Source organism: Aptenodytes patagonicus, chromosome 3, assembly GCF_965638725.1.
Source record: "Aptenodytes patagonicus chromosome 3, bAptPat1.pri.cur, whole genome shotgun sequence".
NCBI lineage: Eukaryota > Metazoa > Chordata > Aves > Sphenisciformes > Spheniscidae > Aptenodytes > Aptenodytes patagonicus.
The window spans coordinates 23,532,568-23,676,746 of NC_134951.1; the positions used below are offsets into that span (position 1 = coordinate 23,532,568).

General features: G+C 39.3%; 3 protein-coding genes across 7 annotated transcripts; 2 read left to right on the forward strand and 1 right to left on the reverse strand.

The window, feature by feature from the left end:
• The first annotated feature begins 25,003 nt into the window (after positions 1–25,003).
• On the forward strand, positions 25,004–39,456 carry ALKAL2 (ALK and LTK ligand 2). The gene is made up of 6 exons (XM_076332863.1): positions 25,004–25,075; positions 26,148–26,479; positions 28,975–29,028; positions 29,143–29,223; positions 31,610–31,676; positions 39,388–39,456. The coding sequence occupies exons 2-5, from the start codon at positions 26,221–26,223 to the stop codon at positions 31,672–31,674; spliced, it is 459 nt and encodes a 152-aa protein (XP_076188978.1). The 5' UTR covers positions 25,004–25,075; positions 26,148–26,220; the 3' UTR covers positions 31,675–31,676; positions 39,388–39,456.
• Positions 39,457–43,542: 4,086 nt separating this feature from the next.
• Positions 43,543–61,185, reverse strand: ACP1 (acid phosphatase 1). 4 transcript variants are annotated; one of them, XM_076332861.1, is made up of 7 exons: positions 61,051–61,181; positions 54,645–54,769; positions 52,273–52,346; positions 52,047–52,160; positions 47,346–47,407; positions 44,894–44,999; positions 43,543–43,914 (listed from the first exon to the last, which is right to left on the reverse strand). In XM_076332861.1, the coding sequence occupies exons 2-7, from the start codon at positions 54,670–54,672 to the stop codon at positions 43,837–43,839; spliced, it is 462 nt and encodes a 153-aa protein (XP_076188976.1). In that variant the 5' UTR covers positions 54,673–54,769; positions 61,051–61,181; the 3' UTR covers positions 43,543–43,836. The 4 variants fall into 4 exon arrangements, with proteins under 4 accessions (XP_076188976.1, XP_076188975.1, XP_076188974.1 ...); XM_076332860.1 differs by lacking the exons at positions 52,047–52,160; positions 54,645–54,769 and adding an exon at positions 51,878–51,991 and having other exon boundaries at positions 61,051–61,182; XM_076332859.1 differs by lacking the exon at positions 54,645–54,769 and having other exon boundaries at positions 61,051–61,173.
• A 195-nt stretch (positions 61,186–61,380) lies between these two features.
• On the forward strand, positions 61,381–112,688 carry SH3YL1 (SH3 and SYLF domain containing 1). 2 transcript variants are annotated; one of them, XM_076332857.1, is made up of 10 exons: positions 61,381–61,474; positions 75,458–75,568; positions 76,586–76,699; positions 77,202–77,266; positions 80,460–80,572; positions 83,205–83,333; positions 85,278–85,422; positions 86,112–86,184; positions 86,916–86,972; positions 112,089–112,688. In XM_076332857.1, coding segments are annotated over exons 1-10 (1,008 nt in total). In that variant the 5' UTR covers positions 61,381–61,473; the 3' UTR covers positions 112,289–112,688. The 2 variants fall into 2 exon arrangements, with proteins under 2 accessions (XP_076188972.1, XP_076188973.1); XM_076332858.1 differs by lacking the exons at positions 61,381–61,474; positions 75,458–75,568; positions 77,202–77,266 and having other exon boundaries at positions 76,612–76,699.
• The last annotated feature ends 31,491 nt before the right edge of the window (positions 112,689–144,179 follow it).

Here is a 144,179-nt window from a genome sequence, read left to right on the forward strand (position 1 = left end):
CACCCCTGGGGCAGTCGGTTCCAGGTGTACTGGACGCCCCTCCAAGTGAAAGCAAACTGTGGCCTGCACTCCGCTGCCAAAGGGATTGAGAAAAACGCATTAGCAATATCAACTGTGGCATATCACTTGGCTGCCTTTGACTCCAATTCGTATTGAAGTTCTAGCATGTCTGGCACAGCAGCACTCAGCGGTGGCGTGACTTCATTTAGGCCACGATAGTCTACTGTTAGTCTCCACTCTCCATTAGACTTCCGCACTGGCCATATGGGACTGTTAAAGGGTGAGCGGGTCTTGCTGATCACTCCTTGGCTCTCCAGTCGACGAATCAGCTCATGAATGGGAATCAGGGAGTCTCGGTTGGTGCGATATTGCCGCCGGTGCACTGTGGTGGTAGCGATTGGCACTTGTTGGTCTTCGACCTTCAGCAACCCCACAACAGAGGGGTCCTCCGAGAGACCAGGCAAGGTGGACAGCTGTTTAATTTCCTCCATCTCCAAGGCAGCTATACCAAAATCCCACCGGTACCCTTTTGGGTCCTTGAAATACCCTCTCCTGAGGTAGTCTATGCCAAGGATGCACGGAGCATCTGGGCCAGTCACAATGGGGTGCTTCTGCCACCCATTCCCAGTTAAACTCACTTCGGCCTCCAGTACAGTCAGCTGTTGGGATCCCCCCATCACCCCAGAAATACAGATGGGTTCTGTCCCTATATATCTTGATGGCATTAGGGTACACTGTGCACCGGTGTCTACCAGAGCCTTATACTTCTGTGGGTCTGACGTGCCAGGCCACCGAATCCACACAGTCCAGTAAACCCGGTTGTCCCTTTCCTCCCCCTGGCTGGAGGCAGGGCCCCTCTAATCCTCATCACAGTACTCATTTCTCACTTCTTGTACGTACGAGTCAGAAGTTTCTTCATTAAGATCAGGAGTAAGATCAGCCCTTCTACTCTCTCTGGGGAACTGCCCACTGGAAACTGGAGCAGCAATTTTCCTGGAAGAACCTCTTTCTGTGATTGTTTTCCCTTGCAATTCGCGTACCCGTGCCCCTAGGGCTGCGGTAGGTTTCCCATCCCACTTCCTCACGTCCTCTCCGTGGTCACGCAGATAAAACCATAGGGTGCCCCGTGGTGTGTACCCTTTATATTCTCTCTCTTGAGCAAAAGAACGCTTACTTCTAATAGCCGAGATACTGGTCCGTACAGGTGAGGAGTAGGACCTATCCTCTCTGAGTTGCTGGATCTCCCGGGACAGTTTTTCAGACAGTTTCTCCACAGCCGAGACGAGGGAGGAAGAAAGACTTTCCTCGTATTGCCGGAGTTGACTAGCCAATTCATCCACTGTTTGTTCCTCTCCATCTTTCCAGATTATCACTGCCAATGAGTTGGCGTATGACGATGGTGAGCTCCTTATAAACTTCCGCCACATGGGTTGTGTGCACTTGACTTCGTCTGGATCTTTGGATAGTTGTTCATTGTTCAGGTCATCATAAATCACCTCCAGCACAGCTAATTCTCTCAGAAACTGGATACCCTTCTCCATGGTGACCCACTTGCTTGGGCGACATATGACATCTTCCTTAAAGGGATACCTTTCCTTCACGCTTGACAAGAGTCGCCTCCAAAGGCTGAGGATACGTGTCCCTTTTCCAATTGCTTTATCAATGCCCCCTTCCCTAGAAAGGGATCCCAGCTGCTTGGCTTCCCTACCCTCTAATTCCAGGCTACTGGCCCCATTATCCCAGCATCGGAGCAGCCAGGTGACAATATGCTCGCCTGGACGGCGGCTGAAATCTTTTCGTATATCTCGCAGCTCACTCAGGGATAGAGATCGGGTGGTCACTGCCTCGTTTATGAGTTCTTCCTCTTCCTCCTCCCCGGTCAGCGGCCGGCTTTCCTCCTCCCGTTCTCGTGATGGCCCTTCTCCAGGGTAGTCGTACAGTTCTTCCTCCAGTTCCCTTTTAGAAGAAGCTTCTTCCTCCCTTACTAAACGAGCCGACTTCTGCTTCCAAAATTTCTTCTTGTGTACAGGGGCAACTGATACCAGCACAGGCTGGTTCTTTGGTTCAGCCACAGGGCCTGTTGCCGGGGTTGGAGTGGCCGCAGTGCAAGTGCATGTCACCGGAGTCCGAGTAGCCGCAGGGCCTGTTGCCGGGGTTGGAGTGGCCGCAGTGCATGTCGCCGGGGTTGGAATGACTGCTGTGCAAGTGCATGTCACTGGAGTCCGAGTAGCCGCAGGGCCTGTTGCCGGGGTTGGAGTGGCCGTAGTGCATGTCGCCGGGGTTGGAATGACCGCTGTGCAAGTGCATGTCACTGGAGTCCGAGTAGCCGCAGGGCCTGTTGCCGGGGTTGGAGTGGCCGTAGTGCGTGTTGCCCGGGTTTGAGTGGCCGCAGGGCCTGTTGCCGGCGTCTGAGTAGCTGCAGTGCATGTTGCTGGGGTCGGAGTGGCTGCAGGGCCTGTTGCCGGGGTCTGAGTGGCCGCAGTGTGTGTCGTTTTACTGTCAGAGCCAGAGACCTTCTCTTCCCTTTGAGGGCACTGAATGGTGTTGAACAGGGCTCGGTAGGCATGGGCCAGGCCCCAGCACGTTGCAATGATCTGCATCTCTCTGGAGTTGCCAGGGTGACAGCATACTTTGTCCAAATATTCTACTAACTCTTCAGGATTCTGCACTTGCTCAGGGGTGAAGTTCCAAAACACTGGGGGTGCCCATTGGCTTAGGTACTTGCCCATCTTGTCCCACACACCCTGCCACTCATAATTATTCAGCCTTGGGGCAGATCTCTGGATGATATTCTTAAATTGCTTACCAACTTTAGACAAAACCGAAACAGTATTCCCAAGAAGTATTAATAGAAGTATCTTAACTGCCCAAGGATGTTCAAAATACTGAAAAATTACTGTAATGAAGGAGGAAACATTATAGAAGAAGGTAGTGACACTGCCATTCTGTATTTCCTCTGTAAAAAAACTCTCAGAAAAGTTACTGCAATTGCTAGTTGTGTCCACGAAATGGTCTCCGTGGTACAGTAACGGCTTCATTGCGAAGTTTACATACCACACTAACGTCAAGGTCAATGTTCTAAAAACAAACCTCACAAGCGAGACATTACTATTCACTGCATACCACAGCAAACTGCAAAACCCAACACCAATCTTTAACATGTACAGCAGGAAAAGAGCGTGATGCAGATTATACAAATCAATATCGAGAACAGAGAAACCAACATTGTGACCCACAACTACTAACAGATATAAGTTCTTTAATACACTCCGGTTAACCTGTTATTATCTCAAACCCTTCGTGCCCCACGTTGGGCGCCAAAAAGGACTGTCGTGGTTTAATTTCAGTCAGCAACTAAGCACCACGCAGCCGCTCGCTCACTCCCCCCCACCCGGTGGGATGGGGGAGAGAATTGGAAGAGCACAAGTTAGAAAAACTCGTGGGTTGAGATAAAAACAGTTTAATAATTGAAATAAAATGATAATAATAATATGATAATAATAATAATACACAAAGCAAGTGATGCACAGTGCAATTGCTCACCACCCGCCAACCGATGCCCAGCCAGTCCCCGAGCAGTGGCCCCCCCCGGCCAGCTTTCCCCAGTTTATGTACTGAGCATGACGTCACATGGTATGGAATGTCCCTTTGGCCAGTTTGGCTGTGCCCCCTCCCAGCTTCTTGTGCACCTCCAGCCTTCTCAGTCGGTAGAGCATGGGAAGCTCAAAAGTCCTTGGCTGGTGTAAGCATTACCTAGCAACAACTAAAACATGGGTGCGTTATCAACTTTGTTCTCATCCTAAATCCAAAACACTGTACCAGCTACTAGAAAAGAAATTAACTCTATCCCTGCCGAAACCAGGACAAGGGCTTTGCACATTTAGACTATAATAGTGTTAATAACTTCATCTCATTTGAATACAACTGAAAAAGCACAGGTATTTATTGAAATAAGTGTGGGGCAAATATTAAAAAGATGCATTTCTATGCTTTTATTTTTAAATAAGAACTCTCAAGTCTAAGGGGCTTTTGAAGGTTGGAAGGAATTTTTTAATAGGCTTTGATAGGAGAAGGGTATTTTTATTAAGCTTAAGAGGGCTATATGTTTTACTAAATGCTCTCAAGACCAGAGACTGTTTGTAGGTAAGTGACAGTTAAAGAGACCCCAACTATAATTGAACTTCGTCATGCTCAGAGGCAAAAAGACATAAAGACGCACCCGCTGTGTCTTAGGGGGTCTAAGGTAAATGTAAAAACTGCACTCAGATCTCCCTGAGATGAATCTTCCTGTTGCATAAAAACCTGGTTCTACTTAGAGATTCTGGGAGATCTAATACAAATGAATAATCTACTTACAGGTACCGAAAAAGAACTACAGGAAAATAACCTTATTTTGGTTTCAAAGTCATACAATCAAAAATTCGGAAATATCTACATTAAGGTTTCCTGTGTTATCTCAGTTTAACTTCTTTAAGTTTATTAAATTATCATTCATGGTTTTCCTAAATTTATTCAGTTGTGAGCAAAACATGCAATGATACATCCAGTTATTATTAAGTACAGAATCAATGGATATTTGTAGTAACTTTGTTTTACTTGTTTATTGACACTGAAATTGTGGGTAGGATATCAGTCTTGGGATGACTTTCTTTTCAGCACCTGTTAGTATGCTTCATCTATTTCTAGGACTGAGTTTATATATTAAATAGATCATTCTTAGAACTATGTTCTATTGTTTGGGATTATTTTTAGGGAAAGGAGGTAGAGAAACACTATAACTGAAGTAATTGTAAACCAAAAAAGGAGAAAAAAAATTAAATGCTAATAAAGCATTGTAATTTTTCATAAGGTCTACGAGTAACCTTCTAGTTAGTTCAACCCACCAGTAAGTCATCATTTTAAATGTAACATATATTGGTAACATATATTAACATCTCAGAACCTAAAGCTCTAGCTCTCAATTATTCAAAAATCAATGTTTTTTCTTAACAGTCAGATAATAAATCCAAAATTGATTTAATTACACAATGTAGGGAATGAAGGAAGTACTTTAAAACTTGGTATTTTATCATAGCACATCATATATATTTGTATATACTTTACCATAGTGAAGTGAAAGTTAGCACTTTATGTCGACATTTTATCCAGTAACAATTTTGACGGAGTTCCTGTAGGAAAAGAAAAACAAAACACACCTTGATTTTGTCCATGAATTCTGAGATTTGTGTAACTTTTTTTTTATGAGCAAGCAAAAGAGTGTAAGTATTTTTAGTAAGTATAAGTTCTGGATTGCAAAGCCTCCTGGGCATGTTATGTCATTTAAGAACAAACTCATGAATAGAAAACACAAGGAAGCATCTGTGAAAAGATAAAAACTTAACTCTGGTTAAGTTAAGAAACGTAAAACATAACACAATTTTAGTTAAGTTTGGCAAATGAGTACTCAATTTTTATTCTGAAGGTGGGCAGCAGCCTTGTTTATATGGTGAATTGGGCATGCAGTCTATTGTTTAATGCATGTGAGAAGTTTTGACAAAGTTTCTTTCAGACCATGGAATATTTTAAAACTTAATCATATTACGAAAAAGAGATTCATGTATGTTGTAATGAAGATATATATACATATATAATAAAGATGTATATATAAGATAACTCCTGCTTCATACAGCTTTTTCTTAAATAGACACTGAGTGGGAGGGAACCTCATAATGCACTTCAGAAGTAAACTTACCGCCGGTCACATATCAGCAAGTCCTGTGGCTGAGAACAGAAATGAGGCGTAGCCCCGTGCTGCACTCCCTATAGTAGTACTGGCAAATTCCTGACACTGTTTGCCAGGTTTGGCACCAGCAGAGATTTATGCTAGCACCAATAATGATAACCTAAAACATGTTTAAAGCAAATTTCTCATTAGACATGAAAAAGCTTTACTATCACATATTTCAAAGTCCTGGAGGGAAGAATCTGAAAAGTTAATTTATTTGCATTTGCAAGGACTGTAGAGTTGGTACAACAGCAGAAGCCAACAATAGTTCTAGCTAGTTCCTTATCTTTTTGATATATTTGCCTAAATTTAGGGTTACAATTATAGGTGGACTGAAGATCTAGTTTTAGTTTTGGATTCTGAACACACTTAGGTGCATGAGAACATGAGAAAACGGCATTAAATGAGTTAGGGAAGGGAATTCAGCCTATTGGTAAGGCTAAGGCTGGATTAGAAATAGATTTAGTGTCTGAGACAAGAAGGCTGAAGGTCTAGGTTAATTTCTGGATCCTTCAGTGCCTAGAGAGCTAATAGAGGGGCATATAAGTGGCAGGGACAATGGCTTCTGCTTAGTTTGAAGGCAGATGTGAACTGCTCGTTTAACAAAAGGTGTAAGATCAGGACCTGGAGGGATGAAGGAGCACAGTGTTATTGATAGCACTTGAAAAGCACGAAGGGCTGTGAAAGACCTGGCGCTGGAGGAGCAAATTGGTTCTGGTTAGTTTTCTCAATGTTACAGGGTTCTGGGTATAGTTATCAATAGGGATAAAGTTCAGTCCTGAGAATATAAACAGAATTCTCCAGCGTCTGAAGGGTTTACCAGCAATGCTACCTACAAGAAGTATGGATTAGAGTATACCTGAAGAAAGCTTTGATTTAACTTTGAGAATATGAAGAAGTGATGAACAAGATTTCTTTTCAGGTTCCTGTAGCCCTGCACTCTAGAATGCACAGTACCAGAGGCTTGAAGTGGGTCACATACACCACATGGTATAGCCCACAACTGTAGAGTACAAATAAAAATTCCATTTTAGGTGGCGGTTTAACTTTGCAAAGCAGAAACTGAATTTTGCAGTTTGTTATGTGTGATTTACAGGTCTGAGATGGTGCAATTAGCAGGGTCAAATAGGTCAGAATGAGATGGACCTGGCCAGCAAGTCTATTGTTAAAGTTTGGCTTATATTTCGTTTCAATTTGAAGATTAAGATTAAGAAATACTGAAGATGTGGGCTACATGTAACCCATAAGACTCACAGAGTCAGGGACAGAAAGTGTTAAACAGCTAAGACTATTTTTGGAAGCTGCAAAAAAGGCAGAAAAAAAGATCTGCAAATTGTAGAAACAAATGTCTTATAGCTGGTCTCCTGTCTTTAAAAAACCCTAACTGTAATAAATAACCTCCTTTTACCACCAATCGATGCCCACATCAATATTAGACATTAGGCTTTCCAAGACCATCCCTCATCTTGGCTCAGAAGATCCTGAACGATATTGTAACCAGCTTAGCTCTAGAGGCCTCGCTTTATAGCACCTAATCTTTAAAACAAGCATAAATACAGCTTTAAATAAGATATACAACCTAAATCTGCCTGAAATCTATGGAAAACCCACTCGCCTCTATTGCTAAACTCTTATCTCAGCTCTGTGAGACTTGCAGTTCCAGTTCCAGTATAAACATAGATTTTGGGTATCTTCTGTACCAGTCCCTAACTGAGACATCAGCCCTTCCTCTAGTCTTAACCACAGTTTTCCTTTAAACACCAGTCTTTGTTTTAGTCTACACAGGCTGCAACAATTAACTTTTTTCAGTCGCTGATGAACTGTTATATTCCCTTACAATCATTACAGCACCCGTCCTAGATTTATGTGAAGCCTATTTGAACCAGAAATAAAACCATTTACCCAGGCCAACTGTGGGATCATCCTAATTCTGCAGGCATTAGAAAACACAAAATTCTTAAAACTTTTCAGCACCTCTTATACAGAACCCACATTTAACCCTTCCCTACCCTCAATTCTAGCCTTTCCCTCAGCTATGCTTTAAGGACCCATAAACTCCATAACAAAACTTCTTGGCCCAGTATGCTCTGCTGAGTCTAGCAATAAACTCAATTTCTTCATCTGATTCTCTCACCTTACACTTACTTCTATTCCTAAACCTCATTAAAACAGTAAATCCTCCAACGCAACCATCATACCTAAAGACTCAAAAGAAGTAATTTTTTCTAACAACATTCATCCTCATTCTGCCTCTGCAAAATACATCCTAAAAGACTTCAGTCCCTGCTGTTCTTAATACTACTCCATACTATAAAATTAGCCTCTAATTAGAGTAATTAGACTCTACCTTTTCCATGGAACTAGGATCCCTTCCCTTGCAGAACTAACCCTAACTTCTCATTCAGACCAAAATCAGCTATAATTCTGGTCCTACAGACCTCACAGGAAAGATAAAGCCATTATCCCAACTCTGTAGTCCCTGTCATAAAAATCCTGCATCTTATTTTTAAACTTGTTAACAGTAGCCTGATCCATAGGAAGGAGTCTCTAATGAGTATTGTCTAGGAGATAGCTCTGTGGCTATTCCAGCCTGCTAGTGTGCAGTTAAGACAAAGGAAAAGGTTGGGGTTATGGCAAAATGAAAAGCCTACTGCATTATATTGTCAAGGCATGCTACTTGGCAAACTGGGACTTGGGCTGGACCTGGCAAGTTCTAGTATCTTATAGTTAATTCCTAGCTTATTGTAAGCTGATAATAAGCCTGAAAATAAGATTTGCATTTGGTGTTGGTAGTACTATCGGGGAGAGGAGATTATAGAAATTTGGGGATATAGCCATATTATGCATGGTGCTTTTACCCCCCTCCTCTCACCCCTCGTGCACCACCACCACCACCAATTTTGAGATTAAGTTTAAGAATAGTAGTGATTGATTTCTTAAGGTTATTGCTGGATCTTGCTAAACATGCAGAAATTGGATGAAGGCTGGGTCTGGAATGCCTGTATCCTTTTTCTCCTTAACCTGAACCTGATATCAAAGCATACACCTACCTTTAGCCAGAAACAAAAATAAAGTGTTTGCCCTGGTGGTTTCGACACTCATCTTTGCTCTGCATGGCTTGTAAGTTGCCTGCAAGATCAAGTTCTTCAGTGTCTATTCTGCCAGCATTAACTGCATCACTGTTCCTAATCCTTGCTCTCAATTTGTATCTATTAATCATAACTGCCACAGAATGAACCATGACTCCCCCACTCCTGTTGGCACCAGCTTTTATTCCAATACCATGATCCTTTATTCCACTACTGTATTATCAGCTATTTGGTCTCACTTTATAACACGTTATAATGTTATGAAACTGGTGGGCACTAATACCTTACCTAGGGATTTAGGGAGGGATGACATCTCCTGGCCACAGTTAAGTGTCTAGGCTTTTGAAAAAGGTGTGAGCTTCTTATATAAGACACACTAAAAACTTAACTTTTCCTGAGTTCTCAAAGGCCAGCAAAAGCAAAACTTGAAGTGACAGAGGTGGATGGGTTCAATGTAGTTATTTCCAGTCTGTAATTCCCATCTATTGAATTCTCAGGATCATTGATTTATTGAAAATTGTAAGTTTATGGTTTTAGTAAAGGTTCCACTTAGGAGCATAACAGACATAAATTCAAAATGAGACGGGTGCTGGATGTGATACAGGTAAATGTTTTACAGCTGTTTCTTTAGCTACTACAGGTACCCTTTAGTATGGTAAAGATGGGTTTGGGATGAATGTAAGGGTTCAATAAGGACCAGGGGCAAGGGCCTGAACTGAAATTCAGCTCCTGAGCCAGCTGAGGCCTCCCACACAGCTTCTCACAGCTCTTTCACAACTCGCTTCACCGCAGTCTGATCCCAGGTTACAGGGCTGCATTGTATCAGAGCTGGCCTTGACCACAGGTGGTCAAACACCTCGGAGACGGGAAAAGACTGCAGGGGCTGTTGGTGCACTCAGGGCCCTGACAGCAAGGGTGGGTGGGGAACATCTATCCAACGTTTTAGTAATAAACTGCTACCATGAGAGCTGAATGAATGTATGTTAACAGGAAAGAGTCACCTACGAAAGCAGATCAGCCTCTCATCTTATTTCTCAGTTACACTAGCAGTATTATTTCGTGTTAACATTGTTGCAGCCCGTGCAAGAGATGAACCCTAGGTTAGCCCGCTGATACTTCAGTTGAGATAAAGACATCAAAACATTCCAACATCCACAAAAGATAATTGTGGCATCAGACGTATCACAGTCAATACAGAGTCAGATCTCTGTCACACTTATGTCACAACTAATATGGTTGAGCTATCCTATTAGCTTTCTAACTCTCCGGTGTTGTTAACAACCATCTTCTACTATTCTTTTACTGTATGCTACAGGCTTTCTATATTCAGAAGTTGTGCAACCACTTGTATAGAAGTGTCCAAATAAATGCGTGTCCTTAATATCAAAACAAACATCTCTGAAAACTTTCCAGGCAGCTGCTTATCTTCCCCTATTATCCTGAGGACAGAATCTCCACATCTGTTACTGCACCTCAGTCCTGAAAATCAGGAGCCAGTTGAAAGCATAAAGGACTTGCTAAACATAATAGATCCGGGCCCTGTAGATTATAGCCATCCTTCACAACGTGCCACAGAATCCCATGAAGATCAACAACTTGCTCTCTCTTAATGAAGTAAAATACAGCATTGGTTCATGGATACTCTAATAGCTCCTGAGAATGCTTTTCATATCATGTTCATATCAAGTAACTAGTAAGATCTAGCCTTCAGTTTTAGTGAATGCTAGACCACATTTTGACTTGTGATCTTCCATTCCTGCAAGAATTCCTGCAGCAGGTCTGGGACATCCTAAGCTGCCTTCCACAAATTGGATGGTTTGACAACCCAAAGGTGTCTGGATCTCAGTAAGCCACCTGAAAGCTCTAGCAACACTTCTAGGTTACCCTCAGGCTGATTATATTGGGAGTCAATCATTCCCTGTGAGTTTCAACATCATTGTACTTGCCCTATGTGTTGGTTTTCTTTTTATCATGGTTTACTGATCAGAGCAACAGCTTTTAATCCTTTTCCTTAGTTCTGGAGCCTCTTGTTTTCAATGTTGCTCCTGTAGCTGCAGCTCTTATTGTGCCGTAAGTTCTTGCAACTGCTCAAGGTTCTTCTTGAAGCTTCTATCGGGACGGCTGCTGCCGCCTTTGTAACTGTGGCTATAGGTACATTTGCTGCAACTGTTGCTGATGACGTGCTGCCAGCTCCTTGTTTCTTTCTAAGGAGCTCTGAATCTGTTTCCTATTGGCAACAGCCTTGCTGCACACATTCTCCATCTCAGGTGGACTGGCTTTGCCTATGGCCATCGCAGGAGGTCTGCTGGTATCACTCCACGGGAAAACTCTTGATCGCTGTTTCTACATGAAGCGAAGGTAGCAATTCTACCCAGGGCACAACAACAAAGCCCCTCTTCCTCGCGTAAACAAGAAGTTTTTTCAGTTATTATAGAAGAATCAGGACACAAACAATGGCAGCCCCACTCTTTTAAAATCCACAAATACTTGAAAAATTGGTATGCAAGCTCTCCTACTCCTTCTAGCCTGGACCTTAATTCACTGAGGTAGGAATTAACCTCCTGGGCTTATTGCAAGCATATCGTTTTATTACGGAACACAAGCAGTCGATTTGCTAGATTCAAAAAAAGACACATGAACTCTATTTGAGGGAGCTAACAAAATTAGTTCTTGTGAGTCATCACTGCATTGCTGGTAAAGTGAAAGTATTCAGAACAGGAAGAATAGATTAATTAGCTTTAAACTTGAACCCTGCAAAGCTAAAGTAAAAACCAGGAACCAGCAGGCATATAATGGCTTTTATTTTATTTTCTAGCAAGTATTGATAGGTATAGTATAGTATAGTATAGTATAGTATAGTATAGTATAGTATAGTATTTATAGGTTTATAAGGGTAACAGAGCTGAAGAGCAAAGCATAGTCATCTACAGGATTATAATGAGGGTCAGAGATCATAACTGTCATGGGTCTTTGGCCTACAGTACAGTTAATTCTGCTTCCAATTAAGGTTTCTCAACAGAAACTGCTGAAAATCTTTTCTTTTTTTTTTTTTTTTTAATATAGATTTTACAAGATCTTCATGAATAGCTGCAGGTTTGGAGCCATCAAACTGATGTTTGTTTCTGAAGCAAGTACAATCATCATATCATATAAGAAATATAGTTGGTTTTCAGCAATTCAAAATAGGTTATAGTGCATGGGATGGGATCCTGGGCTACTATTAAGCAAATAGTTTGGTCTGGAGATAGGCTAGGGACTGCGAAAAACTGGGACAAGTGCTGTATAAATCAAATCTTTGATTGAGTAGGGTGAAGGCTGGAGTTAACAGGCATGGCTTATGCTTAACATTTTATGAATTGACTTCTAAATACAAAGTAACTTGTTGCTGTCACGAGTGACAGTTAGCATAAATAACCTGTGACTGCATTTCTCCCCTCCCCCCATAAATGAGTAAAGTAGCTGCCATTATGTAGTTTAACACTCCTGATGCACAACAACGGAATAAGATATGGAAAGTCTGAGGAAGTGTCCTTGGAAAGATAAATAAAAGAATATTACAGTCAGTGCAGAAACAGCAACCACTGAGAGTGGAGACAGTATCAGCCTCAGTCAAAGAAATGGAAAAAATTTTAAAAAGGTGACAAGAACAAAAAATATGTGAATGCTTTGAACTGGTGAACACTTTGAACTTAAAGGAACTGAATATGCACAGACCTCTGAAGTATCTCTTCTTCAGGTACCAGAGGGTTTCCCAAAACATCTGTCCCATAGATCACGAACAGATCTTGTTAACGGAGGCTACATAGTACTGCCTAGACTTTTGCAGCAAGTATATCCATTAAGACTCATGTGTTGGAAGACAAGCTGTCTAACTGCCATTGCTGACTGCTCAGCTGTCCTCTATGCAGGTCTATCGCTTTGGCAGATCTACTGCTTTGTAGGCTTGTAACTAAGATTTAGGTGAGAGGTGGGATTAGGATGACAGGTTAGGGCAGCGCTAGTGAGAAGCTAAGGCCCAAGAGCCAGGAAGTGGGCTGGTGCTGGTAGGACCAAAATGTTTATGACTGCAGGTTCCCATGCTGTAGCTATAGCGAGGGTTGTGTTATGGCTTCCTTGCACAGGGATTTCAGGTTATGTCAGGACCCCTCAAAACCTGCAGGGTTAAAATGAGGACTGTGTCCTGCATGGGCAACTGATTTATCAAAAGCTACAGGGAAGAGCTGGTTCACTGACTTTTATTAAATCTAACACTGGGCATGATATTATGATTGACGTCATCTTATAAATGATGACAGAAAGCAGATTTATTATTAGATGCTACGAAATTTGCAGAGCAAGGATGTTGGACACCAGCAAGGGTGAATTGACTAAATTCTGCAGTTGATATAAACCAAACTGGTTAAAAACTATTGTTAGGTTTGAAATACAATTATAGTTATAAAAATAAGGACTGAAGATGCTAATTAATTGCTATGTTTTATGGTGTCCTCAGAGCTAGGAGAAAAGTTAGAGCCAGTGACACAATTTGGAGTTGATTTTGAGGTAATTGAAGGTAAACAGGCTCTGGATAGGCTTAAAATGTAGCACCAAACTACTGTCACAACTGCTAATTTTGATTATGACACATCTGGACTGCAATGTGTTTTAAATTTCTTAATGCCCTACGCTGAATTATTTGCTCTCACCCATAACATTCCTTAAGAGTGACAGGCCGTACCTGTTGAAACCAAGATTCCATGTAGACCAGCATCCAGACTCTGACAAGAGGATGCATAGGAAATAGCACAGAAGTGCATGCATTTAATGATACGTTTACCAGAAAAGATTACTCTTGGAATCCCCAGGAGTTCATTCACAAACTTCAGAGGACAGAGTTGTCAGGTTTTTAAATTTAGTTTTATTTTAGTTTTTTCTTCCATAAATTTTTCCAGTCACCTCCGAATACATTTAAACTCTCACCATTTGGAGCATCCTGTGTCAGGGTGTTTTGCAGATAAACCACACGTTGTGTTAAGAACCACTTCCTATCATCTGTTTCGAATCTAAGGTCCCCAAACCTTGTATTGGAAGGCACAATCATTCCCTATTTACTACTCTACCCACAGCACTCTTGATTTCATAGACCTCTACCACGCATCCCTTCACTCATATAATTTCCACGTTCAAAGTCCTAATCCACCTAGCTGTTGCCTGTATAGAAGCTATTTCACGTACCTGATCACCTTTGTTAAACTTTTCAGAACCTCCTCCAGTACTAGTACATATTTCTGCAGTGGGGAGGGAGGAAGGAACACAGCTGCAGACAGATCGCCCCGCTCCATGGAGAGGGTTAGAGTGGTTTCCACTGTGTTCTCTGTTCTTTTTTAAATAGTTCTTAATACTGACTTGATTTTGAGCACCAGGATGACATTTTTAACAGATCTATTCTAATTCCAAGACATCATTCCAGAAGAAGAGTAATCAGCTCAGAGATCAATCTACTTTTGTGTAAAATTTAATTATTTTCCCCATATATTTTGCTTAACATTGGACACATCAATACTGAGTTTCATCTGCCATTACAGTGACCATTCAGTCTTATAAGGCTCTTTTCTGATTTTTCATCGTCAGGCTTTCATGAATAACTTAATATCAGTAAACACTATCACATTTTCCAAGGAATGCCTCATTTATGAATATGCTGGAAATTATCAATCTTAGCACAGATCCCTGAAGGGCTCTACTGATAACCTTCTTGCACTGTGAAAATTTACTCCTTACTCTAATCTCCATTTTCTATATTCTAGGCAATTATTTACCTATGTAAGGACTTTGGTTCTTATTCAGTGGATGCTTTACTTATATAGGAGCCTTTTGAGAGAGTTAGTTGGCAGTATCAGCCAGATTTCCCTAATGCATGCTGATTCCCTCAAAAAGGCACAATAGATTTGTAAGGCATGACACTTTCCTTTACAAAACTCGTGTTAATAATATTGAAGCACAATGATAGGTAGCTAAAACCACCTGAACTATAGGAAAACTAACAACAATAGAAAAAAAAATCCATTTGCGGCACGGCTAAGAGTGAGGAATTCTAATGCACTGAAAAAGAAATGAATCATAGCAATGAAACAGGCCTTTTAACTAGACATGAATTGTTAAATTATTAATAGTGCAGAAAAGGAACATTTATTCAATTAATACTTTTGTTCTGTCTTTAGAAGGAAGCCAGATAAGATACATGGATCGCATAGGAATAAAGGAAAGATTCTTAATTCACTAGTAACTCAGAAAGATATTAGACAACATCAAAAACAGATAAGCATCTTACAGGCGCATAAGATGTTTCCAGTAACACTTAATTGTTTGCTGAGGAAATATCTGGCCTCCTGATTTTAATTTTATTTATTTATTACAGTGACAGTGAAACTGTAGAAGACTGAAAACACTGATTTTTTTTTTTTTTGGTCACCATTCAGGATGAGGAAATGGAGTGATATGGATGATAATTGATTAGTCTGATTCCAGTCAGAGGTAAATTAATAGAAAATGATTTAAAAATCAATAAATAAAGAATTAAAAGATGGGATTCTAGTTAATCTCAGTCAACATAGATTTTACAAAAAAACTGGTTTTGTCAAACAAGATGGCATGGATTTTTTTTTTTCAGACAATAGATTTTTGTTGACAAAAGTAACTGCACAGATATCATATTGTTAAGGAGTTAAATATGTGCTACTAATATAATAATCCAATGTCATCCTGTAGCAAAATGACAGAATGAATTGGCACTTGAGTTTACTAACAAGAGCTACACAACTGTAAATCCAGATACAGCAGCAGTGAGACCATTACTGGCATGCTATGAACTCTTTTGATGTTTCCTTTTACAAAAGGATGTAGGCAAAAAAAAAGGAAGGACCACAAAAAAAGAACATAAAAATAATTTAAGGGCTGTAGAAAGTGTCAAAAGAAACATTCCAGTATAAACTGGAACAAGAGTCAGTTGTTCTTGCCTTGAATAACATGAAAATCTGTTAAAATGGGCAAGTAAACACAGTAACTTATCTCTGTTATCTTCCATTAACTTATGATTAACCAACTGATGTCAGAATAGTTAATTGGGGCTGGCTTCATTAAGACCTTTTCTAGAGACATAAAGTACATGGGTATTTCCTCAACTGAGAGAACTAGGACCAAGGTTAATGTGGTTCTACTAAGTTAAACATCACCTGAGTTTGATCTTCTGTATGTATTCCTCTGGGTAAGATAAGAAAGAACCATGCAATTTCCCTTTCATGGCAACAAAAATGTACCTGTTTTCCACATTATCTGGAGCAACTAATCAGAGCATTCATTTACCCTGGACACATATATGATCAATATTGGAATAATGTTTCTTTTCTGAAGTATGCTACAGAAAACTGCCAGATCCATTTGACATTCTCCTGGGATACACTGCTGACAGATAACTGTTCTGCTGTCAGGGCCATCTCACCTTGAATATAGATTAAGATGAATAAGATGAAAATACTTACTTTTGCCATGAACATAAAAAACAGAACTTCTTCTGATGTTTGTTCGTGCCTCACTGTTCGGTAGGTAACTGCTTGACTACACAAGGACTTGCTTATTGAACACAGTGAGTTTTACCTTGTCTGCAGAAAAAAAAAAAAGCAGCAATATTTAGCGTTTTGCTACTAAGAAATACCCTAAATGGATCATGCTCCTTTAATTTCTATTCCTTCACCCAGTTTCTCAGACTGAGAAGTTCCTACTACATGAAGAGAGCTAGTAAGACGTTTCCAAACATGGCAGTATTTCATTAGAGGAGCACTCCTTTGTTAAAAACAATTTCTGCAGAAATATTTTACTTTTTATCAACCTCTGACAAATCACAAACGCAGCTCCCTAGTAGGTTGCACCAAACAGATTGCTTCACAGTCAGGCAACTGGGGACTTAGCAGACTGAAGAGCCAATCTCAAGATCAAGTTTCTTGGCACAGTCAGAAGTTGCAGGACATCATGGAGCCAAGAACATAGTACGCCTTGAGAAATCTAGTTAGATCCAAGCTTTAAAGACCCTGGACTTGATTTGTTAGACATCCTGTTCCACATGTTCCCTGTGCTAGGCCTAATTCTGGGGAACTCCTAAAAGTGTTCCCACTTCTGAATTAGCTGGGTGCACCATTTAATTTTGGAAAAATCATAGGATACTCTGATTTCCTGAAATGCTTTTAATATTTATTTTCCACTGCCAGTATTTCTGAGGGGGTTTTTATTTGTTTATAAGATTGTCTCAAATCGAAAGAAAGACGTTTTGAAATGTTGGACTTTTTCAGAGAATGGAAGTTCCAGACTTCATCTAGCTCCTAATCACTATTACTATGGTCAAAACCCTTTTCCTTTGAGTATTGTCCTCTTGCTCCTCTAACAAGTGAGGAATGGACAAAGAAAAGGAGACAAATAGCTCCGTCTGAAACAAAGGGGTTTTTTTACTCTGAATCCTGTGTTTTCAAAGAGAATAACTGCAGAGGTCACAGCTGCATTGGGCAACACTGACCAGGGAACATTCTCACTCTATGACAGCCTTTAACAGAAACATCTGACTGCAATTTCTGACTTAACTGAAAATACCAAAGTGATATTTCCACTAAACTAGCACCGCAAAGTAAGTAAGAAGATGGGTGTAAACAGCCATATCTATGTATAGTACCTGATGGCATTGATAAAGTCCATATGCATTCCTTTAATTACAGAGACAAATTTTTTGGTATATCAGAACAACATTTTACAAAATTTGCATACAAGAGAGATAGCCTCTCAGTTGAATATTTTAACTGGAAATTAACATTTTAACACAGAAACCTTTCCCTTGTGGTATTTGTCACTAAATCATTATAAAAATGCATGAAGACTTCCCCAGATGAGTATGCCAACTGGAAAAGGTGAAAACAATTGCACTGCTTCTGTTATCCAGGCTGAGCTCAATGTAAAATCTAAATGAATAACATAAATAGTGATTCGTCAATTAGATTTTTATCTTTTACGATAACAAATAGGTACTAATTCAGCAACATAGGGTCTTCTCATAGCTATACCTGTTGGGTTTTTTTCATCTAGCTGTGTTTCCTAAATAGAAACAAGTTAGAGTGAAAATTGTAGAAAAGACTTTTACAATGTGATATTTTGAATATGACGCTTCAACACCAACAATAAAACAAGTCAAATCCAAGTCAGTTTTCAGTTTCAGAACCATTTGGTATTAAAGTTCTGTGAGAAAAACTTGGACAAACCTGACATTTTAGCTTAGAATAAGACAAAAAAGTGGAAAATAATAGTAATAATCATCATCATCAACCCCTCAAATGAATAGAACGTTTTCACCTGTCTCAATACGGTATTATTCTGTTATGTGTGAAAATTTCTCCATTAAAAAATAGACTAGTAATTTTTGGGGGAAAATCAGGTCAGGAAAGATGCTGAAGAGAGCAATCACAGTAGCAAAATATTCAGTAAGTATGTTATAGCTTGTTAAAAATAATGTAATGTGAGGCAAAGTCATTTTCTGTCTTAGGAGAAAGACCAGCTTGTAAAGGTCATATAAAATTATTTTTAACCTTTTCCTTTCCTTTGGGCTAAAACTAAAGATATTGACAACTTTAGTCCATTGCCATACGAGGTCTAAAAGATCTTGCATTTATACAGACAATGCACATGAAGAGAAAAAACGAAAAAAAAAATCTTTTTTATTCTGTTCTGTAATTAAGTTGATTTCACTGTGATTCTGCCCAATTTACATTGATTCTTTGCTGCCTCCAGTGGAGGCTGTGTACAGCTGCCTGACCATAAGGACATGGTACTATTTTTTTAAGCTGATTTCAAGTTTTGAAGCTGCTTTTCGAAGCTGCTGCAGTTCCCAGATTCCAATGCTTATTTTATTGCAGTTTAGGCCATGATGTGAAAAAGCTCCTGTCAGTTCAACCAGCTGGTAAGAGTCCCCAAAGGGATGGCCGGCTTGCAGCTGCCTCTCTCCCTTGCAACATGGGTGGGACCCACAGGTTGTGCCTATACCAGAAGACAAAACTGAACACTGCCAAGGAGGGTTCCTGGCACTGGAACCCGGCCATCGATACTGTTAAATCGTTAGAGCGGTCCCTGGCACATGGTTAGTCTGTGGCAACTCTCCTGATCGATTCCTGGGTACTGTTGGGAAGCTAGGCAGTCCAGGAAGTGTTCCTAATGAGTAGTTTGCGTAAGGCTGTCCTCTCACGGGCAGTAAGAAGGATGGACAGAATGGATGCGGCCTATCCTGTGCCAGCTGGCTTAAGTGCCAGAGACTTTATCAATGCTCTTGAGCACATTATATTTACTCCTGCAGATGTAGCCTGTGTATGCCAGGTCCTGGACTTCCCACAGTCTGGCTGACTCAGGATGTTTTCTCTCCTCTAAAGGACAGCAGACTTCCATACAAGAAGAGACAACATTCACAACCCTGGGCTAGTGGATGATTTCTTTGCATTACTTCAAGTGCAGAATCAAGAAAGGCTAGGAGTAGAAATTCTAAATCTACAGACTGCTCTTTATAGTCTTCTGCTGCTGTTGAATAAACTTTCTGCCTTTACCCTGGAAGGCAGCTTATTTCATTATGAAGCTGGTCATGAGGAGGCTGCCCAGGTACAGTTGGGACTGCAATGCTGCCTTCTGGAAGGAGAGAACCACTGGTCAACAGTGAACACACACATAGCAGGCTCACTGCTGCACAGTAGCTATAGAACTGCTTACGGCCTGAAAGACAGTTTCTTCGAATGGGATTAACCCCCCACCCTCCCTTAGCTGCTTAAAAGTTAGGGGTCTGGTCTATGTTAGTGTCCTCCCGTAGGCAATAGCCTACAGTCAAGAGAGGTTTGACTTGCTTCGCTGGGGCATTTATCTTTACTGTGCAAGATAAAGTATCTCTGAAAACCTAAATATGGAATAATTCAGAGGAGTGGTCTCTGGAGATTTCAGGGGATACATTGAAGACCATGAAAAGCAACTAAAGAAAGTGAGACTATTCTTGTAAGACTTAAATTTCCTCCTGCTGGTTCAGTAGCATTTCTGCAGTAGCTTTGCACTGGTGCAGCACTGTTGCACTGGTGCAGCACTGCAAAGCTGATTGAAGATAACTTTGAGACTGGCTCAATAACTGATGTGTCGGCCAACTCAGAGATGTCTGTAGCCTTGAATTTACATGCAGAGAAAAGTTCTAGCCAGAAATCTGGTTTGGGTTTTTTGTTGTGGTTTTTTTTTAATTTTCTACCAAACATCAAGCTGGCCCTGGCTGTAATACTGAGAAAACATTTGGGAACTGTATCAAAGTTCTTCAGTTTTGGTTGCAACGATGATTGATGGGATTTTAATCTTGTTGGCATTTGCATCAGGTAGGAAGTGGGGAAAGTCCTTAAAATGCTCAATTGGCTTTAATACCCCTAACATCTGTTGAAGTTTTTGTTCCAGTTATATATGTTCTCTGGCTGATTTCAGTGCTACAGGAATTCTTAATGCCTCATCTTCACTCTCCCCAGCAGCTGTCATTGGGCATTGCCTCTGAGAGTTGGAGGCTCACAGAGATGACTGAGCCAGGTGCATAAATATTATTTTATTCTTATGTACAATACATTATATTGAAAACATATTCTGCATTTTCATAACTTGGAGCAGAGACTTTGGAAAGTATCATCTGTTGGATGCAATGTATATATTTTTCTATATAGATTTAAAAAGTAACTATCACACATGTACATTCCACGTGTGTGGTCAGTATTCTGGAAGTCCAGTTGCCATGTCAACCAACTGATACCCACTCAATTAACCCAACATAATCACCAGCCCCATCTCATTCCACCATATTTACCTCTAGTGGGTTTGACGTATAACCTGAAGATTAAATACCACTTTTCTTTTGTGAGGAGTGAAAATTCTGTTTTTTAAACCAATACTGCAACTTGACTTTTTAAGATTTTTGTAAGTTGATGTGATGTTTAAGGAAAAAATGCATTTCAAAATATGTTTTCAGGTTCTGAGGTCAATAAAGAGCAATGCAAGAAGCATTTTTATAGTCTAGTCATATGAACGTCCATTGGAATTTTCTCCTAAGCGTACACTCAGTTCATGTATTGGTTATGAGCCTGGTTTAGACAATCAGCTCTGCTCTGCAATCACTTCAGAAAATGTTGCACTTGCTTGTATTAAATATAGATAGGAACCCTTATGTCTGTTATAATCAGCTGAAACAAGAGCATGCTTGAAACCGTAGGGCTCTTAGCATGAAAATTTCACCAGCCTTAGAAGACAGAACCAAAGAGAACACATTTTCTTGTCTTCACGTACACCATGTAAATAAAAGAAGTCAAGATATCTTTCCTTTACTGTCTTAGCATGCCATAATAGAGTGGAATTGGTGAAAACAGTGACTAATGTGTGCTATTTAACAAAGCTAGAAATTCTGCCTGGTATTTGTTCCGAATCCCAAATGTAGTGCCTCTGTTTCATAACCACCAAGGGAACATGGAACAGTACACCGGTTAAAACTACCCACCAAATACTGCATTTGATCTTCTCATCTGTGTATGCTTACTTCACAAGGTCCTTATTCTGAGGATCCCGATGTTTACTTTAAAGATAGGGCATATTTAATAACATTGTAGATTGTTCAAATTCATAGATTTTGATTGCAGAAGAGTTCACTAACTTGACGTCCTGTAAAAAAAAGACAAAAAATCGCACCAGGTGTTTTAAAATGAAAGCCACCCCTCCAGGGCAAGCCAAAATACTCGTTGTATAGCATTACCTCTAATGATCTGCTCTCCCAGGCTCATGTTGCTTTTTGAGACTGGGTTTAATATCTCCCTCTCCTCCTTCTTTCAAGGAAAGCAAGCAGGTTTTTGTCCTGGCTGGGAAGGTGTATTCATCTTTCATCTCTGCCTGTACAAGATGTAAGGGATTAAACCTTACATCTTGTAAATCCTGGAAGAACGCTTTCTTCACCATCCTGGCTGCTTAGTGTTGACAAGAGTCAGGCGCTTCCTTTATCCAGGGAAGAAGTCCAAGAACCTGTGAATGGTCATGGCAAACAGTGCACCTACTCACTTTAGAAGACTCAGGAGTCAGACTGAGGGTGGGTGGAAGTCTCGGGGATCGCAGTTTTGGCAAAACATATGCAGAGTAGGAGCTTGGTAGCATTTAGGTGGTTAGCATCTAGATGGTTAGCTTAGATGGGGCCCTAAGGAAACATACTTAAGAAAATGTAACCTGTTGGAACATTAAATTATCATCCTAAATCTGTCGGCGTGAATTTCAATTAACTCCATTGAAGTCATGGGAGCTATTACATATCTTCGTATAATTCAGTGTAAACAAATCAGAATAGACCCTTGTCTCAGTTTCTGCATGCATAAAGACTGTTTATTTATCTACCTCATATCTCAGTTAATGTCTCCATTGTACTTTTAGTCTACGTCTATGTTAGTAAATTTAAAGGGAATATTCCTGAGCATTGGAATGAAGCTATGATGTTAATTTCTCCTTGGTGTGTCTTTGGCCTGTGCCAGCTATCCCATTCCCAGACTCATGGTGGAGTTACCTCATAAGAGGGATTAACGCAGTTTCAGATAATGTCCACTGTTTCTTCAAAAGGAAGAAAGCTACATAAACCGTATTATTCAACAATTTGCAGGTCGTTCCATGCCAGCTGGTCTCCGTGTCAGACATGACAGACATGTCTGGGTACATCTAACTTGCTAAGAAAGGTACAGCCTGACGTTCCTGAGTTGAACTGGTGTGTACTCAAAACACAGGCTGTTCCTTCCTTACGGGATGGTGACCAAAAATGACATGGAAATTGTAGCTGTAAGCTAGGGGAGAATCCATCCAGGTGTTTAGCGGACTTCCCGAACTCCTCTTTCAGTTCTGCAGCTGTATCTACCTTTTTCCAAAGAGATTACTTTGGGAGAAGGACTACTTAAAATGTAATCATAGAAACAGAACACCAGGCTGTATACTACCTGGCTCGTTTTCCATCTTCCCTATCTCCATTAGGTGACCCTAATGTGTCAATATTTGGTATGACTAACTTGTAAATATAGCCATACCAAGCCATGTCATGCAAAGGGCCGTTCTTTCTCACTGTTGAACTTGTTCAATTATTTTTTTTCCCTGAGTCTTAAGGTGACTGGAAACAAAACATGAAGCCAAAGAGGAGGCAGGATTCTGGACTCCTCACAAAGCGTTCTTGCTCAGTCTTGCCTCTGGGTGTCTGTCTTCATCATGTTGTGTATTTTTCCCGCCTTTTTTTTTTTTTAGTAACTTCATTGTGACAGCATGGGCTAAGACTTTTGTAGCAATAGACATACATGCCATTTATATGTTGTTTTTAAAGGAGAGATAAATAATAAAGTGGCAGTTAGGGAATACAATCGCAGAAAACACGTACAGGGAGTGCTGTGAGACGGCAATCATCATTTTTTCTTTAGTCTGTCTGACAGCTCGCGTAAGTCCACCCGTACAGCTCCTCCTGCCCGCCCTCTGCCCGGCGGGAGGCGGCGGCTCCTCCGAGGGGCAGCGGGGACGACCGTTAACGGCCGCCCGCCGGCCCCTCGCGCGCGGGTAGCGGGCCCCGCCCCTCAGCGCCGCCTGGCGGCGGGAGGCGGCAGCGCCGAGCTTAGGCTCTGCAGCGGCCGCTGGGGGTCGCTGTTGCCGCTGCCTGAGGCGGGGCGGGCGGCGCGCGCGCTACCTGTCCGCGGTGGCCATCGGGGCAGCGCGGGGCGGGCGGCCCTGCCCGCCGTTACCGGCCGCGCCTCGCGGGTCCGCCGCCGCTGCCTGCTCGGGAGGCGGGCCCCGAGCGCCTCCCGCTCCCACCTCGCCGCCTCTCGGGGTTTGGGAAGTAGGCCCGCCACGCGATCCAGCTCCGTATTTGCCCGTTTCAGCTGCCAAGGGAGAGGTTTATCCACACAATCAAAGTAAACAGAAAAGTTCAGCGGGATCGTGTTTCACCCCCCTCCGCTCCACACGTTCCGAGGGGCTCCGCGGGGAGAGCAGCGGAGGGTTTGGGCTGAGTTCGTTTGTTTTGGGGAGGTGGCTCTCGCAAGAGGGGTCTCGCTTTTACAGGGAAGCCCAAGGCTGCCAGGAGGCTGTCGCCCCCCTCGCCCTCCACCGCCGGCTCCCCCACGCCGCCACCACCTTCCCTTCGCTCGGGCTGCCACCCTCTTCTGAGGGAGCCGGCAGGGCTCTCCTGCCGGTGGCACTGCCCTCGGCCTCCTCCTCCTCCTCACCCCACCCGGCCCCGCTGGGAGCGATTCCAGGCACCGCCGCGCCGAGAGCCCAGGAAGCCGCCTCGCCACCCGGGACTGCCCTTGCCAAGAATCGGCGAGAAAGGCGACACGCCCGCCTCTTCCACCCAGACCCCGCTCCAGCCACCTCTCCGCGAGCTTCCCGGTCGGCGGGAGCAGAAAATAGCCTTCCTCTTCCCCGGCAGCTCACCCCCGCCCCAAGACCTCCCCTTCCCCGCCGCAGCCAGGCCCGGAGTTCCCGGTAAACAGGCGGCTTCCCCGCCCGCCCCCGCTACGCGGCCCCCCGCGGGGGACGGCGGGGAGCGCGGCGGCTGCGGCCGCGGGGCCGGGGACCCGCCTGACGGGGAGCCGCGCCAAGGCCATGAATATTTCAGAGGCTCCTCAGCGCGTTTCTAATTAAAGGCTCGGGCGAGGCGCGCCCCCCCCCCCCCCCCGTCCCCGTCCCCATCTTCCCGCCGCCGCCCCCTCCCACTCCACACACACACACTTGGGACCGTCTCCTTACGTCGGAGAGTGGCGAAGGAGTGACTGAGCCCTGCCCGGGAGAGCCGAGCGAGGGGGAGGGACGGGGGGGACCGGGGCGGGAGGGAAGGGAGGGCGGGAAGGGGGGGGCTTGTGCAAGCAGCGACGCTCCCGAGGTTGCCAAGTGGACTTTTATTGTTTTCCACCCACTTCCAAGTCGATACTATCTGCCGTCTCATGTCCATCCTATAGCCTATATAAGCGGCTGCGCTGGGGCTGGCGGCGATGGAGTAGTTTGTGGATACGGCGGGAGCGCAGGGACGGGAGGGGGGCGGGCGGGCCAGCCGCGGAAAACTTGGACTCCCCGCCGCTCACGGGCTGCTGCCGTCCGGGGAGAGCCGGGGAGCGGCTCCCGGGGGGAAGACACCGCGGCTTCTGGAACGGCGAGACAGGTAAAGCGGCCGGGAAGGGCCAGCAACCTTCCTTCCTCGCCGTCTCCCTCCCCACGCCCCCACCCCTCCCGCCCCGCTGAGCCGGAGCGCTGCGTGCGGCGGGGCCGGCGGCACTGCGGGGCCCCGCCGGTGACAGCCCGCGGGCGGGAGGCGGGCGCCGGGCGCCGGACGCCCGCCGAAGTTGGCAGGGGAGAGCGGCCACACGGAGCGCGGGGCAGCCGTCTGCGTCGGCCGGCCGACCCCGGCACCCAGCGGAGGGGACAATCGGCCGTCCGAAGGCGAGCGGCTCCGGGGATGAGGCGGCGTCCCCCGCCACGGCTGGCTGCCGCTCCCCGCTACTCCCTGCGGAGGTAGCCGTGGCCGCGCGCGCCCCTTCCCCGAGCTGGGAGGGAAAAAGGACAGAGAAAGGGAAGGCTTGCGTTGCCGTTCCCTGTCCCCGGACGGCTGCCCCCCCGCCGCGCACCGCCCGTCCCGGCGCCCCTGCCCGCAGCCCCAGCGCGGAACCCCGCAGCCAGGGTGGGTGAGCCCGCTCGTTGCGCAGCCGCCGCGGCTCCCCGGCAAAAAACTTCGGGGAAAGTTGGCGCCCCTCGCCCGCGCTCCTGCGCACCGCTCCGCGGCCGCGGGCGGGGCGGTACGCGCCGCTGGCCCGTCGCGACGGGGGATCCGGTCCGCCAGGGCGCAGAGCGAGGGGGGTCCCGCCGCAGCACCTCTCGCTTCGCCCCGCTCCGCGGCTGCGCAGCCCGCTCTCCCGCGGGGCCCCCGTAGGCGCAGGCTGCCGGTCGGGTGGGCGCTGCCCGGGGCGCTGGGGCAGCAGTCCCCGCGGGGCGGTGAGGCGGGGCGGTCGCTGCGGCTGAGCGGGGCGCTGCCAGCCGCGGGGTGCAGCGGCGCTCCCCCGGCGGCGAGCCCCCGGCGCTGCCAGCCCCCCGCAGCCCGGCGCGGGGCTGCCGGCGCGGGCTGGGCTCCCGCGTTGTATAACCTGCGAAGCGGTCTCCGCGCTTTCCGCCTGTCATGTTTCCAATTTCATCCCCGTGAGTCTCCCCACCTCCGACCCACCCCCGTTTTTCTCTTCCAGTGAAACAGGAGGCCTCCCGCTGCAGCGGACCCTTCCTTTTCATCTGCTCCTGCACCCTTCAGGTCAGACTGCAATGAGTGGACTGAGGTCTCCTGGGCTGCTGGGGCTGGTGCTCTTAATGCTCTCGGCAGGATATTGCAAAGAGAAAACTGACTCCGCAGATTTGAAGGACAGGCAAAGTCTCTTAAATCTGATCATGGAGATCATTCAGGAACTGAAAAGGTACCACCTGGAGAAGGACGGTGGAGTGCAGTACTTCTCCAAGCACGACTATAACTTAGATCGAAGGGAAGTGGCCGACTATGGAGGATACCAGGACGAGCAGAGAGTTGGTAAGTTATAGTTCATGGCTTAGGAGATCTTTTTTTTTCTATAGAGTGCCTTGGTGAATCAGACATCACATCAGGTTACTAATTTTATATCAAGAATTCACCGCTCAGAATACCTGCAGATTCCTTTTGGTATCAGAAACTGACACAGATGGCAAATTTGGAATAGAAAAACTCCATTCACATCTCAGAGTCTCTTGCTCTCTGGATAATGTACCTGACTGAAAGTCCGACTTCCTGTGTGTTGGCTTTGAACAAAACCTATTAATAAGAGAAAAGACTGAAATGGGCTGAGATCAAAGAAATAAGGGATGAATATGCTCTTTTTCCTGGAAGTTCACCACTTTCTAAAATGCACTTGGTTTAAGTGTTCCTTGGAAGTGACCCTAGCAAGAATTCCCCTGCAGGACTGTAGTACGTCCTTTTAGACCTCACATCTAGAAGTCTTTCTTGCAGCTCAGCTTCATTAAACTTTTCACCCTGCTTGTTAGTCCCCTTTGTACTCCGGAGGTATCACCTTTGAAATACTAGGGAACTGAAACAGAGTACTCCTCTGTCACTGTACAAGCTATGACTACTTTGGGACACCCCTGCAGTCATCCTTCTACTCCTCTGAATGCCTCTTCTCTAACCTCCAGTGAAAGCCCAGGTTCGTTTGTAAGACATTCAGGGTTGTATAGAGCAGTCCGGAAGCAGGCATACCAAGCCACACAGTGATGGATAGTTACCGCTCAGTTTCGTGATGTGCTTCTGTGCATCCAGTTGAAAGTTGATTTGGCTTCTCCTGCTGCCATGTCTAATTTACTGTTCACTGTCACTCTCAAACCCCTACAGCGTTACTGCTGCTCATCTACTCCTCCTACTGAAAGTGACCTTCTGAATATTTTTCAGCAGATGTCTACTCACCTTTTTCCAAACTGGCTTTCATTTTGCTAGTATGCTATTTATTTTGCCTTTATTGATCTCATAAAGCTTCATTGTACCTTTTCTTCATTCTCATTCATATTGAAATATCCTCATGATTTGCATTTGTTGGTGGTTGTCATTAAAATGTTACTTCTCCATCTGGATGATTAATGAATATACAAAGGAAGACAATTTTGTTCCACTTAAGATCAGCATAGTGAGAATATTTTGTTTTATAAATGTTGAAAAGTTAAAGAGGCCAGACTAAGCAGGGAACCCTGATCTGCACAACTCTAAATCTCAACGTGGAACACGGGCATAGTTTTTGGCCACCCTACATCAGCATATCGGTGCAAAACGTCTGGTTTGTGCTGAACAGTTATTTATGTAAATAACAAACCTACTTCAGAGCAGTTGGTAGTGGTGTCATTGACTCCCAAGCAGGATTTTTCATTCTGTTATTATAATGGAGTTATTCCCAGCAACTCTGAGAAGGAACTACTGCTTAGAGTCTTTCATTTCAGTTTTGGCATCACTTTCCCAGTGAGCCTGTCCCACGGGAAATTTCTGAGTGAAGCATGTGTGTTTTTAATGCTCTTCATGACATAATTAGGTCAAATATGATAAGGTCAATTTTACTTATACTGACTAAAGTTAGAAGTAAATGAAGAATGACTTTCGAGAACTGTCTAACCTCACAAGTGAATCAGAGCTGGATGGAAATGCTCTCTGCTTTATATCTGATAAGAGGTACCAGGGGAATGAAAAAGGCTGTGCCGGCATTTATGGTCAAATAAATAAAGCACCATGTAGTGTATCATACACAATCAGCACTAAGCTATCAGCATAGAGTTCGTAACGGAAAGCAATCAAAGACAGCTGTATATCAGGAAGACACAAGCAAGGGTTAGGGCTAAAATGGATTTCAGTAAACCAGTTTCATTTTGCCATCTGCTGAACACAAAACGCAAGGCGGTAAACCACAAATGTAGGGAGCCAGAAGAGAGCAATTTGCTGGGGATCATTTCCTGTGAATTTTATTTACTGCTAGAGGGGGGAAAAAAAAGATTCCTGTAAGCAGATCAATCCAGTTTCATGATTACAGCAGGACAGTGCTTGTACAAACATACCTGTGACAAAAGAGTGGATACATTTGCATAAGAGAAGACGACACTAAACCAAACTTGAATATATCTTTGGGTCTTTATCACTAGCGGAATATGCCATTTCTGAGCAACCATGAACTAAAATTTCTGGAAGAATTTAAATCTAGTTAAACTTGATAATGCAATTCATCGAGAGCTAAAATCTGACTCTTAGTTAACTGTCATCATCGTTAATGACTGCACACCTAACAGACATTACTTGTTTCATCATCAAAGTGTTTCACAGTGCATTTTACAGTGGCTTCTCATGTAAAATAAATGCTTCCAATTTGGCCTACTGTATGCAAAGGACTTTTGACCTCTGTGCCTCTGTCAAGACATAGTGGTGATGTTTGCTGGACAGAGTTTATTGCCTTTCCCCATCCTATGCTTGGCAAGCATAGTTCCAGTGCAGCAGAGTGACTGTTCTTTTTTTCTGTCCAACAGAAATAGTTCCCAGAGATCTGAGGATGAAAGACAAGTTCTTAAAGCATTTAACAGGTATGTTTTAATTTTGCATTGGTATCCATCATTTCACATACATACCATAAGCTGCACTCTTCTTCCTGTGAGCTGTGCTGATTCGTAACTTCTTATTTTTTCTTTATATTTCAGGTCCACTCTACTTTAGCCCCAAATGTAGTAAACACTTTCATCGGCTTTATCACAATACAAGGGACTGCACCATCCCAGCATGTAAGTGCCAAAAGCAGAGACTTTCATAAAACAACAGAAAACTCTAAAATTGAATAGCTCTATGAGGTACCAGTAGTGATACAATGTTAGAATACATCCCTTGCAATGAAGAATTTGGAGTGCTCTAAAACGTACTAAGTACGCTTTACAGCGTTACTAGAACAGCATCAGCATTACAGTGAGGAAAATGGAAACACAACTTTTTCACTGCAAATACACTGTGTAGAATGGCTGTAAACACTGTTTCCTTAGGTACTGATGTATGTGCCTCTTCGGTTCCAAACCAAAGGTGTTTGCATTTCATAGGAACACATGAAAACCTCTCAAACCTCTTAGATTTAATTTCTAGTGCTGCAAATTCAAGATAGGATCAGAAATCCAGGTGGGGCTATTTCCTTTTCATTAATTATTTATGCAGAACATATTTTATAGACATTTTATATTTTGACTGGTCAGCTACCCACCTACCAGTGATGTTGACAGTGAATCTTTGCAACCCTTGTCTTCAGTGAATTACAAAATACAACTTTTGGCTTAGTAAAAAAAAAAAAAAAAAAAAGTGCTGATGGACACACATAAGCAAACTCAGCTTATGCTATCTCAGTGTTGGCAGCACAGAGAATTAAAAAAAAATAAAAATCAAACATTGACATTTATCAGTCAGTAGATGTGACTCCAGATTCATACTGAGGTGGACCTGTTGAGTAAGCAGATGCTATTTTAGTACAGCCTTTTCAGAATGAAAGCACACTTTATTTTACTTGTCTGAGGTCAACCAGTTGGGTCAGTAGCAGAGCTGGGAATAGAAACAAGGGTTACAGATTCCAAGTTTCACGTATTAATAAATATTTCAGCCCAATATATTTTAAAGGCATATTTGGTAAGAATTGCAGACTTTTTCCCTATTTGTAAGGCTTCAGATTAGGAATACCTTGGAAAGATAAGGATTTATAGATAATGGCTAACTATGTCACATTCTGTTTACATGGATGGAGGTGGAAGTTGTTCATAACTAGTCTGTTTTGAACAAGCAAATGGTCATATTACCTTTTTCATAAGGATCACAACACAAACATCATTTGACTCAGCACTAATGAGTACTCCAAGCTGTGAGGCTAAAAAGTAGTTGGTCTTAACGTCTGAATTAGCCTTTTCCTCCTGACAGGTGACATACCCACCAATATAATATCTGGATAATTTATATGAATGGCAATTATAGCATATCTATGCTGTGAGTTAGGGATTGTTAACATTGCATCTCTAGGAAACACTGAATGTAGTTACTCATTAATGAAAAAATGCCTATTGAAAATCAACATCGGTCACCGGACTGGACTGACTAGTGTCTCCTTAAAGGAACTTTCTTCTAGGAAAATGAGGTAAACAACCTCCTTTAATTCTTCATGCACAGTATGATGTTACTTTTTGATAATATCCTGATTTCAGGTAATACTGTTAATTCTATATAGAAATTCAAAGGCCAAACAATGATGAAATTAAAAGCATCTGTGATGCTGCAACACAGTGGTAGCCAGTACAAAAGCATTTTCTTGGCATACCTTCTAGTACTTTGTACAGCATAGTAGCATTGGCACCTAAAAAGTAGTTTACTCTGCTGTCTGTCCATAACCAACTTTCACAAAATTTGTTTTCAGTTTGCCATGTTAAAGAAAAAAAAGTCTTGATTAATTTTTTAGTTTTGCATTGGTTCTGCCCCTTATTATGAATGCATCAAAAAGCAGAAGGTACCTAAAATAAGAACTACTAACCATAGGACTACTGTGGAAAAAACAATTTTACTAGTTCTAAGATGAAACTTGATAAGAGTTATGAATGTATTTGTATGATGCGGTCACCTACTCGGGCTGGACTTAACAGTCCTATGACTAGATGTTATTTGTCTAATTTAACAGTTTTTCCAGGAAGAAAATTTATTGGAGAGTTGCATTACTTAATATTAAGTTGATAGACTTGCTCACTGAGGGCTGGATTTCAAAGATGGATGAGCACTACTAATTCTTCCTCTAGTATGGAAATACTACAGCCACATGTTTAGATCCCACATTTAAGCACAGACACAGATGTATAAATTTTCATACATGCATACACTTGGAGAGCCTCCAAGCACATTCGTGCTATTTGTTTATAGACCGTACGTATGCAGAAGTCAGTTGCATAGTTACATGTCCCATTAGACATGGCTTTCAGTTACACAGTTCTTACATGCTCCATTTCGAAGTCTAGGGAGCCGATTTCTATACTGTTGCAAACTAAAGTGTTCGTTGAACTTCATTATGACAATAATTTGCACACCGTTACCAATTTTGATTTTTAAAGGCAAAATTGGTTAATTTAGTAATCTGTTTATGCTCTTTTTTCATGACAGACTATAAAAGATGTGCCCGGCTTCTTACTCGGTTGGCAGTAAGCCCAATGTGCATGGAAGGATAGAGGTAAGCTTTTTCATAGCAGTAATGACATTCTACTGCACAGCAAAGCAGTGGATTTTGTGTTTCATACATGAAAATTCACGGGAGTGTAATAAGAATTGTCCTTTGGCTAAGGTATTCCCCTTTCAGAGTACTTGAAGTAACTGGCTTAATCTGGCAAATATTGGCAATAAATAAAGGGTACCCCCTACTGGAAGTCATTATATAAAAGTCCATGTGCATCAGCTGTGAATTATTCATAGCAGCATACAGTTAGCAGATAGTGAATTTGTTGTTATAGAACAAAACACAACAGCTGTAGCTTATTTTTCAAGAGTTGACTCAGCATACAATTGCCTGTATTGGCAGCGGCAGCCCTTTTATGCGTGCAGCTGTAGATCTATGGTGTACATTTTAGTATGAGTTAATATATACATAGCTATACACATGAAAGCTTTATAAATGCAGATAGGTTGCAGGTGCTTTTATAGTAATTCAATTAAAATGTATTATCAGTAGCATTGATAAACTAAGCTACTCAGATTTCTTGGGATTTTCACTGTGTTCACCTCTCGTGTCTATGGGTTTATTCCCTCCCTTTTTGCCTAGATGTACCTCTAGTTCCTACAACTACTTTGGGAATTTCACCATGCACCAAAACAAAAACAAAAAACAACCAAACAAAAAAGTACTTCCAAAGATCTGTATTTCTAGAAAACTGACACATAAGAATACAAAAGGCCTAATTTACATTCTGTCCTCAACCTTTACCCGAGACAAAAGTGTGAGCTCTGACAAAGGGATAAATAATCACCTGTATAGATTTGTCAGTAACAAATGCTGTCAAACAAAGTTATTTTAACTCTGTGACAAAACACACGTCTTGTGGAGAGAGTCAGTGAGAAAAAGGAGTAAATGTTAAGCATCTTAGTTCATTTTTTTTAAAGCACTGACACTGTTTTGCACGGCAATCTCACAAGCAAGCTAGGGAAATGTGATCAAGATAAATGTAAAAATGGCTGGAAAAAAAATACAAATAAGTTATTAGTGCTTCACTGTAAAACTGGAAAAATGTATTGAGCAGAGTCACACAGCTTCATTATGGGTATGGTATTGTTCAATATTTTCATTAATAACTTGGGTGATAGAAAACTATATTTATGGATGACAGTAGTGTAGGAGAAGCAACCATGATGGAGTACAATCTTGAAAAAGAAAATAACCTTGGAAAATTAGCTGAATAGTCTAAAAACAGGATAACATTTAAAGGAAAGAGCAGAATTATGAAGTCATGCAGGAGTAATCAACTGCAGAAATACATGGCAAGTTGTGAATAGCTAGACAGATAGTTCTGTAGAATATGTAGGGGTTGTAGTGGATCACAAACTAAGCATGTCAACCATGTCACACTTGATAAAAAGACAGACAACATACTGGAATTTATAAATAGAATCATTGTTTATAAAATACCTGAAATAATCACTGTTGCTGGAATACTGTATTTAATTAAGGACAACACGAAGACATATGGGTGCTTCTTGTAAGAGTCCAAAGAAGAGCAACATGGATGACCAAAGACCTAGAAAACTCAATTTACAAGAACAGCTAAAAGGGATTGGGATTATTTAATCTAAAGAAAAGACGACTGCAGGAAAACATGATGGAGCTATTCAATTTCATGAAAAGTGGCTACAAGCCATTCTCTCTATCCAGTGTGGATAAATAAGACATAATTTGTCCAGCTTTGCAACAAGAGAGGATTCCAGCTAGACATTAGAAAGGACTTTTCTAGTGGCAAGGACAGAGGTAATATATTAAATCATTAGACGTAATTCAGCATCCTGACTTTACGCTAAACTCCTCAACATTTCTTCAAGTATTTTCTGCCTGACTTCCTAAAATAAACCTAAACTAGCTCAGCTTCAATGCAGAATGTTTCTAATGCCCAGTAACTGTTACATTACTTGTTGTCTTAATTTGAAACATGCAGCCATAGAGAGGAGTCTCTTATTCATACATTGTGTGTTCAGGGATGGAATTGTGGAAACAATTGCATATAGTATTAGGACAAATAAAAGTTAGCAAATAGGTAAATCCTTTCATCTAACTAGGAGAAATGCCAGGGATTCAACCTTTCAATTGTAAAATCCAGAAAGCAAGGAACAAATTAGCTATTATATAATGATATTCACCTGCGAAAGATAGGTGACTAAAGTTATTACCAATACTAATAAGCAGATACATCAGAGTAGGGAATTCTTTTCTCCCTTTCCTTAGAAAGTTTTATCTGTATCTTTACATCCTATCATGTAAACACAAACTCATAATATGAAGGAACTAAAGTAACTGAAGTAGTTCACATCTCAAGCTGGGAGTCTATTTAAAAGTCCATCTCATTTTGCCAAACAACTCCTTTGCTCAACTAGCAGGCATGTTTCAACGTGAGTAACAAGCCTCCACTTCTGTTATACTCCACACAGACACAAGTCATGAATAGTATCAGCACTCTTAAGCAACCTCTGTTAGTAGAAAGGAACATACCACGTATGCCTTGAGATCCACAGGTGTCTCCATAAAATTAAGCATCCTTCCTCCTCAAAGCGTTTCCACTGCATCATTTCAATTTGTGTGGGTAAGACATCCCCTCTCACAGAAAAGTATAATGCAGGCTTTATTTGTTTTCATCATTTCATGCAGGCTTTATTTGTTTTCATCATTTCATGGACTGAGCTGTAGAAAAATGGGTTCTTTTTGTATTTTTCCACTTATCAAACCATCCTTTTTCTCCACAAAGTATAGTTATCATTAGTCCAAGGTGTTTTCAAGAAGTTACAAAGTTTTGAACATAGCAAGACAAGAATTCAAAGCCATTTCTTACTTAAGGTGGCTCTCTAGTGTACAAAGAGTTTATTTATAGTCTGGCAATCGGTAAACACTTCTGGTGTCTGCCATAAGGCTACTAGTTAGTATCAGTTCTAAAGCTCAGACTAACTCCTGAATATTAGATAACAAAATTTTCTTACATGATACTACTCCACAAAGGTCTAAATTCACAAGTAGAATTTGACCATTTATATTAATTGTAATGACAAATACATTTAAAAAAATCTTTTTAAACTCCTGTATTATAAACTAGTAAAATAACACATTCTTAATTATCCACACCTACTTTTTTTCCCCCCCAACAAATTAGATTTCCTGTTTTGCTCAGTAGCTGAATTTCGTTTCATTGGAGGCTTAGGAGTGGGCTGGGCTATAGACAAATTATGGCTTTTTGATACTCTGGAATCCAAACTAGTAGTTTTGGTGCATTTTTCAGATCCATGGACATGTGTCCATGTTTAGAGATCAATTTGGGGGGGAAGAAAAAGGAAAAAAAAAGGACAGACTTGTTTTTTATTTGTACTTAAAATGCATTTTGGACTATCATAGCTTTAAAGCACACAAGACGTTGAAACTCAGTGCTAAGATCAAACAAGAAAATAATATGCAAAAACAGGAATTAGGCATCTATTACTATCATAGTACGTACCTAAGGGGGGGGGGGGGGTGTAATACAACGTGTCTTATGGAGCCTTCACTTTTTCTCATTTATCCTACACATAGGTAACTGGGCTCCATCTTTGCTTTTTTAGAGTGTATGTTCACATTTTGCCTGTCACACAGATACAGGCAGTGCAGGGGCCCAGTGACAGCCCTTTTACTTGTTGAGATTGCGTGAGTGAAGCCAGAGCAGCATATTTGTATTACCACATCTCTCAGTAGTCTTTTTTTTTTTTTTTTTTTCCCAATCAGCAACCCAGGCTGTGTTCCCTGTTGCCACCAGCACCATCTCTGACTAGTTTTATTCTGTAACACCTTCTCCTTCTCATGTTCGACACAGCTATGCTAGAGTCCTGTCCTTGATACTCTTTTTTGTTCTGTCCCTCAGCCTCATTTTTCTCCCAGTTTCCTCAGTTCCCGTGCTTGCTTTGCTCCACCCCATGCAGATGCATCTGACAACAATTATGTTGTCCATATCTGCGGCAGGTAAGAGATCTCAGGAACAAGATTCCTGAAGTCCTCACCTGAAGTTCCCAACTCAGATCTTGTGGATTTCCTGTGGCAGATGGTGATGAATCTGAAAAAGAAACGCTGGCCTCTTTGACAGCATTTGTCACAATCACTTTGGCTACAGTCATACAGATTTTACTGCTTTTGTTTGAAAACTGCAGGTGCTACTGTGGTGCCCTCCCTTTTCCATTTCCTGTTCTTGAAGTGTTTGCTAGAGACCAACACCTGATCTCATAATATATGCTTAGAACCTCCTTGTACCGTAAGGAGTGGTTTAAGGAATAAGGACTGCAATATCACGTATGATCACATACTTCCATTTTGAAGATTTCTTCTTATTACTATACTGACAAGTATTTATGTATTTTTAACTTTTTAAAGTTTCCACAGTTATTTCAAATGAACAAAATAAAACTAGTGACACAAACGATTTTGCACTAATAAATACAAGACTAGTGCAAGCAGTAGGAATCTCAGGCTGAGCAGAGAAAACGAGCTTTATATACTGTAAAAAGTGTATGAAAAAAATCTACCAGTTGCTTGTTTCCTAGAGAGGCAGCTATCATTAACAATATTTAAAGGAAAAGCAACAGAAACAGTATTTCTTGCTTAATGTACATGATAGGGCAAGAATAAAAATATATACATATGAAGGTCAAAGGTTCTTTGTAAAATTCCTAATAAGCTAAAGTACACTGATAACTGAAATTTCCTTTGGAACTCAGAAAAACCTGTGTCAACTCCTCAAGACATATCGACCATACTAATAATATATGTTAAAAAAGCTGAAAATACAAAATAAACTTGGAAACTTTAAATACATAAAGAGAAAACTGAAATACTACCATAAATATCCCATTCGCGTACACTGTATTATATATCCACTTTTTCTAATTATTCTTAAACCAGAATAATACTTGGGCTTTAACTTTTGTTTCAAGTGTTTTCTAACAATGGAAACGGCAGCCCTAGATTGCTTGCTTTCTCACATAGTTTCTTATTGAGACTAACATCGAGTGCACTCAAGAAACGTCGGACACTTTCATTTCATAGAAGTGAAGGTGGAATTAAGAGGTGGGTTTTGCATATTATTCAGTGAAGGAAGACCCTTTTTTTTCTAGAAAGTATTGCTTGATCCATCATATACAACGTCCCATGACGTGTTCTATCACCTCTGCTGGGTGACAGGAAGTAGTTCCCGAGGTAACGAACTATTGCTTTGAATTAAATGGCCGGCCAGCGGACATGGTTACTAGTGTGGCATAGTCCAACTTTATTAAGAGGCAATTCTGAGTTTTCCTTACGAGGGGATCTCTGTGGCTAGCACCAGATGTAATATTAAGAGCTTTATCATCTTCAATGCACGGATCTCTGATCTGATGCTCACATTAGAGCAGACTTACACCTGGGCATTCACACTTGGGGAAAGCATTTTTGATGTTGGCACATGGACGTTCTGCTACAAAATCCTACTGGCACAGTATTTTAGTTTATATTGATATTTAAACTACTAAATTCTTCTTTTATATAGATTAGCTTTTTCTTACAGAGTTTCTCTCTACCATCAGGCACAGATAATGACTAGAACCAAATTTGGAGAACTGTAAAATGCCTTTAGAATATCTTTCATTTGTGCTTTTTAAAAATGGAACAAGTGTATGGTTCAGTTGGTTTCAGCTAATATTGCTGGTTGGGATTGTGTTTTGGTTTGTTGTTTCTTTTTTTTTCTTTGCATTAGCTAAGGAAAACCAAGAATCGAATGAAAGAGGAGAAGGGAGTTGTATGGCTACTTGTGTTCTCAACAGAGACTGCAGTCAAATAGTATGCAGGATCTCCACTGAGAGTACTACCTGCCATCCTTCAGCTAAACTCCAATCTAATTTTCCTAGACTGCTGCATATAACATAGACTATGTGAAATAAAAAAAAAAGTAGTACAACAGCAGATTGATCAACACTAAAAATCTGGGGCCTTTTCAAGGGCTTCTGAAAAAGCCAGAGATTTAGAAAACTGCAGTTTAGCTGAGCACTGCGAATCCAAGACCCACAGGTTTTGATCAGGTATCCGTACAAAACCAGGTGTAGATGAGATGACAAACGAGCAGCCTATCCGCTTCCAGTTTTTCGCCCTCAGTGAGCTGCATATTCCCATTAGTATTAGTAATGAAAAAACTATTTATTAAATTCTCAGTTTAACTTGTCAGTTGTACCACACACTGATCAGACCAAAAGCATGTTAATTTGTTTTTAAACATCACAGCTTAAATAGGGTACATTAGGGGCATACATATGGAAAATAAGCAAGAAAAATGCAAGAAAAGGAAAATTTATATCAGTTTCCCCTCTAAGGAAGGACATTTTTAAAAAAAAAAAAAAGTATTTGTCCTATCTGCAAAGCCAGAAAAAAACTAAATTGCATTAAGCTTTTCTGTAACTTCATTACATTTCCTAATAGCTTTAAAAAATTGCAAAACTAAGTATGTTTAAATACTACTAACAAATATTTCTGTATGCACCAATAGCTTGATTTCCAATGGATTATGTCAAGTCTGACTGACTTTGCATTCAAATGATTCTATTACAAATTATACTTCAGCAGTAGAAAATGTAGAGGAACTCAAAATACCAGAGAATTCACTCTGACCATGGGACAGACAGAAACATATGTTCAGACAGACAATATGAAAGTTTTAACTGTGATAAATGACATCAGCAGAACTCTAGTATCGGAGAACCCACTGTTTTCTATCTCCCACGTGGACTTCTGGTGTCCATGAGACACACAAGCTTCAGGTGAATCTGCTCGCATGTAAGAGCAGTGCCTTTCACACGTGCAGTTCCTGTTGACTAGTAAGACACCGTGCATTTTTTACTTCAAAATAAGGGCATTAACAGGTTGTCTTAGAAACACACTTGCAGCGTTCAATGGTCACTGGTCTAGCAAATGTGGTTGCAGAAAACAAACTCAGAAGTTACTGGAGAGAGGATGGATTTCTAGATATGTACATAAGCAATGTGGAAACCTGTAATTTTGTATCAGTGATTTTGATACCTGTGTCACAGAAATGGTTTTGATTTCATTCCAAGAAACTACTCTGGGAAGAGTTAATAGAACGGGCAGCAAACTGAACCACTGCAGCTCCTACTCAGTTTGTGTTGCCTCAGTGTTTGCAGGTCCCAGGGGCTGTATTTATGTGACCAAATCTCTGAAAGTTACTTCTGCTTGCTTCTTGTTTATCTGAGTCCAAGCTTCTTCACTGACGGCCCAATGAAGCTACCTACTATTAACAGATCGCAAATTTCTGTTGATACTATCCTTGAGGTTTATGCACTTTTTGACTTCACAGCTGCGCTCATAGGAACAGGCTAAACGTACCTATGAGCACATTTTGAACAGGTAGAACTGTATTTTCCAAATCTGTCTACCTAAAATGAACCACCACAAAAAGGGAAAATTTCCGAAATTTCAGCCTTGATTAACAAACAAGACAGTAATTTAGCAGTCAGGCTGATACAAACTAAACTGAGCTAAGTCAGAAATGCACTACTGGATTTTTCCAAAGTTATTACTGAATTCTCCAGTTTTATTTACTATTTTCAATATGATAAATACATTCTTAAACACATGTATGCAAGCACAGAAGTGATGAAATGCAATTTTCTCCTTTCTTTTAATCCACCAGATGTTATTACCATGAAAAGAAACACCAAGAACCAAGAGAAGTGCCTTGGAAACCAACAGGGAAATAGAACTTACTACCTTTATAACATATTCCATTGTGAACAAGAGATTTATTTTTGCAGATTGACAGACTACTTCCCATAATTCTTTTAACATGCATTTTGTATGTCATCAACAGTTTGCAGATTGACATTCTTTACAGTAGCATAACTGCCTCTAGTACTTGATGCTCCATACTTAAAAACACACTTTACAACTGATGTGTAATGCTGCCAAAAATTATGTAAACACAAATATTTCACCAAGAAAATTGATGTTCTATTGCTTAATTCTACAATTTTAAGGAATGTTTGTTTGTATATCTAGAACTACTAAAGATCTGCTCCACAGTAGTTGTGGTCACTTGATATCCTTCATGCTTATGCAATTTTTTAAAAGTTTGGTTAAAACAGACTTACATTGGGGTCACATTGTACCCTAGGAGTACAAATTGCATGACAAACAGGAACGTAATTCCAAGTAGACATATTTTTTGGGACAGTGGAGCATGGATTTTGTACACAGACACAAGCTGCCATTAATTTACTTTCTATAATAAACGTATAAAACATTCCAGCGAACGTGCAATATGTAAATACTGTAAATAACAAGCGTAAGTAATAAAGTGTTTGGTATTAAGTTGTCCTCAGTTTGCTTTCTGTTCACTGAATCCAGAATTTGATAAACAAGCTATCTTCTGGTAGCTACTATCATTTATCCACACTTAAACCTCTTTCCAGTAAGAATCTGGTAGAGTAAGAAAGAAAGGTGCACGCACCTCAGAGAAGTCCAGTAATTTGGACACTCCCTATGGATTTGTGAGGACGGACAGATCTGTGTGTTCCAGTCCCGCAAAACGCCCAGACCACAAGGCTGCTCCAAGTCTCTATAGCATTATGAATTTGAATATTTTTTTTTTATGACAAATGGTTGTTTGGGTTTTTTGTCCAAAAAAATCTGCAGTCTATTCATGATACTGCAAGGCGATATAATCAGTAAATGTCCAATAAGTCATTTTAGTACCATAAAACTGTTGAGTCAGTGAACATTTACTCAGGAAGCCTTGATACACATTTCCCTTTCTTCTTTAAATCAGGTATTAAATCCAGTTGTCATAATAAAATGGCTCAAACAGGAAGAAAATTTTTATGTGTGATCTGTAGATGCACCTCGGGTACTTTTATCTTAATATTGGCATTTAGCTTCCAGTTTATCCTCAATTCAAACTACAAAATGTAAAAACAAAACCAAACACACCCCTCCCCACCCTCAGAAATAGCTGGGAGCTGGGATTCTGGAGTTTCACACTTAAGAGCCTTCAGCATCTAGGTCTTTAGAAGAAAAAAGAAAAAAATGGCAGAAGTACAAAATCCCATCCTAGAACATGGCTGTATTTAGTAAGGGAGAAGTACATATTTTGTATTTGCTGTCAGTGATCACTAAATGCTAAAGTTTCATTTCTCAATGGAAGTAATACATGTATACCGAAAAATTGGTAGTTAAAGGAATCTGTTGCTACAGGATTCACTTAGCTGCTCATCTGCAGTAAACACGTAGATGGAACTCTGTGCTTCTCTGGGGTTCCACTGACTGAAATCTGATCACAGCACGTTACTTAACGTGGGGGTTTAAATTAGTATAAATCTTTCTTTTTGCAGTAGGACACCTGAAATCTGGTTAAATAAAAACTTTCTAGAACATTTCCTTGTAAAAGGAAAATAGTAATTTATTTAAAGACTTAATAAATTAATATAAATAAGTTAATCCCATGGAAGTTTTCTCTAGATTTAGCAGAAGTCAGCATGCTTTGACAGAAGATACAACTATACTATAGCAGATTTTTAATTTAGTCTTAGGTATAAGCTTACTACCTAAACTAAAACAAGCCGTGGTGGGGGAGAGGGGGAAGGAGGTGTCAGTTCTGTATTTTTTCATTCAACGTTAAATTTTTCATGAGTGGTATTTTAAGCCTGTAAGAGCTTAGTCATCTGTACGATACACGATTTGTGTATTAATCCTATGTTCACTGTTCCTCTTGGAACCCAAATCACGGTACTGTGCAACTGTCCTTCCTGAAGGCAATTCCTGTTCTGTATTCTTGTATTCTACAGGTTCTTTTAGAACACCATGGTGCTCTCCTTCCCCTCCTCCAAAAGAAACCCACTAAGGATAAAATCAATCAATCAGCTTTTTCCTCCTAGTAGAGCTGGTGAATTATTTAGCCAATACATTACTTGCTGAAAATATACCTCAAGGCTGAAACTTTTAAAATCCGAATCCGAACTGAATTTAACACAAATAGTTTTGACTGGGTATCACTTTACAGGAAGATTACTAAGCCTAGTGAAGGTAAACAACCATACCCTTTTATGTCCTTTCTGTTACCCCAGCAGCTCAAAGATAGATTTAAGACTTTTAAATCTTAACTTTAATATGTAGGAAATGATAGGTTCAATTCCTACTCAGCCATGAGTGGGAAAGCACTAACCATCATGTTCTCAGTCTTCTGAGTTATTTTACTTTCACCGGAATATTTTAAATGGTCATTCTGGCAGAGAGTAACATTAGATTATGCCTAAATACTTCCACTTCCGAGGTTAGTGCATAAAACCACATTTAAGATGGTTTGTCTCTAACTGCCCATCATTTTCCCTCATTTATTTTGTCAAAGCAATTTTTTCCAGATTAAGTGCTTGATCTGACCTGAAATATTATATATATTATTCTTTGTCCCTGAAGTGAAACAACCATTAACTTGCAAATTCCTAGCTTGTTCTTTAAAAGTCAAAACTATTGGTAATGCAATAATGCACAAAGATCCTGATTTCTGTATTTAAGCATTCCATCTACCACTTGCCTTTTTGTAAGCAGGTTCTTAAGTTTTATGTCTGAAATTTTAGCACAAAACAGAAACCTCATTAACACAAACACAGCTATCCTACAGCAAGAGTCCCAGGAAACTTAATCCCCGTTGTGCAGGCTGCAGCACACGCAGAGTGACACCAGGATTCCTCCCTCCCCAGGAATAACAGGGTCCTCTATCGAAACGCATCCCTCTTCCAGAAGGGAGAGCGGGTGACAAATACAGAGGCTACTCTGCTAGTTTGGAAGGCAGAGAGAGGCAAAAACAAGGCTAAATAAATAAGAAAAAGTTTTACAGATCATGTGGTAATACTAGTTCATACCAATGTTGGTACCGTTCAAAATAGGAAAATTGTCATGGTATCAGTTACATTACTGATCTCAGTACATTTATGTTTTTAAGGCAGAAATGAAAGGTGATGTTCAGACAAACAGGCATGGATTTTTACAAAGCATCCAATTTTTGTCCAAGAGCAGAATTTTCTACTTACTGGACTTCTGTTAATTTTGTATTACATTACAGATGGCCTCTCTTCAGGTTGAACTATACTCTCAGAGAACACTTTTGACAGGCTATCCATTCTCCTGAGTAAATCTGAAAATATTGTCTGACACCCACATAGGAACTGGTATCACAGCAAATTTCTCAGATTATATTGCATGGATTTGAGCATTTTACTACTATGAGATACAAAATGTACATTGCACATTTAGGCTTCTAAGCTGACCTGTTTTGTCCTCAAAGTAAATGCTATGTTACATGTATTTGTAAATGCTATGTTACATCTCCTTGTATCAGTGTGCTAGGAATTGACCACAAGACCAAAGAAAGACTAGCCAGAGAATTCCTATTAACATCAATCGCTATTTCTGAACCGAGTTCATCTTAATTAGTATAAAAATCTACTAGAACAAAAATTATTTCTTCTTTGAATAACTGAGCATTTAAACTGATATAAAAACCCATTTTCACAGGATCCTGATGACACACACAGAGGTTTTGCTTGCTTAAGCTTTGAAATAGCACTAAGAGCAATGTCCGTCTGGGGGCAGGCAGTTCTTTTAGTCTAGCAGGCTCAATACGAAACGGCTTCAGTCCAAAGGCTGTCTAACAATACTAGGATGACATGCCTAAGTTACTGTACATGAACTATTATCTCGCAGACTCCCACTGAAAGTTGATTTAAATTAACTCACTAAGGGCACAATGAGAAGACCTCAGTTTAGTTAGTATAGCACATAAAGAAGCGAGACATTACTTTTGCAGTGCTTGTGAGAAAGCACTGGAAGAGTTCACAGATAAATTTATTCTGAATGATATACTTTATTATTACATTGATGTGTGACAAAATGATTGATCATCTAATCCAATTAAAACTTTTCTATATTTTTTAATTAGATGACAGAAAAGCTAAAATATAAAGTTAAACTGAAAAAAGTTTTGAACCTACTGAGGCATAATTTTACTATTTAAATACATCAATCAAGTAAACCTTACGTATTTCAGGAGAAGCTAATTATTTTCTTTTAGAAATAAAATGATGAAGCATTAATGAGACTTCTCCAAAAACGCTTTACAGCATCTAACACACTGCTCGTAAACAGTTTCAAAGTCCTTTTCATTCCCCTAGAAAAGAACAGAGGAAAAAAACGTAAGAATAGCAATACTGGCTCAAACAAAAAATTTTTGCAAACTAGTTTCCCGCTGTCAGTAATGGCAAATAACCGACATTAGGGAAGAATAAGAACAGTACAAATACTTGGTGATAGTTTTTGCATATTTCTCCCTAATTTGAACTACCTGCAGCTCAGGAATTTCCACAGCCAAACACTGTGACTTTGTACTCAACAGTCCTGGATGAACTTCCCTTCACATATTTCTTCCATTCACTTTTTGAGCCCTTATAAGCCTTTTCTTTTTTTCTTACATTCACAGTAACTCGTCATGTTGAGTTTCACAGTTTAATGAAGCACTGTGTGGGGAAAAAAAACAAACAAAAAGCCACCACCTCTTTTTGTTTTGAACCTGCTTCCCACTAATGCCATTTGATATTCTCTACTTCTTGGGTAATGAATAGCAATTCCTTATTCACCTTTTCCCATGATATCAACATTTTACAGAACTCTACTGTGTCTTCATCCACTTTTCTTTCCTAAACTGAAGAATCTTAATCTAATTGGTTGCTCTTGTCTGGTATTATTCAACTTCTTTGACCATCTCTGTTGTCCTGTTTTCAGCTGGGATAGAGTTAATTTTCTTCCTAGTAGCTGGTATAGTTAAACCATGACATCTGTCCATGTCTTTGTTCCATCTTTCCTGATTACATCCTCTTTGCAAGGAGGCTGACCAACCAGAGCTTAACCCAATATTGAAAATATAGGTGCATTGCATTATTTAAATTTAAATAATTGTTATAAGCATAAAGACGTTTTCCTTTCCTATCCCAATAATTTATATTGTTTTGTTAAGTCATTTAAAAAAATGTTTACACTTGGCTTCGTATAACATCAGACTGTGTCACATGTCAACTGTGGGATCTGGAAAGATTATATACTGTACATACACAATTTTTAATCAAGCCACCCAAAGAATTTCTTACACATACATAGTATGGATCTTCAATGATAAGTTGTTTCTGTGGATCATAAGTTCCAAGTAGTTCAATTTTGGCCTTGCAGTCTTTAACTTGGTTGCTTTTCCTTTTCAGATCTCTGTAAAAGAGAAAATAAAATTTTCCCATTAATTTTTCTTCAGAACTTTCTTGGCATCAGCATGAGATGCTCATGACCGTTTCTAGAGAACACAGGAAAATAATACGCATCTGGACTCAGTCAATTCTGTGGACTCTCTATGCTGCTGCTTGTTTTCATTTGTTTCTTGTTGTGTGGGGTTTTTTTTAATTGAGTATGGAGGACATATACATAAACTTAATTCAGAGCATTAACAAGCAGTCAGGCACTTGACCTAAGGCTTAACAGAACTTTGTAAGAGTGAGTTCATCAACTTCTTCCTCAAATCAATCATTAGTACTTTCAATATCCACCTTTAGCTTGTATTGAACAAAAATAATTAAAATTATCTAGATATTTTTCCAGAAGTATGAGTAAGCTTCTCCCATCTCTTCAAAACCAGTGTTTTAAACTGGTGTGCTGCAAGTTCTCTCAATACTGCCTCTAACTCATGTGAAGTCCTGCTACATTCAGTTAACAGAAAATGGTAAACAGGTGAGCAAGACCTGTCTTCCCTTTGCCATACTGTAACATTTCATCAGTTGTCACATCCTCTTTCTTCTACATTGCCTCTCACTGATAAAACATACTGGTTTTGAGATGGTATTTTCCCCATCTTCTTACAAATGACTGTCCATTATCCCAAATGCAGTTAAAATGTACCTCTCATCACCTTCAGATTAAAAGCAGCTCAGTACTACAATTTTCACAATGATGAACAGCCAGAACATATTAAATTATTTTAGTATTATACATCTCCATACCAAATCATCATTTTACTTACCCAGCATTAAAAAAAAGGCAAAAAAACCTGTAAATACTTACAGTCATAAGCATAATCAGTTTTAAGAAATTATATTCTAATTATTAATTAATTCTGATTAAGAAATTAATTTCAGACCATTTAGAAAGACAAAATAGCAGTGAGACCACAATACTGTTTTTCCTTGAAGAAAAATCAGGACTCCTCTATCAACCCAGAAGTTATTACTTGAATTTACAGATTTTCAATAAATTCTCTAGCCTTTTATTATTAAAAAAATGTCTAATCATTTCCTTCAAGGCTTTTAGCATACCACTTAATGAACAGGAGAGGGCCAGGTGGCTCTGGTACTAAGGAAAAGGGATGTCCCAAATCTTCCTTTTCTGATATGACAGGCACTCCATCAACACGTGGAATCAGCTTGCCCTCCTAGTGCTACGAATAGGCATTCCCAGGGAAAATGGTTGAATTGGGTGCAAGTTTGAGGTGAAACTTAAGTGTAGCAGTAGCAATATCCCTATTATAGTTGTGACGTTTCTTCTGCCCTACAGCTCATATCATATAAATTGTTAATACAGCAGTAAGTTTTCATTTAAGAATTAAAGTGAAAATAGAAGTAAGCCTAGTCACATCTTTGCCTGACCCACTGCAATCAAGCCAAGTGTTATATACCCTTCATTCATGGAGGCTGTGTAAGAGAGGTCATTCAAAACATTCTAGAAAATTCAACAAAATGATACTCCTTTCAGGTAAGTGGTGCTGCTTCTAAAAGTCTTTACGTGCTACTAATAGGGTTTTATTTGGGTTTTGTTTTGTTGTTGGTTGTGGTGTTTTGGAGTTTGGTTTGTTTTTTTTTTTTTTAAACTAACTTTACAAGTAATAGTCCTTACAAGCACTTTGACACTTGTAGTTTATTAGAGCTCAGCCCTTTAACCCCAATCATCAATATGTATGTAATTAAGCAGAAATTTTGCTAATTATATCCAAATTTTCATACTAGGCAGCTACTTCACCAAATCTTTCTTAGGTATAAATTGTCTCAAAGATGCACTTAATTAGAACATGGCTAACAGTAACAAACAAGATTTCCCCTGGCTAACAACCTTACTTATTTCAGAGCTCACTCTATTTCTATTTTTAAAAAAAAAAAGAAAAAGCAGAAAAAAAACCCACACCATATTTAATCCCTTCCAAGTTTCCACAGTGTCTTTTAGATCCTATGCAATTAGAAAAACAGATTCCTTTGATCAAAAGACAGTACGTCCTCATTCTTAACTATACAGGCATAAGCTGCACATCTATAGCACAAAGTATACTAAATTTCCATGTCCTTAATCCCCAAGTGGCATGTATCACACAAATAAACCATTGAATTCTAGCTCATTAAACATATTGGAAGTAAAGAATCCATCTATTAGGATATCATTCACACACACACGTACAAAAAAAAACCCCAAAACCTAAAACAAGCTAAGCAGTAAAACGTGACATCTGTCTTCAAAGTGACTTATGAGACATCACTACAAGTAATCCATATGAATTTGTTCCATTTCTTCATACATTACCTTAGATTGCTCTCATCCATACATAGTATATAATCAAAGGTCTGGAAATCATCTTTAGTAACCTAGAATTAAAAATATGTGCTTTAGCCTACAAACTGTGTTTGATTTATAAAAGGGGAAAAAAAGTATTTTCAAATTTTATAGTTCTGATTTATTAAAAGAGACACAGGTGGGAAGAACAAAACTGTGAACCTTCATCAGCTTTTAAAATAATTAAAGGCATTTTAAATATACTCTGCCATGATTATTTATCCATTTCTGCAAGTTTTCCACAAAAATCCCAAGTTAGCTATTTTACCATATTTAAAAAAAAAAAAAAATCTCATGCATCAACTTAGAAACATCATTACAAGTGACCTTTCTAATGCTTTCCAATCACTAAAACTAAAGCAGGTTTCAGTCGTAGAAACCATGCAATAAAAACGTAGACAAATTACTTTCCTGATAGGAAAACAAAAATGTAGGTAACCTGGAATCAGTTTCAATACTTCCAATCTAGAAATTTGTCACTACACAGAAAAAGATACCAAGTGAAATTCAAAGCTGAAGTACGATGGTATGAGTTACAATCTCTTAAAAACAAATGCATTCACAGTATTTTAGGCCAAAATTCAAAGAATTTATGATATGATGTGAAAAAAATCTGGGATCTATTGTACATCTTCCTACCATCATACCGCCTGCTCTTTTTCTTTCCTGTAGCTTACTGACTCCTAAACATGAATATTAACTAAATTCAGAGATCCGAGTTCAGAGTCAGGTAGGCAAACATTGCAGATAAACCACTAACTTAAGAACTAATGTTATCTGTATTGGAATAAGGACGGCTGTAGATTCTTACCGTTATAATTGTATGTTAGTTTACATTTAAGTGCTAGCTTAGGGTAAAATCTTTCCAGACCCCACAATGCACAGTGTGCTAGTATATCTGAACCAAGTGGCCATAATGAGGATGAATAAATGGAATAAAATCTGTAGTGAGTTCACATTAAGACTGCATTTCACGCATAGTCCTATGTGTAGTATCACAACCAAGAAACTTAGAAAGTTTGTTCAGTACAGGTTTTTCTGGCAGGAGTCTCTGGGAAGGATGGGCTGAAGAAGTGAGTAAGCAAGTAAACAGACAAAAAGGCAAAATGCATTATCCTAGAAGTCAGAGTTGTAACTTGTAAAAATTATTTACATATTCAAAAAAAGTTTCAGATGGCAAAAAAACCACTTTTTTTGTGTAAACGGCAAATAGATACTGATTAAGCTCCCATAACAGGGAGTAAGAAAAGACCTATAGAAATTATCACCAGACTAAAGCCATAAATGAAACATTCCACACAAGGAGAATTGGAGGGGTGAAGTGTGGGGGGGGAGCATTCGAAAAGAAAGGGTTAATGGCAAAAACTAATGCAGACTTGTTTATTTTCACTGTAAAAATATTTTTTATATTCAGGCAGTGCCTTTGACCTATGAAAATATTTTTGCAGTGGAAATAGCTCTGTTTTCCTGGCAACTCTAAGCAGTACCTCTACAAGCTGCTTCTGGTTGCTCTACACAGCTAAACACTGGCCCCCGTGAAAATACATGGGCATAGATTTCTCTGTAGTACAGACATATGTAAAAGTAAAATACAAAACAGTGAAAAGGAAAAACACACCTGCCACACTTCCCACACTCTCGGTGTACTTGACAACTTAACAGTTATTATCCTATGAACCAGCACTAAGACAGACGCAAATGCGGCCCTAAAAGCAAGATTACTGGTTGGCTTGGGCTCTTAAGCCCTACAGTAATATCAGATACAAAAAGCTTAACTGAGCAAACTCCAGTGAACTGAAGATTCAGTTTCAGTTTCAAAAATATGAAAACTAGTATTTTGGGGGAAGAAATTGAGGACATGAAAATTTATGTACATTTTGAGAAGAGTAGTGGAGATCTCAAGTAGTCAACATTGGATGGAACTACACAGACAACAATAACTTTACATTAAAAAAGAAATGCAATAACCATTATTAAAGACCATCAATGGAGAAACACATCATCATTCCAATTTATTTGTTAAACATTTCCCTTTGTTTACAGAAGGGAAATCTCCTTTTCTCTGTCTAAAAACCAAAGAGATGCAGTAGTCCTCAAATTTATCCAGTTGTGAAACAGCGTTTAATACAACCTTCCTCTAATCTCAATTTCATATTTAAGGCAAATGCACAGTATGAGTCATACAGAATTCAATTTTTGCCTAAGCATGAATAAAAGTGAAACTGATTAATACCCGTTTTGTGCATGAAGACTAAGACCTTAGAGAATTTCAATGGGTGCATAAACATACAGCAACCTACCACCAACTAAAATGTTAATAAACTTTATTTTATAGATAAATGTATACATTTATTTTTATACTTCACTTTTCGCTTAAAAGTCACTTAAACGATCACTGTACGTGAGGGTAGGATGTAACCAATTTAAGATTCTCTCTTGCATAAATCGTTCTTGTAGCATTTATGTCAGTTTTGAATAAAAAAAGATACAATCCATGATTATCATAATTATGCACAAAATTACATGAAAGAAAGTGCCTTTCACTGGGTGGGTAACAGTTTTCCACAGGAGTGAAGGGGATAATTGCATGAGGTAGTCATCTTATGACAGTATTTCAAAGACAACAGAAGACAAATCCCTCCTATTTCTGCAGCTTCTATATTAAATCTTTCTTAATCTGTTCTGAAACAAGTTATACACAAAATTCTATCCTTGAGTTTGTCTCTAATAGCGAAGCAAATACACTTCCACTTGTACTAACCTGACCACTGTGAAGTGTCCTATTCTACACTGTTGAGTCCCTCTCTTTCCAGAAGCACTATGAGACCGTATCAGGTCCACACAGTTCAGAGAGTCAGCAGAGACCATTTGAGAGAAGTTTGAAAACACCAGTGCAAAATAAACAGTTACCTGTAGTTCAGGGATTTGAGAATTTTCTTTATAAAAGAAACTGCTTGTACTGGGATGTTTCAGAAAAATTTTCATCCTGTTAGTCTTTCATTTTATTGTCTCATTCTTGTTAATTTCCTCTCCCTGTATACGTAACATTTTAGGCTCTTCTGCTTTAAAAAAATCTCTTCATTTGCCAGAATGTATAAGCAAACGTCTTCATTAAAGTGTTTTCATTCCCTCTTTGCCAAAGGAGGATATACAGATTTGTTTCAAGGCAGAGGATCAACTGGTTTTGGATGCTTTGCTTTAGTTTAACTGCTCATAAACCACTCTAGTAATACCCAAGAACGATTGTCAAGTTTCCAAGGCTTATCTTTTAAGAATACAAACATGTTACACTACTGTGACTGAAACACTGACTGATTAGTTTGAGTACCATTTAGCTTGTATAATGATAAATAATGCTGTTTGTAAGCACTGATAAATAGTATATCCAGAATGTGTAACAGGAAAAGATCACAACAGATTTTTTTCTAGCAATTATTCTAAGAGTAAAACGTTGAATATCTGAAATGACGTTGTGCTCAATCCTGTTTGTCTTATTATGTAACAGAGATTAGCATCAGGAAAGGTCAGCAGAGGGCAACTGACTAATTGAGGGAATTTATTTTAAAAAGTTAAAAAACTAAACTTGTAGTCTTTGAAAGTGAAGAAAGTAAGTATGACCTCAGTAAGGTCTAGTAAAATTCTGAAGGGAACAGAAATGGAAGATAACAACAAGACTACTTGATCTTTATGTCAGTACAAGAACTAGCGACGTAAACTCAAGCTAAGTAAAGGTCAAGACCTAAAGGAATATCTTATATCCAGAGAATAGTTAACTGAAGTAAGTTATGTGCATTTATTTGAGTGTCTGAATGATTTAAATAGATGCAGACACATTTATTTCTGATCTCTCTGGAATGCAGCATGGAAATACACATTCTTTTGTTAATGAAAACTGAGATGAGCTTTGGTAAAACTCATATTCTCATATTCAAATCCTCATAGAGGATTTCACTAAGTGACAAACCTGTCTTTGACTTAAGAATGCTTCAAGGGTACATTTTCCTCTGAAGTTACCACCAACCATGCTACTAATCTTGGGTTTTTGCATTCTAAGTTTTTTAAAAGATCTTCATGCAAGAGCAGAAGCTTTTTGTGATGGGCGAGAACAGGTATTCTACTTCTTTTTGGACCTGCTAAATAAAAATACAATTCCTTGCTGAAAGAAGCATCACAGATTACTAGAATAAGTCCATTTTTAAAAAGTATTAAAAAAAAGTTTCAGAAAAATGCCCAAGATACTAAACATTTGAAGGCAGGATTTTTCTGTAATGCAGAAACTGCTCCAATGCTTCCTAGTTATACTTCCAATGAAGCTTAATAACAAGAAACTCGCTAACCTCAATTAGAAGAGTCAGGCCACTTTGGAGTCCTTTGAAAAACTGCACATAGTATTTATTACTTGATGCTCAACCATGCATTGGTCAAATGACTTCTGTGATTGTAATGGTTAGGGCTAAACAAAGCATGGGTATGAATAAGAAAGAAAATATACTCTCTTCTACCTGCCGTGCTTTATGTGCTGTCTCAATGCCATGATTTCTTAGACAGCTTAAAGCCCTTGCATCTGGGGAGCGCCCCACGTTCCAGTCTGAAACAGCAGCACTGTCTGTCATCCACTGCAACAACAAAACAAATACATACACATATTTAAAGAAAATTAAAGTACAGTACCTGCCTGGCAATATGATTCATGGTAATGCCATGCTTCTTCATGCAAGTCTGTCCTCGATAGTCAGGAGGGCTTCCTATTTCATAGGTAGATGTCGCTGCACTGTCTATCCTCCACTACAGAAAAACAAATTTTTATTTTTATGTTTCCTTTCTCACTGCTTATTATTTCTACTAACTGGCTACGAGACAGTTATTTCTTAGGCAGGAACAGAAATAAATAGCTTACCTTATTTTCAACTTTTTCATCAGTTACAAGTTTTCTAAAAACTGCTTCAGCTATTGGAGAGCGACAAATGTTTCCTATAGAAACAGGAGATTAAAGTGAAATTTCAGATGATTAAAAAAAAAAAATCAGTAACTGCGTGGATTTGTCAGCACAGATAAGATTAAAGATTTTTATTTACTTACGTAGAATGTGGTTTACTTATGTTGTTATAACTCAAGAGATTCTGCAAGGGTGGAAACCCAGAGTCCTGCACCTGGGCTGGGGCAATCTCCAGTATTAATACAGACTGGGGGATAAGTGGATTAAGAGCAGCCCTGAGGAGAAGGACTTGGGGATACTGGTGGGTGAAAAAATTGGATATGAGCCAGCAATGTGCACTTGCAGCCCAGAAAACCAATCGTATCCTGGGCTGCATCAAAAGAAGCGTGGCCAGCAGGCTGAGGGAGGTGATTCTGCCCCTCTACTCTGCTCTGGTGAGACCCCACCTGGAGTACTGTGTCCAGCTCTGGAGCCCTCAGCACAGGAAAGACAGGGACCTGTTGGAGCAGGTCCAGAAGAGGGCCACGAAAATGATCAGAGGGATGGAACGGAGTGAAAACTTGGGTTGTGCAGCCTGGAAAAGAGAAGGACTGGGGAGATCTTATTGCAGCCTCTCAACATATAAAGGGGGCTATAGTGACAGGATAAGGGGCAATGGTTTTAAACTGAAAGAGGGTAGATTTATATTGGACATAAGGAAGAAAATTTTTTTTACAATGAGGGTGGTGAGGCACTGGAACAGATTGCCCAGAGAAGTTAGGGATGCTCCATCATTGGAAGTGTTCAAGGTCAGGCTGGATGGGGCTTTGAGCAACCTGATCTAGTTGAAGATGTCCCTGCCCACGGAAGAGGGGTTGGACTGGATGATCTTTGAAGGTCCCTCCCCACCCAAACCATTCTATGATTCTATACTATCCATCAGTCTCTTGAAATGCGTATTATTACATGAAAAGATATAACTTATTAAAAAACATAGAACGAGTATTGTGTAAGAACATTCCTCTTTTCTTCTCCTCCACAAAGAATCCATGATCACAGAAGACCAGGCAAAATTATGGAATTTAAATGGCAGATAGCATTTTTATCTTCAAATCTTCCTACACATTGGCAAATTTCAACTAATTCTTTACTGGCGAATCATGAATATTTCCCTGAAATATTTACATTACTACCTACCTGCTAACAAAAAACTTTTGGACAATTCCAAAACACAGCCACCACCACTGTGAAACCAATGTAGTGAAATGGCTGAACAACCTGTAGTACAAATGCTCCTTACCACTGAAGTGAAGTCACTGCAGGTCAAACCGAACCCTCGTCAAAAGCAGCTTCCAGATACCAATTCCAAAACCCCCAAAAAGAAATCAATTACACAAGCTCTAAAAACACCTCAGGAAAATAAATTTTCCATTTTTTGGCCCAAAATATGGAGGATTAGGAACAAAACATAACTGATGGCAAAGCTGAAGTGCTGTCAATCAGCCAACAAACAGTTAAGGTACTTAATTATATAAATATGTAATCAGACTTCACTTCCAATGGCCTCCAATTGCACTAGCCACTTGATCTGAGCTTTTTTTCAATAAGAACCTATTTCAACAATGAAATAGTGCCCTGTTAAAAACTAGAAATAATGGATCTACAGCATTTTTGCTCCACTGCTGAAGCTGTAATTAAGTTAACCATCTAAGGTAGACCTCTCAAACACGCATGCAAAAATACATACTCTTTGAAAAAGAATGAAATGTCTCAACAATAAAAAGTCTATTCAACTATTACTTGAACTCTTTCTACCTTTTCATCCTTCAGAAATTCTGAGCAACTAGATGGATATTCATAATATTTGGTATGTCACCCAGATGCACAATAAATCATACAAACAATTCTTCACTTTCCATCAAAGAGAATGTATGACTTTGCTAATCTCTGACTTTTGAGCAGGTAAGTATAAAATATCACAAATGGCAACACTCATTTCTAGACCTTTAAATAAATCATTCTTCTACTACTGGTTAAATTCTTTCCAAATCTCAAACAGTAAAAAAATGAAATGCCCATGAACAAAGCTAAATTTCCTCCAGCAGCAAAAAGACATTTTCAGATCAGGCACTTAGCCTCATTTTCGTGCCTGTATTTTCAAACAAAATATCAAGGTAGATACTTCACTGCTAAAGAGAAAGAAGCTGCTATGATCTGGGCATTTAATAACTTGCTGTCAATCATGCCAACTATTAAAGAAAAAAGTGGGAAGTGAACCACTGAAGTAATATAAATTTGTTGTCAAAGATTTAGAGAACATCAAATCACTAAATGGGCAAAAGGAACTGGCTAACCATTGAGAAACTGATCTTGCTGAAACATTAAGTGAACTTTGATGGCAGTAGATCTTCTTCCAGGAGAAAGCACACTATTTCCTTTGTTTGAACGAGTTTATTCCAAGCAGAGAACCTAAATCAGTCTTGGAAGAAAAAAAAAGCAGGAAAAAGTTGAGCTTATTTATAAAGTAAGTGAGAAAACAGGTTAGTACTTATTAATTATAAAAATGTTAAAGAATATGGTAATCAATTAAAAATATAAATCTCACTTCTTTAATTGAGTAAGCGAGTTAAGCATTAAACAATATAATTTTAATAGGAAACAGAGGGAACGTGGTAACATACAACATAAGACAGGAAAAAAACCTGCCCAATCCTTTGCTATTGCAGGCATATACAGCATCACTTCTCTTACAAACACATCAAGCTCTCTTTTAAAAAGCATCATCTATCTTAAAAGGCTATTCCAGATGCTCACTTCCTGTGGCAGCCAGAAACATTCCAATTCCCACTTAATATTTATTCTTGGAAGTCTATGCTCCTTGGTTAGTCTTGGTTAACATCACTCTCGATCTTAAAAACTCTTCTTTCCCTCAACAGATACAGAACCCTTGTCAAGCATAGCTGTGCTAAACTAAACAAACCAAGCTCTTAGTCTCCTGATGAAAATAACTGACCCTTAACTAATCACTCCAGTTAAGCCAACTCTGCACTTGTTCTAATTTGAATTTATTTTTCTTGAATGCTGACAAATAAAACCACAGACTACACTGCAGGAAAAGTTTTTACCGATTTGTTTTATAAAAGGAAAAAAAAAAGTCTGAAATATTTACTGAGCTCTTTTGAAAATAACCTGAGAACTTCTACAATCACATTTGATTCCTTCATGAGTATCAAATTTGCGATCATAATCCCCTACTTCTAATTTGTTCATTCCCTCTCCTTCTTTGTTGTTTCAAACAGGTGACCTTTAAGTCTTCTTTCTAAACTATTAAATTCTGTTTCCACTACACCAGCTGTCAAGGCCATCCACTTCTTCCTGTACAATAGTTTTCCGCTCTATGAATGATCCCGCGCAACTGTACATGAACATTAAGTTTCATTACTACACTCAAAATTTCAGTAATAAGCAATGATTAATACTATTGGTCCTACTAATTCATTAATTAGCTCCCAGAATTTCAAAATGCTACTTTTGAAATAAATCCTTCATGGCTTTTTCTATTTGTTTAACCTTCTGCTTTACCTGGATTGACTTGTTCCAAATTTTCACTCTTCTATAATGTGCTCACTACTTAAAATGAATGCCATAAATACCATCTTTGATGATATCATATCGTATATCATCATGAATGGCACCATGATCACTGACTGATTAAATATATTAACTACCACTTCTAGCAATAACTAGAAACTGCAGTTATATTCTGTTTGAAACAAACACATAACCTAGTTTGTGACTTAAAAATTAATGTCTGCCATGATGACACATTCCAGATATTACTGGAGGTATTAACACTATTACGGAACTGCAATCACCATTCAAATCTGGGCAGACTATGGGCAGAATCCTAGAACTGACTTAACAGAAGCTCTTTTCTCCACATACTCTACAATATTGTTTCCAGCCTAACCAACTCTGTTTACCCATGCTATTCCTTGTGACTTATTATTCATCTAAGCATTAATGTAAAGCCCTATCTTATCTCCCTGACATATGCAAACTTCAATCCTTGTTTTCCAGTCATCATCCCTTTCCCACTATAATTTCTATCAATTTCATATCCAGTTTTACATCCCCCATCTGTCTTTCCAGGTTTTTCAGGTTTTGCACCACCTCTTCTGGTGCTCCTTTCTCCTTTGTTGTATTTCTGACTGATCTGATCGCGCTCTTTTTATGGAGAAGATAACAGTATTAAAGTTCTCTGAATCTCTACCTTCTCCCTTCATTTTTTAAATTCCAAGCTCTTTAAGTTGTAGTGACATTTTCAATCATAGAAAACTAGTACCCAAGGTACCCAGACAGAGCCTGACCATTGAAATAAATCCTACAAACACCTCCAAATATGATGATTCAAGGATAGGAGACTTAAATTTCAATCACAGAATCAGTACTGGAACCATTTGTTGATAACTTTTATGGAGTCATGCTTTCTCACTCATTTTCTAGGGACAAGGACTCCACTGACTATTCTCCAAGCCAATGCTTAATTTTTTGAGTTCTTGCTCCAGTCTCTGCATTAATCTTTGACCCATGCCCATACAGAAATGGAAGCGTTGCTTCTATTGACAGGAAAGACAACTTGAATCCATTTCATGCTCAGGTCCATAGCTCATCTCCAGGTACTGTTGATCTAATCATCTGTTCTCTCAATCATTTTTGTATCTTCATTGTTCCTTATTCAGCTCTCTAACTCTTTGAGACCTTCCCCAAATGCAAACAGATGCTTTTCACTTCTTCCTTTGTTTTTCTGTCTGTTGTTTGTAACAGAAGTTTTATTAGCTTTCATTCTCTCACATTTAAAAACCTGCTTTTAACTCTACTTATCTTTCCATGCATGGTCAGTTCATCTGAGTGACTCTAATACTGCTTCCCAGTATCATTTGCATCATCCATCAGATCCGCTTCATAAGCAAGCATTTAAAACTTACTACTCACTCTACTCCGTTCTCTACTCAAATTCCTGTCTGAACTTCATCACAATTCCTAGTTCTTTCCAATTAAATCTATCTTGTCATACTCAGCATTCAGTTAGCTTTGTGAGGAACCATTCAAGGCTCTGATTTTAGTCCAGATTCCCTGGCCTTTCCATTCACCATCAATTTCATTGAATACTTACACTCTTTATCTGAAACACCTAAGTATATAGCTACCTAAATGACATCATCTAACTTCCATACATCCCCCCACTACCAACACACAGTGGGATTTCTCTCAGAAGTCGAATATTAGCGCATGTGTGTGTATATATCTCTAAGCAGAACTCAATTTTGGCTCAAGATATCTAAATGGGGATGTCTACAAGAGCACTAGGTTTCAAAGTCCCTAGACAGTCAAGGTTTCATCAATGTAATCAATGTCAATAGCAATATGACTTGCCAAGATTCATGGTAGTCAAACCATCAGCTAATTAGCTGAATGTTCACATTTTAAAAATCTTTTCCTGCAGCAAGATTAATTATACTGAGTTATCAACTACTGGAACATTATGCTTTTCTCAGCAACCTAAAGGTTCCCTAGTAAAAATTAAGTTTTCAACACATAAGCATCTACTCAGAACAGACTCTTAACATTTTTAAGCATACATCTTAATCTTATTTTCCAATTCCAAGATCACTTGTACAACCATGCTTTCAACTCTCTAGTACTTCTGCATCATTCTGAAACACAGATTAAATAAAGCATCGTATTCTTACGGCTATCTTACCAATGCTGCACAGAAGAAAGGTATTTTCCTTACATTTATCTAACATTCTCTTCTTTATGCAAAAAATGGCATTATTTCTCTTTGTCAGCTTGCTAAGAATCCTCATTACAGCAGCTGTTTTCCATGACTTCTTCAATGTCTTATCAACCTATTGCTTTCCCATCCAGCAGCTATAAATGGCATTTTGTCCCACAAAACCTTGTATTTGGCTACATCTAAACGCGTATAATGGATTGTGACAACTGAACTAGGAAACTCAAATCTCACTGTAACCTAATTTCCTCATACCTAATAAATTAATTGTCATTTTCAGAATGATTTTATGCAATCTAGATTTCTGATGGCAATACTCAGTGGTTCACAACAAGCATCAATTTTCTGAGGACCCAGGCAAAACCACTTTGCTTACTGTTCACCTGACGTACAACTGTTCCTCCACACATGGAGGAGATCAGTAATCCAGTGCCTGGTCTAAGATGCCCATGCAGCTTGTTATGTTATAGTGGACAAGTCGTCAGAGAGAAAGAGGCTGACTTATGTAACACAGCATCATATTACACTCATTTCTGGAGCTCAACCATTAATTAGACAAGCTACGCAAGTATAAAAAGAGCAAACTGCATTTTGGATCACCTCCAGTTTTAATTATTTCTTTGCCTTAAATGAAAAAAAAAAAATCTTTCCCAGTGCTTTTTTATATACTGTAATTACATATGTTGCTAGGTGCTTCATTTATTTCTCAGTGATGAGGAACCCTTATCATTAACGTAGTTACGCACATTAACTAGATTGCATTTTGTTGTGTAATGAATATCTGCTTATCTTATTACAAACAAAAAACACAGTCAATAGATATTTCAGTAATAGGTTTCTTTCAAAATAACATAGAAAGAAAATGTAATTTTTCATGAAGGCTTCTACTTTCAGGGATCAGCTCTCACTGAATGTGGCAAACTATAGAATTAATGTGCTTCATTAACCAGCACAGAATACTATAGATAAATGCAGTTCTAGAAATCTGCTTAGTAGTCTTTTCAACAATAACAATAGGTATTATTTCTAATAAAATTTAGGAGGAAAAAATTCTATTAAGGCGCAAGTATCACTCTTCAAGACTAACAAAAAAAAATAAGCAAACTTAAAACAGGAAGAAGAAACAAGTTGCCATCAAAACTTAACTGAAAAGAGTATATATTTGACTGGAAAAAAGAAGTGCTTGTCACGTCAATTAGATTTTATCTCACAGGCCACATACCGTTATGTTTATTTTTTTTATAACCCAATAACATAGAAGAGGAAATTTAAAAGGTATTTACAACATTTGTTTAAAAAAATCCATCCCATTAACATCGGTCCTGACTTGTTCACCCTTTCCTCAAGCTTAATATTAATAATTTCACTCCATACCTAAATTATTATATTGTCCTCCACTAATAACAGTTCCTCAGAGACTCAACTGGATTAGGAACTTGTTACAGTGCAAATCACTATCGTGGGTTTACAGACCCATAAATACATAAGATCATTTTGTGAAGATTACTACTGCCTTTAGAACACAGTGTTTGGAGAGAAGGATGCATATTAATTATATGTTTTAATACAAAAATGTTTGTCGAGGCCACTGGCTCCCAAACATACAGCAACTGATAATCCCTTACTAAAGAATGTTTTCCCTAAATTATGATTAGGGTCTGATTTTACTCTAAGGTAAACATCAGAACATATTTCACAAAACTAAACTCTTGTTTTGCTATTCAATTAATCTGCATTTCTCCTACTACAACAGAAAAGCAGATAGGACAAAAAACCATATTAACCAATGGTTTTGTAACAAAACTGGCAAAATGCCATGGGTTCACAGGGATCAGCTCTCAGCACATAGGTAAGATTATAAAGGCTAGGAAGCAGATAATGTTAAAAGCCCTCCTAGATCACAGCAAAGTGCCATCTAGCTTGTTATCCCCGAAAGGGAGCAGAAGCAGATGTTTAGAGAAAGCATGTACGAAATGGGGCACGGCCCTGTAATCCATGTAGTCAGGTTAGCAGTTTGTTGGTTGTGAAGATGCAGATCATCTTGCTTATCAGTAATCAATTGTCTTAAGCTTCAGGAAAGCATCCAAACCCTTTCTGATCCCATTTACGCTTCTCATGACATAAGATTCACAACTTAAACACACAGAGTATCTGGGGTTTTTTTTGGGGGGGGGGAGTTTCCGAGTTCTTCATTTAGGTAGCCCTTCAAAAAAGTCTTATTCTTTTCACTCCTTTACATGATGGCCATAATTTCATAGATCAAAATCATCTCCACCCTCCACCAAGTTCTTTTTCTTACTTGAAGTCCTAACATATTTTCCCTCTTCTTACTGAGACTATTCCATTAACTTCTGTCATTCTTGTCACCGTTTTCTCTCCCTTTTTAATGTCAGATGCTCAGAACTGCAAACCGCGTCCACGAGGTACCACTGCAGACATGCAGCCTCAGGACTTGCTGGCGGGTTCTCCACTCCCTCCTTGCTGTTCTAGAAGCCAAGCACTGAGCAGCCCCTTTCAGAAAGCTATTCCCAACCACCATTCAGTGCTGCTCTGGAGTAGCAGTAGTTCATTCAGAGCTCACGTTGGTTTACGCGTATTTAGGAGCCGCTCTTCCCCACACGTAACCTTCGCGTTTATCAATGCTGCATTTCACGTGTTGTTTCCTACTGATTACTCCGACCTATCACAAAGACAAACGGGAAGGAGATGGGATACTGCTTTCTGCCTCCCTTCCCGGCTACTACTCCGGTCCTCCCCGAGAAGGTAGACACCCGCAGAGCCACCCTCGGGCGAGACACCCACGGCTACCGGGGCGGGCCTACCTGCAACCCGCCGGGCGGGACCGCTCCCCTGGCGGCGGCCCTCGCCTCACCGCGCTCCCTACACCCCCGCCCAGTGCCCCCGACCGAAGACTGGCAGGAGGAGGACGGGAGAAGACCCGCCTCTCCCCTCACCCCGCTCACCCAGGCACACGAAGAGCACCGACTTCACCTCCCCCGCCGCCATCTTCGCTCGGAGCGAGCCAGCCAGCCAGCCAGCCACCCGGGAAGGGGACCTTCCTGGCTGTCGCGCCGCCTGCGCCTCGCTTTACGGCACCGGCCGTTAGAGCCGGCTACATTTTTTGCCTGATTTGAGAAAAAAGGTCGAACTGTGAAACTCTGCTAAGAACAAGTGTATGCACTGGGGGGGGAGGAATGGGGATGGGACGGGACGGCGCCGCACGCGTGCGCGGCATGCAGGCAGGCAGGTGGTTGGCGGCCGCCTCGGCCCCGCCCGCCTCACCTGCGGCAGGTGCGCGGCTCGGCGGGGCCGCCCTGGCGCAGCCCAGTGTGGCGGTGGCGGCGAGGAGAAGCGAGGCGAAGCGAAGGTGTCCCGGCCCGGGCAGGAGTGAGTATCCCTATGGGGGGACAGGCGAGCGCCTCATCGGGGGAATCGCGGCGGGGTCTCCCGCCCTCCTCGGCCGCCGCCGTGGCTTCCCCAGCTGAGGCGGCGGCCCGCTCCGTCTTGCCCGCCGCATCCTCCTTCTTCTCCCGGGCAGCCGTCTGTCCGGCGAGCCTCTGGGGCGGGCATGGCGGGGGGAAGGAAGCCGCCCGCCTCCCCTGTCGCTGCAGAAGCCGCCCAGAAAGGCGCAGGGCCCTACGAGGCCAGCCTTGGCGGGCTGCTCGGGTTCCTGCCCCGTGGGTCTCTGCTGCGCTGAGCCGGTCAGGCTCTCACTGCAAACTAAGCAAACGTGCTCGTACACTGCGAGCAACGCTTAGTTTTTGCATTAATTTCCCTTCTCGCCCAATGTTGCGGCATGTAGTGCATCCTCCAAATAGAAATTTAAGAAGTGTCGAATATGGCGTTGGCCTCATCAGGCTGCTGGTGAGGTTGAGCACACATGCTCTTCGTTTTCCAGAAGAGCTTGAGTATTTTTTTTTTTGTATCTGGTTTCATCTGTTGGGATATCCCATGTACCTGGCTGGGTTTTGTAACGCTGGCTGCCGGCCCCGCGATGGCAGGGTGTGGCCGGGACTGGATTCCTCTGCTGCTTTTAAAACTTGTTTGCCTTGTCTTTCAGTCAAAATGCAGCACTTTGGAGGTTAAATAAAATGCCAGATTCTAAATTTTGTGTAAAATCTGTGACTTTCAAATGAAAGTTATGACTAACTAACTGTTATAACCTGAAAAGCTTATATATAGCATATTTTCTGTGGAGAGGAACAAATCGCACATTTCCTTTTATGCAATTTCATATGTGGGGCTGCATACAGCACTTTTTTTGTAATGCAGTTGTACAACTGCATTTTTAAATATTTATTTTACTTTGTAGTGGAAATGATTGGTAATCAGAAACATTCATTCTCTATCCAGCATTCCCTTCCTTATGCACCACAGCACTCTGCTGTTGCGCAGGTCTGCTTGCAGGTGTCAGGAGCACAAGGTGGTGGAGCCAGAAGGGAGCCATGGCAGTGCTCAGTTATCAGACATGGCCTCGGCGAAGGAGAGGAGGGCGAGATGAGTCTGTTGTGTAATCCTCACATGTAGCTCTGCCATGTTACATAACCCGAGCAGTGTCGAGTGCCTTTATTCCTGCTTTGTATCAAGTGGAGCGCCTTGAGGTGTCAGCACAGGAAACAGATTCCCTGCCACCACCACGCTTCTATGCATTTATGGGTCAGGGGGAAATGAGGCTGTATATAGAAATGAGTACTATGAAATACCATTCTGGAGTTCATACAAACCCCAGTGTTTGTACCTGTGTATGTTACATGTAGGTACATGCCTAGCTCTAACTTTAAGACGAAGTATTTCATGTTTCCATGTCTTGGGGAGGGGAGTGGGGAGTATTTCATGTTTCCATGTCTTGGGGAGGGGAGTGGGGAGGATCATTATCTTAAGTGTTGTTCTTCATTCTCAGCCCTCAGTATTGGAAGAGGGTCGCCGTCTGTACCTTAATGTCAACTTCAGACCTTTGAAATGAACTGCAACAGAATTCACTGTTGTTCTTTGTCTTGTATCATGGTTTCTCACCACTAAGAACTACTATTTCTGATGTGATAAGTGCTCTATATTTTGGGGTTTTTTAAACATCCATTAAATTTTAAATTGTTGTAAAAGAGCCTGTAATGCAAGGCTGCTATGAAGAACAGGCTGTATGACTTAGTGGGAGAGAAACACTATTGTGAACAAGACAATCTAAGAACTTAGGTAGAACTCTTCAAACTCTTGATTAATAAATATCAAGCACTTAATGCTTCTTGGTGGTTTTTTGTTTTGTTTTTTAAATGTTCTTTATTCCTTTTAGTTTGAAGAAATCTTTCTTGTGTGATTAATTGTAGAAATTCTTCATTGTGGGAATTAGTAACTTGTTAGATTTGACCAGTGCGCACAGGGAATTGAGACATGTATGAACTGGGGAAATGAGAGGGACAGAATGATAGCGGCAGTTTCACTTATAGAAGTGTTAAATATTTTCTTCAGGAAATAGCTGGAGTCTGTATTTTGTTAAGGTGCCCAAATACTTTTTCATTTAGTTTAATATTGTAGCATACCGGGCCATTGTGTAGTGCACATTGGGGTTGTAGTCCGTTACGTTTTTTGTTCTCGCTGTGCTTCTGTCCCTGGTGAGAAGATAAACAAGATGTTTTTTAGGATTTTGTTCTTAAAAGCACAGCTTTGTTTCAGTTAAAGCTTTCTTGTGTAAAGATTAATGTACTTGTTTACCTGCTTGGATTGCCTTGAAGTGTATTCTTTGTGATTAAAATAGAGTTAGCAAGCCAAAGTTGGGATTCCTGTTGGGATTTTCCCCTTACCCCATGTCTAAATTTCACATATCATATTAACTCTTGTATTAACATGAGGAGAGACAGGCAGAACTGAATTCCTAGCTCTCACTTAGCTTCAGTCATGCTACGTAACTGGCTTGGTGGGCAGCACCCAACCCCTTTGGTACCAACTGTTTACACATCAAACATATTACAATAAGTGTATATGAAAGGCTTGCTAAAAGGGTTTCGGGTAGACAGTTTCCCAGGACTTGGGTGGCAGAGTGGATAGGTGTGGTGGCATGTTTTGAGCAAAAGCCTGCAATTCTTGTAGTACAAATTCTTGGGAGAGTTCACTTGTTAGTCTCAAACAACCACTAAGGTAACTGCCTTTGGTTCTTGTTGTAGAGCATACCACTGTCTCTATATTCTTGAAAATACTGTTTACTGACTATCTTTGTACAAGCTGAGTGATTTCTTCCCCATGCCCCTTGTGTTTATCCTTTCTCCTAGTGCAAAGGCTGCAACTCAGTTGTAGAACTGTGGACCTGGGATTTTAGCATTCTTGTCATTGCTAAAAGTTACAAGGATTTTTGAAGACTTTTAGCTACAGGTGTTCCACTGCCCTGCCTCCCGTTCAGTTGAACAGGTGTCTGATGTACTTTTTGGAGCAAATCCTCTAATTCAGCTGTGCCTCAGGCAGGTAGTGACTGTCTTCACATGCCACATTTCCTTAGAAATAAGGAGACCTCACCTAGTTGAAACATCTTGCATGTACAAAGGGAATGCATTTTTCTTTAAAGTGCCTTGTTCAGCTATGTCAGTATCACTTTACCCTCGTATATTCCAACTCTCACCAGAAAGTTCATCCTTCTAGGAGATGAGAGGAAATTCAGCATGTCTATTTAGAATTTCCTCCAAACTGACTTCAGTACAAAAACTGCTGGGAACCCAGCTCATCAAATGCTTTTGATAATGTGAGTGGCTCTATGTGTTACAGGGTTTTTTCAAATTCCTTGGCTTTTCTCGAGGAAATAGTTAATTCAAAGTGGGATTTGAGGACTGATATCCCATTAAGTTACCAAGTGATGCACTTTGTGTTTGGATTAGTTAAGTCCTTTTCTCTTTGTTGAGAAAAGTAATGAAAAATATGCACACAATGAAACTGTGGGCATGGGGTGTTTTGCGTGTTGTGGTGGTTTTTTTAGCATTAATAAAATGGATATTCCATATGAAAAATATTGAGCTCCCATAGTCTATAAGTGCTTACATAATTGGTAGCAAAATCTGTAAAGACAGCTTGTCAACACTAGCAGCTGACCAAAAACCTTGTATGCTTTTGGACACTATACATGACAATACTGACACTGACATAGCTAACAGGCATAAATACTTTTATCACATTTCATACAATTTAATTTATTCAGCCTGTGCAGAGGCTAAGCTTATTTTTGGATGTGTTATTTTATATAGTTACTGCATTTCAAATAAGTTTTGCTTTGCTTTCAGAAAGGTCATTGGCTAACATCTCAGTTTGTATTTCTGTAAGCTTGAGTTTACAAAATCCCTGTGCTTAGAGGACAACAGCCTAAAAACTTGACCAGGAAGGAGACTTTCTCCTTCAAAAAAGTCATAGCAGAAAGCCCTAAACCAAAGTTAGGTGCTTATAAAGGCTGCAAAGAGGAATTTGCCTTGGAACACAGGGTAATAGTAAAAGTAGTACAAGTGCAGGTTGGGGGTGGGGCAGTTTCCCTTTCCAGGTTCAGAGTTACCACAGTTCCATGCTTCCAATAAGACTGGCTTCCTTCGAGTTATCTTCAGAGGTATTTTGATTTCCATAACTCACAGTAATACATTAAAAAAACCCAAAAAACACCAAAACCCTGAAAAACACAGGCTTACAGAGATGAGAACAAAGGAAGAAATCCAGTCTCTATCTCCATTACTTCATTTCTATCAATGGAAAGGCTTCTGTGTTTGAAGTGGTTCTTTTTTGAATACAGACTTGTGATTCTATAGGTTTTCGTTTGACTTCATACTGTGTATTTGCATACCAAAATCCAAATGTAGATGACTGGGTTTCTCGTCGTTGTTGTCTGACTTCTTAGCTGTCTTGTAATAAGCATACAGATGCAATGCAAGATTCCATACAGGTTTTTCAGAAGTACTGATCTTTAAAATGGCATTTGTCATTTTTTCCTCCCTCAAATTACTGTGATTTAAATACAGAAATATATATATGTAATTTTGGAAATGTAAGCTTCATAAATTCAACAATGATTTCTTATTATAGCCCTCTCCCCAATTCAATTAAAAAAAAAATCTTCAAAATCCTGTAAATATCATAGCTTTATGTAGTGATAGAAATGCCTGTGAGATTCTGCTCTTTGAGAAATATAATTGTTGGGCTATTTTCATTTTAAGAAGGTGCTGTCTTCTGTTATGTGATACTCCTTTTTCATATTTGAGTTCTTGAAGGCTGAATTTAGTTGCAACTTTAGTATGCTCATGAGGTTTTTCCTGTGCACAGGCTGTCATCAACATCTAGCTTTAGCAGGTTATCGCAGGTGAAACAAGGAAAAACAGACTGTTTTTAACATGGGTAAGAGTGGCTTTTTTTAATTTTCAGCTTTATTTTTAAGCACCATTTCACTTCCAGTGCAGTGTTTGAGAAGAAAAATCTGATTGTTCTTATGTTTCCATCTGTCTTAGGTAAACCTTAAAATAATGTCCAACTCCTCGTTTTCTGTATGCTGAAGGCTGCAGGTTCTGCAGACCTTTCTGCTCTGTTCTCCCTCCCCCACCACGGCCAGCACCAGCTTCTTAATGCAATACCATCCAGTAAACTTCTTGTTATCCCGGATGGGAAGGGAGGAAAGAGTAGTTACGTTAATTCACGGTACAAAAACCTTTAGGATTGTGATTAGACATTAGAGTCTTCCAGTCTTAGTGCAGCTCAGCTGCAACTTTGCGAGGCCATGTGGTTCCTGCTGAAGTACTTGTACCCCGCCACAACTCTTACTATCTCTGACATAGCACTAACTACTCACACCAAGCTTGTTGAGGAACAGTACTGCGTTAAAGTTGGTAAAATTTCAGGAATCCAAGTGATGAGGAGCATGGTAGAAATGCATGAGATCAGTGTAAGGCTTCACTGTACAGAGAGAGACTGTTTTCTCCTTTTCAACTTTGCTTTCATTGCCTTACACCGATGTATTTTCTGGTGTCTTCTGTCTCCCTTGCTGTTCTGCTGTGGCAGAATTGTACAACATAAGACATCAATAATTGCTACTTTCTTATTCCCTGCTACTGCTTTCCTAGACTCCTTTTTGCCGTACCATTAGTGCTTTCCAGCAGGATGATGAAAATACATGTTCTGAGGCTTTCCTCTTTCATGCTCCAACAGTAACTGCTTGTTGGTGTTGGCTCCAAAACCAGTAGTATGGAGCTCAGGCTCTGACAGCAGGAGCCTGCTGGGTCTCAACTAAAGGGGGTGGTTATTGCCATTATTTTATTCCACCCTTTTCCTCCAGGTTCCTTTTCAAGTTCTACCACTATTTCCTTGGACTCCACAGGTCTTTTCTTAACTTTTCATTGACCTGGGCTGCTTTGCTGTCTACCTTTGGCTTCAAGTGTTGGAAGTAGTAAATGGAGGAGAATGATGGAAATATGTTTAACATAGTCTGCTGCTTGTCATCCACTGCTCTAAATCACTTCACTTTTTATTGGGCTAGGTAAAATGCTTACAATGCACGTCTTGCACACTGTTTTAGGAATTCCAAGTACCAGATGAATCCCAGGGCTGGAGCTGGCTACCACAGTACCACGATGTTGCACATTTGTGAAACCAAAATTACATTAATCTCTCTAATTGTAATGCTGAATTGAAATCTCTTGTTTAGGCTCTTCTCCAACACTGCACTGTCTTGCTTTTCAGGTTTCTCTTTCCTATTAGATGTTCTTTAACCTTTCTTGACTATGCTAGTTCTCGTGTTTATGAATGTTCTTAATTTATAATTTTGAATGTTCTCTGTTCATGCTATCTTTTTAGCATTGATGTTGCTGCTATAACCATGGGTATTTGCAAATCAGCTATGTTTTAATATATTCTTGTGCTGTTTCTGAACTTTTTAGTGAAGTGAAAGTGAAGACTGAATTACTGTCTGAGGCTCGTAGAAGGTATTTACCATTGTTTTTTTCTTCTTTTTGTAACCAAAAAAACCCAAAACCACCTTCCACCAAAATATTTCAAAGCTCATACATACATGGGCAACATATGTATGAAATCTGCATGTGAGGCTTTGTCTCCACTTTATCATCGTTCTTCTTTGAAACTGTACTTTTGATGTTCAGCTTCTCATAATGCCACCATGCTTTATTTCGTCTGTTCATATTCAGCAGAATTTTGATTATATCAGAATTAGTTATAACTTTTAAGTAAAAAGGCTTTATTTATTCTTTATTATACATTGCTCAGATAATTTCACCAAATGTTCAGCCAACACATTATTACTGTTAGTCAGAATGTAAATTAGAGGCTGACGCACTTGCCTCATCAGCTTACAAATTAAGCAGTTAATCAATTTTGGTGTGATATTCCCCCATGGGGTTTGTGTTGCTGACTCACATATGCTCAATATCTTCTCCTTTCAACAACAAGCAGCAGTGCAAATGAAGCTTGCTCCCAGCTGAGCATTCGCTGGTCACGGCATTCCAAATCCATCAGTCAGTATATCCTCCTGATAGATATTATCGTCTTATTGCTCCTGGTTACCTCTTTCCTGAGCATTGGTTGAATACAAAACAGACAATTACATATGCATACTTAAAGGCTAATAGTGAAGACAGTGCTACAGGATTATTCCTTCTGTTACTGAAGGGGTAAACTGAACATGGAAATTCTGCTTGTTTCTAAATATTTAGTACAATATTTTTATTAAAGAGCAGGTATTTCTATAATGTCTGTTCAATGACGTTTCAATATTAAATCAGATTTTAAGAAAAGAATTCTACAGTTCAAATCCGAAGGTAAGCTTGAGGGGAAAGAGGGCAATTTGGTAGGTGAACAGAAGTTTAAACCATTTTTGATATCACAGAAATCCCACTTACGGTTTTGTCTGTTTGTACAGTGATTAAAATAAGTAGAAACAAGATTTTGTCCCTAACCTTCACTATAATCTTTAGTAGTTTTATTTCTATTGTATTTTGGGGCAAACACCACCATTTTATCGTGCAAACCTCCATGTACTTCTTTTAAAAAAAAAAAGTTTTGAATTGTCTTTGACATATTTGTGCAATTTTCCACTTATTTGTTTTTTTAATGAAAAATGCATAATGTCCTTTGCCTTTGGACAAAGTTTTACGAAACTGATTGATCTAAAATTTGATACTAAGAGTGAGGCCTCACCCACACTACATAGCTAACCATTAAACTTTGCCATTTAATGTTGATTGCTGTCTGTGTCCTTATTTAATCTTGAATTCTGTCAACAAAATCTTGAATGTGGCATAGCCTAAGAGGGAGAGCCAAACTCTCCTCTTTCCTCAGTGATAAAAATATTATATTTCTTTTGCTGTGGCTTTAGCAATCTTAATAAAATGGGAGTCAGTCATCAGCTCCTCAAGACCCTTGTAGGCATCCTGCTAGTTCCTTAGTATCTACATAACATTATGGAAGTAAGTAAAGGAACTCAAAATGAGCCGCTATGGAAAGAGTCATATGGTAGCCACTCTGAGTAACTGTGTTGGTTTTCAGCAATGACAGAGTTTAATCAGTTGGCTTGTTGATCCTGTCCATTGTTATTAAAACCTTTCTGTGCCATGTTTGCTTGCCAGTTAAAGTCACTGTAATTTTTGTACCTGCTGCTGTCTAAATTAAAATCTGGATGTAAGTCATCTTACTTGCAACTAACTCTTCTTTACAAGGCGTAGCTTTGAGCTCTTCAGTTGACAGCGCGTTCAACCTCTCCCTTTTTTCCTTCCCTCTTGTCCTGGTTTCGGCTGGGATAGAGTTAATTTTCGTCCTAGTAGCTGGTACAGTGCTGTGTTTTGGATTTAGCAGGAGAATAATGTGATAACACACTGATGTTTTAGTTGTTGGTAAGCAGCATTTATACTAAGTCAAGGACTTTTCAGCTTTCCATACTCTGCAAGCAAGGAGGTGCACAAGAGCTGGGAGGGGGCACAGCCAGGACAGCTGACCCAAACTGGCCAAAGGGATATTCCATACCATATGACGTCATGCTCAGTATCTAAGCTGGGGGGGAGTTGGCCAGGGGGCAGTGATCGCTGGTCAGGGACTGGCTGGGCGTTGGTCAGTGGGTGGTGAGTGGTTGCCTCACTTGTTTTTCCTGGGTTTTGTTCCTCTCTCTCTGTTGTTGTTTTCCTTTTCATTACAATTTTTATTATTATTATTTTATTTCAATTATTAAACTGTTCTTATCTCAGCCCACGAGTTTTCTTACTTTTGCTCTTTTAATTCACAACACCTCTCCCCCTGCCCTGTATCTCTGCTGTGTTTTAGAAATACCATCCATTTCTTAGCCCACTTCTGAAAACGCACAAATCTGGCTCCATGCAAAGTAGCTGGCAGAATGTTGTTGTCAAATCCTCCTGCTGTTTCTTAGTCCAGAAAAATAATCCTGCATTACTTCAGTCTATGGCAGGAAGGGAAAAAGCAAGGGGCAATGGAAGTGTGAATTCCTGTAGATATCCAGGGGATGCAGAAGCAATATTGATGTAGGCAACAAATAATACAGGGAGAAAGTGAAGTTTCTGCTGTTATTTTGAGGATGGGAAAATAGGTTATTCTCATGCTTACTGTTGCTGTGTACAGCTAGATGAGGAATCTCTCTCCATCTCCTCTATTCCCTGGTAGTAAAGGAACCCCACAACATGTGGCACAAAGGATACCCTTTTAGAGGGATTGGAGTGGAAATACATAATTTTCAGTTTGCTCAAACAATGCTGTTTTTCTGTGCAAAGTTTGCATTTGGGAATATAATGTTTAGAATCATAGTGCAGATAAGTAGCAACACCAGGATAAAAATAAGCCAAGCAGGAAAATCATGGAGTCAGCCTAGGTGTCTTGTGAAACTTTCAAAGTAAACACTGAAAAGTTACTTTTACATCCTCCCTCCTGCCCCAAGGTGTGACCAAAACCTGTTTTTGAAACCAGTTACGTATTGAGAGTTGAAGAGACAGTGAGGTAGTAACAGTATTACTTTTGCTGGCTCATGAAGTTCAGCTTTGAATTGCCTTCAATTAAATAATCACTCCTGCGTGCACATAAACATGCGCACGCTGTTTTCGGGTAACCATCAAATCTTTCTGAACCAATTCTGAATCTGAAAATGCATATGAAAACTGTAAATTGATGATTTTTATTTTTTTTTAACTTGTCTCTTTGTTTGCAGGCTTTTAGATCTCAAAACATCTCATGTTTTCTCAGTCAATTTAGCTAAGGGATTTCTCTCCTTATCTGTTTGAAATAAGAGCTTTTTTTTTTTCCCCCCTTTTTAGTAGTAAGAAGAAATGAATTTGAGATGTTCCTCAAAATCTGAGGTTGGCCAAAGAGAAGCAAAAGGGAGTATGGAATGCATGCAAAGATAAGGAATAGGACAGTGAGAGGAGCATAGAAGTGTATTTTATTTCTCTGTAATCTAGAAGCTGGATAATGCTTACTCTTGCTCCATAATGTGTTTTATCTCTGTAATGTTTTTTATCTCCAGTGTGCACACATCTTATTTTCATTGTCTTGATCACTTTGCTAGGAGTCCTGCATGGTCAGGCATGTAACTGTCCATTTTACCACAGTTAAAATGAAGCATATCTTCCACTTTACTCTTGCTGAACAGTAAGAAGAATTAAGTACCACGAAATGTGTATCTTGGGAAGACTGGGTAGATTACCCTCCCCAAAATTGAGACCTGTAGACTTATAAAATATGTTAAGTGAAAGCCTACATACGTGCAAATGGACATGCACTGTGTTACAATACTAGTTTTTAATTATAAGTTAATAATTAAGCAATTATTAAGTTATAATATGCTAGAAGTGTATTGTTCATGCCTTCTTGAGAAGAATGGTGTTGCAATATGGGTTTTGTGACTGCCTCAATGTATCTCTGTAGAAAAGCAAAAATCTTCCTGTTTTTCTCTTACAACACGCTGGCAGTGTTTCCCCTCTGACCTTGAAAATGCAATGTCAAGTACAAACAACAGAAGTAATGGAGACATTTGCTCCAGCCCAGTTTGTTAATCTACCAAAAGCAATTGTACGTTCATGTTTTGTTTGGGCTACACTGGCACCTCTTCTTGCTGTGTCCGTGTGGCCAGGTTCCAGCCTGGCTGAACCAAGGAAGAAATGCATGAGAGAAGACATCCTGCATGTTAGCTTACCATTTTAGTGTCATAACAGTCAGAGAAAATTGAACATGCCAATAGCTTTTTCTGAAAGTCCTGAGCTCTTAGAGTTTAGAGCTTCCCCTTCCCCTATGCCTTCACACACAGGGACTTGGCCATCATCTGAACTTTCTGAAAACAGAGGGGATGATTAGGAGACAGAATTAGTATGTCTTCTCTCTGTCACCACCATGCAGTTTAGTCTGTTGCTTTCTATGCGTTTATTTCCTTCTGTTCCCAGAGGCTGGTATTTCTGATGGCTTCTGTTACTTCAAACTCTCCAATGTTGTATGTGCTGCGTTTTCACCAGAACCAAGTGTTCATAGAATCATTAAGGTTGGAAAAGACCTCTAAGATCATGGAGTCCAACCGTCAACCCAACACCACCATGCCCACTAAACCATGTCCCTAAGCACCTCATCTACACCTCTTTTAAATACCTCCAGGGATGGGGACTCCACCACTTCCCTGGGCAGCCTCTTCCAATGTTTAACCACTCTTTCAGTAAAGACATTTTTCCTCACGTCCAATCTAAACCTCCACTGGTGCAACTTGAAGCCATTTCCTCTCGTCCTATCGCTTGTTACTTGGGAGAAGAGACCAACACCCACCTCGCTACAACCTCCTTTCAGGTAGTTGTAGAGAGTGATGAGGTCTCCCCTGAGCCTCCTTTTCTCCAGGCTAAACAACCCCAGTTCCCTCAGCCGCTCCTCAGAAGACTTGTTCTCCAGACCCTTCACCAGCCTCGTTGCCCTTCTCTGGACACGCTCCAGCACCTCAATGTCCTTCTTGTAGTGAGGGGCCCGAAACTGAACACAGTATTCGAGGTGCGACCTCACCAGTGCCGAGTACAGGGGCACGATCACTTCCCTACTCCTGCTGGCCACACTATTTCTGATACAGGCCAGGATGCCATTGGCCTTCTTGGCCGCCTGGGCACACTGCCGGCTCATGTTCAGCCGGCTGTCGACCAACACCCCCAGGTCCTTTTCTGACAGGCAGCTTTCCAGCCACTCTTCCCCAAGCCTGTAGCGCTGCATGGGGTTGTTGTGGCCGAAGTGCAGGACCCGGCACTTGGCCTTGTTGAACCTCATCCAGTTGGCCTCGGCCCATCGATCCAGCCTGTCCAGGTCCCTCTGCAGAGCCTTCCTACCCTCGAGCGGATCAACACTCCCACCCAACTTGGTGTTGTCTGCAAACTTACTGAGGGAGCACTTGATCCCCTCATCCAGATCATTGATAAAGATCTTGAACAAGACCAGCCCCAAAACTGAGCCCTGGGGAACACCGCTCGTGACCGGCCGCCAACTGGATGTAACTCCATTCACCACAACTCTCTGGGCCCGGCCGTCCAGCCAGTTTTTGACCCAGCACAGAGTACACCTCTGTGTTGCTACAAGCTTTCACAGGGGAAGCTAGTTCAAAGTCTCAGCTGTCAAAATCTCTTGGGAGTCTTGCTTCTTGCTTGGAGAACATACTATAGGAATATACTTCACTTTGAAAAGTAGAGGTGTAATTCCTATTCTAGTCAATGGAGCCTGGACAGAAACTTGGCTGACTTGCTGCTAGGTGTTTCACTTAGTCTAAGCTTCATTGTCTTAATCTCAAAATGTATTTAGTCCTCACTTTCATGGCTTTGGGTGGGAATGTTGCTCAGAGTGAAGAGGTGAATGAATGTTTAGGGAACACGAGTTAAAAATCTAGGCCGCTTTTGACTGAAAGGTTTTTCTCTATGCACAGTCTTTTCTATGCTTTTGTGAATTTAAGAATAGTGGAATTTTATGGAAATGCTGTTGCTAGTTCTTTTCAGAGACAAGACATGAGGCTAGATGCATCTTTTGTCTGACAATATAGTAATGTATTACTGGGACAGTTTGTTGCTGATAAACTTGGAAATGGTGGGTGTTCATATGTCCAGACAGGAAGACAAGAATAATTTAAGTGATAGCTTTGAGGAGTTTTAGTAGATGTAAGAATCAAGACTAACTCATATCTTTTTATCTGCTCTAAGGCCTCTTTTTGCAAATCTACATGTGAAATGATACTATTCATACATAAAATGGTATTTATACTGTTGCAGAATATTAATATCTTATAATATTTGATTCTGTTCGTTAGTTGATTAATGACAGCAGATCTGGTAGATCTAAACAGAATCAACACTCTTCTGCAGAATTTATGATCTCGTGGATTTGGGGGGTAAATTTCAAGATTTTTTGTGTTTGCTACTGTAGTATATGGCTTGATAAAGCAAACATAATCTATCCCTAATCCCTACTTTTTCCACAGTTGAAATCTACAGAGGTGTTTATGTTGGATCATACTGGAGAGAAAATATTGATAAGCACTTCAACAGGAAATAGGTTTCTAAAGGAAATTTCTTGGTCTGAAACAGAATTTTGTTCACTTTCAGAACATGCTGCAAGTTTAGTTCTATAAGAGAAGTTTCATAAGGAGAAAGGAAATACCATTCATTAATGTACAGAGAAAGCAGAGATGTTAACCTTTTAGTGCTGCATGTCCATTGGTCAACAGTTGCGGGTTTGAAGGACAGCAGAGTTGATGGTGGTACAGAGAAGAGCAATTAGAGTGATCAGAGTGATGGAGCAACTGCCTTGAGGAGAGACTAAGAAGACTGGGACTCCTGAAGAAGTGGAGAAGGCTGGGGGGCTGTGGCTATTTATAAAAGCATGAAGGTAGTGGATAAGTTGGATGCAGTAGTTGTTCACCAGAATTCATGAGATTTGAACTAGCAGGCATTCACTGTAACTAGTAGATTAATTTAAAATAGATGAAGTATTTCTTTAAGTAGCAGGTAGTGAACTGCTGCTGCAGAGTATCAGCAGGTTTGAAAAGGTATTGGACAAATTCATATGCAACAAGCCCATAAATAAATAGTGACAGGAAAAACTGAGGATGTATCTCCAACATCCTTGCTCTTACCAGTGTGTATTCTGAGGAATTACAAGGGGAACAGATTGCGGAACAGAACTGGGCTCGTGTGCTCTTCCTAAGTGGCGTCTTCTGTTTCTACCATCAGAGACAAAATGTGGGTCTGATGCAGAAGGTCATTTATTATATTTGCTGTTTCCTCGTTTGTTTGGTTTACTCTTCATTTGTAAAGAATCACTTTTCCCATACAAATTACACTGATTTATTTTTATATGAGCTATCCTGAACTGACCATAGACATCATTTCTTATTTCTTTCATGTTTTACAGTGAATAACCCTATACCTTCCAACTTGAAGTCAGAAGCTAAAAAGGCAGCTAAAATATTACGAGAATTCACAGAAATAACTTCCAGAAACGGACCTGATAAAATCATACCTCGTGAGTAAATGTTTTGATTCAGCTTAAACCTCCAGTGCTCCCCTGGTTTGAAATCCTGCTCTCTTTACCAATTCCCTCTGTTTTCACTGACCATAACTTAGGGAGGAATGAAGATCTAGGGTGCCATAACTTCTGTGAAAATATTTTGGAGGTAAAGGGGTTCAGTTTGCTGTATTCTAGGCAGACATTACTTACTGGGAGGGATCTTCTGCATGTTTACAACCACAGGGTACCTGCAGAGGAAGGCTTCTCTCTGGGGTGGATGGACTGTCTCATGTTCACCCTGTGAATGTCTGTTCTTAAGGGAAAACCTGGAATAGTAGCTCCAGTTCTTGAATATTTGTGTTTATCAGAATTAGCTAGGTGAAAATAAGTTGAAGGAAAGAGATCAGGGTACATTTCTCCTTTGATACTGATTAAGCACTCTTATTTGCTGCTGTCCTCTTTATTTTTGCAATTGTTATTCTGTGTTTCTCCTAGTGTCTTCCTTCATCTGGTGTTGCTGGTTGTGGCTTTGAATTTATAACTATTATGTTCCAGAAGGCCTGTCGTAAGACTTGCAGGATGATGACACTTTATTTGCCACAAACACTGTCTAATGATATAAGCTGATTACGCTGCTGTGTGTTGCTGTGATTTAAATTCAGACTCCTCTCCTCCAAAAATCTGTAGAGACATGGATGTCAACTATTTACTGCTTCTTTATCTTGCTGAGGGTACTCACGCACAATGTTCGTGGCAATAAGCAAACTAATTCTGTATGAGCTAACCGGGACAGGTGAAGCAGTTGTGGCAGTGTAGAGATCAGCACAGGCTAATGTAACCTATGACTAGCTTTGTGGTTGACTATGGAGTGGAGGTGTAATTATCAGTTCAGCTTTATTGCAGTTTTCTTTAAGCTTTTGCTTCAATTATTTCACTCTTATGTGTTCAAAATTGCTAAATGTAGAGTTTGATTTTCCCCTTCTCTTTGAACTACTCTTACAAGATCTTGAATAAATGATTTTGCTGTTTCAGCCCATGTAATAGCTAAAGCCAAAGGCCTTGCAGTTTTGTCTGTCATCAAAGCTGGATTTTTGGTGACTGCTCGAGGTGGAAGTGGAATTGTATTAGCTCGTCTTTCTAATGGAAGTAAGTGGATGTTTTCCTTTTGTACTTCATGGGAGAATTAGAAGGAAAAAAAATTTTTTTTTCTTCATTATTTCTTTTCACAGCATAAAACATGAGATATGTAAGGAGTCAAGCCAGCAGGTGACAATGTTTGGTTTGAAAGCTGTCTTCAAAATTTTGTGCCTACATTGGACCAGATTTAAATAATGCTTTCAGTATCTTTGTAGAAAAGTCTGAAATATAAAGGCCTATAGTTTAACGTTTATTAGAATAATGAATTATGTCCAGTCATGGGCAGTTGTATGATAAATCATTTGTAACAAAGATTTGTTGAAATGAGGGTTTGTATTTCTTGCGTTCCTACCAGTGGGATAAACCAGTACAGTTATGTGATTGCATTCTGGTGGCTGTGAACATAGTTTTAAATAGAGAACTTGTTAGCTTTTTTGAACTCTAATAATAAAATTAGTATTTCTTGTAACGTGTTAAAACGTCTGTAAATTTGTCTTGTTTTGCATGACAGCCTGGTCTGCTCCTTCTGCAATAGGAATTGCTGGCCTTGGTGGTGGATTTGAAATTGGAATTGAGGTATAATTTCACATTTGAAATAATTTGTTGGTAACTTTTTTTGCAAGAAATTAAAATGCATTGACAAAGATCTAAATGCTGGTGAGATAGTAGGATCTATTTTTCTGTGTAAAAAAGCTATCATAAATCCGTTTATACAAGACAAACAAAATGTGGGGTTTTGATCAGTCTAATTACTTGGAGAGATTTAAAGGAAAAGAAGTGGCATAACAGCTATTTCCTCAATTTCTCACTTCTCGCAGACTGAATTTTTCCCTTATGGAAAACTTCCAGTCAGTGCTCACATATAAGCCAATTGGAGTTAATTAAAAGTATCCTATACTTAATACTGTATCAAATGCTTTTTTTAAAGAGTAACAAGGACTCTCATCTGGCAAGAAACAGTGAAAGGAATTGAAGGTGGAGTAAAATGGAGCCTAGCTAATGCTACTGTACTTCACACATTCCCCACTCAAACTTGTGATTACTGACTTCACCCTTCAGATTGGGAGTACCAAAACTGATGGTGCCTCCTCTGAAGGAGTGCTACAGAAAATGAGTCAGTTTCCAGTCTGCAGAAATGGTTGAATGAGGGACTCTCAACGTGTTCAGAGAAATCCTGTTGATCTGAGAGCCCTGACAGCTCTCTGCCTCTGCTTCCCACCTCTTCTTCCTCACAGCTCCTTCAGCCTTGTTTGTTTCCATCTTTCCTCCTCTTTCCCACCCTAGCCTCCAGTCTTGTCCTTCTCTTTTCTTTCTGTTTAGCTTCTGTTGTACCAATTCCCAAAAAAAATCAAAGTAACAGTATGCTGCCAACAAGATCTCTTGCTATGGGCATTCTGCTCTTCAGAAGAATACATGCATAGCTGATCTGGGTGGTACGCAGCAGCCCCCAGTGGGTCTCCTACAACTAGCCAGCTATCCCTGTCCTGACAGCCAGTCAGCCAGCACTCACATAATGAGCAACGGATCAATATTTTATTGTATCCTCATTGTTCAGTGTGTGATCTCAGGCATTATTACTGTGCACTTTTTAAAGGATGCTGTGAATACAAAATTACTAATTTTTTGTACGGATTTTTCTTTGGTTTTCATGGCTACAGAATCTGAATGCATTACAAAACATTGAGTTTGAGCCCTAGGGTTTGGGGTTTGAGGGTTTTTTTGCTTTTATGACAATGAAACAGACTCTTCAGCTGCTTTGATTAATCTATGAAACTTTTTCTTTAATCATCTCCATCTGATATTTTAGATAATGTAACCACTTACTATTGATACTTAATCAAATAATTTCAATACAGAATCTATTTCCGAGAGGGTGTTTTTTCTGAGCAATATTGTGCCCTTCATTTGAAATTTTAGTCAGCTTACAAAATACTGTTTCCTTACTGGCATTATTATAACACAATCTTACTTACTTCTTCTGGAGAAGAGATGCTATTTGGAAATACCTAAGTGGCTTAGGAGCCCAGAGTCCAATTTCAGCATTCTTTTAGTCATAGATAAATTTAAACCTTGGAGAAATTGGTTGAATTTTATTCCTGTAGGAGACATTATAGTTGACATAGTTGTAGTGGTACTTATGGGTGGTTTTAAACAACAAGAAGGAAATCACAGACTTCAGAAGTCGTAGTATTTGCATGTTTTTCAGTGAAGCAACTTGGTCAAGTTAAAGACCGATTTTAAAATTCAACTAAATGCTTTCCTTGAAGGTTTTCTCACTGTGGATTCATTTAGCTTTAGCTGTGGATTCATCCTCTTAATGGGTAAGAGGAGGTAGCAGCATCCTGAATGACATTCTCTCTCCATCCCTGGATGATTCAGAAACTACTCATGTCAGCCATCTTTTGTTTGGGATGGGGAGGAGGTTACCAGGGGGCTAATAACAAAGGCCTCTCTTACGCTGTGTGTAATACTTCTGGGCCAACCTTGTTTTGCAAATAATCTGGTATTTCCTTTTGTATTCCCTGCTGTCACTGTTTGGAATTTGGGGTAAGTTGGAAGTTTTTTTCTGAACCTGGCTTTCAGTCAAGTCCATCAGATAAAAGATCAGGCACAATAGTCCTTGGGCACATCTGTTTAAAAAATAATCCATCACAATAAGCTACAAAAGTGTAATTTACTCTGTTGAACAGGCTGGCACTGCTGCAGTATTTTTTTTTTAATACATGTAGTGTGTTTACTGAGCTTTCAGGTGAGTTAGAGTGATCTTTATAGGATCATGCTTGTGTTTGAAAGACTTTTTCCTTTTTTAAAATGCATCATAGTTTAGGAAAAGAGTTGTAGGAGACTTCTATTGGAATTTGTTAAATGGAAGAGTTACAGTTTTACAATACTGATGGCAATAGGCATCAACTTAAATAGTCGTAGAAATTATTTGATACGTGCATTTTGTTTCACTATCCAGGCAAATAAAGTCTTTTAAAAATAGTGATTTTCTTTCATTTTGCATTTGAATCTTTCAAAAATACTTTGTTAGCTCTCCAGTTATTTGGTTTAATAGTTTCTTGAAGAAATTGGCTACATCTCATATATTCAAGTATTAAAAAAAATAAATATTAATTCATATATATATACACACTTAGATATTTATTAAACCCCTAATTTTCGATCAAGAAAATAAAATTTTGTCAATAATGGGAAAACCTGTATCTTTATTGTTGTTTATTCTTTGGACAAACAAATAAGTAATTTTCATTTACTAAGTTCTGTCTTGCTGTTACTAATTCAATTATGGAAGGATCAAAATTATTTTCTTAATCTGATCTCTCTTCACATCTGAAAATGCCTTCATAATTGTTTGCAGAAGGTGTAGAAAATTTGTTAATTAGGAAATTTTGAATTAAAATAGCATTTCTATTACAGCTATTGTCTATCACATACTGACCATATCTGCACTTGAAAAAAATCAGTCAAATTTGTTTAAAAATGTAAGTGAAAGGACTTAGTTTCTAAATATCTTGCAGAAAAAGTATCAACTTTGTTATGAAAACTGTTTCAAAAGAATCCTTTGCAAGAAAGGAAGTAATTCTCTGAGAGAACAAGAGATGCTCTCTTGAATTAAAACCCTGATAAATCTGGAGCTAGTTTTCATTTGGGATAGGGAATATCTTCAGTGCTCCCACCTGTTTTCCTGCAAAACGTAAGATTCTTCTCCCATGCCCTTCTAACTTTTGTCTTAAAAAGTATAGTATTTTTATTTGATATTTTATAGGTTTCAGACTTAGTGATAATATTGAATCATGAAAGAGCAGTAGAAGCTTTTGCCAAAGGAGGGAATCTTACACTTGGAGGAAATCTTACTGTGGCAATCGGACCTCTGGGGAGGTGAGTAAAATACTTTCCTAATGTGGGGTAGACTTAAATATGGGGTAGAATTAAATAGGAAGATAGTTTTTAAAGCTATACATAAACATTCACATGACTTTTTTTGATATACTACAAAACAACCTGTGCAACCTATATATTGACTGGACCATACTGTTCTTGTAGTGTTATACCTTTTCAGTCACTTGTTGCTTTTTTTTTTTCCCTTTTTTTTTTTCTTCCTGATAAAGGCATTTATTGGTAGAAGGAAGGTGCTCTGAGGCTTATTCTCTTTTTGCAGGAGACTGCTTGGCTAGGCTCAATAAAGAGCACAGGTACTACTGTGCCTGCCTGAACTATTATTTTCATTGACCTATGGACCTGTGCTTTCTGTTACCGCAGATCTGCCTGACAGTAAATAAAAAATACACCAAATAATTACTTTTAAACCATAAGTGGTTAAGCCAGCTTGCTTTGAAGGATGAGATGATATAATCACAGAATAATTTAATTTGGAAGGGACCTTAGGAGATCTCTAGTCGAATCTCCTGCTCAAAGCAAGGTCTGTTATGACTTCAGATCAGGTTGCTCAGGCCTTTATTCCAGTTGGGTCTTGAAAACCTCCAAAGATGGAGACAGCACAGGCTCTCTGGGCAATCTGCTCTACTGCTCAGCTGTCCTTATTGTGAAAAGTTTTTCTTTACATCCAATCAAAACATTTTTTGGTTCAATTTATGTCCATAGCTTCTTGTCCTTCCACCATGCACTACTATAAAGAGCCTGGCTTCATATTCTTGATTGCCTCTTCATAGATACTTGAAGGCTGCTGTTAGGTCCCCCTTAAGTCTTCTCTTCTCCAGGCTAACCAAGCCCAGTTGCCTCAGACTCTTCTCATGGGACATACACCTCCTTACACCTTTGGTTTTATGTTTTTACTGACGTTTTGTCATCTTTTCTGAAAAAATAAAAGGATAAGATGATACCTGTTCCACAGATGAGATAGATCTGTGGATCAGGGGAGGGCAGTGGATGTCATCTGCCTTGCAAGGCGTTCAGTATGCTGTCCTGCAACATCCCTGTGTCCAAGCTGCGACATAGTGGCCTAGGTGTTGGGGTGGGGCAGACTAGTGAATAGGTGAAAAACCAGATCATCAGGCTTGAATAATGGTGGTAAATGATTCATGTTGTACTCAGAGGCCAGGTTCCTGTGGAATTCCTCAGGAGACTCTTCAGGGACCTCTCCTGCTTGATATTTTTATCAGTGACGTGGAGGAGCAGATGTAAAATACGCTTTTCAAATTTGTGGATGACACCAAATAAAGGGGTGCAGCCAATACAGTTCAGAGTAGGGCTGCCATTCAGAATGATGGACCTAGAGAGTGTAGAGGAAAGATTCAACAGGAAACCTCATGAAACTAAATGAGGACAAATGCTAAGTTCTGCACCCTTGGTTGGACGAACCTTCTGCAGTGATGTAGGCAGGGCCTGCCAGGCTGGGCAGCTGCCCTGTTGAGAACGTGCTGGGATCCTGGTAGACAGTAGGCTGAGTCAGCAGTGCATCCTGACAGCAAAGGCAGCGAACAGTGTAGGGGGCTGCATTAACAGAGCTGTAACCAGTAGATAAGGGAAGTGATTGTTCTCCTTTACTTGGCACTTCACAGACTGTGCCTAGAATATTGTGTCTGGTTTTGGCTCTGCAGTGCAAGAAGAATGTTTATGAACTTGAGTGCATCCAGCAAAGGGCTACCAAGATGGCCGGGGACATGGAGCACATGAACTATGAGGCTGGGGGAGCTCGGCATATTTAACCTGGAGGAGAGAAGACCCTGAGGTCTTCTAAGAGGCTACATTCCCAACAGGAGATTACTAAGAAGACAGACTCCAACTCTTTACTGAGGTGCATGGCACGATAGTGAGAGATGGTAGTCATAAATTGAAACAAGGAAGATTCTGACTGGATATGAGAAAAAAAAATTCAACATTAGTATAATCGAGCATTGACACAGGTTGCTCAGACTGTCTGTGGAATCTTTCTCCTTGGAAGTCTTCAAAAACTGGCTAGACAAAGTCCAGAGCAACCTGATCTCAATTTGATATTGTACCCACTTTGAGCAGGAGGTTGGACTGGCTCACTATCTGAGGTATCTTCAAATCCAAAATATTCTGTGGTCCTGTTTAGGACAAACATTGTAATCTTCCAGTTCTATTGAGGTCTGATAAGTCCTTAATTGAAATATTTTGTGCTGTTTTGGGCCCCATAAAATCAAGGAAGATTTGGATATATTGGATAGAGTTCCAAGTCACCACAAACATAACCAGATTGTTTTAAAACATGATTAAAACATGGGCTAATCATTTTTGGACTGCTGAATGCAAGAGGTCATCTCAGATGGAGCATTCAGATGAACATTGGTCTGTGCTTCAGAGGAGACCTTACCAAACAAATTAATTATTTTGTAGTGGATCCTGTCTGAAATAAGAACTGAAAACTGATTTCAAGTCTGACCCAGCTGAATATATTCAACAGAGTTTGTAAGAACAGAGAGAAGTGAAACTCTTGCTGGCTTTTGATAAGATTAAAATAAAAAGACAATTGCTGTTCACGTTGCAAAGCCATATTGAAGAATATCAACCAAAGCTTTCTTCCTTCTAGAAACTTAGAAGGGGATGTTGCCCTGAGAAGCTCTGCTGCTGTCTATACATACTGCAAATCTCGAGGACTGTTTGCAGGTGTATCTCTGGAAGGAACCTGTTTAATTGAAAGGAAAGAAACAAATCGCAAGTAAGTTCTCTTCAAATCTAGATGATTCAGTGAAGGCATAGTGACAAAATGAACTAGGACACATTCAATTTGGAAAAAGAGTTTGTTGTGAGAACATACTGTGCTGAGTTTAGAGTTTCTTGAGGGGCAAGGGTGTCTTCAATTTAGACATCATGCAATGGGTATTGAGAAGATGCTGAATGTTTAGAGATTATATATCTGTAGTGGGTTGACCTTGGCTAGCCATCAGATGCCACTCTCACTCCCCCTCCTCAACAGAACGGGGGGAGAAGAAATACGATGAAAAGCTCGTGGGTCGAGATAAGGACAAGGAGATCGCTTACCAATTACTGTCAGGGGCAAAACAGACTCGGCTTGGGAAAATTAATTTAATTTATTGCCAGTTAATAAGAGGGTAGGATAATGAGAAATAAGAACAAATCTAAAAAACACCTTCCCCCCACCCCTCCCATCTTTACACACTCAACTTCACTCCCAACTTCTCTACCTCCTCCACCTGAGTGGCACAGGGGATGGGCATGGGGATTGTGGTCAGTTCATAAAGCTTTGTCTCTGCCACTCCTTCCTCCTCACTCTCCTCCCTCCTCCAGCGTGGGGTCCCTCTCATGGGAGACAGTCCTACATGAACTTCTTCAACGTGGGTCCTTCCACAGGCTGCAGTTCTTTAAGAACTGCTCCAGCATGGGTCCTTTCCACAGGGTGCAGTCCTTCAGGAACAGACTGCTCCAGTGTGGGTCTCCCACAGGGTCACAAGTCCTACCAGCAAACCTGCTCCAGTGTAGGCTTCTTTCCACGGGTCCTGCCAGGATCCTGCTCCAGTGTGGGCTCTCCACAGGGTCACAGCCTCCTTCAGGGCACCTCCACCTGCTCTGGTGTGGTGTCCTCCGTGGGCTGCAGGTGGATATCTGCTCCACTGTTAACCTCCATGGGCTGCAGGGGGACAGCCTGCCTCACCATGGTCTTCACCATGGGCTGCAGGGGAATCTCTGCTTCGCCACCTGAAGCACCACCTCCTCCTCCTTCTTCACTGACTTTGGTGTCTGCAGAGTTGTTTCCCATATTCTCACTCACCTTTCCCAGTTGCTGTTGCGCAGCTTTTTTTACCCTTTCTTAAATATGGGCTCAGCTTTGGCCAGTGGCGGGTCTGTCTTGGAGCTGACTGGAGCTAACTCTCTCTGACATTGGATAGCTTCTGGCATCTTCTCACAGAAGCCACCGCTGCGGCGCCACCCCTTACCAAAACCTTGCCATGTAAACCCAGTACAATATTGTAGAAGATAGCTATTGAGGTATTTACTTCATAATGAGAAATATTCTTTTAGGCCACTTGAAAACAAAAAAATCTGGTTTAGAGCGTCACTGAATTTGAGAAAATACCCAGCTTATGAAATGCTGCTTCCTTTGTGCAGCCTATTAAGCTTAAAATCCAAGGAACCACTGAGTGTCTTGCACTTGCATGTTCTGTGTTTATGAAAACTTTGATTCTGCTACTATCAGCAAAGACTAATGCTGATTTTAATGACAGCATGTCGGTAACTTTCAGCTATCTCCATTCATAAAATTGAGGTTCCAGTGCTTCCATTAAGGAGTTTTACTACATCATTAAGGAATCTATTACAATGTTTTGCAAAAGTGGTGTATGTTTCTTCAGCTTGCTGCGTGATTGGCTTTCAAATGGTCTAGCTGATGCATTCTGCATGACCAGGAACAAAATATTACTGGTGAAGAACATTTTGAAATAAGGTGGTAGGTAGGTATTCAAATTTGCTGCAATTAGTTATCATTCAAAATTTACAGCATTGAACTAGTTCTGTCATTTCTCAATAGATGATCAGTAGGAGAAATGTGGGGCTGGGGAGAGGGGACATTTGCACAAGATGGATTCATCTAGACATTGAAATGTAATGGTGATCAAATACCTGGCATCTTTTCTGTTTTTACAAGGTTTTATGGACAGGATATTCGGGCTAGTGCCATCTTGCTTGGTGATGTGCCTTTTCCTGCTCAAGCAGAAGATCTTTATGAAACTCTAGCATCCTTCACTGAAGTATATGAAAATGAAGAGCAAAAAAATAATCCAGGAAAAGCTGTAAGGAAACAAAGAAGGGTTTGGGCACCTGTTTTTCACATAGGCTTTTTCTGTTCCTGAACTGTTTCTAGTCAGCGGTAACGTTGATGTTGATGTTCATATGGCATTCTTAAGTTCTCTATTGGATGCTTAAAGGCGTAACGCATTGCAGATACTGCACATGAGTAACACATTCGTTCAGGTATTGCCCTGGTAGACTCTTCTGGACAAGAATGTTGCTGGTTTTGCTCTGCATCCTCCAGAATAACAAAATGTAACCTTGTTCTTACAATAGTGCATAATCAAATCTGAGGGGATGATTAGAAAAGTTTGTTCACCTATTCCTAATCAAGTTAATCTGTAAATAGTGAGCATACCAGGTTTGATGTGGATACTCTTCATTTTTCTACTTTTCCTGTCTTCCATTCAAACAATCACATTTACAATACAATACTGAGAACTGTAGAAGATGTTTCCTTGTTGATGTTACTGATAGACAATCATTTACTTTCATCTTTGTTAAATCCATGTTGAATTACTTTACAGTCATGTGTATGTCACTGGTTCTTTAGTGTGCCTCTTGAGTTCATACAATTTCAGTGCAGAAAGACTGATTTTTTTTCAGTGTAACTTGACATACCTCTAGGCTCTGAAGTTACAATCCACTTCCAGGTATGATGCAATTTTAAAAAAAAAATTGTGCATTTTAGGTAAATGACCCACCTGCTAGACCTCTGTCAAGACCAGAGCCACCTAAACCCACTGTTAGGCCAACGCCACCAGGTTAGAAAACATTTTGGTAATGATTAATTTATTCTCTATATAAAATTAGAGCATTAAAGCTAACGAATGTTATGCAATTATTATAGTGGTAGCTGTCTCTATAAAAATATTTTGTTAATACTCTTCCTTGGGCAGATACTGAAAGCATGTTGGGATAGTGCCATGAGCGATAAAGGGTAAAGGTTTTGTTTGTTTGTTTGTTTTATATTAACAAACCTTTTCTTTCTGACAGAGTTGCTATAGAAGTAGTGTTTGTATAGTTACAGAAGCATGTAATAGTTCAAAGGAAGCATTCGTGTTTATTGGATACGTAGAAGCCCCACGGTACAACAAAACTTCTTAGTAAAAAGAACAGTCCTACTAGAAACTGCTAGTCCTACTTGTAGAAACTTCTGGTTTCTAGAAAAAACTAAAATTTCTCTTTTAGGTTGTCGTTATCTTTTAATAGGTCTTACAGTAGAGCAGAGGAGGCAGTTTTGGCTCCATAACAATTTGTCTACCAAAGTGCTCTCATTGAAAGTGAGGCTTTACTGTGCAGCTCCTGTTGTTAACTTGATTTCTTTCTCTGGACAAAGATATAAGGCAAAGTCCTTATTTCTTTCTTCTGTACTGCTCCTTGGATAACTGCAATCATTTTATAACTATTGAACATGTATCAGAGAAGCAGTATATGAAATATAACAATATATGTTAGTATATCATATAACTTGCTACTTAATTTTCTCTTTCAGCTAAAAAGAATACAAACAAGCTTTATCCTGAACTTCCAAATGATTATGCCTCTGTGGGTAAGTACTAAGCTTACACATACTTTATTAATGCAGTGTGGAATCCGAGAAGTCCTAAAAATACTTTGGAAGACATCTAACAATATTTGGCCATATGTTTTTTTCTTTATTGTCCATGTGTGAAAAATGAGATTCAGGTCTTGGATGCTCTCCTGAAAATATTTCATGTGAAAAATGTGAATCTTATTCCCTGGCTTTACATTCCAACAACGATGTTCTTTTTCTGAACGTCAAAAGTTCTTTTGCTTTATTCAGTGAGTTTGAAAAATGCACTGAAAGTAGTAAAACTGTTTTACGTTACATTTTACTAATTGAAGTGAAAAAGAAAGCTGATATAACAAGGTTGTGTCCAAGTCCTTATGCAAGATACTATAACTCCTGTTTTAATTAAAAAGTGCTTCCGTAGGTCCTATCTGATTATGCTGGCATAAACACAGATTTCCATTGCAGTTATACTCCTTGACATTTTTGTATTGAGTCGAGATAACGCTGCATTATACTAAAAAGAACTACTTGTTTGTTGTTCTATTCTGATTCTCTTAAGCTTAAAGCAGTCTCAGCTCTAATGGGAGAATCTTACTCTGTAGTATTTGCAATGTAACTCTTGAACTGTGGGGCCCATCATCTGGAAACTTGTGATCTGTTAGGAAAAACTTTATTATCAAGAGGTTATGTTCATTTGGCTGCTATAGTGTTCTCTCCCACCAGGAGTCTCATCTTTCACAGGTAAAAGACTGTTAGCTGTTTCAAAGTCAGTGAAATAAATTATTTCTCCCATGAAATATATTGTCCATTTGATAAATGTTTTAGTGGTCTCTGCTAGGATCAAAACCAAGACCAAGGCATTCTATATTACATATATATATGTGTGCATATGTATGTGAATATGTATGCACATTTTCACATATTGCGTGCACCACTTGAAAATAAAATGAAACAAAAGATCTCTTTTTTGCTTTTGAAAATGGAGCTAAAATCGAGCTTGATAGTACATCACAGTGAAAAGTCTATTTCAGGCAGAGTACTCTGATTTAACACAGTATTTAAATTCTGTTGTCTGAAGGCCAAAATCATGATTGTATTTTTCATTTCTTGGTTCATGTAAGTAGAGGTTTTCACTAAAAATTAAGATAAATTATATGTGTCATTGTCTTTACATTCTCCTTCATATCTTCTCTCCATACATACTGTTGGGGGGTGTGTGTGTTGAAGGGACCAACAAGCTGAGCTGTTGGTGTGACTTCTGCAGATCAGAGACTTCCCGAGAGTCAAAATTTGCTATTGTGCTGTAGGACTTGTACCAGGAAAAGAATGATGACTCTAGTGAACTGTACTCAGCAGCTGTCATCCAAAAAGAAAGAAAAATTGGTCTTCTGGTCATTAAAACTAAACTTTCCCAGTGTTAAAAAAAAATAATAATCCTGACCAACTGAGAAGAGGTTTCTAAAGCAGTAGAAAAAACTTGCACGTTTGCTATATTAAAGGGAGTGTTCTTCCATTCAGGTGCAAGTGACAAGGTAGAAATCTTGCAGAGACATCTGTTGATGGTTTTCAAGATTCTTTGAGATCAAAATGTAGACTCAATCAGTCTACTACTGAAGATTCCTAACAATTTCTAGAAATACACAAGTTTATCTTTGAAGAGTGCAAGAGGCAGTAAGATGTTGTGTAAATGACACTTTCTGAAAGAAATGTTGTCTCATGGTAAATTTTTGTTTACCTTACAAGCTTGGCATGGCATATTTTGTCTTCTGTTGCAGGCTGTATCTCCATAGGTAACAGTTCAAATGCTCTCTGAATCCACAGAAGTACTATGTGTTTCTAAAGGCTAAAGAATTGTTCTTGTCACAGGGAAGAACCAAGGTTGAAGTCAGATCTCCTGAGTGTGTCAGTACCATAGCACACATGCATGTTGATGGGAGGCTGGAAAGGAGTTGCAGTCCCTTTCACATCAGTAACAAAGGGTGTGTTAACGCTGGGTGATGGAATAGAAGGAGCCTTAAGGCCATACCTCCTGTCAATAATCTCTTCCTGCCTGTTTATAGTCCAGGTGATTTCAACAGAGATGCCTAGCAGCTATAGCTCGTACTAGCCAATCTTTATTGCAGGATTAGTTGCTGCAACGGATGTTCTACAGTGATCTGAAAAAAAGGTTCAACATTTTTTGCGTCTTTCTAGTTTTTTAAAAAAAGTTATTAGATAACTAATAGAAGAGTGCATGAAACTAATCTTTAGAAAGCTACATTTTAGGTATAATGGTTGGTGCGGGGGTAGGTTTTGATATTGAGCAACAAGCTTGTCTGAGTTGCCAGTAGTAAGGACTTGCTTTTGGGCAGGGAAGGGGGAGGTTGGCATTGTGTTATGAGGTTTTGGGTTTGCAACAGTTACAAAAGTAGTATAAAGGTTGAAACATTAATTCTTCTCATTAGGTGTAAAAAGAGCTAGACTTGTGGATGAAACATTTTTAATTATTTTATGTAGAGCTGAATTTTCTAGATAGGTAATGTAATATAACCTGTTTCAAATGCAAGAAGAGTGTTAAATGAAAAACATGTTTTTCTAAACTGATAACGTGATACCTGAACTCAGATGCACGTAGATTGTTTTCATATAACTGAATAATACTTAAGGTAATGCATTTAGTTGTAAAATGAGGTTCAGTAATCCTTTAAAATGTTTCCAGAAACTTGGAAATACCACAAATGTTATTTTTTAAAAAAATAATAATTTGCAGAGACCTTTTACAATTCTGGAAAAAAAACCACCTCATAGCTGATACAGTTACTGTAATTCAGTGAAGTATGAAGTTTCTACAGTAGTAGAGATTTTTCTGGAGACTGTTCAGATAAAGAAATTAGATTTGCTTATGAGTATGAAAGTTCATGCCTTACTAGAATTAGAGATTTGCAGCTTCATTTTTCTACTTGTCCCCTCTATGTTGTACAATCTAATAAAAGGGCAGACTGCTCCTTCCAAGCTTTATTGCCACGATCTAGCTGTACTTTATCTGGATAGAAGGTTTTGTACAGAGTTCTGTACGACATCCGTAATATAAATGACCCGTGGTTCTTTAGTGGACTACTTGGGCATTGTAGGCTCAGGAGAAGTTTATTTTATTAGGACAATTTTTTAGATACATTAGGTTGATAGTTTGTCACACTAGAATATCTAATCCTAGGTATTAGGTTTTTATTGGTGTTGTGTTTTCTAGTTATTTCTATTTGGGGTTCTGCGATGGAGGAACAAGTAACCAAAACTGTAGATAAATGGTTACTTGACTTGCCTGTCTATCCTCCTAACACGTTGCTTAATACTATACAATTCTGAAAACGTTGCAGTGATGTGGTTTCCCAACTGAACTGGTAGCAGCAGGAGTAGCTATCTGCTAGTAGAAGCAGGAGCTGGGATGAAGTGAACGTTGGTGAGAACTGTCATTAACAGGCAATTAGTTCCGAATCAGAAGTCAGATTTTTTTCCCCCCACACACACTTTTTCTTCAGTTCAGCTAATCAGAAAAGGACTGGTTCACATGTTTGGAAAAGAATCACTTAAAATTGCCAAGACGCTGAAACAATCAGGAAACAGACTTGAGGCCGGAATGGGAATGAAAATGCAAAAAATTTTCCTTCCAAACACTCTTCTTTCACTGTTCATTCACAGTTATCACAAATCATCATGGGCTTGAGTTCTCTGGCCTTGAAAATGTATACTAGCTTAGTGTTTCATTCTGTCTCTGCTCACTAATATGTTCCCTTTCAGGAATGTTGATGAACAAGAGTGTGGGTCTGTGTCTACAATACTGTAAGACAAAATGCTCATCGTAAACGCAAAAGCACTTCTCTTTATAACAGTAAAGTATTTTGTCATAATTAGGAGAAAGTAATGATGGTCTTTGCATCTTTTAAGCAGTCGTATGATTTGCTTAAGAAACTCAGAAGAATTTGTGCCTGTAAAGCCTAAGTGTTCAAGGGGTTTTTTAGATTTCTCTGAGCTGGCTTTCTTACCTTCCACAAGTACTTGAACTAAATATTTTAAAATTTAATTTTATCTTGGGGAAAATGTGTGCCCTATTCTCTTGATTTTCGAACGGAATAAATTATCTATCTGCAGACATTGAACCCTTAAGACTATTGTGCATAAAATCATCATACCCAAACTTGATTACAGTAGAACTTCGAAAAAATCAAAATACGAATTGTAACTAGTTTTTTCAGCAGAAACTTTTCACTTTGAAAATAATATGAAAATATTAACAGATAGTTACTGCCCCATGAGGCATACATTTGTATTCTTACGTACTGAAAGAAGTGCTATATCAAGCACTTGATGAAGACGAGGAGGCAGATGAGAAATTTGTCACCATTTTTAAGAAGCTAAAAAAAGCCTCCTTCCTTCAATGATGGTTTGAGTGATTTGTCAACCTCATTATTAAAAATTCATGCCTTCCCATATGAATTTGTCTGCAGCTTTTAGACAGTGATGTTTGTTGTGGCTTTCTTCACTATATTAAAGAAGTCTTTCCTAGCCAGAGGGTTTTTTTGTTCCCCTCTTGTTCCCTTTGAGACACTTGTGCTGTAATCAAATCACCTTTTGATCTTCCTTGATCTTTCCTTTGATTACTAAACAGATTGAGCTCTTTGTCATAAGTCATTTTCTCTTTCCTCTCAGATTTTAAATAGTGCTACAAATAGCAAATTCTGAGATGTGAGCTCACTGAGATCAATAAGATTTGGGCTCCTAAAAGCCATAATGAATTTGGACTAAACTCCAGTCCTTACTTTTTTTATTATTTATTTATTTTAACCTTCTTACATATTGCTACTCTATGTTAAAACAGTTGAGACAATATCAACCCTTTCTGATCAGGTGGTACCATGAGATTGTGGTAAAATCAGTTTGTGTTAACTAAATCTCTCTCGGAGATTCTGCTTTTCATGGTTACAGTTCTCCAGGAATCAGGTCTGGCCCAATTTTCTATAATTTCGGAGATGATCTCAATGTTTCTTTCAGTAATCTATGAATGCCAGATGGTTCAGTAGATCTATGAAAATCTGTTTGCTGTGAGAATTCCAAGACAGATTTTCATGCCTCCTGAAATGTATTTTGTCAAGGAAACTTGAGGGTCTGTATATGAATTTCTTTTTGTTAGTACATTACGGGTTTTTTTGCAGCAAGTTAAAAACGTACGTGTTAACTAAGCCAAGCAATTATATGGACTAAGAATTCATAGACTGCTTCTGAGGTAAAAAGCTTTAAAAAAAAAAAAACCCAAACTGTTTTGCAGTTGTCTGAGGGCAATAGCATAATTTTTACTTGTGACTTCACCTCCTGTTTCACTTATTTTACTTGCATGCCTGTTCTGCAGTTCAGTTTCCATCTGACTTACAATCTTGTTATTTTTAGAGCTACTACCCTGTAGGATAGTATTGATCAAATTCAGGGAAAAGACAAAATATAACCTGGAACATGGACACCATTCTAGCTGTCTCTGCATTAGTACCTCCAATTATGTGTACTGCTGAGCTTGTTTAAACACAGTGTAGTGAAACAATGGAATTTTCAGTTAGAGCTGCTGAAAGAGAACATTACTCCATGTGCTTGCAACTTTAAAATAGGCTTGTTTTGCTAAATGTGTGTTGAAGCAATCGCTTTATTTTTCTGATATGCTTCTCAACTTAGTTTTAACACAACTAGTACTATTTTGGAACAACTCAAATTTAACTGAAAACGTAACATACAGCTATTCGTATCAGCTATGCAGTTCCACATTTAGAAATACCCACTGACAAAAAAACTGACAACTACACTATAAGAGAAATGTAAGTGTACCCAAATCTCCTCTTGATAAGCGACTTTTGACTTGGGCATTTTTATTGTAATTAAGACTAAACACCACAACAGTAGAATAAAAGTATTTCATCAGTTTTGGAGCCAATAAAATTCAGGTACCTCTGTGGTCTCAGACTTAACTTTTTCCCAGTGTAATATCTGAATTTTTGCTTTTCCCATGTTGTCAGAAAGCATATGCAATGCTTTGTCAATATTGCAATTTTTGCTTCTTTCTGTCTGTTCTGGATCAAGATGATTTAAAATGGTGTCATCATTCTGCAGATTCATTTGCCAACTTGAATTGTAGTAAAAATTAATCAAAAGCTTTTAACTTTTAGTTAAGTAAGATTATAAAATTGTTTTTGTACCATGCTATGTGCATAGACCTGGAAGGGAGAAGGAATCCAAAACCTGTTGTTTTTAAGGATGCAGGAAGACTCCATGGTTCACAACAAGGAGAAAAATGCATTTTGCTTTTGAACTGGAAATGAAATCATCCATGGAAACATGATTTATTTCTGTCACTGAGACTGGATGATATTTCAAAAAAGTTGCCCCTGAGTCATTTTCATAGGCATTAGACTGTACACTTTTAAAAGTCTATTTATTAATGGGGGTATGAGAACTCGGAGATAAATAGAATAATCTGTTCCATCTGATGGAATGCTGATAAAGGAAGCCGTTCTTTCAGTTGAATTTCACGTATTTTCCTGTGATATTTCTGTGCTGTTACTCCTTGTGGATAAGGAAGTTAACTGGTTAATGTTGTCCCATTGTGTGTCTTCTTGGGGAAGTGGAGTAGACATTTTTTATGGTGAATAAAAGATACTGATTTCAATAATTAACTGAAAACTGGATAAAATAATTAAAATAACAAACTCAGATAAAATCAGATATGTGCATATTCCTTTAGGTGCTGTGGATGTGTGCTGTGTATTTGGAACTGGAAAAAAAGCCACTTTTCCTTCTTCAGTTCATGAATTACTCCTTTTGCAAGAAAGGCAGAGATTTGCTGTAGGATCAAGTAGAACTATTTCACATAAGCAAGAACCCTCATCAAGCTGTGCAGTAATCTGTTCCTTCTATACAGTAATTTGAGGAGGAATGCTAGCAGATTATAAACTGTAAAATCAATACGACAGTTCAGTGTGACTAATAGAAACTTGTTTTAGAAAATTTTTACAAAGTGAGATACGTGATATATCTATCAATCCTTCATGACATTGTCTACCAATTTAGTAAACATGAAGACTTTAACCCCCTGGAAAGTAACTAAAGTACCTTTTTTGTTTGGTTGGTTTTAAGAGCTTGGTCTATTTTTGTGTTTTTCGTGGCAAGGCTTGTGACATGTTTATATTTAGTTAACGGAAAAATAAAACATCCATCTGGTGGTCCCCCACAGTATTAATTTTCTTGCTATTATGAGCTCTTTCTTAATACTAACCAAACCCAGGAAATCCCAGGAAATTATTTTTGAGACTATTTTTATCCCTGATTCACTTTTACTAGGATCGTACTATTACTATTGTGAATGTAGTAAGTCAGATAATCAAGCTGCTTATGGCTTATGTTGTGGCAAGCTGAGAGAAAAATATGTAGCATGCAGGAGTTCAGTGGTCATGCTGAAACAAATAACTTACTGCATATAATCAGCTAACTCAAAATGCAACAAGGCACAGAGAGATTGAGGTCAGACGTGCTAGGATGAAATTGGGGTCTTTCTGATGTGTGCCTGCATTGGCAGAGAGCTGTTATGCTAAATATGAACCAGATATACTGGCATGGGGAACAATATTTTTTCCTGGCATTTTTTAATGGCTCGGAATAAAAATTAGGAAATTAGAGCTTAACTCATCAGAAAATCTCAGTGCAATCTATGCTTATTTTTTAAGTGTAAAGCACCATTAAGGTGATAATTCTGATTCGCAGCAGTTAAAATGTGAAATTGTTCATGTGAACATACAAATGTTAAATGGTATAGGTTTAAGTCTTTTGTCTGAGGCCCTTGTAAAGCATGCAGCTTAATGTTTTAGCATATTTATGAAATATGTGCTTTAAAAGTTGTTTCAGAGCTGTGTACTGTATTAGATAGTATTTTCTTTCTGTATTGTTCAAGTAGTAGGACAAAGGCAAGTTTAAATTGCTTTCCTATCTATTTGTCTAGAAAAGCCTTCGGGAGTATGGGAGCTTCTGCTTCATTAATACTAATAGAAGCCAAACAGTACTTTTAAGTACCTCAAGGAAGTGATAGATATACAGGATTCCTATCCAGACTGTGGCAAAATGCCCTGTGCTTGATTGATTTGAGATGAAAGCTAACACTGATCTAAGAAATGGAGATCATTTTGCAGTAATGGTAGGGTGAAGCTTTACAGATCCATCTTGACAGCAGGGACAAGAAACTTCACTACATCTGAAAACTGCATGTTTGAGAACATCCTGTCTTCCATGCAGTCCCCACCACTCCTCTTATCTCTGCTGAGAGGCAGGAAGGAGATGGGAGGAAATGCTGCATATCTGGTCCTGGAAGGATACTGAACATCTACTTTATACTAAGTGCTAAGGGAAGACTCTGATAATACTTTAGTTTCTTTGGAAATTAATTAGTTTTTACCCTGATGGAACAACCACTTTAAATATATTTTTCAATAAGCAGTAAAATTAAGTTCCGTGGTTCCCCAAAAAGTGACATGTTCTCTGTCATGGAGGGACCTGAGGTCCTGCATCTACCTTGACTGTGCTAGTTCAGTGTTACATCGTGCAGATCAGCCAGCTGGATATTGCTGATGAACCAAGAAGGTCATTCACATTTCTGAATAAGAAATAGGAGGCCTCACAGAAATAAATCAGTAAGGCAAACACTAATATAAACTAAATTAGTATGACAAATAACTGTTCTTCAAGTGGTATAATAATGCTTCTTACTTCTACAAAAAGATGGTTTCAAGAAACTTCTTACTTGTTCATGGGAAGGTCTGGCAAGGATTTCATTGAGGCTTCTCTGGTTATATTCCATTGGGTTTCTCTTTCTCATTAACAATTTTATTGCCATATTAGGCAACCTTAACATACTCTTCTTCCAGTTGTTTGTTTCTTTAAGAAGCTCAACTGGAAACAACCTCTACTGTTGTGAAAAGGAAGTGAGGTAGTATTCATTTGTGCATACACTGTGAGACTTGTACCCCTCTTCCCCCTTTCCTCTCAGGTGCATGTTTGTGTTCTTAGCAGATCCTTTGCTATTTAGCAAGGAAGGAGTCAAAAGAAGAGAAAAAATAAGAAAATAGAAAACTCTTCTGTAAGGAAAAATAGAAAGGAAAATCTTGCTCTGGTACGCAATTTCATGTATTAGTCCCTGCCATAAGGTTCAGACTATCTCTTCCCTACTCCTTCCACCAGCTCTGCCATTTGTCAACTACTGCAGAAGGATGAGGAAGAATATGAGATTAGCGGTGCAGCTGGGTATAAGGCAGCAGAGAAAGTTTGGAGGTACTGTTGGGGGAAAAATCTGCCTTCATGTTTGTTGCATATTGGACAAATCGGAGTTAGTGGCTGAATCCCATCTGCAAGCCAGAATTTCCTCATACTTGAACTAAGGGGTATTTTTTTCACAAGTGTAGTTACTATAAGCTTTTTCTTTTGAAGGAGCACCTACACATCCAATATTTCACTTGACCTAAAAGCATACGTAGCATTGCATCATCATGTTCATAAAAGTATGAAGAATACTGTCAACACTGTTCTTAAATTTTAAGTGAAAATTGCAGAAGTGTTTGCTGTTTCATTTCATGAACTTTATAATAACTGTGTACTTTTTGCACAGGCTGATGTAATGAGTATTCAGCAAAGGTTGGCTGTGCTAGCCTGAGAAGCGTAATATGAGCACAGGTTGGGTGATGGTGGCAGTCCAAGATGCTTCATCCTCATGAGGGTGGATGGTGCAAGCTGCAGTTTGCACTGATCAGTTTAGGCTCTAGTTCATGGGTCTGTGCTGTTTCTAGCTCTTACTGAAGTTGTTTTGTGATGAAGTGGGGGTATCTACCTTTCTCCTACCAGTTTACACTGTGATCAAATGATACAAGATTGTGCCATGGGATACTGTAAGCAGAAGTACAATTGCTTGGGTCACCATTTGGCAGAGGAAGGGAACATTTGTTGAATACCTTTTGAAGTTATAAGCTCATGTAGCCTATGGTATAGGCAGAGTTAATAATGGCTGTACTGGTGGTAGAGTAACATAACAACAATGAGAATAAGTAGTTGTGGCAAGAACAAATCCTAGCATAAATTTCAACAGCCCTGAGCCCCTTAACCCAAGTAAAGTTAACAAGAGTTTTCTATATGTTGCAGATGTTCACATAATGTAAATATGTTATCATGAAAGTGGTGGACTTGTATTAAAATACTTAGGAGATACCAGCTTTTTTTTGCAGAAAGCAGTCTCTGAATCTTTCTTTTTTAGTGACTTGAAACTTTTTTCTGCTTTTCATCTAAATTTATTCTTAGCAAGATTAAATGAGTTTTGTCTCATGTTTTCCTGTTCTTTAGCTAAAATACTTTTCTGTCTTATTCCTTTGTCCAGTAGCAGTAACCTCTTTCATCTGAGTTTTATTCTGTGAAGCTCATTTTCGTTTCCCCTTGAAAACAGGCTTTCTGTTCCTGGTCATCCTGTTCCTCGTCCAGTTTTAAAACATTGGTGATGAGGATTGTCAACACTACTTCAAATCAGGCCTTGTACAATAATATTATTTTGTATGTTTCCATATGAGATACCTCTGTCTCATATAATTTTATTATTTTTAACCATTTTTTTCTAGCCAGTGCAGAGAAGTTTTTCTCCGTGCAAGGCTGAAAAAAATTTTCAATCAGTATTTCACAAAACATTACCCTAGAAGCTGGCAGAAACTCTAGAGAATTAAGTTGGGTTTACTAATTTGGTTTTTGGGGGGTTTCTTTGTTTGTTTGTGGGGTTTTTTTGGGGGGTGAGGGGGTTGAGGCTGTAGGTTGTTTTCCAGACTGGGGTAAAAGCTAAGACTTGTATCAAGTGAACTAGCTCATGTGCCAATAACACATTAGCAGAACTTTTGAATCTGACAGTACAGAGATTTGAGAAGCAAAATGCAGAGACAGTGTGCTCAGGTTGAGATGTTAGCTCAGTATGTGTAGAGGAAACATGGAAAAGCTTGTCAACGTAATAAAAGATCTGCAAATCATTCCTAAATTGTCAGTTTGACCTGAATAAAACAGTGCTCAGTTCTTGTTACTGTACTGTGCTTTTCAGAATATGAAGGTTATGCTTAGCATTGCATCTCAGCTTTTGCAGTATGATTTCAGCACAGGCATTATTTGCATTAATGTAGTCTTGAACATAATAAAGCCCTTGACATTGATATAGTTTATTTGACCATTTCAGTTTGAATGAAAATTTAAATGTTTTTTTGAAAAGGCAGAAAAATGGAAAAAGTAATCAGCAAAAGTACTGTTACAGAATTGACTCTTGCAAGCAGGAGGTGGTTTTTTTATATCCTAAATATGAAATACATCCACAGATGCTTGACAAAAAAGGCACTTCTTTAATGCAAAAGCTGAGTGTGCCGAAACAAAGATAGAAAGCATTCCATCAGCAGATGAAGATGATGAGCCAGCATGTTCCCTAGTAGGCCAGAAACTCAAAAACAGTGAAATATGTTTCATACTGAATGAGCTTAATTTGCACAGTAACTTAAACTTTAAATATAGTCAGGTCTGTTTCAACCACCAGTGAAACCATCAGTTTTGTTTGCTAGACGTGACACTGTTCAGTAGTGACACAAGTTGGTGACATGGAAGCTGCTTTGAAATGGTCCATTTCCAGCTTATGTGGAAGAGGTCAAAAATACTTGAGCCTTTTTCTGGGTTTTGTGAGTCTGTTATAAAAGTGTGTATAATACCTCCATTCCATGCATACATATTTGCAGCTGATGATGAATTTCTTATCTGTTGAGGCTCTGGAGCAAAATTGAGGGTAGCGTACCTTGTTCGGAACGTCTGTGGCTAACTTTGCTTTGTGCTGTCTTTAACAACAGGTATTAAACATGGAATAGTTTTTTCCAGCCACCATTTCTTTGTTAATGGAGAACATAGTTATTAAGTTATTCTGGAAATCAACTGGAGGGCTTTGTAACACTGGAAACCTGGACAAAGTACCTACTTGAAGTAATACATAACGTCTAGCTTTGCAACTAATTTAGAAAATAGGGTTTGCTGAGACAGTTCCCATGGAAGTGGAAGATGGCTTAACATTTGGTTTTGCACTCCTTTTCAGGACTGGTGTGTACCTTTAGTACTGAGAGGTATTAAAGAGTGTAGTTCCTGGAATGATACAGGCCTTCCTTGATATATAAAAAAGATGGCAGCAGACTTTTTAGCAGGGCCTGTTGTGACAGGACAAGGGGGAATGGCTTTAAACTAAAGGGGGGGTAGATTTAGACTAGATATAAGGAAGAAATTTTTTACGCTGAGGGTGGTGAAGCACTGGCACAGGTTGCCCAGAGAGGTGGTGGATGCCCCATCCCTGGAAACATTCAAGGTCAGGTTGGACGGGACTCTGAGCAACCTGATCTAGTTGAAGATGTCCCTGCCCACAGCAGGGGGGTTGGACTAGATGACCTTTAGAGGTCCCTTCCAACCCAAACTATTCTATGATTCTATTACATTATCCAAGGTACCTCAAATGTTTTGAAATTGCCTTAAATCTATAGCTGCTGTAACAAAACAGACATCAGGTCTTCTGGGTGTAGGACGCTTCTTTGTCTGTAAGTGATTGTAGAATAGAGCAAAGTAACTGGTGCCTGCACTTTCCCTTCAGAGGTTTGTGTAACTGACAGCACAAATAGGCATTTGTGTGGGCATTTAAAGGGTACTGTTTTACTGCAGTGTCAGTGAAGCTCAGTTACCCCAAAAAGTCCATCCTCATTTTCTTAGTTATGAAGAAGGAATTGTTTTCAGATTTCAGTGTTGAATTTAAATACTTTGAGAATCTTAAGAAGCTTTTTTTCAGAAAGTAGAGAAAGACAAGTGGTTTTGTTTACTTACCCAAAACAAGCCATAGTTAGCGGCAAAACAACAGCTAAAGCAAGAGATTATTTGTTCTGAGCATGATTTGCTGAATATCATGTCTCCTGACCTTTGATCAGATGAGCGTTATTGGAGATTAATTGGATCAATGGTGACATATGACATACTTCAAGTATCTGTACAGAAAGATTTATGCTTATATCTGATTATAGCAGATTAGTACCTGTAGATATAAAATGTCAAATCTACCGTGCATATTTAGGCCTTCCCAAACATCTGTTCAGTGAGATCTGAGGTGGTTGTTTTGTGTATGCTGAGAGTTTTCTGACGTGAGTCTACATTTAAAAAACAAAATAAAAAAGGCCATTAAGGAAATTAGTAGTTTAATGGGGATAGGACATTTGAGATTTCACTTGCAAGACTGAACAAACACTTGGTTTGTAATTTGTCCGGAAACAACTAAAATTAAATATTTAAGTAGGTATATGTCTGTTCTGCTCTAGAAGCTGAGATAAAACCCTTTCTTCTTAGGTTGAAGGCTGAGAGGTGTAATCTAAGAATATGGAAAATGAAGCACATTAGGTTGAAAAAAGGAACTGATCTGTATACTGGTGTGATTCAAGAACTGAAATTATTTTCATGATTTCTAGTATACAGTTGGGCTACTATTTTTCTTTCTGAATGAGAGTTGCATGGAGACTCTTTTTTCCTAATCAGGCATTAGCATATGTAATATTTTGTTGCCGTACAGGACCTGAAAAGTTAATTTCTTCAGAGAGCCCCAGGGTATAACTTACTACAATATGCTTCTGCTTTACTGCCTTTAATGCTTTACCCCCCACTGGCTGATGTTTCATCTTGTCTTGAGAGAAGAATGCCATGACATCTTTTAGTTTACTACCCTCTTTTTCTCTGTACAATAACTCATATGGCACTTCCTTTCCTCCCATCTCTGACTTTCCTTACTTCACCTCCATCTTAAGTCTTTAAACACAGACCAGTTGTCACTTTCCAAAGATGCTGCTGTTTTAGGCCTATCACCAGGCATAGTGAATGAGAACTGAGAATGGATGTTGCCCAATAAGTGCCCAGTAAGCGAATCTTAACATTATAAGGTATTTTGTTTCTGCTTATCATGACATTGTAATTTAGGTAATTCAGTAATCTGACTTAACTTTTGTACAACCTGGATGTGAACACGAACTCAACATCACCTCTGTGGGTCTGAGCCCCAACTTTGAGCCGAAGTTCACATTACCTAAACAAAATTTGTTAGGAACTGCTTATGAATAGTAAAGCCTCAGAATTCAGTTACCATCAAAGCATGGACTATTAGTTGCATTAAACTTCTACATCCATAAAACATTACAGAGTGTAAGTATCCAGTGAACTATACCTAATGAGGTCTTAATCTCCAAGATGACAATTTTCCAAAAGTCACATGGAACAAGATACTATATCTGTCATGGTTTTATTATTGCATGTGCTTATAAAGTGGATATTTTGAGGCAATGTTGTTTCAATATTTTATAACATCACTGGAAATATTTTTTCTTTCTTTACATTCTAGCAGGTAAATGAGCCAGTCCTTTTTAATAAAGGAATTATATAATATACGCAAGAGGGTTTTAAATTTGAGGAAATAATCAAACTGGTAGTCACATCAATTGCAAGCCATATATTTTCTATTTCAATAACAGAATACTGTTTTCTGTTGCAGTTTTCATCATTTTGATTGCTTTCTAAACTCTTGAGTGGAAAAATCAGTTGTAACGGGATTTTTTTGTTGTATGTGCATGTAGCTAGTAATAAACATATAATTATGTACTTCTGTAGCCTAATTTCCTTGTTTTCAGAAGTATTCTGTGCATTTTTGACTGTTATCATAACATAAATGAAATAGTTTCCATTGTTTCTAAGGAGACAAGTTTAGGTGCATACATGCATGCTTTCAAACAACTGAACTATTTCTAAGATTGTCTTTCAGAATATCATCGAAGTGTGGCTTCAATTGTTTCTTTGTTCTAACTCACTCACTAGAGTGTGACTCCTTAGAATTATTATGATCAAAACCACTGTTATTTCACATATTTTGAATTTAAAACTAGTATTCCTTCTTGTTTTAAAACTCTTACTTAAAAGCAATTACAAAATGTAGTAGTGACGTAAGGCATGAGATACTTAAAATTAGAGGACTGAACAGCTTGCAGGAAATTGGCATGTACGAATAATTAGTGGTTTCCTCAAAAATCCAGCACTAAGCCTTACATCTTTCTTCCACACAGTACCTGTAGGTTCCCTTCCAATGCTTCTTTGACTATCCCTGACACAATTCACCTAAGAAATCAAATCTCTGTAGGGCATAACTTTATGTTCATAAGTTATTTTCATAGCTGCTGTTTAACATAATAGTTCAGAAATAGAAGTAAAATATAATGGAAACCAAGAGGGTAAGTTTAGATGTAGTAAAAGGTAGATACTCCCCAGTATGACTTATCATATATAATCAAGACGTCGGATTTGCCTCATGTTCTTGAAAAAGGTGCTGTATCACTGAGACTATTATTAGTTTCAGCTTCATAATTCTTTGGAGAAAAGAGAGCTGAAGAATTAGCATTATATCAGACAACACACTGTCCAATTTCTTTCTCCATATTGCGGGTCCAGCACACAATTAGTGCTTTGACTTCAACCTGATTAATGCTGATCTTAACTGTTTTCTAAATTAGTATCAACAGGTTGGTTTTAGGCTCATTTCCTTAGTCTCTTTGAAATAGCTGCATGTACTGGTATTTCTTATGGTCAGGGAACAGATAAAGGCACTAATCACAAAGACATCTTTCTTTTCCCTCCTAACTTTGTATTCCTCTAGTCTTCTGTTTGCTAGGTTCCTTTATTGTATACAGAGACTTCTCTTCTTTCGAAACCTGCTAATATTAAAACAGTTTATAGAACCGATGATTTTTTGCTGGATTAATGATTGTCAAACTAATGAGTAACATCTGTGTTCAATATTGTATTATGTTGAATTTCTAATATGCCTCTAGGTTTAGAGTTCTGGGATTTGGAATACATCCATTCATGTTCAAAATCTATAGCTCTCTATATTTAAGTTTCTTTAAATTATGTACACATCCCCTTTATTTTGATTTCTCTTAATCAATGCAAAACAAATCAATGCAACACATCTTCATTGTTAGTTTTTGTAAGTTCATTATCATTCTTCTAAATGCATTTGACCCCTTAGCTCTGTGTTGTCTAGCTTTATCATTTATTCTGCAGCCTTGGTTCAGCTCAGCCTTCAGCTAAAAGAGCAACTCCGCTACGTCACTAATACTTCTCTCGTTCGTGTACCTCAGCTTTCTGTGGCTTCCAGTTCCTCCAGTGTTCTCTACTCTCCTTCCCTTTCCATTTTTTCTTTGCTGATTTCTTCATTCATGACTTTATCTCTTCATCAAAAGATCTGTTCTGACAGTCTCCTCTGCTGATTCATCCCAAATATTTTTTTATTTTCACATTCAGAAATAAATCCATGATCTCCACAAAATGAGTTCTCTGTTCCTTCAGTTCTGTCACCCTTCTATTTAAACAGCTCTGTGCTTAATGGTAGAGTGTGAGAAGTCAGTTACCTACAGGCCTCTTACCTTATGGTAATATTCTGTTTACTCATTTTCAAGAAAAATCAGGTAAAATTGAATAGATGTGGAGAAAAGTAAGTACAATGAATGGAGCAAGGAGTCACTGATATGGAGTAACTAAGTTATTTTTAGTGTAACAGTCTGAAGGTTTAAGAAATGGTTTTTGACTATAAAAGCATAAGGAAGGTAAATGCCAAGAAAGAAGGGTTTCAGCCAAAGGCCAATGTCAACAAACAAAAAAATAGATGTAAGCTAGTAGTCAATTACTTGAAGCTGGACGTTAAGAAAGCTTTCTTACCAACTGGGGGAGTAGGGCTTTGAAATAGCCTCCCCAGCTGACTAATGGGAGCAAAAAGAGGAGTGGCCAAAAAGGTGGTTTAACGTCTGGCAATACACCAGACTCCAACCTAAGTCTCACAGTGTGCTTTATTTAGTTCCGTGCTCCTGATCTCATCTGTATGGAGGTCTTGCATTACTAGATTATTCTTCAGGTCCTAGCTAGTGTCTGTCCCCTCTTACCAGTCCACACTGGGTATCTTTCAGTGATACCTATATCACCGATACAGATATGATGGTTCTACTCGTCCTCAGCTCATATCTTCTCTGAACTTTATAGCTTTCACAGATGCAGAAGATTCTCATTGTTTTGTCCCCTCCGTCTCCATTTGCCCCAGGTATCCATCCTATCTTGTCGCTTCTTTTTGACCATTACACTCTCAATCTCATCCAGCGATATCTCTTCCCAGTGGCAGCATCTCATCCTCTTTCATCTTATAAAGCCCATAGTTGATCATATTGCTGTTATCTAATCTTCTTTCATCTTGTTGTTTGGAGTTCTTCAGTACTATTCTCAACCCTCTTTAAAGCAGTTTCTCTTGCACCCAGTTCAAGCCATTGGCTCTACCTATGCTGATAAATTAAACATTGCAAGGGCATGTGCTTTATAATTTATTCCATTTATTGTTAGCAGGTTCCTGGTATGATTTTGATCTGGGAAAGGTAGCGGGCTGTCAAATGATTCCGTAGTAGTTTGGAAGTTAGCATGTGCCAGAGACTGTCCCCAGTAGTCAGTATGAATGAAGCTACTCTCATTTGGAGACATGGAGTTTAATAGCAGGGACAGGGCCAGACTGGCAGTTGGCCTTGGTACTGCTCCATTCCCTGATGTAAATGTAACTGGTACTTCCAAGTCTCTGGTGACCTCTTTATAACCATGTATTAGAAAGTGCATTCCATCTTCTCTTAACCTGGTAGATTAATTGTCATATACTGTTTTCTTTGGTAATACTTGTGCTCCCTGAATTCCATTGCTGGGCTATGTCTGTAATTGCCTTTACATCTGTATTTCCAGTGTGTCACTTAGAAGCCCTCCATTTTTCTGTTAAGATTTCCCAGCTAGTTATCCTTTGTCCCTTTTCATTTGCTAGATAACATTTTCTGCAGATACCTCATAACTACTTTTATTCCAGCTCCATCTCTTCCTGCCTTGCTCTGGTACTCCTTTGTTAACAAATTATGGATTCAAGCTAAAAATGATCAAATAGAATCTGAAACAGTGCTCTGTTGCTGACCACTGCAGAGCACGTGTGATCTTCAAGTTGAATTTCTTTAGTTCTCTCTTTCTGAGCAATATGAGTCCCTATAGGACTCATATTGTTCTATGAATGCCATTTCAAAGATGCAGCCTTTTCTTTCCGTCTCCACTTTTGTCCAGGCTTTTGTCCTGTTATGATTCAATTGTTGCAACATCCTTCTCTCTGACCTTTGCAAATTAAATATTCCTTTGCTCTCATCTTGATTCAGTTCTTGCTTCAAAGTTAATTTCCTGCCCTATCACTTTGCCCATATCGTTCTCCTTTACATTCCTCCACTGACTCTCAGCTTAAGTATCTTTGAGCTCAAACAGAACCAAAAGCACTCCCTGCCAGATCCAGCTTTCATCCCATTCTTGTGAGTATTACAAATTGAACTTAGTGGTTCACCTACTACTTCAAAGTTAAACTTAAGCCATTTCTCTGCCTGCCTTTAGGCATCATTGTACCCTGATGCTGCTGCATTCCTCAAGTCAAAATTTTAGGTCTCTAGTTCCTACTATCCTGAGCCCTAGCACTAATTCAGAAGCTATCCCTGTCATTAGTAGTGACCCTGATGCCTTCAGAATTTACTACATGCTATTTCCTTTGCCCACCCCTTGCCTTCCACATTCTAATGCACAGTGCACTGGATCCAGCAGAAAATGTATCTCTTTAGTGCTTGCAGTTCCTACCCAAATCCTACCCAAAATATAGCTCAATAAGCCTCAAGTCTGAAAATATGAAGGAGGAGGGGCAGCAATAACTGTAAAAACTGGACCTGTTCAAACCCCTATTACAAGTAGTGTAGAAGCTGAATAACTGTTGCTAACTGGATTCCGTACCGAAATTCTAGTCCCACCCTTAAAGCTGACTTTGACTGTAATGCAGGAACTCGTATCTGCCTCAGAACGAACCGTAAGTCATTTGTTGCTCTTATTCTATCCTTCACCTGTCCTGCAAGGATCCAATGGTATCTCGAAAAGAGACACTAAAAGTTTCCAGACTTAGCTCTATCGGTTGATGAGCACAGCAAATCCAGAAATATCTGTAAGATACTTACTCTTGCCATTGAACGCCTCATCTCATTCCCGATATTGCTTGTCCACCAATGAATCTTTCTCTTCAGCCCCTTACTTTATTAATCTCTGATCCTAGTCTTAACCCTAACAGTAGCCCAGTCACTCTATCAGTTCTAGGCTAAACTGATTTGGTTTTGCAAAAAGAACAGCCATCCTAGTTTCTCTTGGGACTGCTAGTGAGCTTAGCTTTTTATTACATATTTGAATTCCTGCTCTTGGCCTAGCTTTATCATCACAACACATACTTGCCCTCCTTACTAGACCAGCAGTTAAATGAGTTCTTTCATTATAATTACTAGTTAAAGCTCAGCAATGGCCATGAGCCATTCAGCCTGAACCCTAATCTTGACACTTTTGCAAGAACTGTCACAGGGAAAGACTGCTCAGTTCCTATAGCTTAAACCAAAATCAGGATCAAAGCGCTTTATTAATTCACTAATGACAGATAATTCACTGGTAATCTGTGAAGTATACATTCAGGATCAATACATTACAGCAAATACACCACAATATTAGACAACTACAAAATGTTAATAAACACCTGAAGTTTCTAAACACAACCTCCAAAGTTTCAGTTGCACTTACAGGCACGCATGCATATCAAGTGTTACATGTACAAAGCTTCACATTCATGCACATCCCCTCTCACAGGCAGTATGGGTTATGAGCACACAGTCTATTCTGGCAGTGCAGGTTCTCCTACTTGCACAAACCTCTTGTTGGAGGTGTGGGTACTCCAGCTCTATGTGTGCTCGTGCAGCTCCCAACAACCCACTGATCCATATGTTGGGAAGAAGCCCCACCACAAGGTCGCATATGCACAGAGATGTGAGTCCCTAGTAGGTGCACTGCATGCTGTCACTCCCCTAGCTGAGCGCAGGCTAGTCATGGTGTCTGACAGGGAGGCTGCTCTGTCTGGCTTAGACAGAGTGCTGGCAAGGTGACTTCTATTTGTGTCAACTTGGGTTTTGATTACTGCTCTTTGCAGTCCAGACTCTCTCCCCACCACCCATTACAAATTTTCATGCTGCTTTTATATTTAAAGGTAACTTTGTTTCAAAAGTCTCTTTGAAGTTTTTCACCGAATTACAGAATGTTTGAGGTTGGAAAGGACCTCTAGAGGTCATCTGGTCCAACCCCCCTGCTCATGCAGGGCCACTGAGAGCCAGTTGCCCAGGACTGTGTCCAGACACCTTATGAATACCTCCAAGGACAGAAACTCTACCACCTCTCTGGGCAACATGTGCCAGTGTTCAGTCACCCTCACAGTAAAAAAGTGTTTCCTGATGTTCAGAGGGAACCTCCTGTGGTCCTGTCACTGGGCACCACTGAAAAGAGCCTGGCTCCATCCTCTCTCCACCCTCCCTTCAAGTATTTATAGACATTGATGAGATCACCCCTGAGCCTTCTCTTCCCTAGGCTGAAGAGCGCCAGCTCTCTCAGCCTATCCTCAGAGGAGAGATGCTCCTGTCCCTTCATCATCCCTGTGGCCCTTTTGCTGGACTCTCTCCAGCATGGCCATGTCTCTCTTGTACTGAGGAGCTCAGAACTGGACCCAGCACACCAGGTGTGGCCTCACCAGTGCTGAGTAGAGGGAAGGATCACCTCCCTTGACGTGCTGGCAGTACTTTACCTAATGCAGCCCAAGATACCTTCCGCCTTTTTTGCTGCAACAGCATGTTGCTGGCTCATGTAAAGCTGTTGAATCAAGCTAATGGTTGTCTTCCTCTTTAACATCTCCAGTCACAGCCTGATAAGTCTTCCTTTCTAATATGATAATTTGGAACAAACATCCTTCAGACAATCAATATATGTATACACACACACTGTTCACGCTCACAATCATATCTTAGTGGGTCATATTGTCCAGGCCATTTGCTAAGGGTGGCCATTAAAATCTCCTATGAACTCTTCATTGTTGCTGGCACCAACTCTCATTTTTCACTCAGAGATTTGCAAGACCCAGTAATTAACCTAGTTCTTCAGCCTACTTTGGATTCTTTCCTGAACTCTAATTATAAACTCTGTACTAATCCTTTCCAAACAGAAGTCCAATGTCCCATAACAGGTAACGAACTAAGATTTCTGTCTGTTCAATGTTAGCTACAGCTCTCATCCTAAACCTACGAGTAATAACCAAGGCTTTCAATGCCTCTGAACACTGTACTAGCGATGATAAACCTTTTTGATACTTGATATATTTGTTTTTAAAAGCATAGATGTTTGCATCTGCCTAGATCCATTAGTTGTTTTCCATCATTTAGTCTGTTTGTTGGTTTTCTCTAATTTCTGCTGCACAAACAGGGTTCATATGGTTGCTTAGTTTTCTGGGTCTCCATTTAACCAATGAGAATTCTATTGCAGCTTTTCTGTAAGCTGACACTTTTTGGTGGAGCTTTTATGCCAGCACTGTACAACTTCTGTCATCTCTGATGCTGGAGATTCATCTGACTTTAACATTTTGTGTGGCTGTTCCAGTCACTTCTCTCTACTTCTTTACAAAAAAACAGAGAAAGTAGAAGTTAGTATGTTGAATGTGTTGCTCATTCACATTGATTTTTAAATAGCAAAAACTGTAGCCATGCATTCTAAAGGTTGCACAAAATATTTGAGTAAGGTAGAGAGACTGTTCAGTTTCAAGGAAAAATATATCTACCTAGACAATCACATTTTCGTGTGGTATGTTGCATCCCAATAGAAGCAATGTTATAGCCTTTCAACTTCAAAAGGAACCAGACCCACAGCCCATTTACCAAAGCAGAGATTTAGCAGAAAGTGCATAATATATGGACAATCAACAATAGGATTACACTGTCAGTCATCAGTACCCTTGGTCAGATGGCTCATTTGCAGTAACAATTGAGTCACAGGGCTCCTTTTTTGCAAGCTTCTTAATATGGTTTGGATGAGCCCCAAACCAGCAGTAACAGTTTGTGTTAGTTCACTTATAGTTTCTGTCATCTAGGTGCACACATGACCCACAAAGATCCTGCTAGCTCTCTAATTGCTGACAATTAGTGAATTTTGCAAAGTGGATGTTTAGCAATCTCACCACTAACCTCAAGCACGTAAAACTTACTTCAATTTTATTGCTGTCTCAATGGTCAAAAGCAGCACTTTGCAATTTTTATCTAATTCTTCTGCAAGTTCTTCAGCATCAGACATTCAGTGGCTATGGGTTATACATCTATGCCATTAAATTAAATTTGGGACCTACAGCTGGACTGTACTACTCTGTCTTCCAACTTGGATTTAGTTTTTGAAAGCTTAATAAACTGAACCCAAAATGATGTAAATGCCTGTTCTTCTCTAAAAAGCAGTTTTCAAATAAGGCTATGCGTTTACAATTATTTTATAGGTTCACATTAGAATGTGAAACTAGTGGCTACATCTACTAGTCAGTTAAACAGTGTGAAGGCATTGGCCCAAGCACTGTAACTCAGTTACCTATGTGGTTGTGTTGTTAGAAAGTTCCTTGCCGTTATTTTCACCTAGCACTTTCCCAGATAATTAATAGATGTGGTTTAGGAGTTACTCTGGTATAGAAACCAGTAGGTAGTTTGGATGTGGCTTTCCTCTCTGGATGGTGAGCGTTTACTAGGATGTATGTGGCCAGTCTATGCCAGTTGGCCTCAAAGTCAAAGAAGGGCTCTGGCATTCTTCAACAGATTAATATAAATGTAGCCAGTGCATCTGTTCTGTAGCAACTTTCTAGAGAATGCTTTCATTCTGTGGTAAATGTGCTGTAATTAAAGATAGTTTTACCGCTCCTTCATTCACTCTGGGGCTGGTACAGCAGCGCACCCAAGAGGCTGTAAATTCACTCTAGTTTATACCTCATCAAGTCCTTAATCCATAGCAGTAGTCCTTATCAAAAAGTTCAAATCATTATGGTATGTAAAGATGAATAAAAATGAAAGGATATTGTGGTCAGAGCAGTTTGTTATCCAGCATATGCCATATCCATGGGTGCTAGAGCATTGAATATGTATGCTGGCTGCGGCACTAATTGATCTTCAGCCAAATTGTCTATATTTCTGTTTTGACCACTGTGTTTGTAGAATTGTGCTGTGTGTATTCAGATACCATTAATTAAGGATTTTCCACAGTGTAATTTGTTTTTATTCCAGTGTGCATACTCATAAATCTCAATGATTTCTGTATCATATGCTGTATGTAGCACTGTAGCACCATCTTGTGTGAGCTGCAAATGTGGTTTCAATATATGCATTCAGCAATCTTCTTGTTGACTATAACAATTTTATTTAAAACCCTTTTATGTAAAACTGAAATCGGGAAATGAGAACATGAAATAGCTCCCCCTTATATGTGGTAGATTTCATAACAGCACATTCATTTCAGATAGTTATTTGGTAGGATGATCCATATAAATATGAGGCATGGGATGCTGCAATCTGGAGGCAATAAGTATGCATTTTATCTGTTTTATGCTACAAAAGTACAGAAGTAAAGCACAGAGATTAGAATCTTTGTGAGAAATAAAATGAAACTATAGTATGGGAAAGAGCTGCTAGGGAAAATTAAGTAGGAATTTTTATGAAATAGCTGACGGGAATAAAGCTGGAAAATGCTTTTAAATGACAGCAGGTAGCAAATGGGGCAAGGACTCAGAAATCAGTGTTCATAATCAGCTGTAGTGCTTTGAGGTTTCTGCATGTTTGGAAAGATACATATGCACAGGAGCAAAGAGTGGGAAGGGAAAGACAAAACAATCTTGTTCATATGACAGAGCAAACAATGATTGGAGGCATGATTGTGGTGCATCAAATGCACTCCTACACTTTAATATCTCACACGCACTTCTTTTGTTCCACCTTTTCATGCTTTAATTTGTGTCTACTTTCCCTTCGTTTTTCTTCCTACTTTTACTGAGCCAATTTCAGTATACTCAATAGTTTGTGTAAGAGTAGTCTTGTAGTCTTCCATTGCTCCTTCCATTTTTCACTTTTAGATGCATTCATGCGAGAAACTTAACTGTTTTCTAATCAACATTAAACAAATGCAACTACCTTGTATAGTTCAGACAGTTAAAGGAATTGAGAGCAAACATGATTTTTAGCAAATTGAAGATATTCACATAGATTGAAAGTTCAATAGTAATAAACATTGAGATATGGGCTAAAAAAGTGTCAGCAGGAGTGGAGGCTGGATAATGGTATCCAAGACTTTGGGTGATTTTAACTCTAGGTCAGAAGACTCATGACACGATTCCAACCCCAGTTAAGGACTGAAATAGTTATGTAGGAGCCTGGTGGAAAGAGAATAAAAGCTATTTGTATATGTGGTCTAAAATACCACTATGCGAGCCAGGTCGCTTCCAGTATGTCAAACCATAATCCGTTCTTTCCGCTAGCACTTTTTGTGTGTTTTGTTCAATGTGTGAGATACACCAAAATCCTAGACACTGCAAACCCTATGGAAAGAGAAGAGAAATGCTGTGGTTATTTCGTATTTTACCATCCTATATTCTGAATATTGTTAAAAAATCAAAATCCCTGCTTTAGTTTTTGTAATTTCTATGAAGAAACTGTCACAAAGAATACATACCAAAACTAAAACCTGAAAGTTGTTCTGTTCAGCAATCTTTCAGGAAGCACTCGCACTTTCTTCAATGCACCGCTTTTGTTCCCACTGTCGCTGTTTGACCGCATAAGGCATATAAAAAAAGTTGCTGATCTTTATTTTGTGTAAAGTACTACTTTATTTATTAAATAGACTATGGCAGTAGGCTAGAATCCAAATTTCACTTACCTAAGAATGTAGTGGAAATGAAGGCGTTTTCTGTCAGTGGTTTATATGCTCAGATAAATTATTTTGGTGTCTTTGTCACTGTTTTCTACTGTCATTTAAGAATATTGTATTTAAGGACTTACTGTATTGCAGTTTAGTAATTTCCTTTTTATTTAATTTCTTTCACTTCAGGTAACTCTTTGAGCAGTCCAGTAGAAGTGACAGCACTTTATTCATTTGAAGGACAACAGCCGGGTGACTTGACTTTCAAAGCTGGAGACAAAATCACAGTCACAACCAAAACAGATTCCCAGTTTGATTGGTGGGAAGGAAGAATAGGAGGACAAACTGGCATCTTTCCAGCCAATTATGTTGCCATAAGTAACAACTAAATTTGTATAGAAGAAAATGTTGAAGCAGTAATATATTTACACTGAAAAATATATTTTAACTTTTCAGATTTTATTAAAATGAAATTCTTGATCAAGGCTATTCTAACACAAAATTGAAATGCATTAAATGACTTTAACTTTCCCCTAGACTTATTTGTTAAACAAACAGTAGGTGATAGTCAATTTATGGTGAAGTTTTATTTTTGAGCAAGTTGCCATATAAAAAGTACTCCAATTTGTGTCTAGTTTCAATTCTGTCTTGCTATATGGATTTATTTTTTACATGAGGAAAAAATTACAAACAATTTAAAACTAGACATGCTGAAAAATTACTGATTTCTATTAAATTGTAATTTATGGTCTCTTTCTATAATAAATGCTCTCAAATTTGCTTTAAACCGTCTCTGAGTTGGAGCTGTTTACTTTTACTAAACACAGATATTTTTTCTCAGGTATGGCAGAAGAAATTACTTTTCTACTTGGTTTTAAAAATCACTTTAGGCATTGTAGTTTTTCTTAGTAACTACTTTAGGTCTGGTCCCCAATCTTTGTCCTTGTTATGCATACAAAGACCTTTTTTTAAACAACTCTCTAACAGTTAAGCAGTTCAGCTTCTTCGATAGCTTGTCTTATATTGCCCTCATCTTTGAAGAATTTAAGCACTTCTGAACGTTTGTTTAATAAAATGCATGAATAGTCCCTCCCAGAAAATATATAGGCTTATGATGTCCCTTGATTCCTGTAGGAACTTGTTCCACAGATGGAAAGCAAGATAGAGAAATCTCTGCCTGGTTCACAAGTAAGCTTGCACAACTCTTCCTGCTTCTTCCCATTTAAGATTTTTTTAATGTTTAATCTTTAAGGAAAGAGCAACATAGAGTAAATTCAGAGTAAATAGAGTAAATTATTAACCGTAGGATAGGAAAGATATTTCTGTAGGATATATGTGGTAGTAATGTATAGCACTATCATTCTCAGATTTCAACTTAATTTTGAGTATTTTTGTAAATCAGCTTCATTTTACAGATGCAGATATTGGCTGGAAAGTTGATGTGAGAAATCAGAGCAGAGGTGAGAATGAGACTTGGAGTTTTTGAGAACTGGTTTAGTTTCCTTCTCGTTGCTGGATATGCTGAATTTGCCTCTTACATGGAGTTAATGCCAAGGTGATAATTATGCTTCTTCAGTCTCGTCTTTTCCCCACTTGAAAATGTATTTTGTTAAGTCCTTGTTTCTTCTAACAGTGCCATGAGTATCAGATGGAAAATTAGTATGTGTGATCTTTCCAGCAACCAAGTTGCAGTTGATCTGCTGTTATGATCTACTAATCTATCAGGTGCTGTTTAGCTTTAAGTTATACCATCTGAATGGCAAGATTAAGCCTAGTGTAGAGGAAGACTTACCATCATTAGAAAATCATTCCACTCCACTCACTGGCAAAAGTTTCTGGATCATTCCAGAAATCCGCTCCACTCATTGGCAAAAATCATTCCGCTCTACTCATTGGCAATTTCTGGATTTCTTTCAGGCTGGGCCACACATTTTTGATAAACAAACTCAAAATGAGACAGAAGAGACTGAAACTATAGTCAAATGTGTTTACTACCTTTCAATGAAAACCCTTCATATTCTTTGCCTCATAGACAAGGCAGATGTATGTGATCTGTCTTCAGACAGATACCACTACCAAACATCCATACCCCTTGCAGGTATTTTTTTAGAAAGTATTTTCCAACCAGTTGGAAAGAGCTATATAACCTTACGTAGCTGCAGTGGAGTGTTAATATATGCCTTTAGGAGGACTGTTGTAGCATCTGCCAATTTGAGGTGAGAAAGCAAATTCTGTGTTTGCCTATCTTTCATAGACTGCATCTATTGCTTATTAAGTAAGGAAACACTGAATCGTCTAATATCAAGACTCAGTGAACAGGATTAATAATAATATCATAGACCCAGAAGCTAGGTATGCCACATATTCACAAAGAATCACTCCTGCATTTATTATACCCTGTTGCTGCACTTCAGTTATGCAGTACAAGCTGAAGCATCCACAAGCAGAATTGTGCTGTAGTAATTCATTAGTCATTTCCAGAATGTTGGCTGCTTTTTCAGCCAGTGTACTTGCCTTTGTGTAGGATTATTAAAGCTTCTTAACTCATCTCAAGTGTCTGCTTCCATGAAACTGTCAGAATTTATGAACTTGCACAGTAAAATCTTTTTATTGTTTATGTAAATTCAGTTTCTTGGATTGACTTAGCTTAGTTCGGGAAAAACGAGGGTTGTCTAATCTAAGTGTTCATGATAGGCTGTAGACTCTGCAGGATAGTACCGATTAATTACTAAATCCAAGCCACGTTTTGAAGGGGAAATATTAAATGGGAAGTGTATCTCATACCTGCAAAATTCCCTTCTTCCTCTAAATACAGTACAGGAAAGAGAAGATTCAGTGGATTAGCCGAACGTAAGAAAAGCCATCGGTTGTCAAGACCAAACCTTCTTGAAGCACTACAGAACTCTACTGCCTGATTCTACGTGCCTTTGACACAGGCTGGATCAACCCATGTCAGTGGGCTTAGGCTAGTTCCAAAAGTGGTTTTAGTTATGGACTTTACAGTAAAAGAGTTCTGTAAGGAACAGGTAGTTATGTAGCAGGTTTTCTGCAGTAGTCTAGGAACAAAAACCTAGAGATATACAGAGGCACCCAAGAGATGCTTATGTTCTGGTAAGAGAGGTTTTCCATGAAAGAAAGTGCACACGTTCCTTTGCTACAGGATGCCTGACCCAGATCCAGAAGAAAGAGAAGATATTGAAGAAGATGGTGCCTCTAGCACAAAGTATTAAGTGTTTGTAGACCAGTTACGAGGTGCCTGGCATCCGGTTTTTAGTGGGGGGTTGGTAGGATAGATGTCTGTAGGACCAAATCACTAGATAACTGTACTAGAAGAGAAAAAATGGGTTATGGGGCCATGGTGTTCCCTCAAGGGGATACTTAATAAAAGGTACAGAGATTACAGGCGAAGTACTTCTGCTGTGGTGTTGAGCAGGTTCAATTCATCATCTTGCGCGTATAAGCAGTTACCTTCAGCATATTAAACAACTATTTTCACTGCTTAAGCGCAGTTAATCAGACAATAGTAATTTATATATACATAATACAGGTACTTTCCATATTTATTTTGTGACTGTATTTTATATATATATGGCAGCCCAGTCTCCTGTCAGTCTTCGTAGGTTTTATTCTGAGCAAGGTAATTCCTGAAATGTAGTAGTTAGGACTGTACACTCTGTGTTCAACATCATCAGATAATTTAATCATAATTGATTTTAACATTAAATGTTTCACCATCCTAAATAGTCAAAGTAGAATTCTTTCTTGGAGGAAATCTTACGGATTACCATATGATAGGCTTCAAATTTTGAATTCCATGGTGTCCAGAAATATTTTTTTCGGTTGCACCTCTAAGCATTTTTCTCTGGATGTGATTACCAATGGGTCACTGGACTGGCGGATCAGTTTTGCAAGGTGCGCTACAAAGAATCTTCCTTCTGACATGTCTAGCTGGTGTGTTTTCACTAACATGTACACATACTGACAGCAGGTTTGCAAGAAAGTTTTTACCCATTCTAGCCTTTTATAAAATATCAAATGATTTGTCTGCTAGGAGCATTTGAATGCATCTTCCCTGCTGTCTGTGGCCTAAGATTTATCCTTTCGGGGACTGAAATGCTTGTGTAAATGTCACAGTTGAAGGACAAAAAGAATGAAAACTTCATTTATTCTCACCCTCAGCATGAGTTTGGGTTTTGCTTGGTTTCCAGTGGACTCAGAGATATTCCTCATAACAGTTTAGAGGACTAAACAAGTTTTTCTGAGATAAGGCCGAGATGATTAAAGCCTTACCATCTATGTCCATTTGTGATAGATTTCATTGCTTACAACTGGAGAAAGATAAAGGGAAGTAGTCTTGTTCCTCTTTTAACAGTTTCTGTAGTCTCCCTAAATTGTGTTTTCCCCCTACCCATATTTTCAAACCTGAGTTTTAATTAGTTCCTAAGCTCCCTCTGTCACCTATAGAAAGGCACTTCTAGAGCCTTAGATGTGTGTTAAGATGACGTAGCTTCTTCACTGGTCTGAGTTTGTTCAGCGCGTGCAAGTTTTTCCTTGTGAGGCTGTTCACTGTCCAATCTACTGTCGTCAAGCTAACTCTGTTTTCCAGATAAAAGCATACCGGAGGATATACACTGATGGTAACAAGACTATCTACCAAGTCTATCCAGCAATAGTTCAACGCACGTGAAGATCCTAGTGCATGCAATCCCCTCATCAGCTTTTGGATCAAGACTCCCTCTCTTTCTTCTCTGTTTTATGTGGTTTCAAGATATACGACAGCTTAGTTTCTTCAAATCCACCCTTTCCATACAATAAAACTTCAAAAGACTTGATATCTGGTTTATATCAGTTTTAGCAAAATTTATGTTAGCTGACTACTGGGTCTGTTAGTTTTGCAGGGAGAATCCATTGAAAAACTCAGAAAAACACCGTAATTATTAAATACACCAAGTTTTACATAATGTTTGTAATGGTGAAACAATAATATCTGACGGGTCCATGCTTCCAGAATTTTCAGTATTCAGAGTATTTAGGCAACTGTTTGTCAACAAACAATGTAAATAAGAAAAGTATTCAGCTTATGTAATGGGACAGGATGATACATTTTAAAGTTTATCTTTAAACTGTTAAGATTAGCTTAAAACCCAAAGTACTCATTTTATCGTGATACCAGCCAAAGATACAAAACGCAGGGAGAAAAACGAAAAAGAAGGTTTTTTTCTTTCTTACAGGCATTTCATCAACTAGTTGTTAAACAGAACCAGCATGCAGCTGTTATCAAGAGATCTTTCTTCCACACCTGTTTTAATTAATGCATCCACCTTACTATTTAAAATGGTATCTATGTTTTCAGCAATTTAAAAAAGTTTTGTAAACCTTATTCAGTTTATTCCTAACACACCTCTTTGACAGCCAACATCATTTTGTCCATTTATGTTCATTTGTGATATTTTTAAGTACATGACCAAAACCATAATTACAGTGTGTTCAAATTCTATTCTTTGCAATATCTGTTTTGCAAAAATCTGTTAATTTACTAGTAATTTAACTTTAACTCATAATTTTAAAAATTAACTTTGGTAATAAGTATAACTGCAAAACTTTTGATCTGACATTTTCCTCCATTCTTTTTTTCCTCGCAGGCCATTGCTGACCAAAAAATACTTCTGTTAGGTGTAGGTGTAAATTTCCGTCGTGGCTAATGTCTCCAGTTCTTCAGCAAAAAGTAAACATGCAATCTCACTCTCCCTTCTCTTATCAGGCCAAACATTCCTGTTGATTGAACCTCCCACAAAAACACCTCAGGCTGGCCTTTCCCGACTAACTGTTCTGTTTCACTCTTTCTGTATGTGTGCATACGCACACACACACACACAGGCACTGGGTAGTTATTTTGGATCCATGTTTGGATAAGGACCAGCTCAGTCGGACTGAATGTCTTCCTCAGTGATGTTCTGTTCTGTTTGCCTTCATAAATTGGGAGTAGGATGGCAGGCGGAAATTCCTCAGGATTGAGTACTGGCATCTCCTTGAAAAATGACTGAGTTTCTCCTTTAAAAGCTCAATAAATTTCTACAGTAGCTCTAATCATACTTGCACAATTTTTTAAACCGTATTTTTACAAATTGTGTCAAACTTTACGGTCTTAAATCCATATTGCATACATTTCTACCAATTCTATAAACAGCTTATACCTATATGGTCATAAGGAAGACAAAAATAGTCATTTATGTAGCCTTTGCAGTAGATCTTTAAAAGAATTGTCTTATCTAAAGGGAGCTGAACTGCAGCTGCTTATGTTGATTTATTGTGGGTACCTAGATGCACAGAACTTTTGAAATGTAGATCCTTCTTCTGTGTTGCCTAAATATAGACACAGCCTCCTACCTATAGGCATCTATTTCTAAAAAACTTGGCCAGAACATTTTGAAATCAAATTAGGTTGTATTGAGAAACTAAATTTATCCAACACTTCAGTCTAAAAGTTCGTGGGAAACCGTTTGTGAGTTTTTAATTGGTTCTTACTCATAATTGAATTAGAAATACTGCAAAGAAAACCTTTTGGGCTTTTCCCATGCCATAACTAATGTAAGAAAAATACATAAAAAGAAACAGCAAGCTTCATTCTTTGGAAAATGTTTTAGTTAATTTAATCCAAAATTAAGTGCAAATAGTTCCCTAAATGTCAGAAGTGGATGAAGTAATGCATACTAACCCTAATGCTAGACTGATATCCACATGTTCTTCTATATCTGCAATCCATCCTGCAATTCTTTACCTACGTCTTTTTTTTTAACAGTAGAAATAAAAATTCCTGTAGCTGTAGACTTCAGAGGAACTCTGCCATCTCCATCGCCAAGATGGATCTTTGCATCTGCCTTTATAAAAGCAGTTCTTGAACCTTTTACCTGGCAAAGTTTACCTTCCATTTAACCTTATGGAAAAGGCAAATACTCCTAGCACACTTATGTATATTTCTAGCCTAAAGCTAGAACTTGTTTTATACAAAAGTCTGTATGAGAGGCAGAGAAAGCAAGCCAGGCAGTGCCTAGAGGAGTTAAATGTAGCTGTCTACCGCATGGAAGAGTTGCCTGGATGAAGAACCAGGAGCTGCTTGCTTGTTGAACCTGAGGACATTGTCTGTAGTGGTAATATGAGCCTGAAGGTCATTTTAAGTATGTGAAGTGTTCCCATAAACTACTGAATACAATTAATTCCATTTACAAAAGCAATAATCGTAGTTAACTTCATTGTTTAAGAAATTTTGAGGCAAACTGTTTCCCCTCCTCTCTTCTTTTCCACCTGTGTATCCTTCTCCAGTCTTGTACTACTCCTGTGCTATGCATGGCCTTTTAGTATCTGAATTGCTGAATGCTTGAGGACTATGTTAGACAGTGTCCAGGGCAATTAAACCTAACCTTCCCGTGTCCTCCCTCTAAACACTTGAGTAATGCTAACCACTGTACCAAATAGCTAGTTAGTTGGGAAAAAAAAAGAAGAGACTAGTTAACTGGCTTTGGCAGCCTACATTCTCACATCATTCCTGTAAATGAAAGTTGTTGTTCTGTCAAACCAGGTATATGGTCTCACAACAAACATTATTAGCATTCTGAATTTCTGAACAACCTGTTTTCACAATATTTGCGGTGCCTTTTATGCTTTCAGACATTTTTATTTTATTTTCCAAATGCAAATTCTAGTCAAATCCTTTTCTCCAAGGGTTTTAAATCATTTTAGACTCGTAACTTTTACACAATTAAATGTGAGTTATGCCTCACAATAAATTTAGGTAATGCTGGTAATGCTGTTGAGGGAAATAAATAAAGCACCTGGATGCAAAAGTATTGTCACAGATTGGCAGTTCCAGCTGCTTGGGAGACATTTTTGATTACTAAAGTATCAAGTCACTTAAATAGGTGCCATTCTGTAAGATTTCACCAACTGCAGAAATCTGGGCCAAAATGAACTTTTTTTAAGCAGAGGAGATGTCTGTTAAAATACTGGTTTTAATTTGAGGTATACATTCTGTGGTGGTCATTTTTTGTGGAAACTGGATCTGCCCATTACCTTTTAAAACCTGTCTCAAGCTATTACTTGCTCTCAGCCTGGTATTCCTGGTGTGTCTTGTATTTTAATGTTTCCAATTTCCTTCTGTCATATTTGATGCCAAAATTAAGGCTACAGTTAAGCCAGAAATTCAAAACATCAGTCTCTTATTCTAATTGGTTTCTTGTCAGCCATCAGATTCTTACAAATGTGAACCGGGACAAGCTGCTCTAAGATTTCGCAGCCTAAGATTGTGTTTGATGTGTTTTGGATCACTTCTTTTGCATATCTGATTTCGTACTTTTGAGACTAACCCCTTGTTTCCTTCTAGCAATGCTGAAAATACTTGGGCCTGTTCCAGCTGATTTTACATCAGTGGGATTCTTTCGGTAGCTTTGAGCTAGACTTTAAATGTTAAATGGTGCTACATTTATTTAAAATCTACGTTACTCTGCTGACTTTACTAGGAGCCAGGCTGCTGCTCAAATTACAGTGTAAGACAGAGATTATTGCTGTATTTATATGCCTCTGAGAACAATCCAATCAGTATTTTCTCCATGGCCATCACACTCTCAAGCAATACATACTCTTAATGTAGCTTTCCAGTAGCTCACATTCCTAGCAAGAAAGGATACTGACTTTGCATCAGTCCATGCTAAGTATTTTTTTTCCTATATTACCAACTATGTGTTCTTCTGGTCAGTTACTTCTGTCATTTAAAAAGCCATCCCATACATCTCACATGTTTGAAGCCAATTATAACTGAAGCTCTGAAGCAGCCCTGACCTTCTTTGCAGATTCCTGTGCAGGTTGCCGGCATCTTTTTCTATAGATCCCTTGGAGTATGGTCACGAACATGGCAGCCAAAGGAAACAGACTTTCTTTTTGAAGATTTCTAATCACAATTGTTCTTTGGACAGGAAAAAAAAGGATTTGCTATATAAAAAGTAAAATCCTATAGCTATTTCCTTGTTTTGCCTTCTCAAGGTTTGCAACATTACCTTAGCTTAAGTTAGAGTATTTCGTGACGTCAAGAATTTTCCTCTTGTAGCAAGGCTTTTTCTTCTGATACACAGAGGTCCCCCTCTGTAAAGTAGCACTCATTGCTGCATTGCTGACAAATGTTAAAAAACAAAAACAAAAGTGGAGGGGAAGGATATTGAGCACCAACCAACACATCATCCAAAGAGCATTTTTATTTTTGAAAATATACCTAGATTTGTGCCATCTAATTTCAGGTACCTGTTCAAGTAGGTCTAGGAGTCCTCCTAAGTTAGACGTCTGTTTTTCCAAAGCAGTCAGTCGAGAGAGGTAGATTGCCTGAAATGCCTTCTAGAGTGGTTTCTGGAGTCTGGAGTAGAGAGGATTAACTTGTTCCTTGAAACTGTCACCCTAACGTAATTTTGTTGGCAATCCTTCAGGATGATCTCTGTATATAATAATATATTCTTGCATTTCAGAAATAAGTATGATTTTTTTCTCCATGTCCTACTAAATTAAGCAAGGAGACACAATTTCAAATCCAATTAATAAAAGTTTATATATACCTGTACTATTTTAGGCATATCTAATTCATTGTTCTTACTAGGAGTTGGCCATCGAATTCCTTTTAGCAGTAGAAAGTAGTGGGGATACCCACAATATTATATTACGCAGTTACGCCAGTTGAAAGGTTTTGTAGTGAGAAAAAGATAAAGATAGGCAACTTAAGAGAGTTACGTACAAGTGCTAGGTTTAAAAGGGGAGATGCTGTTTCAGGATGCCAGCCATGTTATACAGCTGTTTTTCCAAGACAGGAACACAAGGGTTGAAGGGACCATACAAAACTCCTTGGGGAAAGAAAGGTGAAGTGAATACTCGGCGGTTGCCTGAGAGGAAGTGGGGAGCACACCGAAAGAGGGGGGAAAGGAAAAAGAAAAAATGTAGCTAGGCAATCTGACAAGCACAAAAGAACACTACACAGACTTTGCAGAACATACAAGCAAAGAATAAAGATTTAGGTAAGAGAGAGGAATAAAGATTTCTTGACTTTTTAACCCTTTCCTGTATGTATCTCTGAATGAGTAAGAGACTGTTTGAACAAAGCCAATTCCACATCACTGGTCGTAGGTTCTTAGATGAAGGTCTATTTTTTGCAGTGTCAAATACAGCTGAGTTCATCTTGCCATGCCATCTGGAGGCAAAGAAGTGCAACCATGGGATTCAGTTTAAGATTAAAAGAACTGTGATGATATTCCTGGCTACAAAAGGATGAGAGTGCAGACTCACCCTGAAGTCATAGAATCATAGAATCATAGAATCATTAAGGTTGGAAAAGACCTCTAAGATCATCGAGTCCGACCGTCAACCCACCACCACCATGCCCACTAAACCATGTGCCTAAGCGCCTCATCTACACGTCTGTTAAATACCTCCAGGGGTGGGGACTCAACCACTTCCCTGGGCAGCCTCTTCCAATGTTTAACCACTCTTTCAGTAAAGAAATTTTTCCTCATGTCCAATCTAAACCTCCCCTGGTGCAACTTGAGGCCATTTCGTCTCGTCCTATCGCCAGTTACTTGGGAGAAGAGACCAACACCCACCTCGCTACAACCTCCTTCCAGGTAGTTGTAGAGAGCGATGAGGTCTCCCCTCAGCCTCCTTTTCTCCAGGCTAAAGTCCTGACATTTTTAAAAAGCTTTCCACCATTTTCATTTATCACATTAAAATGTATATTGCTTCCTTAGACTTTCAGGTTTCAGGTCACAATCCAGATGAAGAATTCCCTTTTCCTTCCTTATTCCAAAAATTACAAAGGGACGTAATATATATTCAGGAGCCAAGGCACCAGGAGGGATTAACCACATTGTTAATGCTTTCAGTTGACTCTACTTACTTTTCACTGCACCGTGTAAGTAAGTATAAATACATGTTGCAAAGGATGACTCTGTTATGGAAGGTAGAATCTATATTCAGGTCCTCAGGCACAAAGAAAATACCTGCATAGGAAGAAGACATCTTTGTGGTTCAGTAAAGCGTGAAGTTCTCTAGTCTTTGAGCAGTGCACAGGACAACTACAGAAAGGAGGTATAGACCCCTGATGACCCATTTCCAGGAGGAAATGTGAAAAAGGTCTTGAGGAAAACCTGAAAATTTTATTTTCTTCCAGGAAATCAGTTGGAAAAGTCTTCAACAAGTGTTCCACTGCCGAAAATCATGTTTCCACTGAAGCCAATGGCAATGCTCCTGCAGATTTCAGTGGCTATAAAATCAAGATGTGACTGTTGATACAGAAGATAGTGCTACATAGTTCATTTTGTGCTTAGAGATGTCAGACCAGATTCATTAAGATGTTTTAATTGCTCAGCTGCCATTGAACTAAGTAGAGGCAGGCAGTGTAATAATACTCTTCTGTAATATCTGAATCAGATTAGAGGACTTAAATCTTAAAGCCATTGTATAAATCCCTATGATCAACTAATACTTCAGACTACTTAAACTGATCATGTTCATATTTTTAATTCGAGCAGTAGCCTCAAACGTACAATGATTTTTTCATCCAAGGTTATGTGTTTGTTATCTATTGGTATCTATTTTCTTGGTTTAGCTTTTGCTACCTGCAGAAAACTTTGAAAAACAAACACAGCGAATCTATGGAAACTATGCATTTATTTAGACATGTCAGAATTTTAAGGCTTATTACTCTACTAACTCCATTAACCTTTACTTATCTCCTAGTCTACATTGTTCAGACACCTATTCTGGTTTTCACGGCAGCTTATAAAATACTTTCATTAAAATCCAGAAGGGAACTCTCCATCTATCATGGAGGTGCATGACTTTCTTTAAAAACAACAGCCTAGGCTTTGCTAGGGAAGAATGACTTTTTATCTTTGTGACAGAAATCCCAGCTGACAGCCCTGTTTACGCTACAGAAAATAATGACTGCTGACAGTCTCGAGGACCACCCAGTGGGTTATTTACATTTGAAACATTTGAAATCAACTCTGTTTAGATAATGTTTCAGTTTTGCATCTGGCTTGCCTGCACATGTTGCTTGTACGCTGTATTAAAGTTAGTACATCTCATTGGAACTGTAATCAATAATGTCCAAGTTTCATACTGTCAGCCAGGATCTATTAATGTGAAACTGCTGAGTTTTATGTTAAACACTTTGTTCATTTGGATTTTGGAGCCCAGTTGTTAACAGAAAACTCTTCATGTTTAAGAAAACTGGCATTTTTAAAATGTAAGTGAATACATTTAGGCTTTTTATTCTGACATCACCCTCAGGAGAAGAATATAAATATAATTTTTTAATATTATAACTTGTAAAAGAAAAATATTCCAGGCTACCTGTGTTCCCTTAGGCTCGGTATGCTAGATATCATCAACAACTAATATTGTTGAATTAAGAGCCCTAGATTAAGATAATACATTTAGCAATGTATGATTTGAGCAATTTTAAGAAATAACAACTTTTCATGAGATCTGTATTTTCTTCAGTTCAGGAAGTTCTCTTTTCAGCTCACTATTTTCTGTCTGTTTGTTTTGCCAAGAATATTTCTAAACTGATCAAGAGAAGAATAACTCGAAGGGTGTTCTATTAATCGAAAACAATTCTCTGAATATCAAGTTAGATAGCTACATATTTTTATCCAGCATTTGTCTTAGTACCAAAAAACGCAATGATGAAATAAGCAGATAGCTTGAGTATGTCAAAACTAGCAACTAAGATTAATATCGCGCATTAATTCCTATTACCAAAGTAGATACGAACTTATATTGCTGTTAATTATATCTTTCCCTTTCTTAGATTTTCCATTCTTCATTCGCAGTGGCAGTGATCCATAGTTTCAGTTCATGTTCCAGTTTGGAAACTTTTGTTAATCGGAAACTTTTGTTAATCGGATTTGAAATTGTGTCTCCTTGCTTAATTTAGTAGGGCATGGAGAAAAAAATCATACTTATTTCTGAAATGCAAGAATATATTATTATATACAGAGATCATCCTGAAGGATTGCCAACAAAATTACGTTAGGGTGACAGTTTCAAGGAACAAGTTAATCCTCTCTACTCCAGACTCCAGAAACCACTCTAGAAGGCATTTCAAGCAATCTACCTCTCTCAACTGACTGCTTTGGAAAAACAGACGTCTAACTTAGGAGGACTCCTAGACCTACCTGAACAGGTAGGTAATTTCTTACTGAAATTATCCTTGAACTTTTTTTTTTTTTTTTTTTGGGGGGGGAGTAAATCTAAACACTTTCTATTTTAAAGAGTTTAAAAAATTGACAGTTCTTGTGAAAGGGAGGATTTTGTGGAAAATTCCGTTCTGTTGAAAAAATAACTTTTGTCAAAACCAAAACCCACAGCTGTGATTCAAAGAATCAGAGAAGACCACATACCAAGAAGAGCACATTCCCCTTTCAGGACCCAGAAACTGGGACACTGGCCTCCACGCACTTCTAAAATCTTACGCAAGGATAGTCCCTTGCTGTCATCATTTCAGTTACGTAGGTCTGCACGTGGTATGCAGATAGCTGTATGTCTGGGGTGGAGCTCCGGTAAAATGCAATGCAGGGAAAAAAAATCTGGGGATGGTTAACATAAGTGCTTATAGCATGCTGAATTTATAATTGTACAACATTTATTCTGAGGGAACTGAAATTCACGAGCTGGAAAAAATAGATTTGAATAAACAATAATTAACACATTCACCTTTCCCACATAAATAGTGGAAATTCATACTAACATACGTTGACTTGTTTCACAAAGCATAGATACCATTGCCACCCTTGTGTGTCCAATACTTCACTTAAGGTTATCTTGTTCCAGTACTAAGTCCTGCAATAGATTCTTCACAATCTTTTTATTTAAGTTTGGCCATCATTTGAGCGGTATTCACTTCAGCAGAGGCTAGTTGTTTTGTATCTCATGAAGCATGTATGGGACAAAGACACTTACAGCTTCCTTGCGCTCTAAGTATCTGCTCACCTAATCTGTCGAACTGAAGATCTGTTTAAAATATATTGTCATTTGAATTAAAGTTAATTTTGACACAAAAGAAAAACATGCAATATACCTGCATTTCAGTAGTTAACAAAAGTTTCCGATTAACCAAAAAAAAAAAAAAGTTTGAAGGATAATTTCAGTAAGAATGGGGAAAATTAAAATTTTATTCAAGTGTGTTTCAGGTGTTCCAGCCCCCTGAGACTTTTCTTCTACTGTTCCCAGGAGTTTTGTCGTCCTGCAGTCTTTCAGTAATTTTCATATATATTGCTCTTAGATTTGTGTTTATGCATTTCACGGCCTTTCAGAGCAAAGAAACTTAACTACTGAAATAAAAAGGGATTGAAATCCCTGTAGTAGAATGTGTGCATCAGAGATACAGAAAGCTGTAAATGTGCACTTTATAATTATAGTCCTTTCCTTTTTTCTTCACCTGGCATCATTTTTCTTGCACTAACAGTACAACAGCCTAGTAATTATCTGTAGTAAAGAAAATGCAAACTTTCCCCTATGCACTGGTGTGTCAGAATTGAATGTTAAAGGAAAATACACTGAAGCCAGCTGAAACGGTGGTTGCAGAGAAAGAAGATTCTTTCAAATCCTGTTCTTCAGTACCTTTTTTGTAAGTATTCATTGCATTTATCAAATTAATGCCAAAAGGCTTTACTGCATCAGTAGGTAATAAAGTGGAGGAACTGGGTAAGCTAAGGGTAGATTCTGTGTAGCAGTTTTTATGAGTGCCTCTGCTTGTGTGTGTATCTATATGTCATATTTGGTGAAGAAGTAATGCTGGACTGAACCTCTTTAATTGGATTACATTGCATCTTGCTCCTTCCATCATTATTATATTATGAGCTGATGTTTATTTTCAAAACTGTGCTTTTACTACATCTGTGAAAAAATAAGAGCCTGCTTTGAAGTTCAGGATTATATTGTGCTGGGAATATTACTTACAAATTGGCTAAAACACAGCAATGGAGGGAGGGGGCTGAGCATGGGAATTTTAAGGCTGAGTGGAGCAAAAGCCATAGATATTCTGAAGCCCTGGTCCCGTGACCCTTAATAACATAGCTTCGCTTCTCTTCCACTCCACCAGCAGCACCGCTGATTTACTTGCATGAATAAGATTTAAAGGATCAAAACTCTAACTTGACACTGGTGGACATATTGGCATCATTTGGTTTAGTCTACTGTAAGATCTAATTTTGCTCTGATTCAGAAGAGATAAATTAGAAGAGCAAACTCCCTACATAGTCACTGGAGAGAGATAAGTGCTTCCAGGGGGGCCACTTAGGCAGTGTCAGTAAAATGGCTAAAGCAGACAGCGTAGATAATGTGCTTCTGAAATATAACTGTACCATGTGGTTCTTGGAAAGCTTAGACAGAGACTTGGGTGCATGTTAAGATTAGTCAAAGAAAGATAAACTTACAGTGCAGTTCTTGCTACTTTCGTTTGTAATGTTAGTAGCCCAAATTAAACAGTGTAGAGTACTCCAAATACCAGAGCAATGAAAAAGTTTACAGCAATGATATCAACATTTGGAGTATCCATATTTTTTCAAGGTCTGTTCACTTCCCATGACTTTCAAAATACTTGTACATTGCCAAATATATCTCAGGGTGAAGATATGATGTAGGTCTGATTTTAATTTGAGTGCCTGGGTATAATTCCTTCACCAATGTTACCCCATGAATCCAAAACAGAACCGAACCAAATAATGTTGCTTTCTATTATAAGAAGTCTATTACGTCCCTATAAATGAAATAAACTTCCAGGTTAGCATACTCAGCAAGGAGGCCACAGAGTGAACTGGCACAGAAAAATTCTCCCTTTAAGTAAGAATAAAGTGATTTTCTAAGGTCAGCACAGAAATGTCAGTAATCCCTGTTAAAATTGTGTCTTCTCCAGGCAAGTGTAGGTAAGTTTGTTCTCAAAGTCAGACAACCTTGTCTTTTATACTCCTGAATTCAGGTGTTATATACAGCTTTCACAGCAGAGATGGTGGCATGAGATAAAGCGTAATCTTCTTAAATCAGAAGGTGAAGTTTTGGTCACACCTTTTTTGCAAACAGAAGTGACCAAGGACCAGAATGCCAGATGGGGAAAAAGGCAAAGCAGCAGGCAGAGAGAAAAAAGCTGGGCATTTCTGTCCATCCAGCTCACCAGTCTGTCCCTTGCCAGATACAATCTCTTGGCTGAGCCAGCCTCGCTACTTACTTTTCCTCATGTACAGTGTGAAGAACATCCTGTGTTTAAAACACTTCAGGGACTAATACATGAAAGGAACAGAACACAGGCACGTTTGGAAGATGGAAGTGTATTTCTAAACCGCTCCTGTTAGATTCTCCGTGTTAGTACCTTGGCACCATTGTTCAACTTACTGCTTGTGTGTAGTCATTTTGGACTAGTCACTTATTTTAGGGGATAGCACAGTAATATGCTGAGCTCCCTGTGGTCTCCATGGTGTTAAAGAAAGTAAAAACAAATTAGTTGTAATACTGCTACACGCCCACAAAATAATTGAAGCTATATCCTAGAGAAGACTTGCCATCTTGGGTAAACCCCGGCTGTCCTAGGCATCCATCACTCCAAAAGCAAACCTTTGGCCCCTTTATATTTTCGCAATTATATGTATGTTATCAAAAAGAAGCAAGAATGTGGGAAAGGAAAAAAAAAATTAAAATAAGCATCCGTACTGTGGGAACACGGTGGGGGAAGAGCCGTGAAGGCAGCAGCTCTCCTCCGCGGCAGAGTGGAAGTCTGTGAAAGGTTCTGTCGTGTGCATGCCCATTTTGTTTAGAAAGGCACCGTCACCTGACCACCTGCCTGGCTTACCCTAAAGCAAACAGACAGCAAATAGGTCTGTCTTAGAGATGCTAAAAATGGCCATAGTTTGTGCTTACTAGGTCCAAAGCCAACAGGAGACCAGGCCAAGCAAATGCACCTTCTAGTTTGGCAAGTTTGGGTGCTGGCTGTTTGCTGGTGGGAGTATACAGATGCTACATATCCTGTCTAACTTGAAACATCTGTGGAAAGCAGAAGTATCACATGAATGATGAATACAATAGGAGGTTCTCATCACAAAAAAAAGAATACAAGAAAGAAAAGGCTGATTTTTGCTGCTTTTCCATTGTGGTCCTAGAAGTCCTTTAGTAAATGATGAAATAAAAAAAAATAACACACACACACACACACCCCAAAAAAAAAGAAAAGGAAACTAGATTAAAATAGCTTATATGCTAAAAAGGTTTGATCCAATTGCTCTTGAAATCATTAGGAATTAACTTTAGAGAGTTTTATATTGAATGCCTACAGACATTCTTTTAAGAAATGAGCTGCCTCACTGAACATATTTGAAGAATTTGGGGTAAAGTAAAGGGCATTTAATTTACAGAGCTGTTGGCTAATGTGTCGACATCTATAGAGTTACACCAGTCACAGCCCCAGGCAAATCACAGATGAAAAGACAACATCAATGTCAGCAAGAACAGCGGTGGGCTCTATATTAGCTCAAGAGTACCCATGTTTGCCATCCTCTTATCTTTTGTTTGTTTTTTTCTAATACTTTAAATGTTCTAAATTAAATTAATATCATTGGGACAATATGAGAAGCTGATCAAGGCTTCTTGATAAGTGTTTGTGAGACATATAAGACACTACCGCCCAGATACGTTTCCTCATGCACATAGAGCGGAAAGAGTCAAAGCCCAAGTCGTGTGGGACAAAGGGAAAGGAGTAAGGGATATGTCACTACTGGAAGAAGATCTTGTGATTCCAGATAAAGAGAGAGGATAAATAAGTATCTAACCAGCTAACATGGTCTTATAAGTCTGCTTCAGTAAAGAGGAGCTGCAGTGGCACTGTCGGACAACCTTGGCATTTGTGAGAAAAGGAGGAGTTGGGCAATATAGGAAGGGAAAGCATGAACTTGGGAAGAAGCTGTAGAATAGAGAGAGTGAAAAAGGATTGTATCAGAAAACTTGCACCACCAATTAATTCATCACAATGTTTTACAGCTGGTGTGTCAGCCTCATTTTATTTTGGGAGTCATCTTTAAGGCCTAGGAGGAAGATAGCAGAGGAACTGAAGAGTCCATTTGCTCCCATAAACTAAGGATAAATGGAGGAGATGTCTGTTGTTCTGTTGAGTTCCCTATGATATTAAACATCCTTTTATTTCTCCTTACCCTCTTCCCATAAAGCCAAAAGCATAAAATTGGCACAAGACAGAGATTAAGAAGGCCCCCACAGAAGGATTACTCAGAAATCTGTGAAGTGTTCTGCGAAGCCAGGAATATGGTTAAAACTTGGAAGCCCTCTCAAGAAAAATGATGTCTCAAGCAAGGCTGTTTGTAATTTTTGATAGCAAAACTTTCCCTCCTGTGGATTATTAATAGCCGCCCCGAGCGCTGGTCAGGGTGAGCCTGCCGCGATAATGGTATGAGCAGTAAGTAGAAAGCGTTCAGCCGTGAGCAAACGTGTAAGCAATGGACCATGCAGATCTCAATGAATCCTTTTGGCCTTCACACATCTACCCCTAATGCATGTGATTTCCAAAATCCATCAGAACTAAGTAAAAAACTGATTTCTTCATGTTCACTGCCCTGGAATTTTTTTTTTCCCCTCACTTTTGGTATATCAAGTCAGTTCCTTGCAGAATCAAAGAAAAATACGCTTTTAAGCTCAATACAAAATTTAGCACACAGGTGAGAGAGGGAAAGAGACAGTTATTGTTACTTTTCTTCTTAGATACTTCTGTGGCACATCACTACTATGATTACAGGGGCCACACCTAGCTACCCAGATTTTTTTTTTGAAAGAGAAGCGCAAAGAATATCTTGACATCTCAGGTGATTCTACAACTACAGAAGATTGACACAATTCATTTCTTTACATGACCTGATAGTCCTTTCCACAAATTCATGTGATGTTAAAATACTAACATGTGTATGAGCTTCACAGATCTTAATATGCTTTTAAATTTTTATGTTTACCTGCGTATCTGTACTTCACATTATGGAATAAAATTTATGAAGGAATGAAGTCTTCATGAAAGAAGCAAATGTTGAGTATAATTTGGCTGCCATTCAAAAATGCAGAATTCTGATGGCTCAGTTCATTTTAGTGGGAGTCTTGCTCTTAGACAGTCTAAACTTTGTCGTCAGTGGCAGCCAGCAGAGCAATAGCTAACTTGGCTTTTGATAGATAAAGCTTCTTGCTAGGCAGTTGGATTAATAAACAGTTTTGAAAGCATTTTTTTATCCACTGTTACATTGACAAAAACTTACAATCATTGAAATTGAAAGTCTGAATTAGAAAGGAATCTTGCAGCCTCATGTCTGTATTCATGCATTGCATTTACAACAGTGTGTTTTGGTTTGGATTCCTTTTATTTTCTTTGAACAAACGCTTGTAATTTTTCTTTGGTTTTGAACATACCATGTATAAATGACATTTTTTAGGAAGTCTAAGTAATTGTTGAGTTTTTGCTCTTTGTCACAAAGGCAAATATGTATCAATGAGAAAGGTTTACAAGTCAGTGACCTCTCTTGAACTCTGGATTTTGTCCCGAGTTCTAACAACTAACATCTGACACAGAGAGAAATAACTAAAGAAATGTATCTTGCTCCCACTGGAGTCAAAGGAGCCCAGCTGATAGTAGGAGAACCTAGAGTGAAGGTTACTGGATAGTGGCAGTGGCAATCTGAAATGCAGAGTATACTTTTCAGAATGATGCGCTGATAAAGTTAAGGGACTAGATGGACAAGAAAAGACTATCGAAGACAGGACTGAAAAAGTCCTCAGCCTTTCTTTAAAGTTCTTTTAGACATTTCCCCTGCCACTGTGGTATTGACCTAAAGAAAGTACTGACTTTTCTCATTTCTTAGTTTCTTTAAATGATTTTTTTTTTACAGGTAGGACAATGTCAGCTTGATCATACACAGTATTTACAGTTGGGAATGCTTGCAAGGAGAAAAGATAACTTTATCAGATCACATTTCATAGCATTTTTTCTGCAGATCTACTAGGAACTACTAGGTTCACTGCTGAAAGATTTGGGGTGAAATCATGGCCAATGGGAATCTTGCCATCAACTTCATAAAAGTAAGATTTCATCCTAGATCTTATTTGTCTAGCAAGAAAGTGCTTATTTTTCTATTCTTTTTTTGTGCAAAAACTGTCAGCGTTGCATGAAATAAACCATCCTGATTTCCAGAGGGCCTTTCAAAAGCCGGGTGATTGCCAAAATTGCAAATCCAATTTGTTCACAGATTGACCAGTGTGTGATCATTCCAATTATATTTAGCACATGTCAAGTGGAAGAATCAAACCTCCCTCTTCTTGGATCACTTATAAACACTTCAAAAAATAAACTGCCAATATAATTAGCTGCTGAAATGCTTGGCAGGTTGCCCTTAAAAAATCCCCACCAGGAGAAAACACACCCCCTTGATTCCTCCTGAGCATGTTCAATAACCTACTCGTGTAATCCTCCTGACTGCCTGTGGGTACCCCCAAAAACTAGTTTTCCCACAAGTGAGGTCCAGGAACTGTGTTACAAGAGACCTGGATGATGTGGCAAGATCATTCCCCACCTCAATCTCACCCTGCACAAGTGGCTGCTTAAGGCCATCTGCAAGCTGAATGTATGCAGCAGTGCTTGTTGGTGCCCTTATCCTTCCATAACTCTGTTACTGATACATGTTGAGGTTTTCTTTTAGCGCATCACTGAAAATGCATGGCCCTGTCTAGCTGTCTGAAACCCCATGTAGGAGCTACCTTTCCTAGCAAACATTTGCCTTACCTTTTAAAAAAGTCCTTCGCTTCTGCCTTTTGCATAATCCTGCCAAAAGGCAAAGGAAAATTCAACAGACAGGTTACTTATTTTTGCTGCTATCTTGAAACACAAAAGCTCTTCCTCTTCTTTCTTTACGGTTTTCATTTTCCTTCCCAGTGATTGTCATGAGAATAGCTTCAAAACACTCAGAAGTTGAGAAAGAGAAAAATACACTACTGAAGAAGGAAAGCAGAATATCAGGTAAATATATCATGAAACCCAAGCTCATTCAGCAAAACCACATTTTTGAGAACAGTTCAGCAAGAAAGAAAATGGTCCTTTGGACTTTTTAAAGGCAGTTTTAACTTTGTCATCAGAAGACTGGGGACCTTCCACTGCTTAATCTTTAAAAGACGTTACTTCTGAAGCTAAGTTGTAGTCCCCCGGTGCTCTAACTTCCACTCTGTGATGTTAACTCTCACCCTATTTCTATAAATTCAGGTTTCCAGATCATCCAGATCTTGACCCTCCACTGTGCTTGTAATGCTTCTCAGTGTGCTGCTTTTCCAGCAAAGTTCCCATTTTGTGTGGGAAGACCATCAATTAAAATATTAAATCAGCCCCATCTCATGTCCAATCTCTGTAAAAAAAAAGCCCTTTTCAACTCCATAGAAACATACTCAAAGCAACACCTCACTTTCTCCCTATTTGGTATTTCCTTCCTGATGATCACTTTCCATTTTCCTCATCTTCTCCATCTCAGTTCAGTTCTCATGTAGGACATGATCAAAGACTATAGCAAGTGTTTTAGACAAGTCCGGATAGTTTGGCTCTGGTTCATCACCCTTACCCAGGAATAGCTTATCACAAAAGCTGCCAGATAAGCCTTGCATAATCCATATTTGGTAAGTATTGTTGCATTTCTTCCACATCTTTACTTATGTTTTTCTTCAAAATTGTTCTGAAATCATGAATACTGACAAATGGATTGGTAGATGCCTGGTTTGTGTTTTTCTTCCATTAAATATAGCTAGTAAGTTTATTATTCTCTAGTCAAAAGCTACCACAGTCAGTGTGATGGGTGTATTTATAACAGTTTCTACCAGACTTCCAGCTCCATGTGCCAGTTCTCTCAGTGTTCTAGGATCATCTGATCCCTCCGGCTGAACTGTGGTGAACTATTTAAGACTGTCTGCCATTTTATATATGGTAATTTTCATATCCATAAGTCAGCTCTCCCCATTTTCTACACAATATTCCCATTGAAAACTGATGAGCCACTTTATTTTAGGAGTAGAAGTTTCTCAACATCAGCAAATTAAATTCTGAATTTTTGTTCACGTACACCATCTCAGGAAATTGTATGAAATTGCTACCCAAAGACTGTGCTTTCGGGAGAAAAATAGTTGCACTTGTGAGGATATGTAAACCCTAACACACGTTTTATGAAAATAGTTTTCAGACAGGTAAGCTTGATATCCAGTATGATAGTGGGATCTCCCTCACTCCTTTTCATTTAAGGAAAAGAACGACTTCAAAGATAACAGATGAAAAACTTATTATTAACATCTTCTAGAGGATTTTGTTTTGTGTTGTGTTTCTGCTTTTTAAGGCAATGTAGCAATCCCCACTTGTATGTAGGGCGTTGAGACACTCTGCTTTTCCTTTATAAACCTGTATTTCCGGATGTCTATAAATTGGCCTCTCAAGGTTGCTCCAGACAGAAACTTGGCTTCCAGACTCTCGGTGCAGAGGAGAACGGGTTTTTTTTCTTCCTGCGTTTGACAAAAGTAGATTTGATAGTGTGTAAGCCACACCACTGGAATGCAGTAAATAAACAAACATTTAAAGGATGTATTAGCAGCCTCAGCTAGTTTGTTTACCTAGCTCTAACTCAAATGACCTCAGTTTAAAGCATAGTTCAGGTATTTAGCTGCACCCTGAGTTCCTGCATCCTGCCCCCTTGATAAGAACAAGGAATGTGAACAAAAAGCATCTTAACACTTGGGAGTATGCTGGAACTACAAACACAGAGGAGTGCCAAAGTATCAGGACCGCGTTTGAGAGCTTGTATCACATGCTTGAATGCCACATATTTCTGGTGATGCTTTGCCAACAGCTCCTGAGCGCAGAGGGCACTGTAGGCACTGCTTATACTGCACCCAGAATGCGAGATTCTGGGCAAGGAAACCCAAATTTTCCCATCCCAGAAGGCAAGCCAAGGTAATGCTCTTCTGCTATTCCATTCTCAGATCATTTTTATAAGTGGGGGGAAACGCAGGCCAAAGAAAAAGAAGGTAACGGACCCAACATTACAGAAATTCACCATCGTTCCCTCCTCTCAGAGGACTAAGGCACCAACATTGCATTTCATGCCATGAAGTTCTTCTATTGCTATTCCTCAGCTGCCGGGGAGTATCTTCCCCGCAAGCCCCTCCTGGGGTCAGTGCTATGAATATCCCGTCCAGCACAGCAAGCCGAGGCAGGCAGCAGCCACGGGTGGTGTTTGGCTTGGAGAATGTTTAATTATGTGAACATCAGCTTTTGCAATCTGATTCATAGCCTGAATGAAGGTTGCAAGTTTGCAGGCTGGTATGCAAACACATTCAACACTAAATTGTAGCCTTATCAACTCTTTTATTTAATCTGAAGAAAGTGAAATTACAATGGATATAAAAAGTCTTTAGAATCCCCTTTCCGCTTAAATTTCCCCTCTTCCTCCCCATTCCCTGTTCCTTTCTAGCAGGGATCAGAAGTCCATGTTTCAGAAAGGTAATGAAGAAAAACATACAGTTATGTATCAGTTGCTCCTCTGTGGCCACATGAAATCTGTTACTTTAATTGTCTAAGGAAGGAAAAAACTGTCTGCTATCAACTAGAGTTAATCAAGAGTCTCAAAGGAAAAATTCTGTTGTAGAAGAGGGAAAAAACCCCGACCCCTATCCATTCCTTCCCCGTAACTTCAATACTAAACCAGAGTCGTGCAGCTTTGCTTGGGCTTGTGACTGAGGCATCTGAGTCCCTTCCACGGCCGCACAGGGAAATGGACATCTCTAGAGGGGCCTCATGGTGTCTCAAGCCATTAGGCTCTTAATTCAGTTGATAGCCTAAAATTAAGGAGGATTAATTTAGACCACAGTTTAATGGAAGTAAAGGTGCAAAAAAGACTGAAAAAACTGCTTAGTGTGGGCATAGGTAAGTAAAAGGCTTCAACTATTTAAAAATTTTGGCGTTTGCATCACAGGGAGGATTTTCTGAAAAGACTAACAAGCCAACGGACAGTGTTTGTGTCAGAAGTGCACAGCCTACCCTGAAACAATGCTACTTACGTTTGGTTGGGTTTTTCCCCTTTGAGAAACTCTTCTTTTTAAAATATAGAGAAAGTCTGCAATTGCCTTATGTATCCTGTTGTCCGTTTATCTCAAATTCAGCATAGATCCCTAGTGCTGTTTAGTGGAAAAAGAGAAATATTTGGTTATTTAAACAGGCGTGGAGTCTCTACGGGATGCATAGATTGCGTGGAGTTTAGTGAATAGCCGTGCAGTTGTTATAGCTAAAATTTTTGATTAAAAGGGTTACAAATATGTTTTCCCCCTAAACCAATGAGAGAATGCATGGGGTTGTCTTAGATTAAGGTTTGCTTTTTGATTACTTTAAGTATTTTATTCTCTGAGAACAAACCAAATGTGTAAGGTCAGATCCTGGCTCCTCCTGTATCCTCTTTGCACGGCCTTGATGACACAGTGAGATGCTGACAGTGTTGTCCACACCCAGCAAAGGCAGCCTAATGCCGTCCATTTTCTTTTCTCCAAGGTCTCAGTGGCTGTGGTGGGTTGGGTGAAGAAAAGAAGGGAGTGAATGGCTGGAGATGGCACTATGTGGCACCTGCAACAAACGCTCTAGGACTGGGGGGACAGAAACAAGGTGTAGTGTCACATCAGTGGGTGTCAGCCAACGCAACTTTTCTACACATACCTGAGCTCTTTATACAGTAAGGAGCTGAGATGCAGCAAGCACATACAGCTGGAGCTAGATGTGAGCACTCTGTGTGGGTTGAAGTACCTAATGACCTCAGTTTAAGATGTAGGGGCCGACTGTGATAGACACTTAACAAACACAGGCACCATTCAAACATTAATGCCTACCTTTGACTTCAGTGGAGATGGTACTCTGTAGAATTCCAGTAGACAAGACTATCAGTCTGATCTAAACAGCAAAGACGTTTTTCAGAAGGTCAGCACAGGGCAATAAGCAGTTTTTCCCCACTGTACCACCCCTAAAGCATCTTTCTGAGCTTTAGTGATGACCAGCAAAGTGTGGCAGCCTCTTAGAGCAAGTTTTCCAGTTGTGCTGCCTCTGCTGCTAACAATGCGAATTGTGCATGAGGAGGAAGTCCTGTAACTGCATTTCAAGATCTAAAGCAAGCCGGAAAGCTCCCACAGTTTGGTGTAACTATGCTAAAAGCTAAAGAATTCTAATACATAGGTGAAATCACGTTTCATTTTGCCTGTGTGAGGCAGAAGGACCAAAAGTTGGTGTTTGTATCTGAAAATATTTGGGTTTGCTCTCTTTAAGGTAAAACACTAAATATCTTATTCTCATTTTGGTTTTTTGTATTGTTACAGCTCTAGCAGTCTGAAAACAGAGGAAAGGCAAGATCTGTAGGAAGAGGTGCTATCTTTCGATATGCCAAATGATGCCTGTTAAGTGCTAAAACCAGTCAACACCACTCTGCAGCAATCGCAGTGAGTGTCCCTTGCCAACAGAGCTAAAGAAATGTATAGACAGTTCACGGGTCCTTTTCTGAATGTGATGTGCTTCATCCAGGTATCAAATAGTGAATGGTGCTATGAGGACAAAACTAACCAAGCTGTATACACCAAGGTGAACACACCCTCACTAATGTACATAAACATCAGGTTAGCATTGGGAGATTATTTTTCATAAAACAGTTTGACTTTGAGCTCTCAGCCCTGTTCCCCTTCAAAAGCTGAACTTGAAAATGAAAATTCATAATTCAACTTGTTTTATAGACAACAGAAAAACTTCTTCCTATTTCCTTCTTTCTCTTCCACAAATGTCTTTCTTTCCTTTTATTCCACTGGGACTAATGACCTTATCATCTGTCCTCTTCTGAAATCCTCTACCACTCCACTCCTTTTTTTCAAATTGTCTAATTCATTAAAATAATTAAACTAAACTCAGAGCAGTCGTTCTGTTCTCAGCCTTTCTCAATCTGTTCTTGACCTTTCTTAACTTCAAGTTTGCTACTTCTACCTCAGACCCAAAGACAGGTTATTTATCTCAAGCACTGTTTGTTTTTTTCATCTCTGTAAAGGTTTGCAGATTGCCACACAACCAGAATCTTTGCATTTTTTTGAGGAATTTCATTATTTTAATAGTACATATAAAACATATAAAGTATAAGAAAAAAATGAAAAACAATGTTTTCACAGAATCATAGAATCACAGAACAGCCCAGTTTGGAAGGAACCTTGAAAGCTCATTGGGGCCAATCTTTTGTGAGAAAGGGAGCCTAGATAAGCCTAGATGTTAGTTCCTATAATACCTAAGGATTGTAAAATAGTGGAAATAACGGGAATAATCTTGTAAACAGAACTGCCGTTGGGTAGACAAAGTGATGTTTGATGTTTAAGACTGTCCTTTGTAGGCAATGAAAACTTTTGCACCTTCTGTTACTGATGATCAAAGATCAATGCATAGTGCATTAAATGAACCCTCAGTCATCATCTCTTTTCAAAGGAGCATCAGTTTTGTGTTTCTAAACTGCTGGTTTCAGGCAGCACAAAAGCCTTTGGACAAGTTGTTATCCTGGGACTTGATGTCCCATACTTGGTAACGCATGTGTTTCTGTGTGTGTTCAGTCGGAAATCCATAATGTCACTTTTTCTGTTGTTGATCATCAGTATTTTTGAAGAGGAACAGGAAATAGAAGTATATGTGTTTAAAGCTTTATTAGCACAAGAGTCTTTCATGTCTGTTATCTGTTAATACAGATATTTTTCTCAAGTTTTCTTTTCTTACTTTTGGACTTGTCATTTTTCATTATGTTTTTCTGCGATAATCACCTGGTTAAGACATTTGTTTCTTCTGATTTAGTTTTTCTAGGAATTTCCTAATCGAAGTCTCTTCATTTTGCTTTTTTTTTTTTTAATTCTAACTACTTTGTCACTATTTTAGAAACTAGGAATTATGTCTATGTGTATAATTAATAACTTGGTTTAGTGGCTGACCTCTAAAATATGGTTGATGAAAGTTTATGGCCAGCCTAATATAATTACTAGTTTGAAGATGGAAATATTGGCATATTTTTTTAAAAAACACTTTTGCTCAAACTAGACATTAATCCAACTCAAAGCAATTTAATTTGTTTCAAACTATCCAGGTTTTATCACAATGGCATTTTTTGGTTGGAATCAAATTTTAGTTCATCAAAATGTACCAGCCTGGTATTCTAGGTGCCATCCTACTGGAGCAGCAAGGTAAAGATAAGATGTGTCTTTCTGAGGATGCAGATTTGTGCTACCATCAGAGATGGATGTCATGAGACCAACGCCTGTAGCTGAGCGGGCAGCAGGGGCAGGACTGACAGCCAGCTTGTCCTTGTTCGCTGGGGCAACAGAAGCAGCTACTTCTGCCACAAGGTATATTCCATCTGATGTGAAGCTGAAATCCTTGCCTAGCTCTCAGGGGGGCTGAATAAAGTTTATAAGGAATTAGGTCACTCAGTTCCGTGCTCCGGGAATCACCTTAATGATTAGAGGCGTATTACAGGACCTAGGAGGAAATAAAGAGTCTGTACAAGAGAGACTAAAAATCAAATATTTTTCAGGGAAAATGGCAGTGGCGTTATAGCTTCAGGGTCTTTGGGTCGAACACAGATTCATGGGTGTAATCAGGCTTCCCTGTATTTTAGCTGTTCCCCTGTTCTGGTGGCAAGCATTTTTCCTTGAAAACCAAACAGAAAAGACTTCCTCGTGACTATTAACATATTATGAGCAGTACGAATTGCAGGCAGGATTTTCAAAAGCATTCTCTGTCAGTCTACCTGTGACTTTGGAAATCAAAAACATTTCCCTCCCTGCCCCCCACTGACTTCAGTGAAGCTGCTTAAAAATCCTTTGCTGTTTTCAGGTTGCTGGCATTATTCCATGGATCTGAAGTTAAACTTAGGCTCACATTGTCTTACCAGACCAAGACCATTCTAAGTGTTTTTTGAATCAATAATTTTCCCATCCTTTCCACATATAAAATGGTTCTGTTTTCTCTTTAGTTTCTCCATAAATCTTAAGATACTGTCAAAATGCAACGTGATTTATATTCATTGTGCTTCATGTATGTTTCCCAAAGGTGCCAAAACAATAAACCTTGGATAATAGATAAGTTATTGCTGATAACTCAACCAAGAAATATATGACAACTGTGATAGCATGGTTTGTTCTTAGCAATTATTTGTATTCTCTGAGAGATGGGAACTATTCCAGAGCCTGGAAGCACAAAGCCTCTGATCCAGCCGTTAGGAAGAGAAGATAGTTTCACTGAACTGCCGGGCTGCAGAGATTGCTTATCTCTTTGTCATTATGCTGGGGCAAAGGCAGTTATTTCTGTCAAGCCTGGGCACAGGTTTGTCTCTGAAGGAACCTCAGAGTGGGAGCACTTGATTTCTCCAGGGAGAAACATAATTTATCCTATTCATAAGCAAATAAGTAGGTTAGTAATTAACATGAGAAAAGCCTATATGAAGCAGGTGGCAGAAGGGAGAAGAACTGGCCGCCAAACAACAGGGCAAGGGCACGTAGGCTGGTGCTAGCAGCCTCATGCCATCTCCGCCTCCATCCAAGGTTGACCAGGCACAAGCTGCTTCGCTCGGGAAGGTACAGGAGCCACGTCCATGTGGAGCGGGGACTGGCATGACGTAGCCGCTCTCTCGGTGGGGCTGTCGGTGGAGCAGCAGGAGCACAAAAGGGATGCACAACTGCCCGGATCCACGGAGTAAGTGCTGCTTAGCTGAGTGGTCAAGGAGCTGAGCGGTCCAGGAGCGGGCAGCATCATCGTGGTCTGCCTGGTGTGCACTGAAAGCTGGAGTATCCCTGGGAAGATGTGCAATACAAAATTCAAAGTGGAACAGGGTTATTTAATCAGCAATATGTTTGTAGTAACGCGAATGGCTCCCAGGTCATAAGCATGTGCAGTAAATGCTTTCCAGAGACCAGCAGAGCAACCATGAACCCGAAAACCTCAAGGAATGGAAGGCACTGGGATCCCTTCCAGCAGTGTAGTGTTACAGGCAACATTTAAAAAACATGTCCGAGTTTAAAAATAAAGCAAATAAACAAGTAAGCATGTCGCCCTCCACCACTCCCCAGTACATAATCTGTTACTGAGAAATGAACTGTCAGCAGAGCTGGTTATTGAGATTGCCACACTAGAGATGTAGGTCAAAATTCATGCCATTTTTTGTAGATCAAGGTACAAGGGCTACAAACCATCTCGCCTGAGATCTCTCAATAGCCAGAGGAAAGGCTGCCCACCAAATACTCAAATCATGTTCTGGAGGAGACTTCCACAGCTGAGATGGATGAGAACCACTGAAATGCTCTGACACCCCTCACTAAATTTGGAAAGGAGGATAGATATGGGCTCTAGTGGTCTTATATAGAACCTACTCCAAGACCTTAGACTACAAGGTCCTTTCATACCTCTTCTGGTCATTCTTTCTATTTAACTAGTAGACTTCCTAGCAGGAACAGCCTCTGGTACAGTTACCAGGGATTACAGGTGCTGGCAATACAATTACTGTGACAGTGCAAGGTCTCACGATGCCACCACGGCTCATCCTGCTGTTCAGTCCACCCTGGTGTTTCTCCCCCGCACAGGGGCTGCCTCCGAGCATGGACATGTTTGCATTTACAGCACAGCTGGCTTCTTAGCAAAGTAATCCTGAGTTTGAAAGAATCCTGTCATGAGAGCTAAATCTCCAGAGTATTTTTTGTGCAGAATGGTATGACCAAAGGTCTCTGGTTTTGCATTCATTTCTGTAATCCCAAGCAGGTTTGGGTGGGAGGAAAGGAGCAGTTTTTAGTAGAGACGTTTTAGTTTGGGACATACCTTGTGAAGAATGTACTCTGTTCACACTGGCTCCCACAGCGGTCTGTTTAAGGAAGGCACTGATGGCCCCTGACACCTGGTGCTGCCCGTGACCTGCTTCTGCTGCATGCCTGTGCCAAGCGCAGCCAGGACCCCCAGGAGCCCCCCCCCACCGCTCAGGGTAAGCAGCACAGTGTTCACCCTTCCCTCTTGCTCTGAAATACCCACAGTAACTCCTCCCATGCTGTCAGGAGTAGCTGGTGGTGAGGTACGAGGCTGTGAGTTATGTGACGTTCACACCTGGTCCACCAGCTCAGCAGTTGCATCCCGAGTGGCTGATGCCTAGAAATACCAACGGCAGGGGACTCGAAGAGTAAACTGAATTAAAAGCAGCTTCCCCAACTCTCCAAAGTGGGATTGAAAGAGAAGTGCTAGTTAAGGTGAAACTGATGTTTATTCACTTACAGTTGTTGAATAAAAATGAGAAAGGCATGAACAAGAATCTTGTTTCTTAACCAATAATGCTTTAAGTTATTTTGTAACTTAGATACTCTAAAATGTGATCAAGCACACCCTGCCTGCATCCCCCTATATTTACTATGTATTGAGTAAATAAGTCTCCCCCTGCCCATGGCACCCTGCGGAGGGGTGAGCGCAGCCCCGGGCAAACCTGCAGGAGGTTGGGCCATCACACGCAGCCGGGCTGGGACACTCATGGCTGCCAAGGGTCAGACGCCACCACCCACCTGGGGACACTCGGCTCCAGCTTGCAGAACTGCAGGATTTGAGCAGTTAGCCGTCCTGCTCTCCTCGGACCTGCATTTGGCTGGCTCCTGTTTCCTGACATCGGTGTCGACGAGAGCACCATTAGGCAAAAAAGGTTAAACAACATCCTCGCAGTCATATAGCAAAATCACTGGTAGCACTGGGGTTAAATCTAAGGGTTACTGGTCTTTATTTTGCCCATAGAAACAAACTGCCACTCTTAAAAATACTGTGAATTTTTAAATAACTGTTGTGTAGGCTTAATATAGATTGAATGCTGACTAGTCCTTACAATCTTGCACCAGTAGTATCTAATGTAGCAACGATTTCCGAGTTAATAACATCTAATTCATATAAGAAAATAAATAACGATCATATAACAAAATAAATAACAATTATTATTTACTACAGGAATAAATGTAAACGTAATATCTCAAGGTCTTTACATTTAGCAGGCTTGGTTTCTGAACTGAAAGGTAAGGCAATAGTGACTCTCCATAAGGATACACCGTAAGCAAATATTTGGATATGAATTTTTAGCCCAGCAGCGTGCCCATGCATTTCCAAATTCTGGTAGCAGTTTTAGCTTTAGAAAAAATAATTCATCAGCCACAGAGTTTTAGCATTTTATGAGAAGTGATTTTATTTTTATGTTCATCCCAATGAAAAAATTGCCAGTGCAGCCTTTGTCAGAATGCCCCACGACTATCATAGCACTTTTTTGAAAATAAACTACAAATGGTGAATGGCATGTAATTTCCTGGAAGAAAAAGGGTGTAAACAGAGTTATGGCAAAAATTTTCTATTCTGGTCAAAAACTGCAATATTTAAGTAACTCAGAATGTTTCATTTAAAGTATAAAGTAGTGCCTCAGCATTTATCTATTTCCACAGACCATGACCTATTGCATTTCTCAGTCACTGCCAAGATGGAAATGTCTATCCACAGACTTCAATATTTACCACTGCGGCTGGAAGTAATGGTTTAGAGTTCAAACCTCTGGTTGCTGTTTGGAGACACATGGAGATACATGTAGTTGCCAGAAACTGTAATACTCGAAGACAGTCCCTAGATGTCACTAAATACCACGGCTGGTTTAAATATAAACCAAAACGTTTTGCACCCGATGAGCACTTTTCACTCTGGAGACACTATGTATTTCTTCCAGTTGGAAAATTATAGCTTTCAAAAAAATTTTTTTGTATTTAGGCCTTCCATTTCAGTGGTGAAATAATTGCATATTGAAAATTAGGAAAGTTAGAATATGACAAGCTGCTCAAGCGCCAATGTTAGGGGACGGCTGGGTTTGCTCCTGAGCTCTGTCAGACCTGCCAGGTGGTTTACGTCTCCTTCTGGAGGTGACTTAGGGCCTGATGCAGCACTTCTTAATTGAGAGGGAAAACTGTGTTTCTGAAAATCCGTCCCTTTCTTTTTCTTGTATGAAATTACTTTTCCACTACAGCTTGCCCACACCTCATGCCCTTCTTTTCTTTCCCAGAGGTGCCCGGTCCTGCAACCGTCCCCCAGGGCTGAGAGCGCTGGGGAGCTGCCGTCGGTCCCACCAGCCTTGGCCCTTCCCAGCAGCTGTGTTC

Coding starts and splice junctions, on each gene's coding strand:
- SH3YL1 (XM_076332857.1), top strand. Junction 85,423..86,111: donor AAAATAATCCAGGAAAAGCT/GTAAGGAAACAA, acceptor TGTGCATTTTAG/GTAAATGACCCACCTGCTAG. Junction 86,973..112,088: donor AAATGATTATGCCTCTGTGG/GTAAGTACTAAG, acceptor CTTTCACTTCAG/GTAACTCTTTGAGCAGTCCA.
- ACP1 (XM_076332860.1), bottom strand. CDS start 61,093: ATGGCGGCGGGGGAGGTGAAGTCGGTGCTCTTCGTGTGCCTGG. Junction 52,347..61,050: donor GGTGCTCTTCGTGTGCCTGG/GTGAGCGGGGTG, acceptor CTGTTTCTATAG/GAAACATTTGTCGCTCTCCA. Junction 45,000..47,345: donor ATGGATGAGAGCAATCTAAG/GTAATGTATGAA, acceptor TCTCTTTTACAG/AGATCTGAAAAGGAAAAGCA.
- ALKAL2 (XM_076332863.1), top strand. CDS start 26,221: ATGAGTGGACTGAGGTCTCCTGGGCTGCTGGGGCTGGTGCTCTTAATG. Junction 26,480..28,974: donor CCAGGACGAGCAGAGAGTTG/GTAAGTTATAGT, acceptor TCTGTCCAACAG/AAATAGTTCCCAGAGATCTG. Junction 29,029..29,142: donor GTTCTTAAAGCATTTAACAG/GTATGTTTTAAT, acceptor TTTATATTTCAG/GTCCACTCTACTTTAGCCCC.